At 30.6% G+C, this 144179-nt stretch overlaps 3 long non-coding RNA genes across 34 annotated transcripts; all 3 read left to right on the top strand.

The window, feature by feature from the left end:
* Positions 1 to 2673: 2673 nt before the first annotated feature.
* Positions 2674 to 31726, top strand: LOC147809980 (uncharacterized). Of its 12 annotated transcripts, none has more exons than XR_015433980.1 (6): positions 2674 to 2916; positions 6818 to 6920; positions 16185 to 17456; positions 22098 to 22163; positions 24964 to 25106; positions 31258 to 31726. It is a non-coding gene; the product is annotated as an uncharacterized LOC147809980 (long non-coding RNA). The 12 variants fall into 12 exon arrangements; XR_015433981.1 differs by having other exon boundaries at positions 2675 to 2980; XR_015433982.1 differs by having other exon boundaries at positions 2677 to 3114.
* Positions 31727 to 33511: 1785 nt separating this feature from the next.
* Positions 33512 to 65645, top strand: LOC147809981 (uncharacterized). 21 transcript variants are annotated; one of them, XR_015433994.1, is made up of 13 exons: positions 34297 to 34556; positions 35533 to 35608; positions 40146 to 40292; positions 41351 to 41511; positions 43579 to 43692; positions 45298 to 45378; positions 46267 to 46373; positions 49599 to 49654; positions 54040 to 54094; positions 57721 to 57798; positions 61190 to 61319; positions 62277 to 62389; positions 65176 to 65643. It is a non-coding gene; the product is annotated as an uncharacterized LOC147809981 (long non-coding RNA). The 21 variants fall into 21 exon arrangements; XR_015434000.1 differs by having other exon boundaries at positions 40201 to 40292; XR_015433997.1 differs by lacking the exon at positions 40146 to 40292 and having other exon boundaries at positions 34300 to 34556; positions 62277 to 62385; positions 65176 to 65644.
* A 2442-nt stretch (positions 65646 to 68087) lies between these two features.
* Positions 68088 to 77254, top strand: LOC147809982 (uncharacterized). The gene is made up of 3 exons (XR_015433992.1): positions 68088 to 69299; positions 71893 to 71949; positions 75321 to 77254. It is a non-coding gene; the product is annotated as an uncharacterized LOC147809982 (long non-coding RNA).
* Positions 77255 to 144179: the final 66925 nt, after the last annotated feature.

The raw sequence follows: 144179 nt of genomic DNA on the forward strand, positions 1-144179 counted from the left end.
GAATAAAAAAAAATTTTTTTTTTGCATGCAGGATCCTTTAATGTATCGAAAAACACATTAAATATATAATATAATGTAAAAAAAAACAAAAGAAAAAAGTATAAAAAAATTTTTAAAAATTTACCTCAGCCGGGATTCGAACCCACACCCCATCGGTTAAAGCGTAAGTCACTAGCACGCGGTCTTAGCTGTTGAACCACGTTTATACGGGGATCAGGCTACTACATAGCTTCAAGTACCCTCTCCCGGTCAGCTAAACAAAAGACTTAAGGGGCATTTGCTGCCCCCCTATATGGTCTATAAAGATTTTTCTCGGTAGGGTGGTTGGGCTCATAGAGGCCAACTTTCCGCCTTAGTTTGAAAGTTATAGCTTAATATTAAAGGGAGTTAGACGGACTTGAAATTTGAGCCTTTTTCCCGCCATTTTATTTTGTTTTATTATTTATTCCCTTACGCGCTCTTTCACCAAGAAAGACGCTTGATTTTAGACATGGAGCATTTTTCGGGTGCTAAACTTTCGTGAAAATTTAAAAGGAGTAAAAAAAATAATAATATATATAAACTAATTTTCCGGGACTTTTCCAGTTTTCAAGCTGTATTTGAAATTTCTCGAATAAAAAAATTTTTTTTTTTGCATGCAGGATCCTTTAATGTATCGAAAAACACATTAAATAAATAATATAATGTAAAGAAAAAACAAAAGAAAAAAATATAAGAAATTTAAAAAATTGCCCTCTGCCGGGGTTCGAACTTGCACCCCTCGCTTAAGGCGTAAGTCACTAGCACGCAGTCTTAGCCGTTGTACCACGTTTATATGGAGATCAGGCTACTACATAGCTTCAAGTACCCTCTCCCGGTTAGTTAAAAAAAAATACTTGAGGGGCCATTGTGGCCCCCCTATATGTTTTATAAAAAATTTTCTCGGTAGGGTGGTTTGGCTCATATAGGCCAACCTTCCGCCCCAGTTTGAAAATTATAGCTTAATATTAAAGGGAGTTAGACGAACTTGAAATTTGAGCCTTTTTCCCGCCATTTTATTTTGTTTTATTATTTATTCCTTTATGCGTTCTTTCACCAAGAAAGACGCTTGATTTTAAACATAGAGCATTTTTCGGACTCTAAACTTTCGTGAAAGTATTGTAAAAGGAGTAAAAAAAAAATAATATTATAAATAAACTAATTTTCCGGGAATTTTCCAGTTTTCAAGCTGTATTTGAAATTTCTCGAATAAAAAAAAATTTTTTTTTTGCATGCAGGATCCTTTAATGTATCGAAAAACACATTAAATAAATAATATAATGTAAAAAAAAACAAAAGAAAAAAATATAAGAAATTTAAAAAATTGCCCTCGGCCGGGGTTCGAACCTACACCCCCTCGCTTAAGGCGTAAGTCACTAGCACGCGGTCTTAGCCGTTGTACCACGTTTATACGGAGATCAGGCTACTACATAGCTTCAAGTACCCTCTCCCGGTTAGCTAAAAAAAATACTTGAGGGGCCATTGTGGCCCCCCTATATAGTCTATAAAAAATTTTCTCGGCAGGGTGGTTTGGCTGATATAGGCCAACCTTCCGCCCCAGTTTGAAAATTATAGCTTAATATTAAAGGGAGTTAGACGGACTTGAAATTTGAGCCTTTTTCCCGCCATTTTATTTTGTTTTATTATTTATTCCTTTATGCGTTCTTCCACTAAGAAAGACGCTTGATTTTTAACATAGGGCATTTCTCGGATGCTAAACTTTCGTGAAAATTTAAAAGGAGTAAAAAAAAATAATAATATAATTAAACTAATTTTCCGGGAATTTTCCCGTTTTTATGCTGTATTTGAAATTTCTCGAAAAAAAAAATTTTTTTTTGCATGCAGGATCCTTTAATGTATCGAAAAACACATTAAATAAATAATAGAATGTAAAAGAAAAAAAAATATAAGAAATTTTAAAAATTGACCTCAGCCGGGGTTCGAACCTGCACCCCCTCGCTTAAGACGCAAGTCACTAGCACGCGGTCTTAGACGTTGTACCACGTTTATACGGAGATCAGGCTACTACATAGCTTCAAGTACCCTCTCCCGGTTAGCTAAAAAAAATACTTGATGGGCCATTGTGGCCCCCCTATATGGTCTATAAAGATTTTTCTCGGTAGGGTGGTTTGGCTCATATAGGCCAACCTTCCGCCCCAGTTTGAAAATTATAGCTTAATATTAATGGGAGTTGACGGACTTTATGTCATTTTCTTTAATCTTCTACCTTCTTTAACTTATGTTCAGCGAAGTCTCGCTACTATTTTCCATACCATCTTATTTTGACAGCGCTGTCAAAAAGCACGCGAACCCATCTAGCATAATGGAAACTGTCTGACACCTTCTGCAAAAGGTCCAAATTGCGATGGCATGTCTGAAAAACTTTTAATAGATATTTTCTGTCCCTTTTTAAGCCCATTGTGCAGCTCTAGTGCGACGTAAATGAACAAATCAATCAATCTCTCCCTTTCTTAGTGCTTCTCTATAAGCGAGTGTTTTGTTTTAGCCCTTTCCTCAAGAAATAATCATTTAACCAGGTTATGCTTCACATCTCACCATTCGCGAATTTATCCTAAACAGTGGGAATGCCCCTTGAGATTAAACAACTAAACTGATCATTTAATTTAAGATTAAAGAACTCATGTAACAGAAATAGAAAGTCATAAACGTCGTAATCAAAACAAACAGAATAAAAATTAGGCAGAAAATTTAAATTTCTGTTTGTTTACATAGGCTTCGAGAAATGAGATTAAAATTTTCTAATTTTAAAAGACTATAGAGAATGGACCTCATTGAAGAAATCCTTTTCTTAAGAATTCTTTTAAAGAACATTAATCATATGTATTATCTTTAAAGAGCATTGAGAACATGTATGCTTTTGATGAAGCTATATGCTTGGTTAGTTTTATTTCCACCCACTGAATGTTTAAATTACTCATGGAACTAATTTAAATGTTTAGTGGTATGCCATGCTTATTGTATTTTCTACTACAAATCACATTTTGAAATCTTAATCGCAAATTGCATACTAGTAATTTTTATAATGATATACAGTGAAGTATTAATACTCAAGCAACCTCTTTGATTCTATGTTATGTAGGTTTTATAATTCTGTATAAAACTTTAATAATGCAAATGTAGTTATTTAAAAAGATAATTGTAAAAAAATTTAACTTTCTGTTATATAAAAAATTGCAAGTAGTTTAAAGTCAAATATGTTTATGTACGAATGGATTGCTAAGCAATTCTATTTGGTTTTTAGTATCACCCATTTAATTTAATTTGTTTCGGTTTTATTCATTTTTTTTTAATGTCTTGGAAAAAATAAGTTTTTTCCTGTAAATATTCCTAACTAATAGAAAACCAAAATTTCTTGATAATTGGGAATAAATGTTTTTTACTATGTTTCCATTTTTCTCCAGAAGGACTCACTTTCAGCTTGCCCCTTGATTTTTGAGCCCACACATTGTATGGTGAAAGTTTTTTATGTTTTGGTAAATTCTTTTGCCCTTAACAGTTGTACTATCAGCTATGTAATTAATTTTGGTTGTATGAGCCAAATTTTAGATTTTTAAAAAATAAAACCTAGTTTTGTTTGCAGATATGAATAATTGAAGTTTATTATTTTTGTGAAATATGACTAATTTATGTGCCAATAATACTTCTTTAATGATACTACTTAAATTAAACATAGGTTGTTTATTTTTTAAAAAATTTGTTTAAAAAGATGTGTGTTATTGAGGTATGTTTCACCTTTTTATGGGGTTGACAGATTTGACCCTGACACTTAAATGGTCTCAACAGAGATTTAAACTTCCACTAATGATTTTATTTGTTTAACTGCAATAGCTTAGCGATTTTTGGGCATTTAATCTCTAAAAAAAAAAATTGGCAACTCCACCATATAAATTCAAAATAAGTTTCAATCATTTTACTTACCTAAAATATGTAAAAGACATATATATTACCAGCAGTAAGTTTGCAAACACGTTTTTTAAGCAACTCTCCCAAGAAAAAACATCATATTATGTAAACAAGGTATTTCTGAGAACTTAAATAACTTCAGCTTATACTTTTCTCAAAAAAAAAAGAGAAAGGAAAAAGCTCAAAATCCTTTTTGAAAATTGTACCAATACTGATGATCATAAAAAAATAAAAGTAAGCAATTTTAAGGAGTAACACAATAGACTTCTTTATACAATCTTCCAAGTTTTGTATGAAAGGTTTACAGATATAATAATTTAAAATTTTTGATATTTTCAAAACAGTTATTGTTTAAGAAGTATCTCGATGAATTTAAAATGTTGTGAGAAAGAAAACAAGTTTTAAAAAACCAGCTGTGTTTATTAGTACTCCTTAGACTGCACCAAAACTATTGCTGTTCAGAAATGAGATTTGTCTATTTATATCTTATAACATCATATACATGCTTGAGTTTTTGTATTTTGAAATGAATTGTTTTGTGACGGAAAAGAAAAAGATCCTCAATACTTTTTATATTTTCTTTTTAATATAGTATGCAAAGAAACACAATATTTGTTCAATATGTCTCTACAAATAGTTCACAGCCAGTGGCACACAAAATTTTTCTTTCTTTCTCCAATGCCCACCTGTTTTAACATTTTCGTCAATTCAGGCATTTACAGGGCAGATTAGTTGGCCTCTCTTTCAGGGGCACCGTATTAGGTGGGCCAACGTTTATTTTCAGTTTCAACACAAACATTTATTTCACGTTTTTCAATAAATATATATTTATAATTTTTAAAATTAATGTTTATTTTGCTTTATTTACCTATATTTTTAATATTTCAAATAAATTTTTTATGTGTTTAAACTAGTATATTTTTATAAAGAATTCTAAAAACTTTGAAAAAAAATTGTAAAAGTTTTGAAATATTTTTCATAAAACTTTTTTTTAACTTTTAGTACTTATTTGTTATTTCTTAATGTGATCTATTATGTCATTTCATTTTTAATATATAACTGTGTTTGTGTCAGTTTTTCCCCCTTTAATATTATGAAATGAAAAAAAGGTATTGTAATTTTCTTTTATTATACATTTTTGCCGCAAATTTTGCACTTTTAATTTGTCTCATACGTAAGGGAAAACTGTTCTTTTCTAATCAGTTAGATATAGAATTTTTCTTAACTTCTTAAATTTATTTTTCTATTTTGATCCTTATGAAGCATGCACTTAATTGTAAAACTTATAGGTACATAATTTTAATTTTATTAATTTACTTTTTAATTTTGTTAATTTGCTTTTAGTTTTTGTTATTTTGATATTTATAATGCTAAAATTTTTTTTGATATTAAGATTTTACGCCACACACAGTGCCATCTCCTTATTAGTGTGTGAAAAATTAATTATTAGATCTGAAGTTATTCAGTTTTTTATTCATTTTCTGTAAATGTTTTTCTTATTTGCAGTTACCTAAAAAACTGCATGATATTTTCTCAGAATAATAACTTTCGGGATTTGGGTATTAAATCTTTTTTGTGTGTCGAATCGTAGGACCTCATTTCCCCCCCTCCCCTTATCTAATTGCATTAGTCTGTGGATCCATGCGCACATTTTTACAACTCCCAACATTGTTTCTTTTAGATTAACAATTTTGTAGTAGGTATATGAGTTTATTCAGTTTGTCCATAAGTTTTTTTTTTTAATAACATTTTTTTAAATTTTTTGCTTTTAATGTTTGGTAACCAAAAAACTGCTTTTTACAAAGCATATAAGTGATTTCAGTTGTTTATTTTTGAGATGCACATATTTGAAAAATTGTCTGTGTTTGTAGCAGTTTTAGGATATGGTGACAAGAGTTAATTTCTTGATATTTTAAAAACTCAGTCGTGTGCTAAGACATTTCAGGGTTTTTCATTCATTCATTTGATAAGATTGATACAAAACAGTCTGAAGTTAGAAGCAGTAAATATAATGCCTACAGTGTGTTTACCAAGTTTATGGAGATAGCATTGATCATTCCTCGTAGCAATGCAACCTGAGAGAAAATATTCAGTTATCAGTAACAAAACTCTAGACACTATTCTGTTCTTCTTTATCAAACAGACTTAGGAAAATTTTTCAACTGTGAAGGCAAACCTGAAAAGGCTGTGTTTTCAGAAAACGTTTCATAAAACGTTTTTAAAATTGCTTAATTGATCATTCAGTCTGTTTTAAACAATAGATTTGTTTAATTGCAATTTTCAGGGGGTTGTGCAAAAAAAAAGTTGAATGAATTTAATTTTGGTGCCAATTTATTTAATTAACCTCATTACACTAAGCCATTTAATAAAAAATTTTTTCGTAAGACTTCACACAAAGTCGGATTGTTGTTTTTACTTTAAAGTTGATTAATATTTTTAGTCATTAAATTGTTACATTAATAACTGTGTTAATAATATGCCAATTTGTTCAAAGTTAAAAATTGCAGGCCAATTTTTAATCAAAAAAATAATAATAAAAGAAGTTAATTTTAAAGTGTGTTCATCAATAATATCTACAGGAAGTTATAACTAACTTTCTAGAAAATATTTATGAATATCTTTACAAAATATTATGTTCTAATTTAAACTTTGTTTTATAGTATTTGTTGCAATGATGCTTTTTTATGCCAATATGCTTTTTTTGATACTGCATCAATATTCTCAAACCAACTAATATTGCACCTTTGTATGGGAAAATCTGTTCACCACATTAATACTTTTTCAAAGTGTTCTTTTTGCGCTTTCTTCTTTGTCTTTATGCTAATTTATTCTTTTACTGGATTGTTATTAAATTGTATTAATGAATTTTTTACAGACTTATTCTGAAGCTCTGTGTGATATTTGGAAGAATATGTTTTAACTAAATGAAAGAAGAAAAGAAAGCAGCATAATTATTCATTCTAATCCAGTTATCTAAGGTATCAATTCCTTTATTATTTTAAATATTATAAAGGAAGAGTGGTGTAAGACTCGATAGTGGGGTGAAAGTGGGTACCTTGATTGTGTCAAAATTAATTCTGTTTTTTAGTGGGCAAGCTCTGAATTGCACTTTACTAGTCTTAAAGATGCACCTATCATATTGTTGTTGATTAATTCAGTGCATCTGTGTAAATAAGTTATGTCAACTTTAATGTTCTTTTGTTTTTGAATGTCATGGGTACCAGAGCAAAGTTTATTACTTCTTCCAAGCACAAAAACTTTATTTTCTTAATTTGTGTAGTTTTTGAAGACTCTTTATGCAGAATTGTAGTTTATGTTTTGATATAAAAAATTCCCTGCAATTTTCTTTTAAAAAAATGCTATATTTTTTGTAAGGAATTTCGGTCAGGCCCCCAGATGTTTTGTGCCCCGAGACAATTGTTTCTCTCCCCCTCCCTTGAGTACAGTCTTGACTACATGTAGGGGAGAGTCGTTTAACCCCACCCACTTAAGGAGTATTGCTTATATTTCTGTATAATATTGAGTAATAATCAATATTTTTGTATGTTTCTATTATTTTATCATCTAATTAACCCTTTCGCAACGCAAAGCGGCCGGAGGGTTTTTTGATGTTAAGCCTAATTCCATGAAATTGCCAAAATATCAGCGCGTTGTTTAATATTGTTCTGTAGAGTATTTAAGTGACATATGCTTTATGTATATTTCTATGGATACTTTATTTACTTAAGTTATTTCTTGTTTAAATGTGTATTTTACACATTTTATTTTCATTATGTACTTGTCATTTTAAAACATTTAACATTACAAATCTGAAAACTAAATATATGACTTAAAGTTCTTTTTTCGTATGAAAAATTTAATTATTTCGTAATTATTTTCATTATGGAATCATCAAAATAATGCCTAAAAAAATCAATCTCTTCTTCAAGCGAATTATCCACTTTTAGTCCAGGCACGGCTTTGAAAGGTAATAGCGTTAAATTTTGTACTGTTGATGACCATGCAGAAGTACTACTCGATTTTGATGTACTGGGCATACAAATGACAGAAATGCTCTCATCATCATTCGATTCGCTTGATTCTTTATGATCAGAATAATCAGAATATATTATAGTGTCACTATCACTACTATCCGAATCTGTTTCAGAATCAATATCTGAAATATTTTACATAATTTCCTCTATTTCCAGCTCAGTTAAAAATTTTCGACGCTTCGACATTCTAACGGTAAAAAGAAAAAAAATTCAAGCCTACAGGATCTAATTATCCACTAAAAACTAATCCAAAAATCGAAAGTAGTGAGAGAAAAAAAAACTCCCTTACTTACTGTAAATAAATATCACGTGCAAAATAGTTAAAGAGCCCTCATAAAACATTCCCCCACTCCACTCCTTCCCCTAAAAACCACGTGAATGTACTTTCATCTTGAGTAGAAGGTCAAATCTACATGTCTCTGAAACCATATGGACATACAATGCCATCTTTTGGAAGAAATTTAATTTTTTAAAACGTTCCGAAACGCATGCGCAAATAAGTGACGGTCGGGGGTGAACGAGAAAACTCTCCGACACACGGGTGTGTCGGACGGGAAGTGAGCGCGTTTCTTGCTGGCACATATATGTGACAGTCCGCTCGAAAGGGTTAAACAATGCAAAAAGAATAAACCAAAAAAAAAAAAAAATAGTTTAACTTAAAAAAAAGTAAAAAAAATAGAAATTTAAAAAAACAGGTTTTTCAGCTCTTTTCAAAATGTGTCGGGTAGCCCTGCCCAGTTACAAAAATTATGTTTTTTTACTGTTTTTTCAGGTGTAAATAAAAATGATCAATGTATTGACAATAGATAAATCTCATTTATCATTTTTATCACAACATTATTTTATTTATTACATATTTATATACTTTTAGTGAATTCTATCATTTAATAACAACAATATTTGCTATTAAAAATGCATATAACATTCAAATTTGAAGCAATAAAATAATAATCTTTGCAACCGTTCATTTATCGATGAAATAAAATTGGGCAGTGATACCCGACAATCATGTGAGCGGGGCTACCCAAAATCCAATTTTTTTGTAAATTTGTAATTACTCGAAAAAATTTTCACGTATAAACTTCTTTCTTTGTGCAAATTAAACTTAAGACTACATACTTCAATGCTGTATGCATAGAAAAAATGATTTTCTTAGTATTTAAATAAAATTTAATCAAAACATTCAACCAATTTTTTTTAAATTTCATGACTACTGTATTCAACATATTTTCAAAACTATTGTTTACCATGTTAACAGCTGCATAAATACTTGAAACTTTGAAAATAATCTTTTTTTAGTATAACAATTAATGTCCATTGTCCCATTGACTTGAAAAAATATTCGATACATATGAAATTGACAGTGGGTGGGGGGGGGGAACTACATGACTCTCCCCTAAATTGCTTGCATAATTTTCCTAAATTACCTTATAAAATGGAAATATCTGCTACTTTTTCATTGAAATTCTCCTATTTCTAAATTTCCCATTCCATCTAAATTCCCGGGTGATTTGACTTTTTCTAGAAAAAAATCGTTTATAACAAAAGTTGTACATGTGTGACTTTTCAGGAGTGTTGTCTTGTACAAAACTAAACAATGAATATCTGACAGTTTCTATGTTGAGCAATTCAGCTCCAACACCCTTTGAATCATAACTAACCTATCTTTCCCCACTCTTCCTTATGTATGGGAATAAAAAACTATGATATTGAACTAAATTTATGTATTATTTTTTTAATTACCCCTTTTTTAATAAACTTTTATAATGAGTAATTTAATAATATCTCCCTGCCATGTATATTCTTTTCCATAAAATTATAATTCTCTATTTAGGTTGTGCAAAAAAGGTTATAGCCTCTAATTAGGTTATAGCCGTTGAAAAGTTACATCACAAAATCACTTATGTATTTTTATGATGACTACTTTTGTCATTCTGATAGCATTATAATCTGGTCACTATAAAACAAAGATGGCAAAGCTATGACACTCGTGCCACTAGGCGTACAGATGTAATGGTGGCACACAACAAGTGTACTATAAATTACTTTATTTGCTTACATTTACTGCAAAACATTTAAAAAAAAACATTTAAGACTGACAACAGCAAAGGTAGATTCAGAAATGAGTGTGAGCATTGGCACCATTGTGTGCAAAAGTTAATATGCATTTATTTTATGATCTTTTGTCTGTTCTAACTAGAATTCTTAAAGTTTATTTCTTGATGGGCTTTAAAAAATCGCAAGTTCTCTGAGTTGTTACAGGAAATAGAATCTCAATAGGACAAACTTTTTATGTTGCAGACAAATTCTTCTCAAATTTGAGGAACTTTTAGATGAAATTTAATTTTTCATACCAAAAAAAGAATTTACTTAACTTATGGATTCAATTTAACCGTGTAATTTCACGTTTTTTTACAGCACCATCAACTGATTTAACTTAGGAATTGCAAAGGAAAGTTTAAATTGAAAATATATAGTTTGAAATCGTAAGATCCTTCAAGTGCAAATTTGATATATATTCTATATCCTTGATATATGTAAAAGGAATTTAAACAAAGAACTTTAAATATTTCTTTTTGCTTAAAAGACAGTTGGAATAGAATTGACAATGTGTTGCGCCAATTTATCTTCCAAAGGCAGAAAAATATTTTTAAGACCTGTTTGGATTTACTACAAATTTCAGATGAAATATTATCCATGCTATTTTCTTCATTTTGAAAATCTTAGAAAACATAACAGTTTTGCTTTAAGATCTCACTTTGCTATGATGAATGATCATAAAATGTCACTTTTTTGAGTGGTTTGATATTTCGGAAAGGAAATTGATAGAATTTTAAGAAAATTTTATATAGGTGATCAAATACACAATCTTGGTGAAGTATTAGAAGAATTTGAAAGTACTGATTTGAAATATTGAACTCAAAAATCAGGTATTTTAATCCTTGGAAAATTGAATATTTTAATACTTGTTTTTAATGTGATATTATATATTTGTTTATAATGTAATATAAATGCATTTTGAAAAGTAATAAGGGCATTAAGAAGGCATCTAAAATTGAAAAAGATTTTTTTTTAGAAAATGAAAAATAGAAAATAAAGGCAGATTAAAATAATATTTTAAGTTGCATTGATGCATTTAATTTTCCATGCTATAAAAAAATTAAAAACTTTTAACATTAACTTAGCATTTTGTTCGCTTACAACAGTGAGTGCCTTCTTCAGTACTGTTTAAAAATCTTAATATTAAATTGAAATATTTTCAAAAATTTTTTATTCAACTTATATCTGATACAAGTTAATCTCTAACCAGCAAATGCAGTAATAAAACATAATTCGATAGCTTAAAATCACAGCAAGGGTTTAAAATGAGTTTTAAAACGAAGTACAATATGTGGTACACTTAAAAATAACAAACCAAACCAAAATCATAGTTTCACTGACACACTGATAAAAAAAAAAAGGTTCACCATTCATGTTATTTATAGCTTAATTATGAAATATGTTTTTCATGGACCACTTTTGAAATGACCTTAACTCTAGTGAAAAGATTTGTTGAGATTTAAAAACATTTAAGTTTTAGCAAAAACTCCTTAACCATTCATTTTATGAATTTTGTCATGAAAATTTCTTATTTGAAATTTCGATTATAGGCTTTAAAATAAAGAATATTTGCTGAAAATCTTTATTATTATTTAATAAAAAATGTATAGTAGGTATATTGCACATTTACAACATCATGAATATGCTGAACATGTTCTGTTGAATTCAATTTAGCTCTTATTCTTCGTGCAACCCATATTTATCACATTTAAAATGCATGCTGCCTTTACAGCTAAAAGGCTGGACTTTTGAACACAATTTCTAAATAGCAGAAACAGTCAGTCTGTCTTTCAGGTTATGGAAACGGATTTTACACACTCTGTAATTCCTTATTGAGACCCGAAGGCCATCTGTTGGACACTAGATGAGCATTTTGAAATTCAAGAGAATTGATTCAAATATGATGCATAATGAACAAAATAATTGTTTCATTTATATTCATAGGTATTGAAATCAGTGTTATAAATTTACATAAAATGATGGGTTAAAATGCTTTCAAATATAATTAAAATAAGTTATGGTAGGATGTAATTGGCTTATAACTAATAGATAAGAAGTCAAGTGTCTACTGATAGGGACATCTTTTATCTTACATCAAAGAGGCTGCAATTTATTGTTAACTAACTGTTGATTAGTCAAGATATTAAACTACTTCCTTCTATTCTATTGAAAGTAGAATTTCTTAAAGTTCTTGAATTATCATAGATAATAGTTATTAGTTATATCATAGATAATAGTTAATGAATTATTATAGAGGGTCAGATTCAGTAGCCACTTCAACATTCTTCAATTAATTAGACATGAAAAAATTATTTGTAGATATTTTGTAAATTGTAGGTTTGATGAAAAAATCCTTCCATCGCAAATGTTGAAGGGATTGATTCACTTTGACAGGAACTGTTAGAAATTAGATATAATAAATATAAATTCTGTGATGATGCGTAAGAAAAAATTTGGTAAAAACAAATACAAAAAACCCTTTCTTATGTCCAAGTGTGTAGTATATTGATATTTAGTTGAAACCACTTATTTTTAGAGGCATTTGAGTAATTAAATGTTGATCATTGACTTTTTTTTAAAAAGGAACTTAAGAAAGAGACTTGGGTTTACATGTTTCAAACGGTTAAACAGAAATTATTGTATTTCTCTTGAAGTTGACATGAGAGTGTTGAGGAGAAAAAGTAACAGAGACATAAATATACTAAGCAGTATTTTCTTTAACAGCTGCAACTTTTTTTTTATAAAAAGAAATCCAAAAATCCTATTGAAAAGTATATGAAATATATCTATTTAGATTTTTTATGTACATATAATTATTTATGTGGTAAATAAGCACATTTTGACAACCTTCTTTGTTTATGGTGCCTTCTTTAAGCCATGCATTTGGTAATCTCTGAATATAAATCCAAAAATTTCCCAATAAATTGTTAAAAAATTATTCTTACACTTCAAATATTATCTTGAATACAAATTACTAATCTTTTGAAAATGTAATTTTGTTCCCAAACTGTTGAGCTGTAATGTATCTTAATTTTAAGTAAACTGATTGTTCATTTTTTAGTGTTTTATCTACAAAGTGTTTACTAAATTCAATTTTTAAACTCTAGTATTTTACTATTTGTATATGAGCCCTTCTTATGTGTCTTGAAGAAGAATATATTTATGCATTGCAATTAAATCGCGTGTATACCTGATGACTCTTACTTACTTAATAATATTTTTTTTTCTTTTTTCTTTTTGTAGTAATGACTTTTTCATTTCATCACAATCTTGATATTTCAAAGGTTCACATCACCAATATATCACAGATATTAACTGTCATAACAGTTTATTTTAACTGTGTGATGAAATTTATTTTTATAATGTATTCATGACTACAGTTGTATAAATGTATAAGAAAAGGTTGAAAAAAAGTAATACAAAATAAATTTGTTGCAGAGACACTAACCTTTTGCAAACCTTTTGTGTAGTGCTAATTGTTCTCTTCTGTTATGTGAACAAATCAACTGTTCTTTGAATGACATTTCAGTCCTCACATACTTGGTGGATCAACTGTTCAACATTTATTTGTAGTCTATCAATTATTACAAGCTTTATGTTCTGCACATAATTCCAGTGTATTTTGGGGATCTATTACCTTCTCTGTAATAAAAGTGAAAAAAAAATATGTGGATAAAAGTTGCACCAAAAATGTTTCTTCCTGTTGAGGAATCTATGTATGCTAATAATTCCTTAAAAATACAAAGATAAAAAAAGCAAAGTTGCCTTAACTTCTCTAGTTCATGGTTGGATGAATGGTAATATTAGTAACTTTGATTATCTAATGTTTTTAAACATTGTGAGTTTAAACTAATAGTTTGCTTGATTTCCTATTGCTGCATATTTTTGACACTTAAAATATGTAAAAAAATTATAAAAGTGTAAAATACATAATCTGGACATTTAATCACGAGATGAATTCTTGAAATAGTGGCTAATTCTTCAAAAAAGCTGAGGAAAATTTTAGACCTTGTTCTCAAAGCAAATAATAATAATAAATTGAAAACCTTTAAACTATTTAAAAAAATAAAGTTGAATTTTAAAATGTAGTTTTGAAAGATAAAATTTAGTTGCATTCAACTGGGAAAAAAATGAAAAAAAGCATTACATAATTAATTGTATTAAATTTTTGAAACTTTGCGAAGTAAAATGACAGCCCGACTATCTATAATTCAACAAATTAGACAACTCATGTATAACTGAAAGTATAATAATGTATAATTATATTTTTTCAAAATTTATTTTCGTATAAAAAATCAGTCAGAACATTAAAAAATCCATATTGTTTATTTATAATGAAAGACAGCAATATCAGAATTTAGTTAACCAGGAATGTTTTACATATTATTAAAAAGAATTTATGAAAAGTTAACTGAATTTTAAAACTTTAAAATTTTCATTAGCTCAATATTATATCTAATAATTCGTAGGGAAGGGTATTATTAATTGCTGCTCTTGTTAAAAGGAAATTCTCAGTGAGTTCAAAAGTATTATTAATTCCAAACTACTAATATTATTGGACTAAGCTGTCATATGCAATCAACTGTTCCACACATTAGATGTTATGTGGATGCTGTACAATATTGTTCCAGTCTCTACCAAATGTTTTAGACAATTAAACCTTTACTTCAAATACGAAAATGAAGTATTACTTGGATCAGTTTTTTACCAGCAAAAAATAAATATTATGTGTGCGTAGAATCATGCTACTGTTGGCAAAAGGTATTGAACTAAAATGATTTAAAAAAAATTGATAAATGATTTACAAAAATATTTATTCACTATTAATTAATTGGTGGACAATTAATCTATTTTTGCCTCATAGCATGGACATTTCTATAACATACACATTTTCAGATTTTCAGTTACAAATCATTTATCACAAAAGTTATTCCAATGATTTCCTTTATTGAAAGTAAACATAAAATGTAAACTACTTTTCTTGTAGCTATTATTTTAAAAATTTAAACAATGGTACATCAAACTATGAGATTTTGCTTGATACCTCAATTTAAGTAAATAAATGAAGAAAAAAAAACGAATGGAACTGTGTGACAAATTTTATTTATGTGTAACCATAATTTAAGTTAAATATTTTAAATTATACTTTAAGGAACTTTTGTCATTTATTTTTCAAAAGCTATCTTATTTTTATCTGCCCTCTCCTAATGAAATATTATCCATGTTGCTCGATGAAAGTGAGAGGTGATGTTTATAAGTCATAGAATTTTATTAAAAAACTATCTGTTTAGGAGACTAAATTTTGAAAAGAAGCATAACATTTTTAAAGAAATGAAGATTTTGAGGTTACATAAATTTTGCAAAGAAAATGTATAATTCTAAAAACAAATAAATTATCCACTTTTTTGAAAGATTTTTTTTATTTTAAAATGTGTCTCATAAAATAATTTTTTGATAATCAGATTTAAAACATCGAATTACTGTGTTTCATAGACTCAACTTCTCTTTTTTTAGTAATTTATAAAATAAGACCCTCCTGTGTTTTTCTCATTTTGTAATAATTATGAAGCAACAATACTGTGAATTCTATTTTTTCTTTAATTACTTAAATCAGGTTGGAAGATATAGACAAAATAATGATAGGTGGATAGGCGAAAACCCTTTGAATGTTGTAATCATTGATAAAGAAAAGACAGTAGAAAGAAGTGAATTTTTATTTCTGTCTAAAAATAACCTTTCAAAGAACATTTTCTTTAGATTAAGATAAAAGATACAAAAATTTGAAGAAAACAGATTATGCCAGAAAACTGAGATAAAAACACATATATTACTAGTTTTGATGTAATAAACGTGTGTTCAGTTACATACTTAGATTATTTTATGAGTAAATAAACCTTTGGTGTGTGTGCATATTACAGTTTAGGAAGTTTTAAATATTGACTTACTGACCTCTTGGTAGACACTCTAACTAAATGTATCATTAAGAATTAATCTTCTCTATTGTGGGATTAAAAAAAATTATATGATTATAGTCATTACATTTTTATAGTCGCTGTTAACTTTCCACTGCAATAAAGTTTCTTATTCAAACTTTTAAATCTTTCACAGGAATGGACACCAGATGAATGTATCATCATCATCAGCATTGGCACGACAGCCCTTTGTGAGCCTGAGCCTTCCTCAGAAGCTTTTCCCATTCTGTCCTTCTCCCAGCAATTGTTTTCCAGTTCTTTACTTTTAGGATGGCAAAATCCTCATCTACACAGTCCTTCCATCTCTTTTTGGGCCTTCCTCTTGGCCTTTTATTGGAGGGGGTTGCATTAGAGACTCTCAATGCTGTTCGTTCTGGGCTCATTCTCACTACATGCCCGGCCCATCTCATTCTACTTAATTTAATAGATTTAATGGTATCATCGCCATCAAAGATCCTATATATTTCAAAATTATATCTTTTCCTCCAGTTATCGTTATCGAGTATAGGGCCAAAGATGGTTCGTAGGACCTTCCTTTCGAAGGTTGCTAATAACTTTTCTTCCCTTTTTGTTAAAGTCCATGTCTCTGAAGCATAAGTCAAAACTGACTTGATTAATACCTTATAAAGTAAGATCTTAGTCTTTCTTTTTATTAAGTGAGATTTCAATAATGATCTTAAACCATAGAAACAGCGATTGGCTGCGAATATTCTTTTTCTAATTTCAGGATTGATGTCATTTTGATAATTTATTTCTGATCCTAGATAAGTAAAATTTTTTACAGATTCAAATTTAAAAGAATCTATTTTAAACAATTTAGGGATGGTTTCCTTTGTACCACAATACATATATTTTGTTTTCTCTACATTCACTCTTAAGTTAATTTTTCTAGCTGATTTTTCCAGTGCCAAAAAATTTTCACTCAGTGCTGTCCTAGATCTTGCGATGATATCTACATCATCGGCATATGACAAAATCTGCACTGATTTATTAAATATAGTACCTGTAGTATTTATGCCAGCATCTCTAATAACTTTTTCTAAGGCTATGTTGAACAGAAGACATGCTAATGCATCTCCCTGTCTAACTCCATTATGAATTTCAAAAGAAGTGGATAGTTCCCCTTGAATTCGTACTGTTGAAATGGTTTCAGTGAGTGTGAGCATTACAAGTTTCAAGTATATAGATGAATGTATACCAGAATTTTTTTCCGATTCTCTGATTTTCTTAAATTCTATTCAGACTTTAATGACCTTGGTATTCCATGGTGGTGTGATAGTCCAGAAGATTTTGTGGCAAAGTATAGAAATGCTTTCTTGTGTATCTGAATGACTTCATCACTGGATTGATTTAACTTTTGGTTATATTCTTAACATTTCTCTTTTAAACAAATGGATTTATGTTTTTGGTGTGTTGAAAATCATGTTCATTTTCTATACTGTGATTTTTAAGTAGCTTCTATACTAATCATTATCCATATATATAGGTTTTTCAGGTAAATATTAAAATAAATAATGTGAGAGTACTAATTTTAACCACAAATAATTTTTTAAAAAATTATTTGCTACTCTTTTTCTCAAAAAAATAAAATAGGAAAAAAGATATAACTTAATAAAAGCAGAGGTAAAATTTTTACTGATATTATAACCTTTTTGTAACCAATAAAAAAAATTTTTTAAAAGCATTCTAGAAAATTTTTCAACCATGATTTCAAAAAAAATGTTCTATTGTTGGGTTATTAATTTTAAAAGGGTTACTTAAATATTCTTACATACTGTTGCAAGAAATCTGGTTTTGTAAGCACTAACAACTCAAACAGTGAAAATTATACAATCCTAAGACATAGAGACTTTGAATTGTCTAAGTTTTTCATGTGATCAACATTTGCTTAACATATTATGTTACTTATTACATTACTTTTTACGTTTTATAAACATATTAAGTCACTTTTTTGAAAAAAATCCCATTTTTTTAATATTTAAATATCATTTTTAAATTTATTTTTAGTATCAATTTCGACCTTTTACTTTAAACTGCATACATGGTAATCCTATGAGACAGAGGAGACAAGCTTTTTTGAAAATGTTTATTTTTTAATCTCAGTGAGGTCAAAAAAAAGTTTTACATAATATTTTTTAGATGTATCATAATGGTTATTTCTTATTAATTTGCTCTATGATGCAAATAATGAAAGCAGTTGCTCTTTAAAATAAAAGTATTGAAACTTTAATTCCTAAAAGTTGTATGTTTGTAAGGAAATGAAGAAAGGGGACAAATATTTCCTTTTAAGGTAAAAAAAAAAAATTAAATTATGGGAAATAATGTATACATCTACTAAGTATTTCAAGACGATATTAGTCTAGAAGACATAGAAGGGAGGAACTAAATTCTTGAAAATGGATTATGACTTAGTGCAGTATTATTGTAAAATAATATAGTACCTAATATAGTAATATTATAAAAATTTCTAAGCTGTTGTTATTTTTAATATGCAGAAATCGTAAAAAAGAGGGGGGAGTGTAGTAAGCTGGGAAGTAATCAACATGCATAACCTCATTCTTGAGAATTGCATGTATTTTTTTTTATTTGGAACCTATCTTTATTTTTTTAATTATAAAATAATAAAATATATTTTTCGTATCATTTAAATAATTTTTTCCATTCCAATGACAGTGCAAACCCACTTGCTGAAAAGTGAGTTAGTTTGCTTTTATTAGTGGTACTAAAGCATTCAAAACAAATCTGTGAGAAAAAAAAAATTTAAATAATTTTTGGTAAAAGCAAAATATGGATTGAGCTAATTTTCATTTAAATTTAGGTCTATATAGTTTTAAAGTTATCCTCAAATCTGATAGTGAGCTGTAAATGGATGTATTAATTTGTCACTCAACTTGACTGCCTTGGTTTTATGAACAATCAATTAGCACTGCTTTATACATATTCAGAAGTCCAGCATAGACACAATCTTGGAATTTCCAGATAATTAGTTTTTAACTATAGCAGTAAATATTTAAAACAAAGTATTCTCATTTTGGTTTTATTAACATTTTAAAATAGGTATTTTTTTTGTTAGGAACAATGAACTTAATACAGTTAAAAAAATCAAATATGGTTTAAATATTTTTGTACCATAGGTATTTAAATTTATTTTCTTCAAGCAAATTTTCAGACCTCATAACAAGTTGTCTTGAAAATATGAACTCTCACAAATAATATCGAACACTTCAATGAAAAATAATCTTTTTTGGTGTTAAAAATAGATAATAAAATTGCAATTCAAAATAAAAATAATCAGGTAATTTTCCTTACAAATATTGTTATTTTTCTGTTCTTGAAATTTCAAACTGACATTGTTTTAGTAATGTTGTAATCTAAAAAATTGTAGTTAGGCAAAGAAAAAAGGACTTAAGATGAAATTTTAAGTTCAGAATGCGAAAGTTGGTTCACATTATTTAATATATATATTTAAAGATTTTGAGTTATAGAAAAAAATTTGAAGCCGACGTGGAATTTTCGGGGGAGATTTTAAGATTCATTTAAATTATAGAACTGCCAAAGGCTGAAATTGCTGTGACTTTATTTAAAAAGTATAATTTTTTTATAAAAAAAAGTATTCAACAGAAAATTTTCTTGATTGTAGCAGAAAAGAGAAAATATTCTTTTCGTTAAAATAATAAAACTTTAACAATTGGCACCTGAAAGCTATAAATCTGATTTTTTTTTGTATCTTACTAATTATTTAGGAAAATTATGTGTGAAATAAAATAAAATTTACCTAAAAAAATGCTTATATTTCATACCTGACTTGTTGCATGATATTTTATAACTAAGATTAAACATAGGAAGAAAATGATTTCCAGACTTGAAAAAAAAAATATAATTTAGAATTAAGTCGAGTAATTCTTGTACTTGACGTTTTTTGTAAATTTTACATCTATTTTTCATTCTTTTTTAGTATGGATTAGAACTGTTGTGTAAAGCAATGGCTTAAAAATATTTAGCATTTTTATAATTAATTATTTATTTGTATTTAAATCTTATTTTGAAAGAAAAAAAAATTTATTTCTTATAATTTTTGCAAAATTTTCAAAAGTTTTTTTTTTTTTTTTAACCGAGAAATATTTAAATTCTTGGTAGTACCATTACTTTTGAAATTTCCCTTTCTGATGTTTATTTAGAAAATTACTGAACTTTGAAATTTAAATCAACACTTCCTTTTGCAAAATACTACTTTAAGGTAAACTAAAAAGTTTGTGAAATTTTGTAAAAGTTTGTGAAATCTGTGTTTTGTTTTCTTTTTGAGTAGTTTTAATCATCAAGGTTGATTAGTATTTTAAAAAATTTTTTAGTTTTATATATTTAAACTAGTACTTCCTTTTGTAAAAAAGATTTTAGAGTATGTTCGTAAATGTGTTAAAAATTATTATAAAATATATATTAAAATATGAATGATGAAGTTCTCTTAAACATTTTTAAATAAGTAACTTTTCGAAGAGTGAATACAAAATTATGGAACAGTCATCTATATACAAATTTTATTTTAAATTTCAACTTTATGCCTAAAAACTTCAATTTTATAATTTTATTTATCAATGATGAATTAAAAATGGTAGACTTTTTGACATCTAAATTCTAAAATAATATTGATTTAGGAATTAGTATTGGGACAGAAAATTTCATTATGATGTAGTGTACTACTGAGAGTTCAAATTATATTTTTCTTATCAGAAAAAGCTTATTTCTTTCTTTTATTTATTTTTAAAATTTTGAAATAGAAAAACTAGGAAAATAGTTTTTTTTTCTTTTCAAAATGATATAAAATTATTCACGCACACTATATTTGAAAAATGATTTCAAAATTTGAAGAAACAATTTATTACATTAATTGTTTCTCCATACAATTGAAATTAAAGGTACAATTTTATGTTTGGTGGAATTCAATTTTATTCAGGGAGTTAAAAGGAAGGATCTTAATTAAAATTTTGATGCCATTTTTAAAAAAAAATACATTTTGTTTTTTAAAGAATACTAAAATTTTGTAAATGTTTTAAAGTTATTCATTTATAAAAACCAAGCAAAGATATTGTAAAACAATATATTTGTAGTTATTATTGTAGTGAAACACTTTTTAAGAACTATTCAAAGCTATTTTTTTAAAAAATTATTCAAACAAGCCCCCTTAATATATGCAGGTCCCGGTCTCCTAAAAGTGGTCCTTTGGACAAGTTAAAAAAAAAGTATAATCATAAATGTTAATGCTTTATCTTAAATTAACATTCAATATCTGAACAATTAAAAAAAATTATTTTTTTAAAATTGCTTTTAGCTTTTAAGTTCAGCTGCTGTCAAGGAAAAAAAATGCTTACCATAAGTTGATCAGCATACAACAGTCCAAAGTTATGGAATGGTTCTGTTATTTACACATCCTCATCCCCATAAGTAGATCAAATCTTTATTTTTAAGAACTCCTCAAATTTTTAAGGTATTCAATTTGTTCAGTTTTATTATTTTATAGTAACTAAATTTCAGCTAAAAATAAATGCTGATTCATTAATATATAAATTTTAAAAATATTAAGTGTTAAGTCTCGCTGAACTGTCATTATGAAGAACTGGGGCTCAATCCCCAGTGATGTCTTAAACCCCACCCAGCTTGACTGGGAAGTAAAGGTGGTCTGTTCACAGTTTTGACCACATTCATGTCATTGGTCACAAAAATTAAAAACTTGAAATTAAAACATGTTTATTGCATTTAAAAGTGCTATTAATTGATGAAAAAGAATTGTAAAAACTTCTAATTACAATTTAAGAAGAAAAAAAAAGATATTTTCAGATATTTCTTACTTTTGGAGTGTTACAATATTAATTTTTTTCAGGCACTGTTATCTATGAACCACTGCATATTGTTATCTGCAGTGTTATTTGCCTTGATTAAACCCATGAAATGAAAATAATTTAAAATTTTCTGGTGAAAACTTTACAAAAATACTTTCAGAATGTTAGTTTTAAAATTTTGATATCTGATTGATTACCAAAATAAAATGTTACAGGTATCTGACACAAAAGAGAGTGGCGATGAGGAAGAGCAAGTCCAGCTTTCTTTTTGAAAAATTTAGGTAATATAAATAAACATTTTAATTTAAAATAATACATTTTTAATTTCTTATTTAATTACTATTTGATTAACTTTCAAAAATTTTGACGTAATAATTATATTTATTGACATGATGTAAAATGTTGCTTAAGACAATATAAAAATTATTTTTGTCTTGAGAATAAATATGTTGAATTGCTCTGGAAATGCTGACTTTTTATCGATTTCAATAATAAAGAAAATGAAAATATTGTTTTGAAAAGTATTTATTGCTTTCTGGAAATTATTTATCAAATACAGTGGGCTTATTTGTGCTCAGAACTAATGCAAAATAATAAGCGAAATATCCTGTATTACTTTAATGTAATGATTGAATTTTCGCATACTAAAACTCAATCCTTTCCCAATGAAACAAGCTCAAATCTATTTGTATTTCAAATCCTATGGAGATGCAATGCTATTCTTTTCCTAAAATTATACTTTTTAAAACATTCCAAAGCACTGTCACAAATATGGAAAGGTCGGGAGATGGTGCATGTGTCGGACTGGAAATGAGAGCATTTGATTCTTGCTTGTGTATGTGACAGTCTTGCTCCAATAATGGTTCAAGGAAGTGACTTCAAATATGTCAATTAATTAATGTAGATGATTTTTTAGTTATGAAACTAGACACAAAACATACTTTCTCTGAATAAACTTACCGTTTTTTGGCAAATTTTTACCTTTCCTTCAAAATATTGGGGGTGGTTGTAATCTGAGAATAATGCTCAGGAAAGCGGTCAAAATTTTGGACCCTTTAATGATAATTTTACTTTTTGCTTAGTTTGGAACGTTTTGAGAATTTCTTAAGTGAATGGAAAAATTTTTGCACACAATTATGGAATTGGCTTATCCAGTGGTGACTTCTTGCAAAAATTTTTTTTTATCCCTTATTAATTGTTTTTTATTATTTTATTTAATAATAGTTGAAAATATTTTGAATTGTACGGTATAAAATCTTTATCTCTTTAGAGACTGTATATAGAAACATACAAACTTTGAACAAAATTAGTTAAATAGTTCCTGAGAAATAGAATTTTAAAGAAGTCTTTTATTTGAGGAATATTTGACCAATTTCATTCAAATTTGGTATTTTATCATGAATTACATTTTTTTAAATGATGTAAAAATTTGTATAACTTACAATGTATATCTTACAATGTTTATCTTAAATTTCTGTATCTTATGTACCTTACACTTCAAAATTTGTCGACTCTTATTAAATAAAATAATGAAAGAAGACAAAAAAAAAATATTAAAAATTATTTTTTGCCTGAAGTTATCTTTGGATAAACAAATTTATTAGTGTGTGCAAAAATCTTTCAAATCGCTTAAAAAAATTCTCGAGATATGGCGAAATGCGCAAAAAGCAGAATTAACATTGGACCGCTCTCCTGACTTGGACCAAGCCCCAAACTTTGGACTGTTTGCATGCCAAAACTATTGGGACCATATTTTCTAGATTGTGTGAATATTCTGATCAGAATCCAAATCAATTGAAAAAAAGAGTGTTTTTATTCACAGGAGGTACATTTTTGTATTAGTGTCTGGTTTCATAACCTAAATTGTCATCTGCACTAACTAATTAGCATTATTGAGATCATCTCCTCGAACTATTAGGATTTGGTTCTAGTGATGAAAATATGATCATTAGATAAGATATTCAGGGTATTTCATTTATTTTGTATGCACTGCACATAGCTTTTTCTTAAATGCAATTTAAATGAAACAGCAATAGCATATTAATTAAGGACCAGCACTTATGCATAGTTAAAGCAGAATTACTTTTAAGGCTTGTCCCATAGGAATCCTAAACTAAATTTTATTCAATGGAATAGGTTCAAAAAGATAATTGTGCAATAGAAAATATTGAGCAGAAGGTTAAAACTTCAGCTTGTTCTCATAAATTATTAAAAGAAAGATTTGAAAGAAATGCCCATTCTATAAAAAAGAAGATCAAAAAGACCTTAGAAAATAACTGGAATAAATTTATTTGACTAAATAACATATATTATCTTTTATTAATGGATTACTATCATTAGTGTAAAATAAATCTCCCTGTAGCACTAATTGTTACTATATACGTATATATTAGACAAGGTTTATTCTTAAAGGAAATCATAGAAACTTTTAGTTTTATTTATCTCTCTATTATCATACTTTTTCTTATTTCTCTATTCTTCAGATTTCAGCTGTAGTCTGAAATTTTAATTGAATAAAGGACTAATACTACTCTCTGTACTCAATTTTAATCGATACTCTAAGTAGAATTTTATAATGCAGTATTTTCCTTAAATAAAATTTGTGAAGCGTTTTTAATTAAACTTTTTTTTTTTAGATATTTAACAATTAAAGAGGAAAATAAAGCAAGCTGCATTTGTTTATCTAGGAATTTATAAAAATTTTTAAAAAAATTTAAAATTTCTAAAATTTTTTAAGAGTTATCTTATCTGAAATTCTTATCTTACTTAAAATTGATTTTTCTTTTAACCAATACTTTTTTTTAAATAAAAATGTAAACACTATTTATAAAACCTTTCATTACCTTTCTAAGTTAAAATTGACAGTTATACTTTGAAACGGACATTTTTATGAGGTCATCAAGTTGAAAATCCATTCTTGTTTAACCAAATTGTTATAAAAGCAAAATGCTCCGGCTTCTTTTTATGTTAAGATTTGAAAAAAAAGCAAAAAGAAAAAAAACTAATTTCAGAACATGTTTTTCAAAGACAAAAATACTTTTGTTTATTATTGACTTATATATATTTATTTTTCTTATTTAGATCAAAATCTTCCCCTGATCGCTCAGAATCTAGACCGGAAAACCAAGGTCTTACACAAGGATTCATTATCTTCCCATCTTGAAGCTCTGCATACTTTTCAATCTTGGTTTGATAGAGAATATCATCATTTTAATGAATTTAAGGTCAGTCTTTAAGTACCGATTCAAACACTAAAAAAGATTTATGATACACTTTTTTAATTAAAGGGTTCATTAACATTCTAAGTTGAAAAAATTTGCCTTTTCATGTTTTTATGCTTCCCTTAATTGGCTTGTAAAATAGGTATGTAACTAAGAAAGGTGGCTTAACATGCATTCTCCAAAAATGAATGGTTATCGCTTACGTTTGTTCTGGATCTAGTAATAACTTTCGAATTAACGTAATTTCTTCTTCTTTATTGACACTACAGCCCAGGGTGGATCTTAGCCTGCTGCACAATATTTCGCTAGACAGCTCTGTCCCTGACCTTGGTCTTCCAGTAGGAGATCTTTAATGTTTTTAAATCATCCTTCTTTTTTCTGCCTCTTGGCCTAATGCAATGAAATTCAAACAATTTAATTTTATTGTTTGAGAAAATAATCTCTGTTATTCTGCCATACAATTTTCCATTTATGCATAAGTATTGTCGTTAATGGAGATATTTATTTAACAGAAGATTGTTCTCTATATTTATTTAACAAAATCATTTCACCAGGCTGTAGTTGGTTAAAATGAATTATTTAGTTAGTCTTATCAATGTGCCTAAAATTTAAAGAGTTGCCCAGCTTTTGCAACCAGGTTCTCGATCTTCACCCTCTTTTTTTCACTGTTCTTAAGTGCTGAATGTTGTTTTATTCTATTTTTTATATCATGCTATTACGTGATTAAAACTTATTTTATGTAGGATGATGATTGAGTTATGAATGTTAATATTCTTACAATATACTCAGTTGCAGGGAACTTTTTTAGTTTTCTTCCTCTATAGCACTCACATTACTAGCATAAATCTTTTCTGTCCAGTGGTTGTCCCAATCTTGATTTAACTTCTAGTATAAAAGCACCCTGCCAAAATTTATCAAACCATTTTGCACAGTTTGTAATGTAGAATCACTGCTTAAATAAACAGCCAAATTGTTCTCGTGTGTAGTGTTATCATTCACACATTTCTGAAATTCATAGAACATTGCATGTTGTAAATTTACCTTTTTATTGTCCATTTTTTGAACATTAATTTTCAATCTTGTAGAGTAGGGGTGCTCAACCTGCGGCCCGCGGGCCAAATGCGGCCCGCCAACCCTCGATGTGCGGCCCGCGGCCGCAATCAGAACAAAATGAAAAAAAAAAAATTTAAATATTTGTTTTTGAAAGATAATAAAAATAATTCGGTAATTTAAATTTACACTTTTAAGTTTTTGACTTACCCAATCTCAATCAATGTAGATTTTCGATGATTAACGCTACGGATTGCAGCATAGTTTTAAAAATCCCAATATTTTTAATACATCATTATTACGATTTACGAATTTTAATTACCACTTTTGACGCCTTTCGTATGTGCCGATTCCAATGACTTTTCGGTAGTTATTGCTACCCATTTTCAAGTAGTTTCTGAAATAGCGATTTTTGAAAGTTATGAAACGCTTTATTTGTGCAAACTTCATGGAAAATCTAAATGACTTTAGAACCTTTCTTCAACAGTTATTGCTGCACATTTCCGCCCGGTTTTTAAAACTTCGATATTTTTGCACGATATTATTACGAATCGCGAGTAAAGAATTGCTTATTTAGATAACCATTTTTTGACACGGCTTAATTGTAACGATTTTATCGCAAATCAAATTATTTTTTAATCGTTATTCTAAAAATTATTGCTACACATTTCTACAAGGTTTTGAAAGTACCGATATTTTTTATACGCTATTGCGACATTTTAATTTCAAATCCCGCATTTAAATTACATAAAATTTTGATGGACTTTATTTACTCCAATTTCATCTGAAATATAAAAGTATTTTGGCTATTGTTTTAGTACGTTTTCCCCGTGATTTAAAAAGATTATGATATTTTTAATACTATGGTTTGACAGCAAGCGAGTTTTGAATCGCGCATTGCAATAATAATTTTTTACGTGCTCTGTTTGTGCCGATTTTATCATTTGCGTTGTACCGATATTAACACGCATTTTTTAAGAGGTTTTTCGAGCGTGTTTTTTCTTCTTTCTCGTTATTGCTGCATTTTTATTTGTGATTTAGAATATACCTGATATTTTCACACAATATTACAACTCGTGAAATTCGATTCAGTTTTAATTTTTTTTCGTAACTTAAAAAGTAATTATGTATCTTAGCCAAATCAACACCTTCCCAGGAAAAAAAAAACGAGATGTGTTTATATTAAACGCGGTCCGTTTTGCAAAAAAAATAATTCAAAACACGGCATAATTCTTTAGTCCCATGAGCACGCGCAAGTTTAACAACACACATCGAACCTATTCTTTTTGTTGTCACTTGTAATTTAAAAGTCATACATCGTAATTTGTATTTACGCTATCTGAAAATTGCCCATCGCATTTCGTATTAACATTAACGAGATTTAAAAATAATCCATCGCATTTCGTATTTACGGGATTTAAAATCACATATCGCGATTCGTGTTCTGGCGTTTAAAATATCATCGGTTGCTACTTTTCTCGCAATTCATATGCACGCGTTTTAAAAATCATATATCGCGATTCATATTCATGCATTTTAAAAATCAAGTGTTGTGAGTAGTCCTTTCGCAATTTAAAAGCCACAAGATTCGTATTCACGCTATTTGAAAAACAAGCATCGAGTTTTTTATTTACGCAATTTAAAAATCACACATGGCAATTCGTATTCAAGCAATTAAAAAATAACGCATAGCAATTCGTATTCAAGCAATTAAAAAATAACACATCGCTATTTGTATTTCCGCGATTTAAAAACCCAGAAAGGAAGAACACCATCTAGGACAAATTCCAAAACTGATGATGTTATTTGCTCTAAGTTTAATACTACCCACAACAACAGCTTTTGTCGAAAGACTGTTTTCCAGAATGAATTTGGCCTGTTCAAAATTACAGAGTAGTCTTTAAATACAATCATTACATTTTCCTTTAATGGCTCAAAAAATATCACATGATCAAGTTGATAAAATTTTCACAATATTCAAAAATTTTGCAAATTACAGTATAACCATTAAGAAATTTTTTAAACCATTTTCTACCTTCTTGGAGAATTTTATATAATTTATGATTATATGCTGGGAAACGTTTTGTATATCATTAAATTTTAACTGTATAAAAAATTTAATCAAGATAAGTTTCGTAAAGTAATGTAAATTTTATTGATTGTTAATTGATTGTAAATAGTAAGTGTCATGTTAAAAATATATTCGTCATAAAAAGTTGTAAACAAGTATCTTAATAGTTTTTTATTATTAAGGAATATAGTTCCTTAAAATTTAATGTGTTTTCTTTCTTTCTTTTTCTTCCCTCTCTCAGCCTCTTATAATTTAAAATAAAAATGTCTGAAAGTTAAAGTATATTCCCTAATAAATGCTAAATCTTATTTTCCACTTAAGGGGTTTTGTTTTAATCATTTTTAACCCTATAAACTTTCTTTAAATCAAAGTATTTAACTTGAATTTATATTAATAACTAGAATATTTATTTATTTGAAATTTAATTCGATGAAGAAAAAATTTAACGTTAAAATCTATGTTTAAATGAACTTTTGTATTTTGTAATGTGATAAAAAAATTTCAATTTTTCCATAGTTTTTAAATTATTTCAATTTATCTAAATTTTTTCTGATAAATTGATTCTGATTTTCGAATTCTGTTTTCTTTCTTAAGTAATTAGTTTTGCATTTTCTAATTTTAAACGTTTTAAAGTCTTGTATTTTCTGCAAAGAGATTACAAGGTTAAGCGACAAAAAGAATTTAGTGTTATAAAAACAATGATGTTTATATAACAATCACCACCAACAATTGCTTTCAATATGTCGGTCTAAACACTTTGGCATGCGGCCCTTCATTGGTCAATCTGCTGTGCATGTGGCCCTTCACTGAAAAAGGTTGTGCACCCCTATTGTAGAGGCAAAACACACTTTATCTTTCAAGTACTGGCAGCACAACAGCAAACAAAAAGTATCCACATCACTGAAATAAAATATACTCTAGCGCCGCCTCTAAGAACTGCACAAAAACTTTTTAGGTGACCTTACACTCACATACTTATATATATATATATAAATATATATATATATATATATATATATATATATATATATATATATATATATATATATATATATATATATATATATATATATATATATATATATATATATATCATCAGTGTGTCATCCATTCTTACATCTATTCTCAACAGGGATAAATTTAAAAGATAACACTCGTTTAAAGTGCTCCAGGTTTTGTATTGATAAAAAAGAGTTTGTAGGAAGATTATTCTCTATAATATGCTATAATATGATCATATGATGGATTTATTCAGTGATCATTAGCTCATATTGCTTAAGCACTTTTATTCCCATATGCAACCAAAACTTATTTCTTTGATTCCACTGTCTCATATCCCTCTGATTGTAATTTGATCAGTACTAGTTTATACCATGCAGCTGTAGTATTGGCTCTCTATTGAAGTTGAAGGGTTATCCATTAATAAAGCATGTGCTTCTCAGTCAGCCAAATGTGTTATATTCTTTCCCTGCCAATAAAAAAATTCATTTACATTTTTACAACTATGAATTGTCGGAGGGGAGTTAACTGCAAGTTTTTTTTTTAAAATTTGTATTTGCTCAGAGTTTTGATTGCATTTAATTATTTATGTCTGTAAACATCTTAAATATTACTTGAACTCTTTAAATATTTTATAGCATTAACCAGACTATTAATAAAAATGTTTTTAAAGTAGAAGTAAATGATTATTTTAATTTAGAATGATCTTGTTATTAGAATGGAATGTGTTTGACTTTAGAAATTATTAATTTTAGATTGTTTTAATAAATCACATCATATTATTTAAGAAAATTTATGGACCAAATGAGAAATTAAAATTTTTTTAATGTACCTACTATGAAAGTGAATCAAAAAATTTACCCATCAACCAGCTTCTCTGTTTACAAATTAACATTCAAATATCTTTGAATATTTATATGTTTGTTTGAAAATAGAATACTTTGAATACATGTAAGTAAAAATTTAGCAGTTTTGAGAAATTGTGTTATCTAGTTTTATTTATGTATGTAAGATTATTTTCAATAATTTTATTTATTTATACAACATTTCTCAGGCTCGCTTTCCCCTTTGTTTTTAATACTACAGTGTGTTAAAAAATTGACTATAGTAATTTTACAATAAAATTATTATTGTAAATTACAAATTTTACAATAAAAATTCTAGTTAGAAATACATAGTTTATGCTTCCAGATTCACAATGCTAAGTCTGCACTTACATTAATGTTTGATTTTGTATCTGCAAGTACAATCATTGAAATTAATAAGATCTAAAGCCATGGCTAATGAAACTTAGTTTTGATAAAGTTGTGATCATAGAAACAGTTTTTATTTTGAAGGGGGAGACTTGGACCTAGACCTCAAAATAGGAGAAGATGTTCGGAACAGAATAATCTGAATTGAGTTTTAGACCAGCCAGAGTTAATGATATGTGGGAAAACTCTCTATAATTAAAAAGAATCCTATGCTTAAGACATTTAGAGAGAATGGATTACACCCAATTCACAAAAAAGTCTTTAATGATCAATGCCAAGGTAAAAAAAAATGAGGAAGATAAATGGATAGATGAGGTTTAGATAAATACCAAAACATTTAACAATGAAGGCATAAGGCAGAATACTTTGCTGTTGAACTGTTTAGGAGGTCGTGGTTTAACATGAACTGTCATACCAAAGATTAAGTGCTACTATTTATCTATAATTCTCTGGAATTTTAAAGGCAGGTGCTGATAATCGAACTTTTTCTTCTAAAACGCTTTTTAAATCTTTTTCAAATATGTACTAAACTAATAACATTGAGTTTAACCGTATCATCTATATTAGAGTGTAATTTCTTACTGACTACTAGATAAGTCTTGAACATAAAAATATGAAAACTTGAAGAGATGGTATATGCATTTTAAATTATGTATAAGATCATGTGTGTTATGTGTACTAAATTTGCATGAAATAAATTCTTTTATGTCATTAATGCCTGGTGATAAATTATAATTGATAAAAATTATTTATTCAATAAATTTATATGTAATTTTTGTAGGACTATTGATCAGTGACATTTCTGTAAATTATTTACGAGGCAAAGATATGGTAGTTCTTTGTTATCTGATTAGTGAAATTGCTCTATCAGCTCATTGCAAAGTTTGACCTCAAAGCTCTTCTCTTAAAACGTGTTATGATGACCTCCTCAAACTATTATGAATCTATAGACAAGAAATACTAATTTTAGCTTTGATAGGTTCTGTTTATTTTCTTTATAATGTCCATGATAGAGATTCCACTTCATATGTTGCTATTGGAATTGGTAATGAACCTAGTATGGGCTCACAAGACTTGTCCCAAAATTTAAATAAGTTTTAGTATACAGGCCATGACTTATGTCTAAAAAAAAAAATCTAATTTCTTATGAGTATTCAAATATTGTGAAATTTTTAACAGCCTTTGACAAACTTTTTTTTAATATTCTTAATAGAAATGAGCAAATTTTTGCAACTTTTTTACCCATTTCTAAACATCTATTTTCACTTATAATTAACAATTTTATATACTTATAATTAACAATTTTATATAAAAAGAAAATTTTGATTTTATTCTATTCTTTATAGTTCATTTTACCATACATTACACAGTTTCATTTAACAATTCTTAACTCTGAAAATTAATGAATATTAACTAGTGCTTAAGAAAATTCTTTTAATGTAGTGTGAAACATTGAATTAGAAGTAATATGAAAGGATTAGACCCTATACCTCCCCATTAAATCAGCAAGCAATTTTCAAAACTATTTTTGGGAAATTTTCAGACGCAATATAACAAAATATGACAATAGTCAAGCTCAAAATGTGCTCTTTACATATTTTTACTTGGCTGGATTTCATTTTAATTACATTGCCAATTGTACATATATATTTTTGTGACAAAAAACTAGGAATACTTTTAATTTTGGCAAAAGAATTTATTAATATATTTTGTCAAATTGAATGATTTTTATGGTTTCTTTTTGTTCACTTACAAACATTGAATTCTTTTTTATAGACACATGTTTAGTTAACATGCTAAAGCTCGTAAGAAATTGTTATTCATCAAAAAATTTCTATGCATTTTTTTTTAAAATTACATAATTTATATAGTTTTCAGCAGAATATAAACGTCTTAAGCCAAAATATTAAATTAAAGTAAGGCTATATGCTATAAAATGGTGAATTTGTCATTATCCTGGCTTATGAATGCCAGAACATTGAAGTGTTACCAGAATTTTTTTTTAACTGCTAATAAAGTAAGGAGGGAAAGCAAATATTAACCTAATACGAAGCTTATGTATGATTATAATATGCTTGAGTGTAATCAAAGTTATTTATTTATCTAATAATTGATTATTATACACAATTTTTTTCTGTACATATCAGCAACAACAAAAATTTTTTTTGATTCTTCCTATGGTGGATAAAAATAATTAATTTAAACAATTTAAGGTTCATCTAACATAAAGGCTTAAGATGAGTTACTTACTATTAACTTAAAATGACTGTTTTTTAAACTTCAAAGCTAATATATCATTTTCCTGGCATTCAAGATATGATGAATTTCTATTGTATTTTGTTTCTCTCGAGAAAATGTCAACAAACTACACTGCTACGTGTAAGATATTAATAAGTGTAACTAAAGAAGTATACAAAAAAAATTTTAGATAATTTTGAAGACTTTAAATTTGAAGAAATTTTTTGGTCCGAATTGTCATGTTTAGAAAGAATCACCCATATGCAAGTTTTTAGTTGCGAACAGGAACATTTGTAAAATATATTTTCCCTCGAAAAACTCTTCAATCAGGCTCTGGTTCTCATCTCCGAATTTACATACTCAATTTTTTTCACATTTTTTAAATATATATTAAAGTTACATTGTTATATTTTTTATTTACATAATTAAAAGTAGATTGGTGCAATAAACAAACTGCCATATAATCCACAGATTATATGGCAGTGGTGTTTATTAACAGAACTGAATTTATTAACTGAAATTTCTGCCCTTACAGATTGTTCACCTTCGTGGATAAAACAGGAAATTATGGTGAATTTCTATTCTGTTTGAAATTTGAGTATCTTTGATTTTATTAATCTCACTATAAACTTTATTACTTGTTTATTACTTTTAAAATACTTTTTTTGTAGGATGCTAATCTATGCATGATCAGGGTAAAACACCTCTTCCGAAATTAATTTTCCCTTTATGAATAAATTCACTAATTTAAAAGAAAGAAAAAAGTCCTCGATTTAATTTGTCATTTGTTGTAAATGTCAACAATATATCTTTTGCGCCGTGCTAAAAATACAAATCTACTGTGTTAATAATTGAGGAATTTGTGATTTTGGTGCCAGCGATGTGTAATCTAAAATTAAGATTTGCTAACTTTATTTATATTTTTTATATTTAGTGTTTTCCTAAAAAATAGATATTTTTTTCACTTCATGAATAAATTTAAGAAAGGGGGGATTTCTTATAAATAATGATTAAACTAAACTTAGTGACGTGACAGCCCCTGGAGGGCCAAGGCCTACTGTGCCCATCTCACTTTTCTTAAAGTTTAGGATTAATAATGATTATGAAGCAGAAAAAAAAATCTATTTTCAGATTCTTTTTTCACTTCCTTGTGTTTAAAAGATATATATTCCCTTTTATGTGCCTTTTAACTTTCTATAACCTATATTCATATATATATATATATATATATATATATATATATATATATATATATATATATATATATATATAAAACTATAACCTATATTCATATATGTATATATGTTGGCAAGATTGAGAGACAATTCTACTAATTTAGCAAATTCAGTTTTTTTTCCTAGCATTCACTTTGTTCTATGTTCATTTAAAAAATATGTATTAACTTAATTAATTTAGGAGAAAGGCGACAGTCGATAAATTGGCAAGATTCTGAGGAGATATTTTTATTTATTTTGAGAATTCTGTTTATTTCTGTATATGTTCACTTTGTTCTGTGTTCATTTAAAAATATCTAATGACTTTATGAACAACTTTAAAAAATACTTACTTCATTTTGATCTATTTAAAAAAAAAAAAAGAAAGAAAGAATACTTATTTTATCTTTAGGAGAACTAAGCAAACCTTATAAATTGGCAAAATTATGAGAGAGTCTTATTTATTTTTGTTTATGTTTACTTTCTCCTGTGTTCTTCTAAAACTACATATTTGCTTTATGAATTAATTTAGAAGGAAGGAAGTATTATAAATTGGCAAGATTATGAGGGTAGATCAGCATTACATCTTGCTGTAGGTGCTGGAAACATTGAAGTAGTTCGCTTTCTGGTAATTTTGAAACATTTAAAAAAATTTAAATTAAGGTTGTTTTTTATCTTTAATTTTTTGTACAGATTGTGAATAATACCTGTCCAGGAGCTACTAATATAGACTGATATCAGGGGTCTGTCTAGGTTTTTCTGTGAGATACCTATTTTGTGAAAATGTTGACATAATTTGTAAAAATTATGTTAAAAAATTAACACAGAAATGTGGTAAAAATATGGATTTATCGTTTCTCACGTGATACAAAAATAAAATTAAGCAAAAGTATTTCGTGAAACTACTGTTTTTTCTAAAGTTGAATTTGTGAGGTTCCGCTTAAAGGTAGTAAATTAGGCCTGGACAGACCCTTAGATATGTGATATCAACAAATTATCACATATATATTATATTTTTTTTATTAAAAAGATTAGATTAAATTAAAATACAGAAACAGAAAAGTAATAAAAAAAATTCTTTATAATTTCCGTATTGGAATAACAACATCTAAATTTTTTAATATCTGATAGAAAATTTATTATTTAATTATAGAGGATTAAATTAAGAAATTAATCAACAACACTGAAACAAAGACAAAAAGATATTGCCCTGAATTATTTATAAGAATTGCTGATAGAAATTAATTTAAATAAAGTTTTAATCACAACTTTCTTATGATATTTTAGATATTAATATTGTTTGCCACACAAAACTGTGCTATCCTCACATTGTATCCATTATTGCAAACAACAAAAACAAGCTTTAAAGATTCATGCTTAGCTGTTCTTTTAGGAGTATTAGCAAAAAGATATGTCTAATTTTTTTGAAAAATGAGATCCTCTTCTGTAATTTCTAACAATTCATAAGAATTTTTCTGAGAAAAGTTGTTCTTTTAATTTATCAGTTTACTAAGTTGACAATAGTTTCATATTTTCTTTGAACCGATTGCCAATATATAGTTGACTGTTATTTTCAAATTTATTTAAATTTTTTCCCTTTTTAGGTTTCAAAGGAAACATGCAACACAGATGTATTAGATAATATATTTAGCACACCTCTACATTGAGGTGCTAGGAAAGGTAAAAATTGATTTAAAAATGAATTTAAACTGTATTTCCGTCTTGTGAGTTATTTGCTATTACTGTTTTCATGCATTGTGTTTGTTGCTCAATTTACATTTTACTAATTGAAAGTCATGACAAACAATTGTAAACAATGTTAAAAATTTTTTCTATATGGTGTAACTTGTTTATGTACTGAGAGGGGACGCAGTTCAAAGAAAACTTTTAAACTAATCTAATTTGCACAAATAAACACAGGAAATTTTTTTTTATGACGATTACGCACATTTGTAGTAAGACATATATGTTTTTAGTAAGGGACTCTACAATAGCTCACTTACATTCATACCAGTAGCAAAAAATTTCCAGCACAGCAGCATGTATATTATAACAGCATTTGCATAGTATTTTTTCATGTAAGTTTTCTTTTTTGAATTGGAACAGCTGCTCAAAAGGCTTTAAAACAAAATTTTGGCTCTTTCTGCTCAAAAATGAAAAAAAAAAATTTTCTTCTAAATTGCTCTCAGCTGTTCCAAAGCTTCTAATGCTCAATGAACTTATGACCATTGCTCAATGAACTAATGTTCATTGAGCAAAAAGTGTAGCTTAAACCCAATTTGGTGCTAAATTTGTCTTCAAAAATCAGTTTTGTCTCTCCAAAGCAGCAAGCACAATTTTCATTTTTCACCTATATATCAATTAACGTGTTTAGTTAGACTTTTTGTTTTCGTCATTGAATAGAGTACATCCTATAACTAATTACTAAAGTAACAAAATTCATTTGTCCAGTAATTCGGCTTCAGCTTTATAATGTTCCAAATACGCAATTTATGTTGTTTCAAAAACACAATAAATCACAAAGGGAACACGAAAAAAAGGTATTACGCATTCATTGAAACATGGGAATATCCAACATGGAAGAAAAGAAAAAAATCTCGTCAGCAGATGTATGTAAGCAAAGTTATAACCAAACTTTAAATATGTATGAACAAAAATCTCATTAATCTCATTTCTATCATATCAAATTACATTCTTGCTTTTGACTAATGCAGGCATTTGATCAGTTCTACTTAAAAACCTTAATTGTCCAAAACTCTTTTTGTTTTTTCTACGAATATAAAGAAGAATTTCAATGGGCATATTGATCAATGAATAAAGACAGGGGACAGAACGTTTTTAAAAAGTGCTTAAAGATGCTTTTTAGATTGGGTGTTTGTAAAAATTGCTTAATTTTTTCTTTTCCTAAATTAAATTTTTTCTTTGCCACATTGATTGTCACTATAGATAACAAAAAGCGTGGTTTTCACAATGTTTTACTAAGGATTTTCACAACTCATTGAGCCATAGTCTGTTCTTGTGTATCATTATAGAACCGTGTAGAAGCACCAATCATTTCAATGACTCGTGGATCTGCATTCGCTTATACAGTGCTGGATTCTTGCACTCATAGAGCAGTCAACAAGCAGCACTTTGAAATTTTACTCTCCCTTTGATTAATTTGATTTAATAAGGACTTTTTAAGATTTTCTTTTTAATTATGAGATTAACTGCCCTATATAATGAAGTAAAAAATTTGAGACTTTTTATTGTATCATGACGTTACCACATTCTTCATGGAAATTTGCTGCACTCTTAAATTGTTTTATGGAAAGAAGAAAAAACTGAATATCTTTTAATGGCAAGATCTTAAAAAAAGAATGAATCGAGGAGCTTCCAATCTTTTAACATTTAGCAAATACAGGAAGAAACCTTATGTTACAGATTTTTCAATTCTAAATTATGCAATTTATATTTTTGTCCATTTTATATAAAAAAATAATTGAATTTAAACATTTAATAATTTTTGAATTATAAAATAGGATGAATGTTGGAACATTTTACTTTTAACAAAAATGTTTAGTTTCAATACTTGTATTTTCATTTCAAAAATAATGAATTTTTTTCATTGAAGAAATATTGACCAAATTACAGATTTTAATAAAAATTTAACATAGGCCATTCAGTAATTGTAATATGAATTTATTAGTGTTTTCCTAATTTGTTTAAATATCTACACATCTTTATATAATCAATAATATTAATCTTATAAATATTTTTATACAAAAACATTAATAAATAATTTTTATTTAAATCTAAAATATTCACTTGATAATTTAACCCTTTGCCTGTAATGCCTGAACTCTGCTCGGGTAAGGCAAATGCGCCAATTTTAGAATACTGGCATGAGTTTGCGCAAGAGAAAAATCGGTGTTTCAATTCCAATGCATAATATGTAATTTACTATTTTTCCATTGGATGGTGATACTTGTTTTTGAATTTTCCTGAGAAAGATTCTGTTGTTTCCAGCCATTTGTCAGATTTTTTTTCAAATTCTGCTGTTCTTCTCTTGGATGGAATTCATGACAGTTGATATAAATAATAATATTTTTCTATTAGTTTATTATATTTATCTTGAAATTTATGGCATTTGATTTATTTTGCTGTAATTTGAGAAAAATTACAACAAACATTTCCCATTCATGTGAAAATATTGAATATGGTAGTTATTTCATTTAAAATTTTGTTTTTATGAAAAAATTATCTATTTCTAACATTTTGATGATATTAGGAAGCAAAATTAAGGAGACATTTTTTTCAAAATGAGACAATTGAGAAAAATTACTGTACATTAACGTTTCCCATTCATGTGAAAATATTGAATATGGTAGTTATTTCACTTAAAATTTTGTTTTTATAAAAAAATTTCTATTTCTAACATTTTGATGATATTAAGAAGCAAAATTAAAGAGACATTTTTTTTCTTTTTTGGCGCGTTTTTCCCAAATATATTCCAGAGGCAAGAGGTTAAATTCAAGTTTAAAAAAAGTTTTTTGCAATTTGTTGATTTTATATATATATATATTATATATATATATATATATATATATATGTAATAATTTGCTGTTTAATACTTATACATATTTCAGTTACATCCATGTAAATAAGGAAGATTGATTTGCTCTGTCATGTGAAAATTGGAAGAGTTTATTTTTTATATTTCCTGATTTTAAATAATTTTTTCTTGATTTGAAATCTAACTAACAAATTGTAAGTCTTTGCACATATAAATTCATGAAGATGATGAGCTTGAATAAAAATTACTATGGTTGTTTTCAATCAAGGATTAGTTTGTAATAATCATATAATAGTCTTATCCATTTTAGTTAGAAATCTAAGCATTTTACTTAAAAAATGGTTTTTATTTGATATTAAGCAATGTGATTACAGGACTTTGATTGATAACTGATTTTTTTCAGAAATCATTTTGCCAAATCTTGATCAACTTTGGATAGATAAATTTTTCTATGTCAAGTTTTCACTAACTAGTTAAGTCTTTGGCATTATTATTTGGCAATATCTTGAAGATGCATATTTTTGTGCATTAGGCTTTGCTGATATTTTATTGAAAAAGAGCCTTTACACTAGTGCTGATGACTCTGGTGCAACTCCTTTACCTTATGCTGCTTTTCATAATTAATTATGCTGTAAGAAATTCATTAGCAATTAATTAAGAGCAATTAATTATGCTGTAAGAAATTCATTTACATTTTATTTATTGTATTTCTACATATTCACAATGATCATAGATATGTTATTTGCTTACTTTAGCATATTTTTTCTCCATAAATTTACTTAATAATTAAAACTAAGAAATGCTGAATGCTATTATGGATTCTGGGGGTTATTTTTGTCACTTATGTAGCTGTGATTTTCTTATATCTATATAAGGCTAAAACATTTTGACTGAATTCAAAATATCTGTTTTTCTCATTATCAGCATGATTGCATTTTTGAAACATATTTCTTTGTTCATTTATAAGTTCTCTACTTATTTCATCTTCTATTTCCCTCATTATTTTACTTGACTAAAGTTTAGAAATTCTTAAATTTTTGCTCTTGCATTTGGTATGATAGGTATTATTTTTATAATTTATGTAGTTTTTTTTTCATTTATTAAGCTATTTTTTTACAATTAACTCAATTTTTCCCCTTATACTTAGATATAGTATTTTTGGTATAAATGCTAATATTAAGTATAAATGCCTTATATATAGTATAGTATGATGATGGTATAAATGCCAAGTAGTAAATATATAATATAAATGCTAAGTTTTCCTCATAATTAGATATGGTTATATTTTTTAAACATATTTAACCTTGTTTGGATTTTTGAACTTGTATTTTAAATTAAAACTTTCTCAGTTCTGAAATATATTTCAAATTTGTCAAAAAGAGCAATTATATTTCTCTAGATGAAATTTTTACTTAAATTAATGCAAAGTAGAGTTCTAGTTTTAATATAAATTATTAATTTCTCTGAAGAAAAATAAATTTTCAATATGGGTGTTTTATTTGTATGTTAATGAATGTCTGTTAAAAAAAAATATTTTTCTCAGTTTTAAAAAACGAAGATATGTAATTAGGGACCAATAAATAATTTAAAACTTAACCCTTATTTTTGTAAACATTTTACAGATTATTTTAGTTTTAAACATTATTAAATTAATTTTTTTAGAGTTACAACAATTACCTACCATATTCATAGTTGCCAACTCTACTCGATTTTCCAGGAGATTACTCGATTTTGCAAGTCTCCCCTGGTCCACTGGTTTAATAAAAATTCTGATGGTTTTTATACATTTTAGAAAATTCCTAAAATTGAGTAAGTTCCCTATGAAAATAAAAATTTTGCACAGATTATTACTTGCTTGAATATTTAAATAAATATTACTAATACATAAGGAAGCGAGCCTCACTTATAATAATTAGTTTCAATCAAGTTCATTTAATGTAAATCATAACTGCAAAATATAGCAGTTTTTATATTTTGATGACTATAAAAACTTCTAAAATTCCATATGTATAAAATATTATAGTACATTATCTTGAAATTTATTTTATTTGATAAAATCTACTGGATTTTTTTCCTATTCATGTTGGCAGCTATACATGTTACTCAGTAAAACATAACCAGGTATACATATCATTTTATGTTTATTCAAATGAGGCAATCATATTTTAAATTTATCATTTTTTAAATTTATATATTTCTAATTATATTTATTGATGAGATTATAAATATAATGGATCAAATAAAACAAAATTATATGCTTCCCTAATCAAAACTCTTAAGAAAGCTAAATATGTTATTTTGTCAAACAAGCTAATTATGTTAATTACAAGCTCTGGTTTTGTAGAGCATAACCACTTTATTATACCTAGACACTGCTTTTATAACTTGCTGCATCCAGGCAAAAGTTAAGAAGGTAAGTATGGACTTAAGTGAGCCCTTTGTATATGGATAATAAAAATGGTAGGCAAAATGGAAAAAAAAAACTTTAAGTATTATTTCTTGAAATAATAATTTCTAATTATTTTCACCCTTCTTATAAATAAAAATTTAGTGTAATAACAATTAAAAATAATGTTTTTCATGATTTAGTGTATAAAAAAATTTAAAAGAAACATTTGCAATGAATCAGATGTATAATTATGTCAAGTTTCCTTCTCATTAACTTTTTAAAGTTTAAGTGTAACAACTGTCTTTAAATTAACATGTTGTAGATACAGCTGAGAAATTTTAATTTTTATGAATTTTCCTCAGTGTATTTAAAGTTATTAAATATTTACGATGCGTTTAAAGTTCAAGTTAAATCTCTTTTCAACACTTTGTTTTTGAAGCTACTGAAATTTTTAAGAATTGTTTTGTATATTTTCTAGAAAGTTGTGGAAACATTTTTATCGAGATCTTTCATTTATGACATTGCTGATGCCAGTGGAAGGAAAGCAATTTTATGGGCTGCTGCAAACAATGCTAATCATTGAAATTATGGCAAAGAATGGAGTTGTACTCGACTGTTCTGACAAAAATGGTTTGACAGGTATTAAGTTTCTTTTATACATATACAGTCAAACCCCGCTATAGTGAACCTTCAAGGGACCGAAATATCGGTTCACTATAACCGGGAGTTCACTGTATCCGTTACTCAGGTAATTTAACTGATGGTTCCCAAAATCCTCCATTTTATTATACATTATTCAAATAAATGACTGAAAAATATTATGTAGTAGCAAAAAATGTGTTATTTTTCATTACTCTTCATCTTGCGTACGGAAAAAAAAATTTGTAATCTTTAGCTGATGAGCAATCCTCAGCATCAGATATGGAAACACTTCCCGACTCTCAGATAATTTTTCCTGAATTTCTGTTATTCCGCTTTTGACCAATAATGAATAATTTACTCATTCCTTCTGACAGAAAATGCATATTGATCTCACTGACACCTTACAGGTGCATCATCTGCCTGGGTTGAAAACATTTGCTTGGTTTATTTAGGGATGGGAAAGTGAGATAAAAGAAGCAAACAAGAAAAAAATGCTTATCGCTACATTCCCCTCTATAGATGATTTTAAAAATCGGTATATGTATTTATTTTGAAGAAGAAATTTCGAAATTACTACAAAAAAAATGGGAAAAAAAATCAGTCGAAGACAGAATAAAGTTCATTATATCCAACTTCCTCACTTTTTTGGTTCACTATATCCACAAAGAATAACATTATACGTGTATAGCAAGGCACGGGACCGAACATTTCGTTCACTATATCCGGGAGTTCACTATAAACCGTGTTCACTATAGCGGGGTTTGACTGTATATATACATTTTATATACATATTTTACATATATATATACATATTTTATACATATATATATGTATGTATATATATATATATATATATATATATTTGTAGAAATTGATTTTATAACTTTAACTTAGCATCTGTTTCACATCTTTGATGAAATTCAATGAACATACAAAATAATCATATCCATGTTTATGCTCACTCCTTCATGTTATACTTCTAAGTAATAAGTAAAGTAATACTTCTTCGATAATAATGCTTACTTTTTCTGATTTGTTTTTAAAATATATATATATATATATATATGTATGTATGTTTGGTATATTTTGTAGACCTGCCCAGGAGAGCAGAAAATTATCAGATCATTTTATATTTCCCATAATATTTCTCCAGAAAAGTTTTTTTTCTTTTTTTTTTTTTGGTTTGAAATTTCTCCTAAATTTATTGTTAATTTATAATTATAAATCTAATTCTAAATTTATAATTATAAATCTAATTCTAAATTTATAATTATAAATCTAATTCTAAATTTATAATTATAATACTCATGTTACAATTATCTTTTCAAACTATATTTAGAAAGTAAAGTTTGTATATTGTTAAAATTTTTAATAATATTTTTTTAACGAAGGACAATAATTATTTAATTTAAAACAATTATTTAAAATTCAAGGTCTGCTTATAAACCCATGGACATTTAAAACCTGGTATTGTCAGGGAATTTTATTTTAACTCTAAAAAGCACTAACTCTTTTTTTCTTCTGAAATTGAATGGGAACTCTGTATAAAATTTAGGAATTAAAAATAACAAATAAAAAAACTGCCATATTAAGTTAATATATTAAAACAAAATTTAAAAATGTATATATTGATTATTTTTACAGAGAAAAATTTTGTAACAATGTTTTTACATTTGTTTTATTTTGTGACACATTTTTTATCCTCACAAAATTTTCTAGCAATTTTTTTTTGTTAATTAGATAAAAAATTACCTGCATTTTTCCCAAGCCTCATTCGATCAATGTAACATATTCTGCAGACGTGCCCAGCTGAACATGTAATAATTTTGAGTTTTTCTGTGAGCCCCTGATAATTACATTTAATTCAGGAAGATCAAAACTCTGTATTGTGTTAAGATGATTTTAATATCACACGCATTGGTCTTAACTCCCCTCCTCCCTTGGCAGCAAAAATAAGTAGATGGCAAACTCCCTCTCTCCTGCTGAGTGCTTATGCAATATTTAAACAACCTTTTATCTAATTACCTTTAAGTAGTCAATTTTATCTAAATAATTATCTTGTAGCTCTTCATTATGCTTCTCTGAAAAGTCATCTATCTACAATTAAGTTATTGGTAAAGCATGGCGTGCCTATCAATAAGAAAGACAAATGTGGAATGACGCCATTGCTGAAAGCCTGTGAGTTAAGGGGTCATACCCTTATTTATTATTTTTAGCAAATGTAGTCACAAATTCTTATAGATTAGAGATTCACAATTATTGATTTGTCTCTTTCATTTGATTTTAAAGATAATCTATTATTATCAATACATTACTCATATCGTAGAATTTTTTAATTTTGAATTGAGTTATCATCCTTTAAATTACATATTTAAAAAATATATTAGTGGCATATTTACAGTGATTTTAAAAATATTGGATTAATAAAATTTTTCAAATTTGAACTAAATATTGGTATGAACTATGAAGAAAGATTAACTAATTGAAGCGTCTTTATTTTTTTAAGGCGACAGTACTGTAGCAAAATTTTATATCCTAATCTTAGACTCACATTATTTGTTCATTTATGCAACAAAATAAAATTATCTTACTTTCTGTTCTGAACTAAATAATTCTGAATTTAAAAATCGTGCATTATTTTTTTGCAATAGAATTTGCCTTTATCCTGCACCAACACTTAATACATGCGTATTTCTACCATAGCTTGTCAAATGACTAGATTTTATGTTTCTTGATTGAATGTATCAAAGATAGATGTTAGGAAGGAAATAAAACTAAAAAAACTTTATTATAATTAAATAAATTTGTGTATTGCCAATTTTTATGTATTACAAACACAAAGAAAAAGAATTTTTAAATCATTGCTTGAGTCATTTTTTACATATACAGGATGTTTTTATTGTACATTTTTCGCAAACATATTTCTTCTAATTACTATTATTTCTATAATTATAAGAATTATAATGCTTATAATTATTCTTATAGTTAATATTATTTCTTCTAAAAACTTTTGCTGTCTTGATTGTTTCGACATTTTTCTGGGTAAAAACTAACAGTTAGTTAGAAATTAAGGAAAGCTATCAAAATAAAATATAAGCTACTCACCAAAACATTTAGTTTTTGCCACTTTTTCTGACACAAAAATGCCAATCTAAAATTTTTGGTACTTTCTCGACATTTGAAGTCACAGTTAATCTGATTGAACTAATCATGCAACAGTCTGCGTAAATGTGCAACTCATCCAATGCAATACGTTGAACACACATTGTATTGTAATTTCTGATTCGATAACCTTATAAAGCAATTAGTTTTTCTCCCTGTCAAATGACTGGTTGTGGTAGAAATTGGTATACGACAAGTATTATTTGAAACAGACAAAATACAAAAAAAAAAAAAATTTATAATAAAATATTAACCGTATATAATTGTTAAAAAAAGTCATGTAGTCAAATGTGCAAAAACGATAAGATAATAAGCACATTTTCGATTCAAAAGTTCTTAAACGGTCATTTGACTGATTATGGTATGTTTTATGTTAAGGAATTTTAAATGATTTAAAATTCCTGATTTTCAGTCACCTGAAATAATAAATAGTTTAATAAACAAAGCTAAATTATATTTAAGGCTATTGAAACATAGTTACTGTAATAACAAAAAGTAAGAAATGGGATAGAATGTCTAAATCAAAATAGACTAATCAAATTTATAACAGGAATAAACCAAGAATTGATCAAAATGACCAATATGTAAATAATTGTTTATAATATAAATGATTTTATTTAGGTGTGCCATAGAAGGACATGCATATTTATTTCAAATGTTACTCCACAAAGAAATGCCTGCAAACATTCAGAATGCTTTTGGGTAAAAATCTCACTATATATTTTAAAGAAATGTGTTGATTTTTTTATATTAATATCATCTTATAACGCATAAGTTCTAAGTAATGTTATTTTCCAATGTTCAATTTGAAAAAAAGATCTTTTTTAATTTAATCTTTTAATAGAAATTAATGTTTGTGTATTCAAATTAGCTCTAATGTCATTTTTCGCGTAGTGGTTTGCATTGTGTAGAACTTTCAGGGATGAGAGTTTTTTTTCCTGCTTTTTGGTGGAATTCCGCTTGTATTTTAATTTAATAAAGAATATCTTAAATTTTTTTTTATAATAAAGTTCCGCTTTTTCGAATTTTTAAAAAAGAGATTTATTTGTGGCAATTTTTCTTACGTATGAAAATGTGGTTTAAAATTGCATTTAAGTAAATCTTAAACCACACTTTGCAATTCGTATTTGCACAATTTAAAATTATACATCGCAATTCATATCTGTGTGGTTAAGACATCTTACATTCAGATTCATATTTAGGCAATTTTAAAATCATATATCAAGGTTTGTATTCCCAAAGTTTAAAAAAAATAATAAATACTACACATCGATATTTTTTATTAAAACATTTATAATATTAATTATATGCATATACACTTCACGTGTGCACTCTTTCCTCACTAAAAGTTCTTGTATTTTTTCAATAACCTAAATGTGTTTTACACTTAGCATTTTTGAACTTCTATTATTGTATAGCAATAAAATAGCAGTTATTTTTTTGCATTTTACACCCTATTTATGAATTGATTCATGAATTATTTCATGTTTTGCATGTTTCTTCGAAATTGTTCATCAATATAAAATTTCATTATTATTATTTTTATTATTGTATGATTTGTTTTTTATTGTACATATAAAATTTTTCAAGGGTAAATTACTTCTGCATTGGGCAGTATTGGCTAATCATTGGGAAATTGTAAAGTTGCTATGTGATTATGAGACAGATGTAAATACAATGATTAAGAAAAACGATTGGTAAAATAATTTCTTTTCTTGTTTTATTCCCTTTGATTTTAATTTACTATTTGGTTTTAAGGATTTTCTTAAAATTAAACTATTTTGTTTTTGTTTGTTTGTGTTTTTGTTTGCCTTTTCAAAGCAGGCAAATCCTTAAAATGAAAAAAAAGTGGGAAATCCAGTTAACAAATATCAATTTCCAACTATAAAAATTTCAAATTTTTTGTTGTTTTTCTACTTGGGATGTTGCAAAATCACCTTGCTTTTAAAAACTTTCTATCATGCACTTTTCAAAATTTATAAAAAAAACTAATTCTAATTAACTTTAAATCCAGAGATAGATTATTGCCAGAAGCTGCAAAATTTTTTTTTATTGTAGCTTATTGGTTGGGGGGAGGGAATCATTCATGAATTAATTTTTGTTCAGTTATACATTGTATCAACTAAACTGAGGTTTCCATGTACAGTTTTGGCATCTAAGTTTTTAATATTTATATTAACAGTTTTATATTTGTGATTGTAATGTAATCTTATTAAATTAAAACTTTATATTACTAGTATTGAAAATTTTTACCAATATGTATTTTCTTAAAACTATTGATATTATTTTGTTAAAAGTTAGAAAAAAAACTTGCAATTATTTTTATGAAATTTTAGATTTTGTACTTTTAGCCCCATAAAGCATTATTGTGCTAATAATTTTTAGTTAATTAATTTTTAAATTCTGAATTTTGCGACACATTTTATATACGCTAGATTTATGTATGTATATGTGTGTATATATATATATATATATATCCTTCCAGCATGCGCATCTGCCCAATTTTAAGACAAATTCGGTTTTTGATGAATTTTTTTAGCAGATCACAGCTGTGATGTTCGATGGTTTTTTCTGTTCTGACTTTCAACCCTTTCCCACATCATGGAATGTAAAAACAGGAAGTCGCATAATAATTTTTATTTTCAATCAAAGTTTTGTGTTACTTGATTCCTTGATTGTAAAATTTACTGCACGCAGGTCATCAGTGAAAATTCGAAAAATATTTCCTTCTCAAACTTTTTGTCATTTTGTGTTAATAATTAGTGTCTATGATTTTAATTTGTATAAATTAAGATCTATAATTTTTATATCGGTTTTGATTGCTAAAAAATATATGCATCAGCTGATTTAACCTGCATTCTTTGAGAATTGTCTGATGAATCAAAAGAAGAGAAGGAAACATTTTGGATTTGAGATCGATACTAATAATAGATTGATAGTAATAATAAATTGATAGATTGAATAAATAAAAATATTAAAATTATAGTTAGTTTAAAACTAGTTATTTATTTTTCTTGACTTTCAACGAACTAAAATTCTTTGTGGATGTAAGTAATGTTAAATTCACATATTTGCCTATCAAGATTTTCTTTGTTTAATATTCAACTGTCTTGAATTTTAAAATATAGTTATCAATTAACAGATTTTAATTTATCTATAATAAAATAGATTATTGCTTTTCTACCTTACTAATATAGGCATTTGAAAATAATTTACTCTTATTTGAATGTAGAATGTATTTGTAAAGTTAAGAATGTATTTTACAACAATAAGGTTAATTTTTTTATCTCTTGACAAATTTATTATCAATATTCATATATTTTTGTCGTTTTTAGTGCCAATAATGGTAAAATAACAGCTGTTGTAAGAAATACGACACATGGTCACTCATGTAAAATTGCTGAGCATGCCTGCTGGAAGAATATATATACATATATATATATATATATATATATATATATTAAGCTTATTAATTTTCTTCGTTTTTCTCTATTTTCTTTTTATCATATATATATATATATATATATATATATATATATATATATATATATATATATATAACTATCCCTGAATGCTGCAAGAATTTATAAAAGATGTACACTTTTTTTTAAAAAATTTATAACTAATTTGGACATTTTTAGATGTTTATAAAGAGCTATCATACATTATTGAATCTGTGCACCTTTAGTTTAACATAACTTATATTCGAAGCAAAGAAATCATGATTATTTAGACACTGGAAAAGGTTCGTGTTTGGAGAACAGGAACCATAATATGTTTATTGCTTACTTTATTAGTAGTTAATCTATATTTTTTTGCGTCAGTCAATGTAACATAAAGTATATCCTATTCTCCTTTTTAAATGATTTATATTTATTATTGTAAATTACGTTCAAAACATCTTAGAAACTGTTAAAATGAATATATAATATTTAACTCTCAACTCTGCAATCAATAAATATGCTTTGAAAAGTTTTCTCTCTCTCTTTTTTTAATATTTTTTTAAAGAAAATTTCAAAATTGTTTTGCTTTGATTATATTATGAAAAATTAACGAAAGACCTTTCTATATCAGTATATTTCTCTTTATAATTGAATCTTGGAAAAGAAGGTTTTGGATAGAAAATATTGATTATTGCAAAAATTAAATTATTAAACGAACAAAGATGCGTTTCAATTTGTTCCCTGCCTTTGGGAGTGCTTAATTCTAGCTACTCTGGTTTCCTAAATGCTTAAAATATTTGCAAATTCTTACTGAATAAAATATTATCTAAATTAACTTCTGAAGTTAATATTCCTTTGTTAATGAGCAAATGAGCTTTGTTCTTCTTTAACATGGTTCTTCCTACATATATATGTCTTTTGTTATTTTATTACTGGCATTCAACAACCGACCCAAGTCTGAGTTTACAACTCTCAATGTTTAACTCTGTAGTACTCTTATTTTGAACTCAACCCAGAAAACAAGGAACTCCTGGTTTGAGCATTAAGACAAACTGGCATTCCTGGAGGACTTTTTGATGAGACTAACATTCTGCATTTGCGTTGCATGGGGAGGAAAACCCTTCTATGGTTAGTACGATGACAAAAGGATTCTAACCCATGATTCATCTTCTACTGAGGATATTTTACATCAGCACTGTGGTCCGGGAGCAGAATTCATATCAACCAGCCACTGCTGGATTCAAACCAGTCACCTCTTTGGAAAGCGAATGCTCTATCCACTAAGATTGTGCGCATTTACAATATACTCCTGTACTATAATAATAATTTTTCTGCATATTTGTTACTAATTTTACTATTTTGCTACTAAGCCCTATACTTAAATTTGCAAAATATGTCAAAAGTGTCTGTTTCTTGCAATATCTGTCTTCAAGTTATATTTTCATTTATTAATTCTATTTCAAAATATTTATTTTTCAGCAATGGTATCGAAATCATCACTTTATAAAACAAATCTATCATAACCTTCATGCAAAGTAAGTATATTTTTGTTAAAACTGACAAATTCCATTGCGTTTTTTAAATATTATTATTTCATATTTATCTTTTTATGGCAATAAATGGAAAGAAAAACATTTTATCTGGGATTTGTTAAAGCCTACTAATTTTTAGTGTTTTATCATTATATAATTTTATGAACATTTAAATGATTAAACTAAAAACTTACTTAAATATTTTCAAATATTTTCCTTCACCAACTCTTGTTTTAGCATGAAAATTTCTATATATATATATAAAAATGGACTATTTTCTCAATTCATCAACTTTTACATCATTACATAATATTTCTCATTAAAACATTTATTTTTATTATTTAATGATTTTTTTTTGGCTTAATACATACAAAGAATTAAAAATAATATGCATTAAACATATTTTGTATTTTTATATTTTTTAAATAATTTTTATATTTTTCATCATTGTCCCCTGCACACATTTCTGAACTTTTTAAGTATTACAGAGAAAAATGTGCACAGAAATAAATGCATACATATTGTTAGTAAATTTTGTTCTACACATCATTTTGTATGTGTTCCAACTTTTCTGCAATTATTGTCCCAAGTGCTAAAAAGTGCTAAAAAGACAATAGAGGGCTTTAGTTAGATCTTCTGTACAGGGCAGTAAAGTTTAATTGCAGTACCATTTCGTTTAGAGTCAATAATCTTAATTTCACCTTTAAAGAAATCTGTGGGTGACTTTATTGAGTGTAATTACTGTCCTTCTAATTTTCTTCTAAGAAATTGCAAGCTAGTAAAAAAAAAATTATTTGTAGGAAATGTAGTTTTATTTCCATAAAATATGGATAGTTAAATTAAGGAAATGGAGTATTTTTTCATATATTTGGCCAAATCTGTTGCTTTGTGATGACTGTTTCTACCTAAAATTACCTATGGGCATGGGTTTGCTTTATTAAAATTTTTTTTGTGTGTGGTTGCTTCATTCGGTTATCAGGGTGCATAGCGTTTTTTAAAAGCCTTTAGAGTTGCTTTTTTATTGGGTCTTTCTAAAATTGCTTTTTATTGGGTCTCCATGTGCGCATAGTGAGCTCGATTCAGTGGGAATTATTCTTGCATTTGCATGTGTAACTCGGCTGCATTTTGTAGAGATTCTCAATTTCCGGCTTCATTTTCCTATCTGTGAAATTGAACCGAAAAATCTCTTTTTTTTATGGTGGCTAATGTAATCAAGAAAAAGAGTTCTTTGTCAGAAACTAGTTATTTTATCATGACAGTCTTCAGACTCACCAGGAATGAGTTTTTTTAATATAATCTGTTCTATTTAGGTAGTTACAGGGTGTACCTTCATATCTAGAGTAGTAATACATTCAAAAAATCCTTGTAAAAAAAGTAATACCTGTAAAAAAAAATTAGCCAATCTCCAGCAACTGAACTAAAATTCTGGGGAAGGGGTGAAGGATATTTTATGTGAAATTGAAATTTAAAACATTTCTTCGGACCTCTAAGTTTTGCAACTAGCTATATTGAAACCAGATAGCATTTAGCAAACAATTTATTTTTAATTTTATAACCGTTGTTAACAGCCAACCCAATTTTCGGGTTTGCGACTACTTATGTTCAACTCCGTAGCCTTGTAATTTTGAACCCAATCCAGAAGACAAGAGAACTCCCTGATCAGTACCCCCAGGGCTATTAATTTGTTATGGAACATTGAAGGCTTTGTAACCCGACAGATTTATTGTGCATCAGTCACCATTTACTGCGCAGGGAGTCTTCGGCCAGGACCGAACCCACGACTTCTTGAACATGGGCCCAGTGCCCTACCAACCAGGCTATCCTGGCCCATAGTAAATAGGTATGTTCAGAGTGGTTTGTCATGATAATCTGTACTGTAAATAGATCCATTGTTGTATAAATTATGTAGACAAACTAGTTTAACGAGAGCCCAGATTTAACAAAAAATGGGAAACATTTGTTTGGTAGAATGTTATGAAGAGTATAACTGTTGCTTTTAACAAGTAAATCCTGATTCTAGCAAGTAATATTTTTGGGATTGATATGTATTTTCTCCTCTGATCTCTAGATAATTGAGAGGTTGGATAAAAATCCAGCAAAGGCAAACGCGTGAGCTTTTTTTTGAAAAAATTAATTGACTGACTTCTTTTGTGCTATGCTGAAACAAAAAAATAAAGTCACAACTATATTTATAATTTATGTATAAACCCTTATTAATTTCCTTACAAGAAGTTGGTTATAATGGGCAAATATATGTTGGTCCCTTCGCACTAGTTATAGGCAAATTCGACTATATATATTTAAGGACAATTAATACACATCAGGATTATTCAAAAATTTTCGTGTGAAAAATTGTTTGCCATAAGGTGGTTCATGCAGCCTCTTTTACTAAATTTTACTGTTTATTAAGTTATACAATATACATTTTCTCTGAAAAGAAAATTGCTTCCCAAAAACTAATAATATGCCCCATTAATCAAAAGACTTTCTCTAATATTTCATAAGTATCCAAAAATGCAAATGCCATCAAAATCTTTATTTTAGCTATAACATGTTGTGGGCCAAAAATGGACCATATGCCATTGAAATTTATAATGCCTTTACAATTGTGGATAATCTTTTTAAGTTTATGAAGTAGCTGTTGCTGCATTTAATGATTGTGCCTAGTATTTATCATATGGTGTATTGAACAATTCAAAAAGCTTCATTAATTATCAATTATAAATTAAAAATATTTAATTTCTGAAAAGAGTTTAGTTAAAATAATATAATTAACTATGCCTTTAAGCATATTTTATAAATCTGAATTCATTTATGATTTGTAAAATTATTTTGTTAAAATTATTTTCTCTAGCAACTGTGCTTAAATTACTGTTTTGTTCATAATATTTTGATAAACTTTAAAGCCTGCTACAATTGTTAAAGAATTGGGGAAAAAAATTATAAAATTTCCTTTTTATTGTGAAGTTTCTAAAATTTTCTATTAATAATTCCCTTTTTATTTTAAAATTTCTTTGTTGAAAGACATAAATTTTATTTGCTATTTTTTTATTAAATGTTTTTTTTTATTTATTTCTTATGGGCTAACTTTAGATTACTGAAAATTACATTTTATAAATAAATTAGAAGAATATTGAATTATATATGAGAAGAAAGCTGATTATAGCTTTGTATCGATTTGATTTGGCATAAGTGCAACAATACATTAATAATTTCTTGTATTTATTATATATATATATATATATATATATATATATATATATATATATATATATATATATATATATATATATATATATATATATATATATATATATATATGTATGTTTCAGAATCGTGACACAATGGATGATTATATGGTGTCTTTGGCATCTAGAAGTTTGATGTTTAATTTATTTTCTGTGAATAATAGGAAGTGGAGAGCAGTGCACAAAAATTTTGCATCTGCTTTCATTTTTTTTATTATTTTTACCTTACAGCAAAGGCAGTTGAAAAATCTCTGAAGCGTGCTTTTAAAGGTGAAACTTTATTTTGATAGTTACTTTGTTCCCCCCCCCCTTTTTTTTTCTTCTTCAGGAAGGCAAAATCATAATCCCAAAGGGCTTCCAAAGGCTGTCCCCCTTAATAAAAATATCTTAACTTCACTGTACTTATGCGTATGGTTGAAGGTTAATTGTCGTTTTGTATTATGAATTTTATTATTTTTGTTTTGATATTATTACAGTCAATGCTTCCTTGCTTGAAAATATTCATTAAATTTTTGCACAATAGTTTTTTTTTCCTTGGAAAAAAAATTTTAGTTTTATTTTTTCTACTACTAAAATAGATACTATTTCATAGTGCCTCAATTTAAAAGGAATCAAAGCTCATTTCAAAAGCGATATTATAGTTGGTATAAAATTTGTATGGGCATAAATAACATTTTTTTTTTAAAGTTTCATTATGCTCAAAATCTTTTAAAATATCCTAACAGTTACTATATCTTGAAATTCTCAGAGAAAATATCTCTGAAGTTAATTATCATTATAAGGAGGCATTGATCTTTCTGGAAAGCTTTAACTTTTTTAGACTTGGGAATTTTATGCAAGATTCCTAAATCCAGTTAAAATATTCAAAATTTACATTTATATGTTTTTAAAATAGGTATTTATGGTTATGAAATGTTGGTAACTTTTTAATTTATAATTTATTAGACAACTTGGATTTTTTGTAGCTTATGAATTAAGTGTATTATGTATTCTTTTCAGGTTCTTCTCTTAGTAGTTGACTTAGTTCCTTAACTTTCAAAATTGCTATTAAAAGATTTAAATGCTGCTATTTAACACTTTAATATTGTATTTGGAAAAAAAATTATAGCTAAAAAAATTTGATGTAATTTCTTTTTTTAGCTTGGATAGCACTAACGAAGGGATTAGGAAATATGAAAGTAAAAAAGTTTTTTAGGTAACTAATTATCATTTTATGTTTTAATTTTAAAACCTTGTAGTGATACAATCTACTAATTAAGCTGTATTAAGTCAATTTTTCTTTCAAACAATTAAATTCTCTTCAATTTGGTTTTATTGTTATTTATTTAGTTTTTAAGCATATCAATTATATTTTTTTAACAAAATTGTAAAATATGTTTCGAAAAAATATGCATTAGTTATTTTGTCTTGTCTTAAAGGTGAACACATATGATTGCTATTACTTTGTACTTGTATGCTTACTATCTTTCTTTTATTCCCTAATATAGTATATTTGCTTGTTAGACCTTGTAAAGTATCGTCTTTTTTGAGGAATTTGTTTTTAATGACTTTTTTTTTCTCAATTTGATGAACTGGATATATCTGTCTGTACACTCTCAAGAAAATGTTTTACAAATATTTAAAATGATATCTTCTGAAACACAGTTTCTCTATTTTGAGTTATAAAGGAAGTTCTGTTCAAAAATTGTGAGCACCATTACAAGGGTTGGTTAGTCCCAATGTTTGATCCAGGAGTTGTCTTGTCTTCTGGGTTGGATTCAAAATTTACAAGAAAACGCAGTAAAGCATTGATGGTTGTAAATCTGAAACTGGGTTGACTTCTCAATGCTTAGTTATAAAATAAAATATGAAGTTGTACTAAAGATAAATGTGTTGAGTTCATACTATCTTTATTGGGAGAAGAGGATTGTACCATTCTTTTACTCAATGCTGTACAAATCTCAGAATCCCTTTAACACTAAATTTTTCAGCTACAGATTCATTGGAGATCATGGCTTTTCTTTGATCTTGGCATTGCATATGAATGTCGTCTTTTTTTTGAAATCCATACAATTTTCTAACCATTTTAAGGAAAGCAATATTAAAAGAAATATGTTAAGTTATATTATTCAGAAGGTGTAGAAGTAATTATAGTAAAACATTGTTTGCACACATTTTTAAGAATTACTATAAAATAACATAAATTGATTATATGATGACCTCATAGGTTAAAAAGTGATTAATCCATTTTGCTCAAGTAATGTTCTGCAATTTCTAAACAATTAAGTTTTCCTTGCAGAAATATGTTGCAATAAATATATATCTTAGGAAAATATAAATCTGCTTTACCTCTAAACTATTATTACTTTTTACAACAGGGTCCACACATAATCAGTTTGTAGCAAAATAATAAATATCTCTTATTAATTTCCAGACTTAATCTGAAACAGAAGCAACTGTGTCATTTGAAGCTTCTAAATTATGTTGACAGGCTAACTACTTATAAGATAGCATTAGTTTTCTTTTGTTTCTACATTTATTCTTAAACTTTTTTTCTCATAATGTTTTCTCTTAATTTATGTATTTCTAAAAAAGTTATAATAAGTTTCAAAAATTTTAAAGTGTCATTTCATGTTTGATTAAAATAAAATTTTATTATTTTCATTTAGCATTTTTTCTCTCTGTGGTTTAAAGGCAATTAAACACTTGTTTACGTTACTCAACAAATTATTTCAAATTATACTAATATTTGTACTGATGTTATAATATGTTATCATATCTAGAGCCTAATACAAGAATAATCAATGTCAATATTTTAAAATTAAATAAACTAAGGATTTAAAGTTCTTAAAAAAATCTTTTAATTAGCACTACAAAGTTGAATTATATAACTTTTCTAGTCTGACTTTTAAATTTGAATTGTTTGATTGTTCTTATCATTAAAATTTAGCCCTTTTCTACTGAAAGACACTTTGTCGAAAGTTAATATATATATATATACTTTTGGGTCTAATTGTTAATTCAGTGTTATTGTTAGTTATACGACTGCTATGAAAATAGCGTAAGAAGTAATGAAAAAGAATTTGTTCTCTTCACTTGCCAATCCCTTGTAGGATTTAGCTATATTCACAGTAGCTGAATTATGTACATTTATTCCTTTCGAGAATAGAGGAGCATGTTAAATTATTTTTATTTACTGCAAAAATGTAAATGACTAAAAATTTTTAACCAAATTTTGCATTAAATATTCCTCTATTATGTTTTGTTTTACTAGTTACTCTCATTTTGAGCCTCTAAGCATCATTATTCCAATCAAATACGTACCTATTTTTCCCTGCTTTACATTGATAAAAAATGTAGAAACAATTTATTTCTTGAGAGAATGTAGGCAACTTAAAATTTAAGAAAAGGCAAAATTAATACTCTGAAATAAAATAAATCTCAAGTACGGAGCACAAAAAGTATTCACCTTAAATATCTTATGATATAACAATGATACAAAGATGATTGTATTTCATACAGAAATGTTTAATGTAGCCCTTGGTGTTTGATATTGTAATTTAAAATATTTTCAGTGCTTATTGTTTAGAATATCTAAAGTGTGCCCCTCAAGATAGCCGCAGTGGCTCAGGGGTGAACCGGGTTTGAATCCCAGTAATGGCTGGTCAATGCAAATTCTGCACCCCGCTCACACCGACCACAGTGCTGATGTAAAATATCCTCAGTGATAGATGGATCATGAGTTATAGTCCCTTTGCTGTCAGGCTAACCGTGGGAGATTTTGTGGTTTTTCTCTTTATGTAATTCAAATTCAGGTTAATTACATCAAAAAAAGTCCTCCACGCAATTTTCTCCCAATACTTGATCCAGGAGATCCCTTTTCTTCTGAATTGAGATCGAAATTACAAGGCTACGAAGTTGAACATTGGTAATTGTGAACCCAAAATTGGGTCCGGTGTTCAACGTGGTTATAATGCAAGATAAAATATTCATTATGTTCTCAATCGATGTCATCTCTCATTCAAATTTTTTTATTAATCAAAATTTAACAGCTATTAAGTCAGTAACATTTAATCTTTGGTTATGAGTTAGGGCTTACATCAAAATTAACGATTGCCACAGGGTGGCTGACTGTTACAAATAGTGATTAAAAACTTGTTTGCCAGTCGCCACCTTTTGTTAAAAATGTGAAACATGTGCACTTTATTATTGGCTTTGTTTTTTTATGTAAATATGGAATTAATATGAATATTCATAACACTTAGGAAATTTTCTTCATTTTACAATTGTAATATTTACCATATTTTGAGAGATGCTTCAAAAGAAATGCCTGATATTATTATTTATTGAAAATTTTTAACCATTCGAAATTTTCTATTTTTTAAAAAGTTTCTACTGTTAAAAATGCTACAACTGGCTGTTGCCATAGTTTTTAAATTTTGCTCTATACCATCTAACAACTCCTGAATATTTTATGCGTATGGGCATCAAGAATTAGAAATTATATTGCCCTGCATTTCCTAGGTTTGAAAAAAAATTTAATTTTTTAATAAAATTTTAATTTTGAAAGCATTTTCATTTCGATAAAAGGTATGTAATTATTTTTTTACATTACCATCAATTCTATTAAAAAGAAAACTTTGTACCAGAGTAGTGCAACTTGTAGTCCTTAAAAAATAATTGTATTTAATTTTTAAAAATAATATTGTTTTTATTTCATACTATAAGATTTTTTAGTCTTTTTGCAGCATTTGGAAATATTTGTCTTTTGAGCTAAAATATTTCTTCAAAGTAATGATAAATGAAATGAGTTGTTTTATTCTCTTATCTTTTTCTTGGCAGTGATTTAGTTATGGTTTTTTATCAGTGGCATGAGCAAAAACTTAGAGAGCCTGACTGGTGTGAAAATGAATTTGACAAGTAAGTGTTCTCTTAGTTATTTTTTAATTTAAATTCAACTTTTTTAAATCAAAAATAAATAAACCAGGTTTTTAATTTGAAACAATTTTTTTTAATTGTTTGTAAGCTTTGCAAAAGTTGAAGCTATTATATCCATCTTTTTATACATCCCGATGTGTTTTTAGTTTAAGATTAGACTTGGTTATTTCCTTGCGCAACATGTTCTTCATTTTTCTGGATATTACTTTATTATTCAATAAAAAAACTGCTTGGTTGCAAATTTGTAAAGAAAACTTGTGTTAAAGGTATTAATATTTTAATGTACTTTCATAAATTAAGTTACATGGCTACCTATTTTCACTGAAATGAAATTAGCCACTTAGGGGGAAAAAACTATTTTTGAAAACAAAATTTCACTGTGTATATTTTATTCAAATTATAATTTAATTATCTAATAAATATTATCTTGACAAAGTGTTATAATGAAAGAAACCAATATTTGCAAATCATCTATGTTTCTTTTTCAGATTACTCTTTCGCCAAGTATCAATATTTGTTTTTTTTTTTTAAGATAAATTTTTTATGTGAGAGTTTAAGTTTTAAGCAACTTCGATGTATTCTTATTTACATTAAATGGTGGTAAGAATATATGTCTTGTAGCCGTTAAGTCCCAGTTTTGATGCGACTCTTTCCAATTTTTTAATCAATCAGAAAAATGATTGTTTTTTATTTAGTTATTTAAAGTATATACATTAAAGCAAATGTACATCAAATTTCAGTCCCACAGTGGACTGATTGTTAAGACCCAGCTGATCACTGAAGTCAAGCATCACTGGCTATGGTCAGTGTGTGGGTGGGGGAGTCTTGGATCATTCTGCATAGGGACCGACGGGGTGCTGTATTGGTCCTCATTACTGCTCTACCGTAAAATGCTCAACTTCGCGTGCAGGTCGTCGGACTACCGAAGCAGGGGTGTCATCCGCTCTGCAGAGGATCAAAATTGTGATGGCATGTCTTCGGATCATCCTCAGGGATGTTTCCCACACCATCGCCAATAGCCCATTGTGCAGCTCTAGTGCAACATAAATGAACTACAACAGCATAAAATTTTATTTGGAATTTTAATTTTTTTTTATTCAAAAAATGTTTTAGTTTTTTTATTTTCAATCGAAATGCATAAACTATTTTAAAAATGTATTCATTAACTTTAAACTTTGTTCTGTTGTTATATTATTACTAATTATGAGTATTGTTAATAAATAAAAATGTACTTTCTAAGTCAGATTTCCTGTTCAAATCAGAAAATAAACTTTTTAAAATGGATCTTACATAAATTTTTAAAAGAAAAACTTTGGTCTCCCTATTCAGTGAAAATTTCACTTATTTAATTTTTTCAAATAACTTTAAAATATTTTCAATTAGAAAGAATGAAAAGCCTTTTATAAAATTTTAAGCTTTATTTTTTTTCTATACTAATAAGGATAAGGCATTTTTAGCTGTTCTAATTTATTCTTGCTATTATTTTCTTTAAAAAAAATCAGTTGTGGTGTTAATATAGATAAATTTTTTCTTGGATTGTTATCCCCGAAGTATCTTTTATACTTTTATTCTGTTATTTTCAAAATCTCTATTTTTATTAAATGCGATACTATGCATTGGTATAATTCTGTGGTTTTCAAAGTGTATCCTATCATAAATAGAGGATCTTATCATAAATAGAAGAAAAAGAATTTTTTGAATCTGCTGTTATAAATAATTTGAAAGAAGAAATGTATAAATAATTTGATAAAAAGAAATGTAACTAACTACATTGGTATATTGATAATTGAGACTATAAGAACTATAGTGTTCAGGGTGGCCACCCACCTGGAAAACCTGGAATTATCAGGGAATTTTTTTATACTGAAAAAAATCAAGGAAATTTGGATAAAAACTTGGAAAAATCAGGGAAGTTTAAAGAAGAGCTGGAAATTTTTTCTTAGATATTTTTTAATTTCACTAATTTAAATTATTTACTAATTTTCTTAATTTAAATTATTTCATCCATTATACCCACATTTTTTAGATGGAAATATATCTCCAAACAGTTAAAATGTCATCCACTTAGCTTGCATCAAAATTTGCTCCATTATATCCCTGTTAAACTAGAATGCCACATAAAATTCTCCCATGGTTGCTAAACAAATGTAGAAACCTTTGATTTCTATGGAGACTATGGGACTGTGCAATTTAAGAAAAGCAAAGATTGTACTGGACGTGCAAGAAGGGGCTAAGATATTTGCTACTGTTTTTAAATTCTGTCTGTGGGCTGAATCCATTTATGGCTCAAGTTTGTTCCGATGCTTTGGTGGTAATTTTTTTCTATTTTGACAAAATGAGTCAAAATGTTTTTGTATTTTTAAATGAAATTCTCCAAACATTAGTTGGTTATAATTTAATAATAATAGATTTTATATTGCACTCTTTTTCTGAAATCTCTTGTACTCCCATTCAAAGAAATCTATAAATTATTTTTTCTCAGCAAACCAACCAATCTCACATTTTTTTACAATCACTAACAGCAATGTTTGTCGACAAATTGTTACAATTGTTGCATTAATGCTAATTTTTTCTATTTCATTTTAACCTTTATTACATATTTTAATTTTTAAAAAAAGGTTTCTTTTTAGAACAAATAGTATTTTAAATAAAATAAAATTAATAAATAAAATAAAATAATCAATAAAATTTTTAAAACTTTTTATTTTTGATTCAAAATTCGAATTGTACAGTTATCACAATATCAAAAGTTCGTAAATGTTGCTTGTATTTCAGAGATGATATTTCCAAAACTATCCCTCCTTTTACCCTAAAAAGCTGATAATGACTAAGTAATATGTTGGAAACATATTAAATGATGTATAAACATAAAATATGTTTTTTTTTATTCATGTGTGTTTAGTGGGAGGAAGGAGAACGAAACTTAGTGTTTTAGTTGTGTGCTGTACAAGATTCTAATTGTTGAAACACAAAAACAATTAACTATGCTAAACGCTTAACTAAAAAACTGTGTGTTTAGATTGGAATTCTCTAAATGTCTGAATTTCAAGTAAAAAAAAAAAATCAAAAAAGTATAAAATTTAGGAATTTTATCTTTTTTTCTCCTATAGTGTATAGAACAAAAAATTAGACAATTTCACATTTGTAACATTTATTTTTGTATACTGAATCTCTTAAAATAATAATGCTAGTTCAAAACAACATTATATAACTATTAATTGGAAATTTTAAGATTTTTACCTGGAAAACGTGGAAAAATCAGGGAAATTTAAAATCTGATTTGAGTGGCCACCCTGGTTCCTATCTATTACTTTATTTATTTTTTTTCACACGGTCGATCACTTCACTAAAACAAATTTCCCCAACTACTTAGGAAAACAGTGAAAGGAAACGAAGGTTACCCACAAGATAGCCAGATCTATCACAGATGGAGATTCATGATGTTCGATTGATGTCAGATGAAGAAAATGAAGGGTTGATGTACAACAGGCTGTAGTGCTTAGGTAGAAGTGCTGAAATACCTTTAGTAAAATATCACGTTAACTACTAAGAATGCTTTTGTTTCTTTAAAGAAAACATTTAATAATTTTAAAAATTCGTAGCAAATAAAAATTCCTCTTCCAAATTCGAATTTCCTACCCTCGAAATTTCCTTCCGAACCTCGTTAACGCAAAATTGGCGGGACTATCATAATTATTTATGTTAACCAAAGCTCATCTTATCCCATACATTATGAAAACAATTTATTATGTACTATTAATGCATATCATGCACTACGCTTATGTACCAAACAATTTAAAATAAGCTTAAAAATTTTAATAACTTTATGTAACTATTTTACTTATTTGCCCATCTACTACTCCTAACAAATGTGGATAATGGAAATAGCATTCCTCAAAAGGAATAAATAGCATGCACATGCTTCTTATCAGTGTTGTGACCTTTCATGTAAAGCAATATTCAGAAAGAAATTTTCATGTCAAATATTCTGTAAAACACAATAATTTATTGCTGACTCATGGGACCAAACATATATTTCATGTAAAGCGATATTTCACCCTAAGTGATTTCGGATTAATGAGGTTTGACAGTATTTCCTTCTTTTCATATGACAAAACTTTGATATTTAAACCTTTTTCGTTCAAGTGGGATATGATAAACACAAAAGAATAACAGATATTGTAATCAACATATTTACAACTAACTTCGTAACTACCCTTGGAAATTCTCTTAAGTTCTACTTTAGAACAGAGAATTCCTTTTTTGATTCTAGTTACTGTTTTACCTTTTGCCAGGCGTCATGATGTCTTATAGTAATTGTCGCTTGTCTTGATGATATTTCTTGATTTTATTCATTAAGCATCAAAAATATATCGTAACTGGTTTTATATATTTACTTTATATATTATATTTAAAAGTATAAGTTTTATATATTATATTCAAAACTTAATTTTAATTAGCCGGAGCAATTTCAAGAAGATTTGTTCCTGACACTGCTGCGCCTACTCCATCACTTACAGCTAAAGAATGGCTGAATGGAAAAAACAGAAATCCTATTCTGATATCCATGTATGTAAGTATGGTAATAGTCATTGTATGTTTTGTAATAACTCCAGGTAAAAAAAAAATTAACTGCATAGCTGCCAGCTTTCATGAAAAGATATTGGAGGATTCCTAACTTTTGGGGAAATCTTTTTTGCTCATAGGAAATATTCAAATTTTTTTTTAACAATATCAAAAACTTTTACATTTTTGCAACTTTTATTTTTATTTTACATATTAATACAAATTCTACGTTTTTATTCTAAAGATATATATATATATATATATATATATATATATATATATATATATATACACACACACTCATGGACAAAAAAATTAGCGCACCAAGAAGGAGTCGTCAAAATGAAACAAAATTTTACATACGTGATGACTACTTTGATATAAGTAAATGATTAGAAAATCAAAGAAAAAGGACAATTTATTTCAGAGATAAAGGCAAAAGAACGGAGGACCTAATACCCCGTTGAACCCCCTCTAGCTCGAATGCATGATGCAATACGATCGTGCATTGAGGCATACAAGTTCTGTATGAAGTCTTGAGACATTTCGCTCCATATTTGCTGTAACCTTGCCTCTAGTTCGTTCGAACTCGTGGGATGCCCAATTCGCCGTCCCAAATGATCCCAGATTAGCGTGATTGGAGACAAATCTGGGGATCGGCAGGCCAAGGAAGGGTAGTAACAGTACGGAGACAGTCTTGTAACACCCTTGCCGTATGAGGCCGAGCATTGTCATGTTGAAAAATGGCTCCTAGGAGCCGTTGCATGAGTGGCAACACATGCGGTTGCAGGATTTCATGGACATACCGCCGGGCTGTCATGGTGCCACCAAACAATACTAGGGGCCCCTGTGTCTTCTCGAACCATACGAAGGCGCCTGGCTGAAGGACAGTTGGTATCGCAGCGCCCATTGCGTGTGTTGCCCATGACACCCACCTATCGACACCTCCGCTTGGAGTTAGACCGCCCACGAGGAAACTGAATTGCAGTGGAATGGAACAAGGTCGTCTTTAGCGACGAATCAGATTCAATCTCAACAGTGATGACAATCGTGTTCGTGTGTGGAGACACCGTGGTGAACGCCTCAATCCTGCCTTTGCTGTACAGCGACACACCGCTCTTACAGCTGGTGTGATTGCATGGGGTGCCATTGCCTACAATAGGCGGTCACCCCTAGTATTATTCCGTGGCACCATGACAGCCCAGCTGTATGTCCATGAAATCCTGCAGGCACATGTGTTGCCACTCATGCTACGGCTCCTAGGAGCCATTTTCCAACATGACAATGCTCGGCCTCATACGGCAAGGGTGTCACAAGACTGTCTCCGTACTGTTACTACCCTTCCGTGGCCTGCCCGATCCCCAGATTTGTCTCCAATCTCGCTAATCTGGGATCATTTGGGACGGCGAATTGGGCATCCCACGAGTTTGAACGAACTAGAGGCAAGGTTACAGCAAATGTGGAACGAAATGTCTCAAGACATCATACAGAACTTGTATGCCTCAATGCCCGATCGTATCGCATCGTGCATTCGCGCTAGAGGGGGTCAAACGGGATATTAGGTCCTCCTTTCTTTTGCCTTTATCTCTGAAATAAATTGTCCTTTTTCTTTGATTTTCTAATCATTTACTTATATCAAAGTAGTCATCACGTATGTAAAATTTTGTTTCATTTTGACGACTCCTTCTTGGTGCGCTAATTTTTTTGTCCATGAGTGTATATATATATATATATATATATATTGTTTTTTTACTTATTATTTCCCACCCCCTTTTTTTCATATGTCTATAATTTTTCTTTGTTTTATTCTTCATTTTGAACTTATATATATATATATATATATATATATATATTGTCTAATTTAAATATGTTTAGATTTTGGCTGTTTTATTTTTTAAATATTTCTTTTGTCTGAATACTTCTGGATAAATAATTTAATACTACTATATTTGCATTACTTTTTTTTTGTTTTCTTTTATTATTTAGATTTCTTTTTTTTAATTTCTTACGGTTTGTGTAAATAAAAGCTTTTAATTTTATTTTGAAAATTCATTTATTCCGTAGATGTTGAAAATTTTTATTTTTTATTTTAAGTAAACTTATTTGTTTGATTCTTGTACATTTGCATTGTTTTGCAATAATTTGTTTATAATCAATCTTTGAACCAAGTGGAATATTTTTCTAACTTGTTTCTAAAATTATTTAACAAGAATTAACTTAGAAGCTGGAATTGCTGACATGCGTTTTTTAATACTTTTATTTTTCCTTTAGGTTCTAAAGTGGTTATTTATTTGATATTTTTTAATTCGAAATATATTCTATATATTCTTCCTAATTTATTTTTTAAAAAAAATGTGGTATTCATAAAGAACAGTTATTTTTTATATAAGTTATTTTCACAAGTAATTTAAAATAAGAACATTACAGAATCGAACTCTGATAATGTTTTTAGATTTGATATTCCTTTTTTCTCTTCACTAAGAATGTTCTTTTTATATTGACAACACTTCAATATTTGAAGAAGAAAAAAATTTCTCCTATGCAGCTGTAAAGTTTTACATTTATCTAAAGTTTCTTATTCTCTAGGTTTACGGTAAATTTTAGTTAAATTTTAAATAACTGGTAGGTTTTTAGACTCTTATTAAAAAAAAAGAAAAAACATTTGAAAAAGTTTTTTTTAATTTTTTCATATGTCTTAAATACATTTTAGAGAGGGATGTGAACACTGCAAATAATGACATTTTTTAATTGTGTTATATTTGTGTTACTTATTATAATATTAATTACTTGTAGGTTTCATCTTCACTGTGTTTCTTCTTGCAATAATTCAACTGCTGGAAAACCTTGATCAACTTGAGTAATCATGAAACAACCTGGGAGAGAATGAAAAATGCTTTGAATACCTCTGCAGTAAGTTCTAAATAATATGAAATTTGTAAATTTCTGTATTACATATACACTTTAGAAATCAATTGTTCCACAGATAACCTAGGTGATGTACAGATTAACTTGAGTAACCTCCTTTTTAAGTACACTTCAATAATTTTCTTTTCAAAATCCATTCAATTACTTTTGTAAAATTGTACTGTATTATTACATACAAAAGCTTCATATACCATTTACTTGTTGCTGAACTTTATTCAGTTCCCCTTAATATCATGCTCAATATTCACTATAATCTGGTACAAAACAATTTTTCAATTGATTATATAGAATCAATTGATCATTAAAGCACACAATTTTGTGCTAGTTTACTTCTGCAAATGTTTTAATATTTTACAAATTAATTTGGGTTCTTCCTTAACATTTTAATGAACATTATCTGAATCTAAAAGTCATTCTCAGTCAATTAGGAATTCAGCTCATAATTAACTTAATGTTCATATTTTTTATATTAAAATTATAGATTAAATTATACAAATCAATGTCTAGCAATGTAGAAACTTTTAAAACAAGAATTTAGTTACAGTTTTAAATTGCCATTTCTTTGGAAAATGTAATTACTGTTTCCTCACATAAATACTTTGAAAACACATTAAGAAAGTAATTACCTTTTTTCTTATAAATAAATAATATTTTAAAATAACATAGAAAATATTTTAATTGATATTTCATTGAAAAGTAGTTATTTAATTTTAGTATATTTTATGCCTATGCAACCAGTAAACCTTTAATGACTTATTATTTATGTTTTGAAGAAATTGATGATGTGTGTCATTTTTAAGTGTTTTGTGTATTATGCACAAGTTTGCTGATCCGCACTTTGTGAGCCACTCAATTCTGTGGTTAATCGACAGTTTACTCTACAGTTAACAAGCATCAACAAGTAACTAAAATTGAAATTGCTAACTTTTGCTTTGTGTATAAAGTTTTTTTCCTTTTTTTAAAGGAACCAAATATCTTTTTATTATGTATATAATAATAAAATATTAATAATTAAAATATTCTAAATTCTTTTGGTGCAAAAAGAAAGAAAAAGAATATGTTAAGCAAACTTCAGATGAAAATTATGAAAACAAAAATACTTTAAGTTTTGAGAAAATATGTTTTTTTTTCAGCTCATCATTTTTTTTTTAACAAATTTTGTTTTAAATCAGAACTATCTGTGGGACACAAAACAAAGTGTATTCATAAGTTATTTAAACATGTTTAGATAAATTATTTTAGCTTGTTCTTTTTATTTTAAAATTTTGTATTATATTTACTGACTGTCAGGGCCTTATTATCGCACGGGCCTACGGGGCATGGGCCCAGTGTCTGATGGGGCACTAAAGACACAAAATTTAAAACCTATAAAGAGCCATTTACACTGCATCCAATTTCCGAGATGTAATTGAACCTAGTAAAATAAAAAAAATTTTCATTAACATTTCTGCCTCTTTAACTTGGTTTTTTATTTTGTTGGAAAGTTCAATTGCATTTATTGACTAGAATGTTAGATGTAAGTTTATTCATGTTCTTAGTAAAATAAAAAAAGAACTTGAAATCCACTGAGAGTTGAGTTAAATGAGAAAAGAATTATTAAATTCTTGTTTAAAAATTAACCTGATTTTTATGGTTATTGGTAAAAAGTTTTTAAAAAAAACTAACACTGTTTTAGAAACTAAACTTTTCTTCAGACATTTTTTTGGAAATGCAGTGCACTACTGATTAGATTTTTTATGAATTTAGAAATTTTTAATTTTGAAGATCAACTCTACTGCAGGTTATATTTAACGTAAGTAATTATCTGAATTATTACATTTACTTGTCAAAGTAGACAATTTTCTTTTTCCTTTTTTAAAAACAAAAAATAGTTAAAGCATATTAATCTTCTATAATCTGTTCCTCAATTTAGGTAAATCAATTTTCAAAATACAAAACAAACTTTTTTGTAACAGAAAGTTATATTTTTAACAGACTTCTGAAAAAGGTAAAATTTTTGCAGCACATAAAAATTAAATTTTTTTTTATTATTATACAATACTCGTGAAACTACAAAATTGGAAAATGATGTTTCATTGAAATAAAAGTGGGTACACTTTAACCATATACTTCCTCCACTACATATGTTTAGCTTTTTAATGCTAAATATGTTAATCCTTATCTACAGAAGAGAAATAATTTCATACAGAGTTGTTGGTAAAACTACTTTTATTGCTAACTGATGGCACAGCATGGAAGAAGTTGAAAGTAACTTTTATTTTTATCTATCTAAATATTTGTAAATGAATCTATGTTAACTGTCCAACTTTATTCGTGACATTTTCCTGTGGCGTGATGTCTTTTTATTATTTTTCTTCCCTCTTTCTCCCAATGTGGCCACTCTGAATGAATCAATTTTTATTGCTTGAATGGCTAATTAAAACTGCAAAACAGTGCTTCATAGAATTAGTGTCAAACTTTTTGCATTTGAGAAAATTAGGCTCCGCCCATGATTGTTTCATAATTTTTGTTTCTTCAAGCAGACTCTTTCATCAAGAATAAAAATATTTCTGTATTATTAATTCATAATTGGTTCCTTAGATTTATTTTCTGATTTTATGTTGGGTTAAAAAGAAAAGCCCTATTTAAACTAATACAGCACTAGTACTCTGATAAAGTTTCTGGTACATACTACAAATGTGTGCACCCTTTGTCACCCGGCTCCATTATCATTAACTTGTTTGTATTTAATTCTGTCACACAATCTGGGATCTGTTCATGCGGCCTTGAGGTTAGTTGTGCACATACTTATGAAGGATCAAGTTTATGTCCTCCTGATGCCTACAACACCAGAGAGATATGCATTACTGTCTCAGTGACGGACTTTGATAAAAACAAGCTTTAGAATCTATGGAGTGTGATTTATAGTATGTGTGTCCGTGTTACCAAGGAGGCTCACTTATCTATTGTATGTATCTTTCTATCTCCTGCCTAGTGACATTAAGTCATACAATTCAAATATAAAATATTCTAAACAAGAAAGGCAATTTAAAACGAAAGTATTTATTTAGAAATAAATATAAAAAAGACATTTATTCTGATTTTTAGACAGTTAGGACAACTGATATTTATGCGCATTAGATTCAAATTATTTAAAAAATTGTCAGATACTTTAACACAAGGCACTAAATGTGTGCTTTTGGATTATGTAACTATAAATTTAATTTTTTTTTTAAATAAAAAGCATTACTAGAGAAATAAAAAATTTTGATAAATTCTTATTTAGATAATTAAATTCAATAGTATTTAGGTCCTATGGAATAGAATCGATTTTATTGTTTAATTTCCTTCGAAGCCCTTGATTAGAAGTTTCCAAGGATTTCTTCAAAATTTGAGGGAAGAACAATCGGTATTTTACGATATCGCTGAATATTTTCATTTTTGACCGGGTAAAAATGCATGTCACGCTTCCACCGGGCTATTTAATTTTCGACTCGTGCTCATAACAGTATTTTGCTAACACAATTTTAGTTTTACGCTTTCATATTTAGCGTGTGTATACAACATTTCTTTTTCAGCACAACATCTCTTTACAGGCCTTGGTTGCCTCAACCACACGTAGCCTCCAATGCCTCCTGTCCATGGCGACTTTTTTCCAGTTGTTTAACCTTAATACTTTTAGATCTTTAGAAGTGTCATCCAGCCATCTAGTTGGAGGTGTCTTCCTCTAGCTCGAGATCCCGAGGGATTTTTAAAGGTGCCGATTCGGACTGCATTATTTTCTGAACCTCTCCAGATATGACCAAGCTATCTTAATCTATTGCTTCGAATGACCTGCACTATCTGTGACTGTCCATGGAGTCTATATAATTCAAAGTTGTATCTGATTCGCCGACAGCCTCTTTCCTGTACTGAGCCAAAAATATTCCTAAGGATTTTCCTTTCAAAAATACCGAGAGCACGCTGAGTGTCTGCTTTTAGTGTCCATGTTTCACTTGCATGGAGCAATACAGGTAGAATAAGAGTCATAAATTTTAGTTTTTCGACTGATTAGGCTTGATCTTAATTGATTTCTTAGTCAGGGTTCCTGCACCGTCAGGAAAACCTGCGAAAGTCAGGCTATTCTAAAATTAAGCGAAAAAGTCGGGATTTTTCTTACATATTCATAAAGTTAGGAAAATAAAAATAAAAAATATAGTTCATTCAAAGACTGACAGGCAAAAATAAATTTTAAAGGAAAAATTCTGTTATTCAAAATACGTAATTTCCTCATAATAACATTCCTCTTTCCCTGGTAGAACTTTCCTGTTAGCAATTTTCCTCCTGTTTATCCAATGATAAGGAATTTTTGATAGGGTTGCTAGGTTTATTACTCTTTGTGTGAATAACTGGTTTACAGACAATAGTAGCTGAAGCAACAGCTGAAAAATCAAAAAAGGAATTTTTACTGTTTTGTGATATTGCCTAAAAAAGGAGAGCAAAAGAGTTTCTTATAGTTTAATCCACAGCAAAAGAGATTAGATAATTTTTTTCGAATTATTTGCACGGAGAAAAAAAAAGAAAATTTGTGGGAGGTTATAAAAAATTTTCTTAACCTCTCTCATGGTAACGCAACAGTCGAAGGGGGGTTTTCAATCAATAAAAGCTTATTGGTTGAAAACCTCAATGAAGACTCTATTATTTTACAAAGGCGTTTGTATGATTATGTTTCATTTATAAATGGAATAAAAAACATAGACATTAATGAAAAAATGCTAGATACTGTGAAAGGATCTAGAACAAGATGGAGACATGCATTAGAAGCCCCCTCCCAAAAAAAAGGAAAAAAAAACGAAATACTATGTACATACTCTTGAAATCCTTTTGTTATTAGGCAAAGACCCTTTTTCTACTATTGCCATAATTTTCTTTTATGAATAATAACAATGAAGATTTGATGTATTTATTTATCTAGCATTTTCTATGGTATTAGGTTGAGTTAATAATAACTTCTGCATAGAAAATTGAAAGTGCATGCTAATAGAAGTGAATTCTGCCAAAAGGGTATACTTGAACCTTTTTCGAAATCCAATAAATTAAAAATTATGTCTTTTAGTTTTAATATATCTATTTTATTATTCTCTCCCACTAATGTCATCCAATTATATTTTCTTTTACTTTTTATTTAGAATTTTTCAGTAGTATTGTTGAATTAGTAAAAATATCTTAAACGGTGAGAATATAGTGAAATTGCATATGATTTTGCTTTACAAAGTGTAAGTGAATGCCTACAAAGTTAGATGAATGAAGGCATTAAGCTTGTAAAAGAAACATGAAAACAAAATAACAAGCAGCCTTAAAAAGCAACACCAATTACCCACTCAGCACTAATGATAGCCTTTGATTAAGAGTCATGGTGGCTCAGGGGATAGAGTGTTCGCCTTCCAATCAGGTGAACCGTATTCGAATCTCAGCAACAGCTGGTCAATGCGAATTCTGCACCCGGCTAACACCAACCATAGTGCCGACGTAAAATATCCTCAGTGGTAGCCAGATCATGGGTTAGAGTCCCTTTGCCGTCAGGTTAACCATGGGAGGTTTTTATGGCTTTCCTGCCCATGTAACGCAAATGCGGGTTAGTTTCATCTAAAAGTCCTCCACAAAGGCAGATTTCTCCCAATCCTGGTCCCCTTGTCTTCTGGACTGGGTTCAAAATTACAATGATACTTAGTTGAATATTAGTAGCCGTAAACCTAAAAATTGGGTTTGCTATTCGTCAGCGGTTATAAATTTAAAATAAAATCTTTGATTAAGTTGCTATAATGGGTCTGTGTGTACCTCTTTTTGGTTTGATTGAGGCACTGATGCCACACCTCTTTCCTTGTGTTGGATAAAATTGGGACAGATCCTTTGCTTACCAAAATCTTTGTAAATGAACTGCCATTATTAATTCTGAATCTTCTCATAGGCAGTCGTTCAACCGCATCAGTCGCTAATGCTTGATATTAATGATTGTCACATATGCTTTATATATAATGGTATGCCACACATGTTTATTGCCATAATCCTAGCATGGTTTATTTCCCTTCCTGTAAACATTTAAACCAATTAAAAACAATTTTTCTATTATTAGACATCATTTTGGTGCACCTGGACCAACATTGCATAATCTACATTTTCTGAGGCTGTTAGCCAATAAATGTTTTCATATTTATTCACTGTTAATTTCAATTTTATGTTAGATTTCTCGAACAAGCAGGTCAACCAGTCCTGTCAGGCTAATCTAATCTTTGCTTTTAGCCATTCCCACGAATATAATCCTGCATCTTAAGTTATGTTGCTTTACTTTATTTCTTAACCATCCACCAAACCATTTAGACTCAACCTGTATTAAAAAAACATACTAAGAAACCATGTTGTGAATATTAATGTGTGTATAATTATAAATTGAAATTAGTACATTTTATCAGAATTTCCATAATTTAAATTGAAGTAAATTTGAATTATTTATGTTTTAATGCCATGAGAACATTAATGTTGTAAAAGGATAAATATTTTATTCCCCCCCCCCTAAATTTGTATGTTTAACATTAAAAAAATTATTAAAAATTAAATTATATTTTTTAGAATGAAAATCCACCTCATGCATTTTGTAAAATCAACAGAAATTTAAATAAAGGAGTGGTAAGTATCTTTTTTTTCCCCAATGATGTGAAATACTATACGATATATGTTAACTACTACTTTTAATAAGTTATTACTTTTTAGTGTCTTGTGATTGAAATTATCTTCATAACTTACCTTTCAGAATATTTGCTTTCTTGAGCTGACATGACCCTAAAGCCATACCTGCCAACTTTTACGCATTTGGCGTAAAATTTTATTTTCATATTTAAAGTGGTAGTAAATATATACTATTTTTTCTTTTATAAACTTAATTTTTAAATAATTTTGTAATGATCTGATCTTCGCCTTGTAACAAGAAATTTAAATCAGATAAGTGTTTGGTTACATCAACCATAAAAGATAAATCTTGCAACCATATTTGATCAGAGAACAAGCTTGTATCTTGATTTATAATTTGTAAAAACTTACATATTTTTTCTTTCAAATCCCATAATTGTTTGAGAACCTTGGAGCAAGATAACTAACTTACCTCGCTATAGTAGGATAAACCTGATTATGTACTATTTAATTGATAGCTTAGTGTGAAACGGACTCCATTTCAGCCAATTAGAATTTTACATTTTCGTGCGCACAATTTAAAATGATCCGCATAGTTTATAAATAAAGTATATTATAATTTTATATGCTGGTTTTATTTCTAATTCACATTTCTATTTTATTTTTACTTTGCTTCTGATATATTGACTGGGCCACAAAAATGCTCATCTCGGGCCGCTAGTTTGACACCCCTGGTTTAGAAGAAATTTGGATCCGTTAACGAACCTTTCACAAAATATCTTTCCATAAAAATGGACCCTTCACAAAATAATTTATCTTTTAATTGGACCCTTCACAAATTTGTTTATCTTCATTATTGTTTTGTTAATTGAAGAAACCCTTCCCAGGAATAAAAGAAAGACCATTCGAAACGAACTAAGTTTTCCAAGTTTCCCTATGTTTAAATTCCAAATGTAGTATTCTAAGAAAATATTTCTACTTTTACAAGCATCATGTGCGCATTCTTATTGATATTAAATTATATATTTTTTTTTAAATAAATAATTGATCAATTTATGATTCATAATAAATTAATTATTCTTAACATTACATAATAGATTATTATGTAATAAAAATTAATTTCTAGCAATTTTTGAAATAAAATATTATAAATTTAAGAATTGTATCTGAGATGAATATTCTGTGTTGAGCAGTATAGGCTAAATACCAAATATTTGTATGCTCCATCTCTAATTTAGAAGCAGCAATTGTTGAACAGAATCTTGTATCTATTTGCAATTTAAAAACTTCTTGAAAAGGCTTTCAGCAATTTTTGCAATAACAAGACCCTATTTGCACAAATTCAGAAAAGTACTACCCTGTTTGAAAGAGTGCGACTTACCTCTTGTTTTATATTCACAAATTGTGAGTAGTTTTTTCACAATTTTACAAAAAACAAGACCTTTCCCAAAATGTCTGGACAGACCCCTGATAACCTTTCTCTATTTGAATTGGTATAAATTTTGTAAATGAGTGAAATTTCTTTTCATTTATCTCTTCTGATTGAGTCACACATAGTCTGTTCTTTTGGATCAACTTTTTTTTTAAAGTCCAAAGGGCTATTTTACATAATATAACTCATGATTGTAAAGGGTGGGCCATTTATTTATTCTCGTAGACTGCAACAAAAATTCTTCTAAGTATCCCCCTCTCTCTCTCTCTCAAAAAAAAGTGTAAACAACCAGACCTAGTTTGTGTTATTAACACCAATCGCATTCGATGGCTGGGACATCTGTTGACCAAAACCCCTAAAAAAAATTCACCTTTTTTATACTAGTAGGTACAAGAAAAGGGGTTGTCCAACGACTAGGTGACTGATTGTAGTTGAGAGGGACCTAAAGATAATAGGAATAACTAACTGGAAGGCCATGGCATAGAATAGATCAAGATGGCAAAAACTTATTGGGATGGTCTTAGCCTGTCATAGGCTGTAGTGCCCAAGAAGAAGAAAAAAGGATTATTTTACAAATTCAAGTGATCGTCCATTTCGTTATGTTAGCAAGTGTTCTTGCATAAAGCTAAAATGATTGTTTATTTAGGAACCAAAATGTTCTGCGTGTTTGTGGAAAATATTGACATTTAAGAAGAAGTAAACAAATGAACGAGAATGGTTTGTGGGGGTTGGTGAGCGAAGCGAGCAGGGGTTGTAGCCTTCTAGTAAGATGAGAGTAAACAAACAAAAATAAAAAAGATGCAATTAAATTTGTATGCATTTTTATGGGAATTCCAGTTATAAATGGCAATTTTTATGTCTTTGATATAATGACATCTTGTAATTTATGATGTTTTTGTCCAATCTGACAGCCTCACATCATATCAAGGTCCTACTGTATGTATAAAATATTTTTCTTAATAACTTATGGAGATAATTTATAATAAATCTGAGTACATCATTGTACAAATTACATCATTGCTTTGTTACAAGTGTCTTGATTATTCAAGTTCTAAATTTCTTTGTTTTGTCTATCATTTGAGAGAATAGTTATGACTGTGCATATTAATGGATGAATAAAAAGTTTGAAATTTCTTATTCAAAATAGGGAACCCACTTCTAGTGTAAAGAAATTTGGATGTATTGTTTCCTGAAGATCAATATTTTCCAAAGTCTATTGCAATCTACTGGAAAACAATAATACTATATTATTTGTTTTCTTATCATGATGCTTTAGTATATGTTAATTTTAGGTATTGCTAGCCTAGCCCTGTTCATCATGGTGCGTAGCGTTTTTAAAAAGTGCTTAAAGGTGCTTATTTTCGTTATTTAAAAGCCCTTCAAGGTGCTTTTTTCATAGGGTGTTTAAAAAGTGCTTAATTTTCCCTTTTAGAAATGGAGATTTCTTTCTTTACCCTATCGATTTTTTCCACGTATTATGCAAAATGTGATTTTCTCATATGGGCTTTGCACATTGTTCTATGCAACGTTTCCACAATTCATTTAACCGCAACCCATTTCAACAATCAACCACAATCCGACCGTCCGTCATTAGTGTCCATGTTTCAAGAAATACTCGTGAGTCCGTGTGAGTGTCTACTGAGCTGAGTTTGGTGAGATTATTGCTCTATCACGTACAACTCTGCTCCATTTTGCAAAATATTCTCAAATTCAGACTTCATTCCCCCCCCTGATATTGAACCGAAAAATCTCTTAATCAACGAGTTCTTTATCATTAACTAGTTATTTTATCATGATCAAGTAAAGTTTATAAAAATTATTTTGCATTTTGTTAATGTGTATAGTACTTGAAAATATTTTTTGAGTGCTTAAAAGATGCTTATTTTTTTGTTTTAAGATTTCAGTACTAACCTTGTTCATGAACTCTTTACCTTTACAGTTTGAGTACAACTCCCAACCTGAGTTTTTACGGTACAGCAGTAAAGTTCGCACCATTGAAGGAACCATTACTCAATTTCACAAGACTGATATTGTAAGGCATGTTAGCTTAAGACGCAATCCATCACTTGTAAGACAATGTACCAGGGAAGAAGAATTATTAAAATAATTATTTTAATTGCTCTCAGTATTCAACCGTAATTTTTGTTTGTTGTATAATTATATACATAACAAGTTTTCATTGTATAGTTTTTTAATATTGTATAATTATGTCGCCTGGCTAACCGTGGGAGGTTTTCGTGGTTTTCCTCTACATGTAAATTAAATGCAGGTTAGTTCCACCAAAAAGTTCTCCTTAAAGCAAATTTCTCCCAATACTTGATCCAGGAGTTCCCTTTTCTTCTGGATTGGGTTCAAAATGACAAGAGCTGAACACGAGTAGTCGTAAACCCAAAATTCAAACGGTTTGTGAATTCACTGTTTCTTCAATGTTGGCATTTTATTTCTTCAATGTTGGCAGGTATGCAATGAAAAACTACTTATTTAGAAAATATTTAGCATGATGAACATAATTAATTTTTTCCTTGTTTCATCAGTCTTTAAATTAAGTGTTACAGACAGTTCAATTTACTGGTTTGGAATGACATCTAGTCTAGGTCTGAATTTGTTTTGGTGTCTGCGCAAGCTAAAAATGAATATAATATAAATTTAATTTTCCACTCAATTTTAGTAATAAAATCTCCTGACTTTTCCAGAATTTTCATTAAAATTTCAATTAAATTCTGTATTACACTTTTGTTATAAAAGGCAATATTTTGTCAGAAATAAAATATACTTTTGTTCAATTAGCAATGAAACTTATTTCTTGATAGAAGATTTGCAAAATATTAAGTTTTGTAAAAAATAAAAGTATTTTTAACTAATTTGAAACAGGAAATTGTTTAACAAAAAATATTTTTCACAAATTAGTATTCCAATATTAATATTTCTAAAAAAATTTAATCATAGCAAAATTTTTACACAGAATAATAAAAATATATGTTAGACATTGAGCCTCATTGGTTATTTATTGTTATAATCAATTTTAAAATGGATTATTTTTCAGGTTTGTCTGAAGCTTTTTTCAAGTTTTGGCCTTAAACGAATCTTAAAAATAATAACTAGCCGATGAGTTTCAAAGGAATAACTTTCACAAAAAAGTAAATAGTTAGTAAAAACTTAGTTGCTACATGGTTAAACTTTATTTGGATTATAACTGAAATTAAATCATTAATTTGTAAAAACTACTTTTTGTTTAAAAATTTGTTTTAAATTTCTTCTTCAATCTAACAATATTTTCAGTTCTAATACTATGTTTTTAAGCTTTCTGCATAAGTTAAATTTGGCTCTTAAGCAGGTGTAAGATGACTTACATCTTTAATAATAGGTTTATTGATGAACTATGTTACTTTGTGTTTCAATTTTTTCAGATTTTGTGCTTAAAATCGTGCTTTGATCTGCAATTTATATACTTGTGTATTTTAAAATCTACATGGTAAACCATCAACTGAAATGTCATTTTTTAATAATATGTGATGTATGTTCGATCAAAAAGTAATTGTAATTTATTATATAAAAAATTATATATCTGATGAGATCTTGCCTCATATTGAAGAAATATATTCTGGAATTTTGTAAAATTTCCTTGCAAAAGCATGGGGATTTAATTTCTAAATTTGAGTGGGACACAGCTTTGATTATGACAGCAAAAATTGCTATCTGAATTATGGATTTTAACAATGTGAACAGTCCCAATTCATTCAGATTAGCAGGGCTTTTGTGTAATTTGTATTTCTTTGATTACAATTGTTGCAGAATATGCTGTTTCTTACACATGTTACAGTTCCTCCATATTAAAAGCTGTAGTCCGATCAGCTGCCACAAGAGTTTGGGATCGACGTTGGTTGAGGTTTTGTCCTTATGGTGATCAGTGGAGATCAAAAATGAATATTTATTGTACTCTTTGTTGAACCACATTTTGTAATATTTATTTTATGCATTTTAAACGTAAGTGCTCGTAAATATCATTTACTCGAGACTTTATATCAAGTTATATCACATGTTTGAAATTGTTGATAATATTTTTACTAATTGTTTCATAATTTCAGATTTTTTCTTCCTTTCCAAACAGTATTTCCTGTTAAATAATATCAATGCATTTATTCAAGTCTCATTTTTTCAATATTTTTGTTTTTATCAAGGAATAGTTATGGGGAAAAAAATTTATTTTGCATAGTAACACAAGGTGCATAGCATTTTTAAATAAAGCTTAAAGGTGCTTGTTTTTGATTTACATTTTTTAAAAGCATTTAAAGGTGCTTTTTGTATTCGAGGTTAGTAAAAAGTGCTTAATTTTCTAATTTTTAAAAAGAAATTTTTTCTTTGCCTTATCGATTGTCATTCTAAATTTTAGAAAATGCATGATTTTCCCAATTTTCTCTGTAATATTTATCAGAAAGTAGTTATTTTATCATGATTATTTAAAGTTTTTGACAATGTTTCTAAATTTTATGTTTATAAATTAAGAACTTTAAACGATAGAAGAAAATGTTTTTTATTATTGCATAGATCCTAATTACGATTTTTTTTTGGAGAGTAATTAGAAATATTTTTTTGGTGCTTAAAAAGTACTTAAAAGGTGCTTATTTTTTGTTGAAAAATTGGCTGCTCACCCTGTAACATAAAAAAACTTCAAAAACACGTTTTTCAAATCACGGATTAAAATTTAATAAAAAATACAATTTAAAAGAAGTATACGTTAAATAAAAAAAAATTCTTTTATTAGTTTCAAAATTAGGTTAGCTATAAACTCCCAAAAGAAGTAATTTCATACTATGAGCCCATTAAAAAATTTAAAATTTAGTTTAAAATTGTAAATTAAATATTTTTAAAATTAGATTTTAATATTTTTGATTGAAGTATCGCTAATTTTAAATGCAACTAAATGTCATTTAAAAAATATTAATTTGAATAACACTCCTAAATTCAGCATTTTAAAAATTCTGCAGTTATTGAATTAATCAATCAAGTTTTTTGTCTTTATAATATTTAAAAGTCCTAAAAATTCTGAAATAAGAAAGCGGGTGGAATTTATAAGATATTTCAATCATTTAGTAGAATTATTTGTGAATAGTTCCACATTTCAACAAATCACAAATTTTTACAATTTGAAATTGTCTATTAATTCTTAATAGATTAGACAAAAGAGCGGAATTTCTTGAATCTATAGAAAAGTGATTTATTAAAACTTTTTAAAAGATTTGTTGGAAAAATTACAATGTTAATAGGCAATTCTGAAATTAAATTGGCATGAATTTGTTACTTTTCAATCAATCATATTGAGATATATTCCTGAATAAAAATATTATGAACTTTATTATATTTGAAAATATTGGTGCATTTTTGGAAGAAAATTTTTTTAAAAGTATGTATAATTAAATAAAAATTATAATACAATATATATATATATATTTCCAAAAATGTACAATTTAACATAACATTAAAATTTCTTAATATTAATTTAATTATTTTCAAAAATTGCCTGTTAGTTTGAAAAAAATGATATATTGAAATATGATACTGAACTTTTTAATTTTTTTAAGGGAAGGCTGTAAGACATTCTGAATTCGTAAAATACTTTTTATATCAAAGTTTTAGTAAGTTAAACTCCATTAAAAAAGTATGTTCACCATTCATTCAAGTTCTTTGTTTCATCTGTACATTTTTCAATTTGATCTGTAGTGTTGACATTTAATGTTAAAAACATATATTTTTTTTAAATATTTTTTAATACTTTGTTTTAATTATACTTGTATTTTTTGTATGTACGGACATGTAAATATATTTGTTAATAAAATTGTTTTTTGAAAATAGTTAAGTTTATTTTTTTATTTGTTATACCATGAAATTACAGTGTATTGACATATGAAAAAGAAAAAAATTTTGAAATTAATAAAAATTAAATTGGTAATACTTAATGCTCTGAGCATGAGATTTTAAGCTGTCAGTTTTTTCCCCCAACAAAAGTTTCCCCCCCCCATGTTATTCAATGGGAGAGTAGTGTGCAGGTGGCTCCAGGGCCCAACTTAACTTAATTGGGGCCCCTTTTGCTTTACAACTTCAGTAATGAAGAACCGAACTTCATGGAAGTATTTAGTTTTTCACCTCATTATAGGTAACAAACTACTATACTACTTTTATTTTACAAAACAAAGTAGCACTTGACACTTCAAACTGCGAATAAAAGTAGTAACAACAGTAGTTTCACAACTTGTAGTGCTGTAATTCCGACCACTAAGTTCAATGTTCCAAGGATTTAAACTATGATTTGTATGCAACCTATTAAGAAAGTTCATATATTAATTGCACTTAGCTCGCATTGCATTCGGGAGCAGTGTTTGAACCTGTTTCGCCACTAAAAATTTAACGAGTGCAAGTAAATATAATTTACGATAAAAATTGTAATCGTGTCTTTAAATCACGAATATGATTTTATTTTATGTCCGGTGTTGAAAAGCCGACCCATGTTTGGGTTTACGTCTATCAATGTTCTATTCCTTGTTTTTTAATTTCGAACCCAGCCCAGAAGACAAAGAAACTTCTAGATCGAAAATTGGGATAAACTAGAAGAAATTTTTGATAGAATTTTATATGGAGAGAAAAACCATCAGAATCTCTAACGGAGCCTTAATGGCAAAGGAATTCTAACCTTTGATTTAATTTTAATTGTAAATTATAATAATATTCGTTTTACTTACAATTATTTATTCTGATCGTCTCTTATACTAACCAGAATATCAGGTTGGCCTATACTTATGCAAATCCGGAACCCCCTCTTGAGACGAAAAAAAAAATTGCATTTTTGGGTTATTTATTAAAATTTTATAAAAATCAGAACTTTTTTTTTACTCCATCTACTATATGAAATAAGCAATTAATATTCCAAAATATTAAGTAAAGGAACCGGGATAGCCTGGTTCGTAGGGCAAAGGGCCCATGTCTAAGAGATCGTGGGTTCGATTCCCTGTCTGCCGAAGACTCCCCGTGTAGTTAATGGTGACTGCTGCACGTTAAATCTGTCGGGTCGCAAAGTCCTCCTTGTTCCCAAAGCAAATCAATGCCTCTGGGGGTACTAATCCAGGGGTTTCCTTGTCTTTTGGATTCGTTCAAGAATACAAGGCTACTGAGTAGAACATTAGTAGTCGTAAATCCAAATTGGGTTTACGACTACTAATGTTCTACCCAGTAGCCACATTGCAGACGTGACATATCCTCTGTGTTAGACTGATCAATGGTTAGAGTTCCCTTGCCGTCAGGCTAACCGTGGGAGGTACTCGTGGTCTTCCTCTCTGTAACTCAAATGCGGGTTAGTTCCATCAAAAAGTCCTCCATGAAGGCAAATTTCTCCCAATACTTGATCCAGGAGTTCCCTTGTCTTCTGGATTGGGTTCAAAACGACAAGGATACGGAGTTGAACATCAGTAGTCGTAAACCCATAAAATTGGCGTTGGCTGTTCAAAGACGGTTACAAAAATAAATATTAAGTTAATTCTTTTCAAAGAAAGAAAAAGTTATAATAGCTTCTTTTTATGAATACTGTAACTTTTCTTTTTTGTCATTTGTACTTTATAAACAAAGTAATTGATGCTCTCTATTCTTTCTTTGAGGCGTGAGGTATTAAAAAAAGCAAGCCGGTAAAAGGAAGAGCATGATAAAATTTTAAAAAAAGGGAGGGGGAAACAATTCTTTGCCTCAAAAGACATGTGATATAAATTAAACGACGAATTGAATATTCAAAATTCGAAAATATCGTGATTCATTTTAAAATCTTTTAATGCGAACGAAATGTAAATTTATACGTTTTTCAGCTATTATTCCCTCTTTCCCAAAGAAAAATAATTATTTTTATACATATAACACTTTAAACACGGTGAAATATCGAAAAGTAAATTTTAAAAAATAAAATACAGTAAATGGAAAAAAAAATTATAAATTAATCCGTGTCCAGGACCGAACCCCTGACGTCCAAGGCAACTAACCTCTTTAGCCATGGCGCAAACAACCACACCACGACTCACACGTTGCTTTCACGAATATATAGCTTAAAGAACTTCCTTCCGCTTAATTAACGAAATCTATTTTGACTCATTATGTGCCCCCTAATTAGCGTATAAAAATTCTTTTAAGTACGATTGTTTGGTATATAAAACTCTAATTTCTGGCCGAGTTTGAAAAGTATAAGTTAATATTAAAGGGAGTTACGGAGTAAGTCGTGTGCGTAGCTCCGGGGTCGAAATTTATTCTTTTTTCAGCCATTATTCCCTCTTTCCCGAAGAAAAATAATTATTTTTATACATATAACACTTTAATCACGGTGAAATATCGAAAAGTAAATTTAAAAAAATAATATACACTAAATGGAAAAAAAGCTATAAATTAATTCGTGATCAGGACCGAACCCCTGAATCCCGAGGCAACTAACTTCTTTAGTCATGGCGCAAACAACCACACCACGACTCACACGTTGCTTTCACGAATATATAGATTAAAGAACTTCCTTCCGGTTAATTAACGAAATCTATTTTGGCTCATTATGTGCCCCCTAATTAATGTATGAAAATTCTTTTCGGTACGAATGTTTGGTATATAAAACTCTAATTTCTCTCCGAGTTTGAAAATTGTAAGTTAATATTAAAGGGAGTTACGGAATAAGTCGTGTGCGTAGCTCCGGGGTCGAAATTTATTCGTTTTTCAGCCATTATTCCCTCTTTCCCGAAGAAAAATAATTATTTTTATACATAAAACACTTTAATCACGGTGAAATATCGAAAAGTAAATTTAAAAAAATAAAATACAGTAAATGGAAAAAAAAAATTTAAAATTAATCCGCGAACAGGTCCGAACCCATGACCACCGAATCTACAACTTCTTTACCCATGGCGCTAACTACCACAACACGACTCACACGATTCTACCACGAATATATAGCTTAAAGAACTTCCTTCCGGTTAATTAACGAAAACTATTTTGACTCATTATGTGCCCCCTAATTAGCGTATAAAAATTCTTTTAAGTACGATTGTTTGGTATATAAAACTCTAATTTCTGGCCGAGTTTGAAAATTACAAGTTAATATTTAAGGGAGTTACGGAGTAAGTCGTGTGAGTAGCTCCGGGGTCGAAATTTATCCGTTTTTCAGCCATTATTCCCTCTTTCCAATAGAAAAGTAATTATTTTTATACATATAACACTTTAAACACGGTGAAATATCGAAAAGTAAATTTTAAAAAATAAAATACAGTAAATGGAAAAAAAAAATTATAAATTAATCCGTGTCCAGAACCGAACCCCTGACGTCCGAGGCAACTATCTTCTTTAGCCATGGCGCAAACAACCACACCACGACTCACACGTTGCTTTCACGAATATATAGCTTAAAGAACTTCCTTCCGCTTAATTAACGAAATCTATTTTGGCTCATTATGTGCCCCCTAATTAGTGCATAAAAATTCTTTTTGGTATGATTGTTTGGTGTATAAAACTCTAATTTCAGGCCGAGTTTGAAAATTATAAGTTAATATTAATGGGAGTTACGGAGTAAGTCGTGTACGTAGCTCCGGGGTCGAAATTTATCCGTTTTTCAGCCATTATTCCCTCTTTCCAATAGAAAAATAATTATTTTTTTACATATAACACTTTAAACACGGTGAAATATCGAAAAGTAAATTTTAAAAAATAAAATACAGTAAATGGAAAAAAAAATTATAAATTAATCCGTGTCCAGGACCGAACCCCCGACGTCCGAGGCAATTAACTTCTTTAGTCATGGCGCAAACAACCACACCACGACTCACACGTTGCTTTCACGAATATATAGCTTGAAGAACTTCCTTCCGGTTAATTAACGAAATTTATTTTGGCTCATTATGTGCCCCCTAATTAGTGTATAAAAATTCTTTTTGGTATGATTGTTTGGTATATAAAACTCTAATTTCTGGCCGAGTTTGAAAATTATAAGTTAATATTAAAGGGAGTTACGGAGTAAGTCGTGTGAGTAGCTCCGGGGTCGAAATTTATCCGTTTTTCAGCCATTATTCCCTCTTTCCTATAGAAAAATAATTATTTTTATACATATAACACTTTAAACACGGTGAAATATCGAAAAGTAAATTTTAAAAAATAAAATACAGTAAATGGAAAAAAAATTATAAATTAATCCGTGTCCCGGACCGAACTCCAGACGTCCGAGGCAACTAACTTCTTCCGCCATGGCGAAAACAACCACACCACGACTCACACGTTGTTTTCATGTATATATAGCTTAAAGAACTTCCTTTCGGATAATTAACGAAATCTATTTTGGCTCATTATGTGCCCCCTAATTGGTGTATAAAAATTCTTTTAAGTACGATTGTTTGGTATATAAAACTCTAATTTCTGGCCGAGTTTGAAAATTGTAAGTTAATATTAAAGGGAGTTACGGAATAAGTCGTGTGCGTAGCTCCGGGGTCGAAATTTATCCGTTTTTCAGCCATTATTCCCTCTTTCCTATAGAAAAATAATTATTTTTATACATATAACACTTTAAACACGGTGAAATATCGAAAAGTAAATTTTAAAAAATAAAATACAGTAAATGGAAAAAAAAAATTTAAAATTAATCCGCGAACAGGTCCGAACCCATGACCACCGAATCTACAACTTCTTTACCCATGGCGCTAACTACCACACCACGACTCACACGTTGCTTTCACGAATATATAGCTTAAAGAACTTCCTTCCGGTTAATTAACGAAATTTATTTTGGCTCATTATGTGCCCCCTAATTAGTGTATAAAAATTCTTTTTGGTATGATTGTTTGGTATATAAAACTCTAATTTATGGCCGAGTTTGAAAATTATAAGTTAATATTAAAGGGAGTTACGGAGTAAGTCGTGTGAGTAGCTCCGGGGTCGAAATTTATCCGTTTTTCAGCCATTATTCCCTCTTTCCTATAGAAAAATAATTATTTTTATACATATAACACTTTAAACACGGTGAAATATCGAAAAGTAAATTTTAAAAAATAAAATACAGTAAATGGAAAAAAAAAATTATGAATTAATCCGTGTCCAGGACCGAACCCCTGACGTCCGAGGCAACTAACTTCTTTAGCCACGGCGCAAACAACCACACCACGACTCCCACGTTGCTTTCACGAATATATAGCTTAAAGAACTTCCTTCCGGTTAATTAACGAAATTTATTTTGACTCATTATGTGCCCCCTAATTAATGTATGAAAATTCTTTTCGGTACGAATGTTTGGTATATAAAACTCTAATTTCTCTCCCAGTTTGAAAATTGTAAGTTAATATTAAAGGGAGTTACGGAATAAGTCGTGTGCGTAGCTCCGGGGTCGAAATTTATTCGTTTTTCAGCCATTATTCCCTCTTTCCCGAAGAAAAATAATTATTTTTATACATAAAACACTTTAATCACGGTGAAATATCGAAAAGTAAATTTAAAAAAATAAAATACAGTAAATGGAAAAAAAAAATTTAAAATTAATCCGCGAACAGGTCCGAACCCATGACCACCGAATCTACAACTTCTTTACCCATGGCGCTAACTACCACAACACGACTCACACGATTCTACCACGAATATATAGCTTAAAGAACTTCCTTCCGGTTAATTAACGAAAACTATTTTGACTCATTATGTGCCCCCTAATTAGCGTATAAAAATTCTTTTAAGTACGATTGTTTGGTATATAAAACTCTAATTTCTGGCCGAGTTTGAAAATTACAAGTTAATATTTAAGGGAGTTACGGAGTAAGTCGTGTCAGTAGCTCCGGGAACGAAATTTATCCGTTTTTCAGCCATTATTCCCTCTTTCCCATAGAAAAATAATTATTTTTATACATATAACACTTTAAACACGGTGAAATATCGAAAAGTAAATTTTAAAAAATAAAATACAGTAAATGGAAAAAAAAAATTATAAATTAATCCGTGTCCCGGACCGAACTCCAGACGTCCGAGGCAACTAACTTCTTCAGCCATGGCGCAAACAACCACACCACGACTCACACGTTGCTTTCATGTATATATTAGCTTAAAGAACTTCCTTCCGCTTAATTAACGAAATCTATTTTGGCTCATTATGTGTCCCCTAATTAGTGCATAAAAATTCTTTTTGGTACGATTGTTTGGTGTATAAAACTCTAATTTCAGGCCGAGTTTGAAAATTATAAGTTAATATTAATGGGAGTTACGGAGTAAGTCGTGTACGTAGCTCCGGGGTCGAAATTTATCCGTTTTTCAGCCATTATTCCCTCTTTCCAATAGAAAAGTAATTATTTTTATACATATAACACTTTAAACACGGTGAAATATCGAAAAGTAAATTTTAAAAAATAAAATACAGTAAATGGAAAAAAAAATTATAAATTAATCCGTGTCCAGGACCGAACCCCCGACGTCCGAGGCAATTAACTTCTTTAGCCATGGCGCAAACAACCACACCACGACTCACACGTTGCTTTCATGAATATATAGCTTAAAGAACTTCCTTCCGGTTAATTAACGAAATCTATTTTGGCTCATTATGTGCCTCCTAATTAGTGTATAAAAATTCTTTTTATTACGATTGTTTGGTATATAAAACTCTAATTTCTGGCCGAGTTTGAAAATTATAAGTTAATATTAAAGGGAGTTACGGAGTAAGTCGTGTGAGTAGCTCCGGGGTCGAAATTTATCCGTTTTTCAGCCATTATTCCCTCTTTCCAATAGAAAAATAATTATTTTTTTACATATAACACTTTAAACACGGTGAAATATCGAAAAGTAAATTTTAAAAAATAAAATACAGTAAATGGAAAAAAAAATTATAAATTAATCCGTGTCCAGGACCGAACCCCCGACGTCCGAGGCAATTAACTTCTTTAGCCATGGCGCAAACAACCACACCACGACTCACACGTTGCTTTCACGAATATATAGCTTAAAGAACTTCCTTCCGGTTAATTAACGAAATTTATTTTGGCTCATTATGTGCCCCCTAATTAGTGTATAAAAATTCTTTTTGGTATGATTGTTTGGTATATAAAACTCTAATTTCTGGCCGAGTTTGAAAATTATAAGTTAATATTAAAGGGAGTTACGGAGTAAGTCGTGTGAGTAGCTCCGGGGTCGAAATTTATCCGTTTTTCAGCCATTATTCCCTCTTTCCTATAGAAAAATAATTATTTTTATACATATAACACTTTAAACACGGTGAAATATCGAAAAGTAAATTTTAAAAAATAAAATACAGTAAATGGAAAAAAAAAATTATGAATTAATCCGTGTCCAGGACCGAACCCCTGACGTCCGAGGCAACTAACTTCTTTAGCCACGGCGCAAACAACCACACCACGACTCCCACGTTGCTTTCACGAATATATAGCTTAAAGAACTTCCTTCCGCTTAATTAACGAAATCTATTTTGGCTCATTATTTGCCCCCTAATTAGTGCATAAAAATTCTTTTTGGTACGAATGTTTGGTGTATAAAACTCTAATTTCTGGCTGAGTTTGAAAATTAAAAGTTAATATTAAAGGGAGTTACGGAGTAAGTCGTGTGAGTAGCTCCGGGGTCGAAATTTATCCGTTTTTCAGCCATTATTCCCTCTTTCCAATAGAAAAGTAATTATTTTTATACATATAACACTTTAAACACGGTGAAATATCGAAAAGTAAATTTTAAAAAATAAAATACAGTAAATGGAAAAAAAAAATTATAAATTAATCCGTGTCCAGAACCGAACCCCTGACGTCCGAGGCAACTATCTTCTTTAGCCATGGCGCAAACAACCACACCACGACTCACACGTTGCTTTCACGAATATATAGCTTAAAGAACTTCCTTCCGCTTAATTAACGAAATCTATTTTGGCTCATTATGTGCCCCCTAATTAGTGCATAAAAATTCTTTTTGGTACGATTGTTTGGTGTATAAAACTCTAATTTCAGGCCGAGTTTGAAAATTATAAGTTAATATTAATGGGAGTTACGGAGTAAGTCGTGTACGTAGCTCCGGGGTCGAAATTTATCCGTTTTTCAGCCATTATTCCCTCTTTCCAATAGAAAAGTAATTATTTTTATACATATAACACTTTAAACACGGTGAAATATCGAAAAGTAAATTTTAAAAAATAAAATACAGTAAATGGAAAAAAAAATTATAAATTAATCCGTGTCCAGGACCGAACCCCCGACGTCCGAGGCAATTAACTTCTTTAGCCATGGCGCAAACAACCACACCACGACTCACACGTTGCTTTCATGAATATATAGCTTAAAGAACTTCCTTCCGGTTAATTAACGAAATCTATTTTGGCTCATTATGTGCCCCCTAATTAGTGTATAAAAATTCTTTTTATTACGATTGTTTGGTATATAAAACTCTAATTTCTGGCCGAGTTTGAAAATTATAAGTTAATATTAAAGGGAGTTACGGAGTAAGTCGTGTGAGTAGCTCCGGGGTCGAAATTTATCCGTTTTTCAGCCATTATTCCCTCTTTCCAATAGAAAAATAATTATTTTTTTACATATAACACTTTAAACACGGTGAAATATCGAAAAGTAAATTTTAAAAAATAAAATACAGTAAATGGAAAAAAAAATTATAAATTAATCCGTGTCCAGGACCGAACCCCCGACGTCCGAGGCAATTAACTTCTTTAGCCATGGCGCAAACAACCACACCACGACTCACACGTTGCTTTCACGAATATATAGCTTAAAGAACTTCCTTCCGGTTAATTAACGAAATTTATTTTGGCTCATTATGTGCCCCCTAATTAGTGTATAAAAATTCTTTTTGGTATGATTGTTTGGTATATAAAACTCTAATTTCTGGCCGAGTTTGAAAATTATAAGTTAATATTAAAGGGAGTTACGGAGTAAGTCGTGTGAGTAGCTCCGGGGTCGAAATTTATCCGTTTTTCAGCCATTATTCCCTCTTTCCTATAGAAAAATAATTATTTTTATACATATAACACTTTAAACACGGTGAAATATCGAAAAGTAAATTTTAAAAAATAAAATACAGTAAATGGAAAAAAAAAATTATGAATTAATCCGTGTCCAGGACCGAACCCCTGACGTCCGAGGCAACTAACTTCTTTAGCCACGGCGCAAACAACCACACCACGACTCCCACGTTGCTTTCACGAATATATAGCTTAAAGAACTTCCTTCCGCTTAATTAACGAAATCTATTTTGGCTCATTATGTGCCCCCTAATTAGTGCATAAAAATTCTTTTTGGTACGAATGTTTGGTGTATAAAACTCTAATTTCTGGCTGAGTTTGAAAATTAAAAGTTAATATTAAAGGGAGTTACGGAGTAAGTCGTGTGAGTAGCTCCGGGGTCGAAATTTATCCGTTTTTCAGCCATTATTCCCTCTTTCCAATAGAAAAGTAATTATTTTTATACATATAACACTTTAAACACGGTGAAATATCGAAAAGTAAATTTTAAAAAATAAAATACAGTAAATGGAAAAAAAAAATTATAAATTAATCCGTGTCCAGAACCGAACCCCTGACGTCCGAGGCAACTATCTTCTTTAGCCATGGCGCAAACAACCACACCACGACTCACACGTTGCTTTCACGAATATATAGCTTAAAGAACTTCCTTCCGCTTAATTAACGAAATCTATTTTGGCTCATTATGTGCCCCCTAATTAGTGCATAAAAATTCTTTTTGGTACGATTGTTTGGTGTATAAAACTCTAATTTCAGGCCGAGTTTGAAAATTATAAGTTAATATTAATGGGAGTTACGGAGTAAGTCGTGTACGTAGCTCCGGGGTCGAAATTTATCCGTTTTTCAGCCATTATTCCCTCTTTCCAATAGAAAAATAATTATTTTTTTACATATAACACTTTAAACACGGTGAAATATCGAAAAGTAAATTTTAAAAAATAAAATACAGTAAATGGAAAAAAAAATTATAAATTAATCCGTGTCCAGGACCGAACCCCCGACGTCCGAGGCAATTAACTTCTTTAGTCATGGCGCAAACAACCACACCACGACTCACACGTTGCTTTCACGAATATATAGCTTGAAGAACTTCCTTCCGGTTAATTAACGAAATTTATTTTGGCTCATTATGTGCCCCCTAATTAGTGTATAAAAATTCTTTTTGGTATGATTGTTTGGTATATAAAACTCTAATTTCTGGCCGAGTTTGAAAATTATAAGTTAATATTAAAGGGAGTTACGGAGTAAGTCGTGTGAGTAGCTCCGGGGTCGAAATTTATCCGTTTTTCAGCCATTATTCCCTCTTTCCTATAGAAAAATAATTATTTTTATACATATAACACTTTAAACACGGTGAAATATCGAAAAGTAAATTTTAAAAAATAAAATACAGTAAATGGAAAAAAAATTATAAATTAATCCGTGTCCCGGACCGAACTCCAGACGTCCGAGGCAACTAACTTCTTCCGCCATGGCGCAAACAACCACACCACGACTCACACGTTGCTTTCATGTATATATAGCTTAAAGAACTTCCTTTCGGATAATTAACGAAATCTATTTTGGCTCATTATGTGCCCCCTAATTGGTGTATAAAAATTCTTTTTGGTACGATTGTTTGGTATATAAAACTCTAATTTCTGGCCGAGTTTGAAAATTATTAGTTAATATTAAAGGGAGTTACGGAGTAAGTCGTGTGAGTAGCTCCGGGGTCGAAATTTATCCGTTTTTCAGCCATTATTCCCTCTTTCCTATAGAAAAATAATTATTTTTATACATATAACACTTTAAACACGGTGAAATATCGAAAAGTAAATTTTAAAAAATAAAATACAGTAAATGGAAAAAAAAAATTATGAATTAATCCGTGTCCAGGACCGAACCCCTGACGTCCGAGGCAACTAACTTCTTTAGCCACGGCGCAAACAACCACACCACGACTCACACGTTGCTTTCACGAATATATAGCTTAAAGAACTTCCTTCCGCTTAATTAACGAAATCTATTTTGGCTCATTATGTGCCCCCTAATTAGTGCATAAAAATTCTTTTTGGTACGAATGTTTGGTGTATAAAACTCTAATTTCTGGCCGAGTTTGAAAATTAAAAGTTAATATTAAAGGGAGTTACGGAGTAAGTCGTGTGAGTAGCTCCGGGGTCGAAATTTATCCGTTTTTCAGCCATTATTCCCTCTTTCCTACAGAAAAATAATTATTTTTATACATATAACACTTTAAACACGGTGAAATATCGAAAAGTAAATTTTAAAAAATAAAATACAGTAAATGGAAAAAAAATTATAAATTAATCCGTGTCCCGGACCGAACTCCAGACGTCCGAGGCAACTAACTTCTTCCGCCATGGCGCAAACAACCACACCACGACTCACACGTTGCTTTCATGTATATATAGCTTAAAGAACTTCCTTTCGGATAATTAACGAAATCTATTTTGGCTCATTATGTGCCCCCTAATTAGTGTATAAAAATTCTTTTTGGTACGATTGTTTGGTATATAAAACTCTAATTTCTGGCCGAGTTTGAAAATTATAAGTTAATATTAAAGGGAGTTACGGAGTAAGTCGTGTGAGTAGCTCCGGGGTCGAAATTTATCCGTTTTTCAGCCATTATTCCCTCTTTCCTATAGAAAAATAATTATTTTTATACATATAACACTTTAAACACGGTGAAATATCGAAAAGTAAATTTTAAAAAATAAAATACAGTAAATGGAAAAAAAAAATTATGAATTAATCCGTGTCCAGGACCGAACCCCTGACGTCCGAGGCAACTAACTTCTTTAGCCACGGCGCAAACAACCACACCACGACTCACACGTTGCTTTCACGAATATATAGCTTAAAGAACTTCCTTCCGCTTAATTAACGAAATCTATTTTGGCTCATTATGTGCCCCCTAATTAGTGCATAAAAATTCTTTTTGGTACGAATATTTGGTGTATAAAACTCTAATTTCTGGCCGAGTTTGAAAATTAAAAGTTAATATTAAAGGGAGTTACGGAGTAAGTCGTGTGAGTAGCTCCGGGGTCGAAATTTATCCGTTTTTCAGCCATTATTCCCTCTTTCCTATAGAAAAATAATTATTTTTATACATATAACACTTTAAACACGGTGAAATATCGAAAAGTAAATTTTAAAAAATAAAATACAGTAAATGGAAATAAAAATTATAAATTAATCCGTGTCCAGGACCGAACCCCAGACGTCCGAGGCAATTAACTTCTTTAGCCATGGCGCAAACAACCACACCACGACTCACACGTTGCTTTCACGAATATATAGCTTAAAGAACTTCCTTCCGGTTAATTAACGAAATCTATTTTGGCTCATTATGTGCCCCCTAATTAGTGTATAAAAATTCTTTTTGGTACGATTGTTTGGTATATAAAACTCTAATTTCTGGCCGAGTTTGAAAATTATAAGTTAATATTAAAGGGAGTTACAGAGTAAGTCGTGTGAGTAGCTCCGGGGTCGAAATTTATCCGTTTTTCAGCCATTATTCCCTCTTTCCTATAGAAAATAATTATTTTTATACATATAACACTTTAAACACGGTGAAATATCGAAAAGTAAATTTTAAAAAATAAAATACAGTAAATGGAAGAAAAAAAATTATAAATTAATCCGTGGCCAGGACCGAACCCCTGACGTCCGAGGCAACTAACTTCTTTAGCCATGGCGCAAACAACCACACCACGACTCACACGTTACTTTCACGAATATATAGCTTAAAGAACTTCCTTCCGCTTAATTAACGAAATCTATTTTGGCTCATTATGTGCCCCCTAATTAGTGCATAAAAATTCTTTTTGGTACGATTGTTTGGTGTATAAAACTCTAATTTCAGGCCGAGTTTGAAAATTATAAGTTAATATTAATGGGAGTTACGGAGTAAGTCGTGTACGTAGCTCCGGGGTCGAAATTTATCCGTTTTTCAGCCATTATTCCCTCTTTCCAATAGAAAAGTAATTATTTTTATACATATAACACTTTAAACACGGTGAAATATCGAAAAGTAAATTTTAAAAAATAAAATACAGTAAATGGAAAAAAAAATTATAAATTAATCCGTGTCCAGGACCGAAACCCCGACGTCCGAGGCAATTAACTTCTTTAGCCATGGCGCAAACAACCACACCACGACTCACACGTTGCTTTCATGAATATATAGCTTAAAGAACTTCCTTCCGGTTAATTAAGGAAATCTATTTTGGCTCATTATATGCCCCCTAATTAGTGTATAAAAATTCTTTTTATTACGATTGTTTGGTATATAAAACTCTAATTTCTGGCCGAGTTTGAAAATTATAAGTTAATATTAAAGGGAGTTACGGAGTAAGTCGTGTGAGTAGCTCCGGGGTCGAAATTTATCCGTTTTTCAGCCATTATTCCCTCTTTCCTATAGAAAATAATTATTTTTATACATATAACACTTTAAACACGGTGAAATATCGAAAAGTAAATTTTAAAAAATAAAATACAGTAAATGGAAAAAAAAAATTATAAATTAATCCGTGTCCCGGACCGAACTCCAGACGTCCGAGGCAACTAACTTCTTCAGCCATGGCGCAAACAACCACACCACGACTCACACATTGCTTTCATGTATATATAGCTTAAAGAACTTCCTTCCGCTTAATTAACGAAATCTATTTTGGCTCATTATGTGTCCCCTAATTAGTGCATAAAAATTCTTTTTGGTACGATTGTTTGGTGTATAAAACTCTAATTTCAGGCCGAGTTTGAAAATTATAAGTTAATATTAATGGGAGTTACGGAGTAAGTCGTGTACGTAGCTCCGGGGTCGAAATTTATCCGTTTTTCAGCCATTATTCCCTCTTTCCAATAGAAAAGTAATTATTTTTATACATATAACACTTTAAACACGGTGAAATATCGAAAAGTAAATTTTAAAAAATAAAATACAGTAAATGGAAAAAAAAATTATAAATTAATCCGTGTCCAGGACCGAACCCCCGACGTCCGAGGCAATTAACTTCTTTAGCCATGGCGCAAACAACCACACCACGACTCACACGTTGCTTTCATGAATATATAGCTTAAAGAACTTCCTTCCGGTTAATTAACGAAATCTATTTTGGCTCATTATGTGCCTCCTAATTAGTGTATAAAAATTCTTTTTATTACGATTGTTTGGTATATAAAACTCTAATTTCTGGCCGAGTTTGAAAATTATAAGTTAATATTAAAGAGAGTTACGGAGTAAGTCGTGTGAGTAGCTCCGGGGTCGAAATTTATCCGTTTTTCAGCCATTATTCCCTCTTTCCAATAGAAAAATAATTATTTTTTTACATATAACACTTTAAACACGGTGAAATATCGAAAAGTAAATTTTAAAAAATAAAATACAGTAAATGGAAAAAAAAATTATAAATTAATCCGTGTCCAGGACCGAACCCCCGACGTCCGAGGCAATTAACTTCTTTAGCCATGGCGCAAACAACCACACCACGAGTCACACGTTGCTTTCACGAATATATAGCTTAAAGAACTTCCTTCCGGTTAATTAACGAAATTTATTTTGGCTCATTATGTGCCCCCTAATTAGTGTATAAAAATTCTTTTTGGTATGATTGTTTGGTATATAAAACTCTAATTTATGGCCGAGTTTGAAAATTATAAGTTAATATTAAAGGGAGTTACGGAGTAAGTCGTGTGAGTAGCTCCGGGGTCGAAATTTATCCGTTTTTCAGCCATTATTCCCTCTTTCCTATAGAAAAATAATTATTTTTATACATATAACACTTTAAACACGGTGAAATATCGAAAAGTAAATTTTAAAAAATAAAATACAGTAAATGGAAAAAAAAAATTATGAATTAATCCGTGTCCAGGACCGAACCCCTGACGTCCGAGGCAACTAACTTCTTTAGCCACGGCGCAAACAACCACACCACGACTCCCACGTTGCTTTCACGAATATATAGCTTAAAGAACTTCCTTCCGCTTAATTAACGAAATCTATTTTGGCTCATTATGTGCCCCCTAATTAGTGCATAAAAATTCTTTTTGGTACGAATGTTTGGTGTATAAAACTCTAATTTCTGGCTGAGTTTGAAAATTAAAAGTTAATATTAAAGGGAGTTACGGAGTAAGTCGTGTGAGTAGCTCCGGGGTCGAAATTTATCCGTTTTTCAGCCATTATTCCCTCTTTCCAATAGAAAAGTAATTATTTTTATACATATAACACTTTAAACACGGTGAAATATCGAAAAGTAAATTTTAAAAAATAAAATACAGTAAATGGAAAAAAAAAATTATAAATTAATCCGTGTCCAGAACCGAACCCCTGACGTCCGAGGCAACTATCTTCTTTAGCCATGGCGCAAACAACCACACCACGACTCACACGTTGCTTTCACGAATATATAGCTTAAAGAACTTCCTTCCGCTTAATTAACGAAATCTATTTTGGCTCATTATGTGCCCCCTAATTAGTGCATAAAAATTCTTTTTGGTACGATTGTTTGGTGTATAAAACTCTAATTTCAGGCCGAGTTTGAAAATTATAAGTTAATATTAATGGGAGTTACGGAGTAAGTCGTGTACGTAGCTCCGGGGTCGAAATTTATCCGTTTTTCAGCCATTATTCCCTCTTTCCAATAGAAAAGTAATTATTTTTATACATATAACACTTTAAACACGGTGAAATATCGAAAAGTAAATTTTAAAAAATAAAATACAGTAAATGGAAAAAAAAATTATAAATTAATCCGTGTCCAGGACCGAACCCCCGACGTCCGAGGCAATTAACTTCTTTAGCCATGGCGCAAACAACCACACCACGACTCACACGTTGCTTTCATGAATATATAGCTTAAAGAACTTCCTTCCGGTTAATTAACGAAATCTATTTTGGCTCATTATGTGCCCCCTAATTAGTGTATAAAAATTCTTTTTATTACGATTGTTTGGTATATAAAACTCTAATTTCTGGCCGAGTTTGAAAATTATAAGTTAATATTAAAGGGAGTTACGGAGTAAGTCGTGTGAGTAGCTCCGGGGTCGAAATTTATCCGTTTTTCAGCCATTATTCCCTCTTTCCAATAGAAAAATAATTATTTTTTTACATATAACACTTTAAACACGGTGAAATATCGAAAAGTAAATTTTAAAAAATAAAATACAGTAAATGGAAAAAAAAATTATAAATTAATCCGTGTCCAGGACCGAACCCCCGACGTCCGAGGCAATTAAATTCTTTAGCCATGGCGCAAACAACCACACCACGACTCACACGTTGCTTTCACGAATATATAGCTTAAAGAACTTCCTTCCGGTTAATTAACGAAATTTATTTTGGCTCATTATGTGCCCCCTAATTAGTGTATAAAAATTCTTTTTGGTATGATTGTTTGGTATATAAAACTCTAATTTCTGGCCGAGTTTGAAAATTATAAGTTATTATTAAAGGGAGTTACGGAGTAAGTCGTGTGAGTAGCTCCGGGGTCGAAATTTATCCGTTTTTCAGCCATTATTCCCTCTTTCCTATAGAAAAATAATTATTTTTATACATATAACACTTTAAACACGGTGAAATATCGAAAAGTAAATTTTAAAAAATAAAATACAGTAAATGGAAAAAAAAAATTATGAATTAATCCGTGTCCAGGACCGAACCCCTGACGTCCGAGGCAACTAACTTCTTTAGCCACGGCGCAAACAACCACACCACGACTCCCACGTTGCTTTCACGAATATATAGCTTAAAGAACTTCCTTCCGCTTAATTAACGAAATCTATTTTGGCTCATTATGTGCCCCCTAATTAGTGCATAAAAATTCTTTTTGGTACGAATGTTTGGTGTATAAAACTCTAATTTCTGGCTGAGTTTGAAAATTAAAAGTTAATATTAAAGGGAGTTACGGAGTAAGTCGTGTGAGTAGCTCCGGGGTCGAAATTTATCCGTTTTTCAGCCATTATTCCCTCTTTCCAATAGAAAAGTAATTATTTTTATACATATAACACTTTAAACACGGTGAAATATCGAAAAGTAAATTTTAAAAAATAAAATACAGTAAATGGAAAAAAAAAATTATAAATTAATCCGTGTCCAGAACCGAACCCCTGACGTCCGAGGCAACTATCTTCTTTAGCCATGGCGCAAACAACCACACCACGACTCACACGTTGCTTTCACGAATATATAGCTTAAAGAACTTCCTTCCGCTTAATTAACGAAATCTATTTTGGCTCATTATGTGCCCCCTAATTAGTGCATAAAAATTCTTTTTGGTACGATTGTTTGGTGTATAAAACTCTAATTTCAGGCCGAGTTTGAAAATTATAAGTTAATATTAATGGGAGTTACGGAGTAAGTCGTGTACGTAGCTCCGGGGTCGAAATTTATCCGTTTTTCAGCCATTATTCCCTCTTTCCAATAGAAAAATAATTATTTTTTTACATATAACACTTTAAACACGGTGAAATATCGAAAAGTAAATTTTAAAAAATAAAATACAGTAAATGGAAAAAAAAATTATAAATTAATCCGTGTCCAGGACCGAACCCCCGACGTCCGAGGCAATTAACTTCTTTAGTCATGGCGCAAACAACCACACCACGACTCACACGTTGCTTTCACGAATATATAGCTTGAAGAACTTCCTTCCGGTTAATTAACGAAATTTATTTTGGCTCATTATGTGCCCCCTAATTAGTGTATAAAAATTCTTTTTGGTATGATTGTTTGGTATATAAAACTCTAATTTCTGGCCGAGTTTGAAAATTATAAGTTAATATTAAAGGGAGTTACGGAGTAAGTCGTGTGAGTAGCTCCGGGGTCGAAATTTATCCGTTTTTCAGCCATTATTCCCTCTTTCCTATAGAAAAATAATTATTTTTATACATATAACACTTTAAACACGGTGAAATATCGAAAAGTAAATTTTAAAAAATAAAATACAGTAAATGGAAAAAAAATTATAAATTAATCCGTGTCCCGGACCGAACTCCAGACGTCCGAGGCAACTAACTTCTTCCGCCATGGCGCAAACAACCACACCACGACTCACACGTTGCTTTCATGTATATATAGCTTAAAGAACTTCCTTTCGGATAATTAACGAAATCTATTTTGGCTCATTATGTGCCCCCTAATTGGTGTATAAAAATTCTTTTTGGTACGATTGTTTGGTATATAAAACTCTAATTTCTGGCCGAGTTTGAAAATTATAAGTTAATATTAAAGGGAGTTACGGAGTAAGTCGTGTGAGTAGCTCCGGGGTCGAAATTTATCCGTTTTTCAGCCATTATTCCCTCTTTCCTATAGAAAAATAATTATTTTTATACATATAACACTTTAAACACGGTGAAATATCGAAAAGTAAATTTTAAAAAATAAAATACAGTAAATGGAAAAAAAAAATTATGAATTAATCCGTGTCCAGGACCGAACCCCTGACGTCCGAGGCAACTAACTTCTTTAGCCACGGCGCAAACAACCACACCACGACTCACACGTTGCTTTCACGAATATATAGCTTAAAGAACTTCCTTCCGCTTAATTAACGAAATCTATTTTGGCTCATTATGTGCCCCCTAATTAGTGCATAAAAATTCTTTTTGGTACGAATGTTTGGTGTATAAAACTCTAATTTCTGGCCGAGTTTGAAAATTAAAAGTTAATATTAAAGGGAGTTACGGAGTAAGTCGTGTGAGTAGCTCCGGGGTCGAAATTTATCCGTTTTTCAGCCATTATTCCCTCTTTCCTATAGAAAAATAATTATTTTTATACATATAACACTTTAAACACGGTGAAATATCGAAAAGTAAATTTTAAAAAATAAAATACAGTAAATGGAAAAAAAATTATAAATTAATCCGTGTCCCGGACCGAACTCCAGACGTCCGAGGCAACTAACTTCTTCCGCCATGGCGCAAACAACCACACCACGACTCACACGTTGCTTTCATGTATATATAGCTTAAAGAACTTCCTTTCGGATAATTAACGAAATCTATTTTGGCTCATTATGTGCCCCCTAATTAGTGTATAAAAATTCTTTTTGGTACGATTGTTTGGTATATAAAACTCTAATTTCTGGCCGAGTTTGAAAATTATAAGTTAATATTAAAGGGAGTTACGGAGTAAGTCGTGTGAGTAGCTCCGGGGTCGAAATTTATCCGTTTTTCAGCCATTATTCCCTCTTTCCTATAGAAAAATAATTATTTTTATACATATAACACTTTAAACACGGTGAAATATCGAAAAGTAAATTTTAAAAAATAAAATACAGTAAATGGAAAAAAAAAATTATGAATTAATCCGTGTCCAGGACCGAACCCCTGACGTCCGAGGCAACTAACTTCTTTAGCCACGGCGCAAACAACCACACCACGACTCACACGTTGCTTTCACGAATATATAGCTTAAAGAACTTCCTTCCGCTTAATTAACGAAATCTATTTTGGCTCATTATGTGCCCCCTAATTAGTGCATAAAAATTCTTTTTGGTACGAATATTTGGTGTATAAAACTCTAATTTCTGGCCGAGTTTGAAAATTAAAAGTTAATATTAAAGGGAGTTACGGAGTAAGTCGTGTGAGTAGCTCCGGGGTCGAAATTTATCCGTTTTTCAGCCATTATTCCCTCTTTCCTATAGAAAAATAATTATTTTTATACATATAACACTTTAAACACGGTGAAATATCGAAAAGTAAATTTTAAAAAATAAAATACAGTAAATGGAAATAAAAATTATAAATTAATCCGTGTCCAGGACCGAACCCCAGACGTCCGAGGCAATTAACTTCTTTAGCCATGGCGCAAACAACCACACCACGACTCACACGTTGCTTTCACGAATATATAGCTTAAAGAACTTCCTTCCGGTTAATTAACGAAATCTATTTTGGCTCATTATGTGCCCCCTAATTAGTGTATAAAAATTCTTTTTGGTACGATTGTTTGGTATATAAAACTCTAATTTCTGGCCGAGTTTGAAAATTATAAGTTAATATTAAAGGGAGTTACAGAGTAAGTCGTGTGAGTAGCTCCGGGGTCGAAATTTATCCGTTTTTCAGCCATTTTTCCCTCTTTCCTATAGAAAATAATTATTTTTATACATATAACACTTTAAACACGGTGAAATATCGAAAAGTAAATTTTAAAAAATAAAATACAGTAAATGGAAGAAAAAAAATTATAAATTAATCCGTGGCCAGGACCGAACCCCTGACGTCCGAGGCAACTAACTTCTTTAGCCATGGCGCAAACAACCACACCACGACTCACACGTTACTTTCACGAATATATAGCTTAAAGAACTTCCTTCCGCTTAATTAACGAAATCTATTTTGGCTCATTATGTGCCCCCTAATTAGTGCATAAAAATTCTTTTTGGTACGATTGTTTGGTGTATAAAACTCTAATTTCAGGCCGAGTTTGAAAATTATAAGTTAATATTAATGGGAGTTACGGAGTAAGTCGTGTACGTAGCTCCGGGGTCGAAATTTATCCGTTTTTCAGCCATTATTCCCTCTTTCCAATAGAAAAGTAATTATTTTTATACATATAACACTTTAAACACGGTGAAATATCGAAAAGTAAATTTTAAAAAATAAAATACAGTAAATGGAAAAAAAAATTATAAATTAATCCGTGTCCCGGACCGAACTCCAGACGTCCGAGGCAACTAACTTCTTCAGCCATGGCGCAAACAACCACACAACGACTCACACGTTGCTTTCATGTATATATAGCTTAAAGAACTTCCTTCCGCTTAATTAACGAAATCTATTTTGGCTCATTATGTGCCCCCTAATTAGTGCATAAAAATTCTTTTTGGTACGATTGTTTGGTGTATAAAACTCTAATTTCAGGCCGAGTTTGAAAATTATAAGTTAATATTAATGGGAGTTACGGAGTAAGTCGTGTACGTAGCTCCGGGGTCGAAATTTATCCGTTTTTCAGCCATTATTCCCTCTTTCCAATAGAAAAGTAATTATTTTTATACATATAACACTTTAAACACGGTGAAATATCGAAAAGTAAATTTTAAAAAATAAAATACAGTAAATGGAAAAAAAAATTATAAATTAATCCGTGTCCAGGACCGAACCCCCGACGTCCGAGGCAATTATCTTCTTTAGCCATGGCACAAACAACCACACCACGACTCACACGTTGCTTTCATGAATATATATAGCTTAAAGAACTTCCTTCCGGTTAATTAACGAAATCTATTTTGGCTCATTATGTGCCCCCTAATTAGTGTATAAAAATTCTTTTTATTACGATTGTTTGGTATATAAAACTCTAATTTCAGGCCGAGTTTGAAAATTATAAGTTAATATTAAAGGGAGTTACGGAGTAAGTCGTGTGAGTAGCTCCGGGGTCGAAATTTATCCGTTTTTCAGCCATTATTCCCTCTTTCCTATAGAAAAATAATTATTTTTATACATATAACACTTTAAACACGGTGAAATATCGAAAAGTAAATTTTAAAAAATAAAATACAGTAAATGGAAGAAAAAAAATTATGAATTAATCCGTGTCCAGGACCGAACCCCTGACGTCCGAGGCAACTAACTTCTTTAGCCACGGCGCAAACAACCACACCACGACTCACACGTTGCTTTCACGAATATATAGCTTAAAGAACTTCCTTCCGCTTAATTAACGAAATCTATTTTGGCTCATTATGTGCCCCCTAATTAGTGCATAAAAATTCTTTTTGGTACGAATGTTTGGTGTATAAAACTCTAATTTCAGGCCGAGTTTGAAAATTATAAGTTAATATTAATGGGAGTTACGGAGTAAGTCGTGTACGTAGCTCCGGGGTCGAAATTTATCCGTTTTTCAGCCATTATTCCCTCTTTCCTATAGAAAAATAATTATTTTTATACATATAACACTTTAAACACGGTGAAATATCGAAAAGTAAATTTTAAAAAATAAAATACAGTAAATGGGAAAAAAATTATAAATTAATCCGTGTCCAGGACCGAACCCCTGACGTCCGAGGCAACTAACTTCTTTAGCCATGGCGCAAACAACCACGCCACGACTCACACATTGCTTTCACGAATATATAGCTTAAAGAACTTCCTTTCGGTTAATTAACGAAATCTATTTTGGATCATTATTTGCCCCCTAATTAGTGTATAAAAATTCTATTTGGTACGATTGTTTGGTATATAAAACTAACTCTAATTTCTGGCCGAGTTTGAAAATTATAAGTTAATATTAAAGGGAGTTACGGAGTAAGTCGTGTGAGTAGCTCCGGGGTCGAAATTTATCCGTTTTTCGGCCATTATTCCCTCTTTCCCATAGAAAAATAATTATTTTTATACATATAACACTTTAAACACGGTGAAATATCGAAAAGTAAATTTTAAAAAATAAAATACAGTAAATGGAAAAAAAAAATTATGAATTAATCCGTGTCCAGGACCGAACCCCTGACGTCCGAGGCAACTAACTTCTTTAGCCACGGCGCAAACAACCACACCACGACTCACACGTTGCTTTCACGAATATATAGCTTAAAGAACTTCCTTCCGCTTAATTAACGAAATCTATTTTGGCTCATTATGTGCCCCCTAATTAGTGCATAAAAATTCTTTTTGGTACGAATGTTTGGTGTATAAAACTCTAATTTCAGGCCGAGTTTGAAAATTATAAGTTAATATTAATGGGAGTTACGGAGTAAGTCGTGTACGTAGCTCCGGGGTCGAAATTTATCCGTTTTTCAGCCATTATTCCCTCTTTCCAATAGAAAAATAATTATTTTTTTACATATAACACTTTAAACACGGTGAAATATCGAAAAGTAAATTTTAAAAAATAAAATACAGTAAATGGAAAAAAAAATTATAAATTAATCCGTGTCCAGGACCGAACCCCCGACGTCCGAGGCAATTAACTTCTTTAGCCATGGCGCAAACAACCACACCACGACTCACACGTTGCTTTCACGAATATATAGCTTAAAGAACTTCCTTTCGGTTAATTAACGAAATCTATTTTGGCTCATTATGTGCCCCCTAATTAGTGTATAAAAATTGTTTTTGGTACGATTGTTTGGTATATAAAACTCTAATTTCTGGCCGAGTTTGAAAATTATAAGTTAATATTAAAGGGAGTTACGGAGTAAGTCGTGTGCGTAGCTCCGGGGTCAAAATTTATCCGTTTTTCAGCCATTATTCCCTCTTTCCCATAGAAAAATAATTATTTTTATACATATAACACTTTAAACACGTTGAAATATCGAAAAGTAAATTTTAAAAAATAAAATACAGTAAATGGGAAAAAAAATTATAAATTAATCCGTGTCCAGGACCGAACCCCTGACGTCCGAGGCAACTAACTTCTTTAGCCATGGCGCAAACAACCACACCACGACTCACATGTTGCTTTCACGAATATATAGCTTAAAGAACTTCCTTCCGGTTAATTAACGAAATCTATTTTGGCTCATTATGAGCCCCCTAATTAATGTATGAAAATTCTTTTCGGTACGAATGTTTGGTATATAAAACTCTAATTTCTCTCCGAGTTTGAAAATTGTAAGCTAATATTAAAGGGAGTTACGGAGTAAGTCGTGTGCGTAGCTCCGGGGTCGAAATTTATCCGTTTTTCAGCCATTATTCCCTCTTTCCTATAGAAAAATAATTATTTTTATACATATAACACTTTAAACACGGTGAAATATCGAAAAGTAAATTTTAAAAAATAAAATACAGTAAATGGAAGAAAAAAAATTATGAATTAATCCGTGTCCAGGACCGAACCCCTGACGTCCGAGGCAACTAACTTCTTCAGCCATGGCGCAAACAACCACACAACGACTCACACGTTGCTTTCATGTATATATAGCTTAAAGAACTTCCTTCCGCTTAATTAACGAAATCTATTTTGGCTCATTATGTGCCCCCTAATTAGTGCATAAAAATTCTTTTTGGTACGATTGTTTGGTGTATAAAACTCTAATTTCAGGCCGAGTTTGAAAATTATAAGTTAATATTAATGGGAGTTACGGAGTAAGTCGTGTACGTAGCTCCGGGGTCGAAATTTATCCGTTTTTCAGCCATTATTCCCTCTTTCCAATAGAAAAGTAATTATTTTTATACATATAACACTTTAAACACGGTGAAATATCGAAAAGTAAATTTTAAAAAATAAAATACAGTAAATGGAAAAAAAAATTATAAATTAATCCGTGTCCAGGACCGAACCCCCGACGTCCGAGGCAATTATCTTCTTTAGCCATGGCACAAACAACCACACCACGACTCACACGTTGCTTTCATGAATATATATAGCTTAAAGAACTTCCTTCCGGTTAATTAACGAAATCTATTTTGGCTCATTATGTGCCCCCTAATTAGTGTATAAAAATTCTTTTTATTACGATTGTTTGGTATATAAAACTCTAATTTCAGGCCGAGTTTGAAAATTATAAGTTAATATTAAAGGGAGTTACGGAGTAAGTCGTGTGAGTAGCTCCGGGGTCGAAATTTATCCGTTTTTCAGCCATTATTCCCTCTTTCCTATAGAAAAATAATTATTTTTATACATATAACACTTTAAACACGGTGAAATATCGAAAAGTAAATTTTAAAAAATAAAATACAGTAAATGGAAGAAAAAAAATTATGAATTAATCCGTGTCCAGGACCGAACCCCTGACGTCCGAGGCAACTAACTTCTTTAGCCACGGCGCAAACAACCACACCACGACTCACACGTTGCTTTCACGAATATATAGCTTAAAGAACTTCCTTCCGCTTAATTAACGAAATCTATTTTGGCTCATTATGTGCCCCCTAATTAGTGCATAAAAATTCTTTTTGGTACGAATGTTTGGTGTATAAAACTCTAATTTCAGGCCGAGTTTGAAAATTATAAGTTAATATTAATGGGAGTTACGGAGTAAGTCGTGTACGTAGCTCCGGGGTCGAAATTTATCCGTTTTTCAGCCATTATTCCCTCTTTCCAATAGAAAAATAATTATTTTTTTACATATAACACTTTAAACACGGTGAAATATCGAAATGTAAATTTTAAAAAATAAAATACAGTAAATGGAAAAAAAAATTATAAATTAATCCGTGTCCAGGACCGAACCCCCGACGTCCGAGGCAATTAACTTCTTTAGCCATGGCGCAAACAACCACACCACGACTCACACGTTGCTTTCACGAATATATAGCTTAAAGAACTTCCTTCCGCTTAATTAACGAAATCTATTTTGGCTCATTATGTGCCCCCTAATTAGTGTATAAAAATTCTTTTTGGTACGATTGTTTGGTATATAAAACTCTAATTTCTGGCCGAGTTTGAAAATTATAAGTTAATATTAAAGGGAGTTACGGAGTAAGTCGTGTGAGTAGCTCCGGGGTCGAAATTTATCCGTTTTTCAGCCATTATTCCCTCTTTCCTATAGAAAAATAATTATTTTTATACATATAACACTTTAAACACGGTGAAATATCGAAAAGTAAATTTTAAAAAATAAAATACAGTAAATGGGAAAAAAATTATAAATTAATCCGTGTCCAGGACCGAACCCCTGACGTCCGAGGCAACTAACTTCTTTAGCCATGGCGCAAACAACCACGCCACGACTCACACATTGCTTTCACGAATATATAGCTTAAAGAACTTCCTTTCGGTTAATTAACGAAATCTATTTTGGATCATTATTTGCCCCCTAATTAGTGTATAAAAATTCTATTTGGTACGATTGTTTGGTATATAAAACTAACTCTAATTTCTGGCCGAGTTTGAAAATTATAAGTTAATATTAAAGGGAGTTACGGAGTAAGTCGTGTGAGTAGCTCCGGGGTCGAAATTTATCCGTTTTTCGGCCATTATTCCCTCTTTCCCATAGAAAAATAATTATTTTTATACATATAACACTTTAAACACGGTGAAATATCGAAAAGTAAATTTTAAAAAATAAAATACAGTAAATGGAAAAAAAAAATTATGAATTAATCCGTGTCCAGGACCGAACCCCTGACGTCCGAGGCAACTAACTTCTTTAGCCACGGCGCAAACAACCACACCACGACTCACACGTTGCTTTCACGAATATATAGCTTAAAGAACTTCCTTCCGCTTAATTAACGAAATCTATTTTGGCTCATTATGTGCCCCCTAATTAGTGCATAAAAATTCTTTTTGGTACGAATGTTTGGTGTATAAAACTCTAATTTCAGGCCGAGTTTGAAAATTATAAGTTAATATTAATGGGAGTTACGGAGTAAGTCGTGTACGTAGCTCCGGGGTCGAAATTTATCCGTTTTTCAGCCATTATTCCCTCTTTCCAATAGAAAAATAATTATTTTTTTACATATAACACTTTAAACACGGTGAAATATCGAAAAGTAAATTTTAAAAAATAAAATACAGTAAATGGAAAAAAAAATTATAAATTAATCCGTGTCCAGGACCGAACCCCCGACGTCCGAGGCAATTAACTTCTTTAGCCATGGCGCAAACAACCACACCACGACTCACACGTTGCTTTCACGAATATATAGCTTAAAGAACTTCCTTTCGGTTAATTAACGAAATCTATTTTGGCTCATTATGTGCCCCCTAATTAGTGTATAAAAATTGTTTTTGGTACGATTGTTTGGTATATAAAACTCTAATTTCTGGCCGAGTTTGAAAATTATAAGTTAATATTAAAGGGAGTTACGGAGTAAGTCGTGTGCGTAGCTCCGGGGTCAAAATTTATCCGTTTTTCAGCCATTATTCCCTCTTTCCCATAGAAAAATAATTATTTTTATACATATAACACTTTAAACACGTTGAAATATCGAAAAGTAAATTTTAAAAAATAAAATACAGTAAATGGGAAAAAAAATTATAAATTAATCCGTGTCCAGGACCGAACCCCTGACGTCCGAGGCAACTAACTTCTTTAGCCATGGCGCAAACAACCACACCACGACTCACATGTTGCTTTCACGAATATATAGCTTAAAGAACTTCCTTCCGGTTAATTAACGAAATCTATTTTGGCTCATTATGAGCCCCCTAATTAATGTATGAAAATTCTTTTCGGTACGAATGTTTGGTATATAAAACTCTAATTTCTCTCCGAGTTTGAAAATTGTAAGCTAATATTAAAGGGAGTTACGGAGTAAGTCGTGTGCGTAGCTCCGGGGTCGAAATTTATTCGTTTTTCAGCCATTATTCCCTCTTTCCCGAAGAAAAATAATTATTTTTATACATAAAACACTTTAATCACGGTGAAATATCGAAAAGTAAATTTAAAAAAATAAAATACAGTAAATGGAAAAAAAAAATTTAAAATTAATCCGCGAACAGGACCGAACCCATGACCACCGAATCTACAACTTCTTTACCCATGGCGCTAACTACCACAACACGACTCACACGATTCTACCACGAATATATAGCTTAAAGAACTTCCTTCCGGTTAATTAACGAAAACTATTTTGACTCATTATGTGCCCCCTAATTAGCGTATAAAAATTCTTTTAAGTACGATTGTTTGGTATATAAAACTCTAATTTCTGGCCGAGTTTGAAAATTACAAGTTAATATTTAAGGGAGTTACGGAGTAAGTCGTGTCAGTAGCTCCGGGAACGAAATTTATCCGTTTTTCAGCCATTATTCCCTCTTTCCCATAGAAAAATAATTATTTTTATACATATAACACTTTAAACACGGTGAAATATCGAAAAGTAAATTTTAAAAAATAAAATACAGTAAATGGAAAAAAAAATTATAAATTAATCCGTGTCCCGGACCGAACTCCAGACGTCCGAGGCAACTAACTTCTTCAGCCATGGCGCAAACAACCACACCACGACTCACACGTTGCTTTCATGTATATATAGCTTAAAGAACTTCCTTCCGCTTAATTAACGAAATCTATTTTGGCTCATTATGTGCCCCCTAATTAGTGCATAAAAATTCTTTTTGGTACGATTGTTTGGTGTCTAAAACTCTAATTTCAGGCCGAGTTTGAAAATTATAAGTTAATATTAATGGGAGTTACGGAGTAAGTCGTGTACGTAGCTCCGGGGTCGAAATTTATCCGTTTTTCAGCCATTATTCCCTCTTTCCAATAGAAAAGTAATTATTTTTATACATATAACACTTTAAACACGGTGAAATATCGAAAAGTAAATTTTAAAAAATAAAATACAGTAAATGGAAAAAAAAATTATAAATTAATCCGTGTCCAGGACCGAACCCCCGATGTCCGAGGCAATTATCTTCTTTAGCCATGGCACAAACAACCACACCACGACTCACACGTTGCTTTCATGAATATATAGCTTAAAGAACTTCCTTCCGGTTAATTAACGAAATCTATTTTGGCTCATTATGTACCCCCTAATTAGTGTATAAAAATTCTTTTTATTACGATTGTTTGGTATATAAAACTCTAATTTCTGGCCGAGTTTGAAAATTATAAGTTAATATTAAAGGGAGTTACGGAGTAAGTCGTGTGAGTAGCTCCGGGGTCGAAATTTATCCGTTTTTCAGCCATTATTCCCTCTTTCCTATAGAAAATAATTATTTTTATACATATAACACTTTAAACACGGTGAAATATCGAAAAGTAAATTTTAAAAAATAAAATACAGTAAATGGAAAAAAAAAATTATAAATTAATCCGTGTCCAGAACCGAACCCCTGACGTCCGAGGCAACTATCTTCTTTAGCCATGGCGCAAACAACCACACCACGACTCACACGTTGCTTTCACGAATATATAGCTTAAAGAACTTCCTTCCGCTTAATTAACGAAATCTATTTTGGCTCATTATGTGCCCCCTAATTAGTGCATAAAAATTCTTTTTGGTACGATTGTTTGGTGTATAAAACTCTAATTTCAGGCCGAGTTTGAAAATTATAAGTTAATATTAATGGGAGTTACGGAGTAAGTCGTGTACGTAGCTCCGGGGTCGAAATTTATCCGTTTTTCAGCCATTATTCCCTCTTTCCAATAGAAAAATAATTATTTTTTTACATATAACACTTTAAACACGGTGAGATATCGAAAAGTAAATTTTAAAAAATAAAATACAGTAAATGGAAAAAAAAATTATAAATTAATCCGTGTCCAGGACCGAACCCCCGACGTCCGAGGCAATTAACTTCCTTAGCCATGGCGCAAACAACCACACCACGACTCACACGTTGCTTTCACGAATATATAGCTTAAAGAACTTCCTTCCGGTTAATTAACGAAATTTATTTTGGCTCATTATATGCCCCCTAATTAGTGTATAAAAATTCTTTTTGGTACGATTGTTTGGTATATAAAACTCTAATTTCTGGCCGAGTTTGAAAATTATAAGTTAATATTAAAGGGAGTTACGGAGTAAGTCGTGTGAGTAGCTCCGGGGTCGAAATTTATCCGTTTTTCAGCCATTATTCCCTCTTTCCTATAGAAAAATAATTATTTTTATACATATAACACTTTAAACACGGTGAAATATCGAAAAGTAAATTTTAAAAAATAAAATACAGTAAATGGAAAAAAAATTATAAATTAATCCGTGTCCCGGACCGAACTCCAGACGTCCGAGGCAACTAACTTCTTCCGCCATGGCGCAAACAACCACACCACGACTCACACGTTGCTTTCATGTATATATAGCTTAAAGAACTTCCTTTCGGATAATTAACGAAATCTATTTTGGCTCATTATGTGCCCCCTAATTAGTGTATAAAAATTCTTTTTGGTACGATTGTTTGGTATATAAAACTCTAATTTCTGGCCGAGTTTGAAAATTATAAGTTAATATTAAAGGGAGTTACGGAGTAAGTCGTGTGAGTAGCTCCGGGGTCGAAATTTATCCGTTTTTCAGCCATTATTCCCTCTTTCCTATAGAAAAATAATTATTTTTATACATATAACACTTTAAACACGGTGAAATATCGAAAAGTAAATTTTAAAAAATAAAATACAGTAAATGGAAAAAAAAAATTATGAATTAATCCGTGTCCAGGACCGAACCCCTGACGTCCGAGGCAACTAACTTCTTTAGCCACGGCGCAAACAACCACACCACGACTCACACGTTGCTTTCACGAATATATAGCTTAAAGAACTTCCTTCCGGTTAATTAACGAAATCTATTTTGGCTCATTATGTACCCCCTAATTAGTGTATAAAAATTCTTTTTATTACGATTGTTTGGTATATAAAACTCTAATTTCTGGCCGAGTTTGAAAATTATAAGTTAATATTAAAGGGAGTTACGGAGTAAGTCGTGTGAGTAGCTCCGGGGTCGAAATTTATCCGTTTTTCAGCCATTATTCCCTCTTTCCTATAGAAAATAATTATTTTTATACATATAACACTTTAAACACGGTGAAATATCGAAAAGTAAATTTTAAAAAATAAAATACAGTAAATGGAAAAAAAAAATTATAAATTAATCCGTGTCCAGAACCGAACCCCTGACGTCCGAGGCAACTATCTTCTTTAGCCATGGCGCAAACAACCACACCACGACTCACACGTTGCTTTCACGAATATATAGCTTAAAGAACTTCCTTCCGCTTAATTAACGAAATCTATTTTGGCTCATTATGTGCCCCCTAATTAGTGCATAAAAATTCTTTTTGGTACGATTGTTTGGTGTATAAAACTCTAATTTCAGGCCGAGTTTGAAAATTATAAGTTAATATTAATGGGAGTTACGGAGTAAGTCGTGTACGTAGCTCCGGGGTCGAAATTTATCCGTTTTTCAGCCATTATTCCCTCTTTCCAATAGAAAAATAATTATTTTTTTACATATAACACTTTAAACACGGTGAGATATCGAAAAGTAAATTTTAAAAAATAAAATACAGTAAATGGAAAAAAAAATTATAAATTAATCCGTGTCCAGGACCGAACCCCCGACGTCCGAGGCAATTAACTTCCTTAGCCATGGCGCAAACAACCACACCACGACTCACACGTTGCTTTCACGAATATATAGCTTAAAGAACTTCCTTCCGGTTAATTAACGAAATTTATTTTGGCTCATTATATGCCCCCTAATTAGTGTATAAAAATTCTTTTTGGTACGATTGTTTGGTATATAAAACTCTAATTTCTGGCCGAGTTTGAAAATTATAAGTTAATATTAAAGGGAGTTACGGAGTAAGTCGTGTGAGTAGCTCCGGGGTCGAAATTTATCCGTTTTTCAGCCATTATTCCCTCTTTCCTATAGAAAAATAATTATTTTTATACATATAACACTTTAAACACGGTGAAATATCGAAAAGTAAATTTTAAAAAATAAAATACAGTAAATGGAAAAAAAATTATAAATTAATCCGTGTCCCGGACCGAACTCCAGACGTCCGAGGCAACTAACTTCTTCCGCCATGGCGCAAACAACCACACCACGACTCACACGTTGCTTTCATGTATATATAGCTTAAAGAACTTCCTTTCGGATAATTAACGAAATCTATTTTGGCTCATTATGTGCCCCCTAATTAGTGTATAAAAATTCTTTTTGGTACGATTGTTTGGTATATAAAACTCTAATTTCTGGCCGAGTTTGAAAATTATAAGTTAATATTAAAGGGAGTTACGGAGTAAGTCGTGTGAGTAGCTCCGGGGTCGAAATTTATCCGTTTTTCAGCCATTATTCCCTCTTTCCTATAGAAAAATAATTATTTTTATACATATAACACTTTAAACACGGTGAAATATCGAAAAGTAAATTTTAAAAAATAAAATACAGTAAATGGAAAAAAAAAATTATGAATTAATCCGTGTCCAGGACCGAACCCCTGACGTCCGAGGCAACTAACTTCTTTAGCCACGGCGCAAACAACCACACCACGACTCACACGTTGCTTTCACGAATATATAGCTTAAAGAACTTCCTTCCGCTTAATTAACGAAATCTATTTTGGCTCATTATGTGCCCCCTAATTAGTGCATAAAAATTCTTTTTGGTACGAATATTTGGTGTATAAAACTCTAATTTCTGGCCGAGTTTGAAAATTAAAAGTTAATATTAAAGGGAGTTACGGAGTAAGTCGTGTGAGTAGCTCCGGGGTCGAAATTTATCCGTTTTTCAGCCATTATTCCCTCTTTCCTATAGAAAAATAATTATTTTTATACATATAACACTTTAAACACGGTGAAATATCGAAAAGTAAATTTTAAAAAATAAAATACAGTAAATGGAAATAAAAATTATAAATTAATCCGTGTCCAGGACCGAACCCCAGACGTCCGAGGCAATTAACTTCTTTAGCCATGGCGCAAACAACCACACCACGACTCACACGTTGCTTTCACGAATATATAGCTTAAAGAACTTCCTTCCGGTTAATTAACGAAATCTATTTTGGCTCATTATGTGCCCCCTAATTAGTGTATAAAAATTCTTTTTGGTACGATTGTTTGGTATATAAAACTCTAATTTCTGGCCGAGTTTGAAAATTATAAGTTAATATTAAAGGGAGTTACAGAGTAAGTCGTGTGAGTAGCTCCGGGGTCGAAATTTATCCGTTTTTCAGCCATTTTTCCCTCTTTCCTATAGAAAATAATTATTTTTATACATATAACACTTTAAACACGGTGAAATATCGAAAAGTAAATTTTAAAAAATAAAATACAGTAAATGGAAGAAAAAAAATTATAAATTAATCCGTGGCCAGGACCGAACCCCTGACGTCCGAGGCAACTAACTTCTTTAGCCATGGCGCAAACAACCACACCACGACTCACACGTTACTTTCACGAATATATAGCTTAAAGAACTTCCTTCCGCTTAATTAACGAAATCTATTTTGGCTCATTATGTGCCCCCTAATTAGTGCATAAAAATTCTTTTTGGTACGATTGTTTGGTGTATAAAACTCTAATTTCAGGCCGAGTTTGAAAATTATAAGTTAATATTAATGGGAGTTACGGAGTAAGTCGTGTACGTAGCTCCGGGGTCGAAATTTATCCGTTTTTCAGCCATTATTCCCTCTTTCCAATAGAAAAGTAATTATTTTTATACATATAACACTTTAAACACGGTGAAATATCGAAAAGTAAATTTTAAAAAATAAAATACAGTAAATGGAAAAAAAAATTATAAATTAATCCGTGTCCAGGACCGAACCCCTGACGTCCGAGGCAACTAACTTCTTTAGCCATGGCGCAAACAACCACACCACGACTCACATGTTGCTTTCACGAATATATAGCTTAAAGAACTTCCTTCCGGTTAATTAACGAAATCTATTTTAGCTCATTATGAGCCCCCTAATTAATGTATGAAAATTCTTTTCGGTACGAATGTTTGGTATATAAAACTCTAATTTCTCTCCGAGTTTGAAAATTGTAAGCTAATATTAAAGGGAGTTACGGAGTAAGTCGTGTGCGTAGCTCCGGGGTCGAAATTTATTCGTTTTTCAGCCATTATTCCCTCTTTCCCGAAGAAAAATAATTATTTTTATACATAAAACACTTTAATCACGGTGAAATATCGAAAAGTAAATTTAAAAAAATAAAATACAGTAAATGGAAAAAAAAAATTTAAAATTAATCCGCGAACAGGACCGAACCCATGACCACCGAATCTACAACTTCTTTACCCATGGCGCTAACTACCACAACACGACTCACACGATTCTACCACGAATATATAGCTTAAAGAACTTCCTTCCGGTTAATTAACGAAAACTATTTTGACTCATTATGTGCCCCCTAATTAGCGTTTAAAAATTCTTTTAAGTACGATTGTTTGGTATATAAAACTCTAATTTCTGGCCGAGTTTGAAAATTACAAGTTAATATTTAAGGGAGTTACGGAGTAAGTCGTGTCAGTAGCTCCGGGAACGAAATTTATCCGTTTTTCAGCCATTATTCCCTCTTTCCCATAGAAAAATAATTATTTTTATACATATAACACTTTAAACACGGTGAAATATCGAAAAGTAAATTTTAAAAAATAAAATACAGTAAATGGAAAAAAAAATTATAAATTAATCCGTGTCCCGGACCGAACTCCAGACGTCCGAGGCAACTAACTTCTTCAGCCATGGCGCAAACAACCACACAACGACTCACACGTTGCTTTCATGTATATATAGCTTAAAGAACTTCCTTCCGCTTAATTAACGAAATCTATTTTGGCTCATTATGTGCCCCCTAATTAGTGCATAAAAATTCTTTTTGGTACGATTGTTTGGTGTATAAAACTCTAATTTCAGGCCGAGTTTGAAAATTATAAGTTAATATTAATGGGAGTTACGGAGTAAGTCGTGTACGTAGCTCCGGGGTCGAAATTTATCCGTTTTTCAGCCATTATTCCCTCTTTCCAATAGAAAAGTAATTATTTTTATACATATAACACTTTAAACACGGTGAAATATCGAAAAGTAAATTTTAAAAAATAAAATACAGTAAATGGAAAAAAAAATTATAAATTAATCCGTGTCCAGGACCGAACCCCCGACGTCCGAGGCAATTATCTTCTTTAGCCATGGCACAAACAACCACACCACGACTCACACGTTGCTTTCATGAATATATATAGCTTAAAGAACTTCCTTCCGGTTAATTAACGAAATCTATTTTGGCTCATTATGTGCCCCCTAATTAGTGTATAAAAATTCTTTTTATTACGATTGTTTGGTATATAAAACTCTAATTTCAGGCCGAGTTTGAAAATTATAAGTTAATATTAAAGGGAGTTACGGAGTAAGTCGTGTGAGTAGCTCCGGGGTCGAAATTTATCCGTTTTTCAGCCATTATTCCCTCTTTCCTATAGAAAAATAATTATTTTTATACATATAACACTTTAAACACGGTGAAATATCGAAAAGTAAATTTTAAAAAATAAAATACAGTAAATGGAAGAAAAAAAATTATGAATTAATCCGTGTCCAGGACCGAACCCCTGACGTCCGAGGCAACTAACTTCTTTAGCCACGGCGCAAACAACCACACCACGACTCACACGTTGCTTTCACGAATATATAGCTTAAAGAACTTCCTTCCGCTTAATTAACGAAATCTATTTTGGCTCATTATGTGCCCCCTAATTAGTGCATAAAAATTCTTTTTGGTACGAATGTTTGGTGTATAAAACTCTAATTTCAGGCCGAGTTTGAAAATTATAAGTTAATATTAATGGGAGTTACGGAGTAAGTCGTGTACGTAGCTCCGGGGTCGAAATTTATCCGTTTTTCAGCCATTATTCCCTCTTTCCAATAGAAAAATAATTATTTTTTTACATATAACACTTTAAACACGGTGAAATATCGAAAAGTAAATTTTAAAAAATAAAATACAGTAAATGGAAAAAAAAATTATAAATTAATCCGTGTCCAGGACCGAACCCCCGACGTCCGAGGCAATTAACTTCTTTAGCCATGGCGCAAACAACCACACCACGACTCACACGTTGCTTTCACGAATATATAGCTTAAAGAACTTCCTTCCGCTTAATTAACGAAATCTATTTTGGCTCATTATGTGCCCCCTAATTAGTGTATAAAAATTCTTTTTGGTACGATTGTTTGGTATATAAAACTCTAATTTCTGGCCGAGTTTGAAAATTATAAGTTAATATTAAAGGGAGTTACGGAGTAAGTCGTGTGAGTAGCTCCGGGGTCGAAATTTATCCGTTTTTCAGCCATTATTCCCTCTTTCCTATAGAAAAATAATTATTTTTATACATATAACACTTTAAACACGGTGAAATATCGAAAAGTAAATTTTAAAAAATAAAATACAGTAAATGGGAAAAAAATTATAAATTAATCCGTGTCCAGGACCGAACCCCTGACGTCCGAGGCAACTAACTTCTTTAGCCATGGCGCAAACAACCACGCCACGACTCACACATTGCTTTCACGAATATATAGCTTAAAGAACTTCCTTTCGGTTAATTAACGAAATCTATTTTGGATCATTATTTGCCCCCTAATTAGTGTATAAAAATTCTATTTGGTACGATTGTTTGGTATATAAAACTAACTCTAATTTCTGGCCGAGTTTGAAAATTATAAGTTAATATTAAAGGGAGTTACGGAGTAAGTCGTGTGAGTAGCTCCGGGGTCGAAATTTATCCGTTTTTCGGCCATTATTCCCTCTTTCCCATAGAAAAATAATTATTTTTATACATATAACACTTTAAACACGGTGAAATATCGAAAAGTAAATTTTAAAAAATAAAATACAGTAAATGGAAAAAAAAAATTATGAATTAATCCGTGTCCAGGACCGAACCCCTGACGTCCGAGGCAACTAACTTCTTTAGCCACGGCGCAAACAACCACACCACGACTCACACGTTGCTTTCACGAATATATAGCTTAAAGAACTTCCTTCCGCTTAATTAACGAAATCTATTTTGGCTCATTATGTGCCCCCTAATTAGTGCATAAAAATTCTTTTTGGTACGAATGTTTGGTGTATAAAACTCTAATTTCAGGCCGAGTTTGAAAATTATAAGTTAATATTAATGGGAGTTACGGAGTAAGTCGTGTACGTAGCTCCGGGGTCGAAATTTATCCGTTTTTCAGCCATTATTCCCTCTTTCCAATAGAAAAATAATTATTTTTTTACATATAACACTTTAAACACGGTGAAATATCGAAAAGTAAATTTTAAAAAATAAAATACAGTAAATGGAAAAAAAAATTATAAATTAATCCGTGTCCAGGACCGAACCCCCGACGTCCGAGGCAATTAACTTCTTTAGCCATGGCGCAAACAACCACACCACGACTCACACGTTGCTTTCACGAATATATAGCTTAAAGAACTTCCTTTCGGTTAATTAACGAAATCTATTTTGGCTCATTATGTGCCCCCTAATTAGTGTATAAAAATTGTTTTTGGTACGATTGTTTGGTATATAAAACTCTAATTTCTGGCCGAGTTTGAAAATTATAAGTTAATATTAAAGGGAGTTACGGAGTAAGTCGTGTGCGTAGCTCCGGGGTCAAAATTTATCCGTTTTTCAGCCATTATTCCCTCTTTCCCATAGAAAAATAATTATTTTTATACATATAACACTTTAAACACGTTGAAATATCGAAAAGTAAATTTTAAAAAATAAAATACAGTAAATGGGAAAAAAAATTATAAATTAATCCGTGTCCAGGACCGAACCCCTGACGTCCGAGGCAACTAACTTCTTTAGCCATGGCGCAAACAACCACACCACGACTCACATGTTGCTTTCACGAATATATAGCTTAAAGAACTTCCTTCCGGTTAATTAACGAAATCTATTTTGGCTCATTATGAGCCCCCTAATTAATGTATGAAAATTCTTTTCGGTACGAATGTTTGGTATATAAAACTCTAATTTCTCTCCGAGTTTGAAAATTGTAAGCTAATATTAAAGGGAGTTACGGAGTAAGTCGTGTGCGTAGCTCCGGGGTCGAAATTTATCCGTTTTTCAGCCATTATTCCCTCTTTCCTATAGAAAAATAATTATTTTTATACATATAACACTTTAAACACGGTGAAATATCGAAAAGTAAATTTTAAAAAATAAAATACAGTAAATGGAAGAAAAAAAATTATGAATTAATCCGTGTCCAGGACCGAACCCCTGACGTCCGAGGCAACTAACTTCTTCAGCCATGGCGCAAACAACCACACAACGACTCACACGTTGCTTTCATGTATATATAGCTTAAAGAACTTCCTTCCGCTTAATTAACGAAATCTATTTTGGCTCATTATGTGCCCCCTAATTAGTGCATAAAAATTCTTTTTGGTACGATTGTTTGGTGTATAAAACTCTAATTTCAGGCCGAGTTTGAAAATTATAAGTTAATATTAATGGGAGTTACGGAGTAAGTCGTGTACGTAGCTCCGGGGTCGAAATTTATCCGTTTTTCAGCCATTATTCCCTCTTTCCAATAGAAAAGTAATTATTTTTATACATATAACACTTTAAACACGGTGAAATATCGAAAAGTAAATTTTAAAAAATAAAATACAGTAAATGGAAAAAAAAATTATAAATTAATCCGTGTCCAGGACCGAACCCCCGACGTCCGAGGCAATTATCTTCTTTAGCCATGGCACAAACAACCACACCACGACTCACACGTTGCTTTCATGAATATATATAGCTTAAAGAACTTCCTTCCGGTTAATTAACGAAATCTATTTTGGCTCATTATGTGCCCCCTAATTAGTGTATAAAAATTCTTTTTATTACGATTGTTTGGTATATAAAACTCTAATTTCAGGCCGAGTTTGAAAATTATAAGTTAATATTAAAGGGAGTTACGGAGTAAGTCGTGTGAGTAGCTCCGGGGTCGAAATTTATCCGTTTTTCAGCCATTATTCCCTCTTTCCTATAGAAAAATAATTATTTTTATACATATAACACTTTAAACACGGTGAAATATCGAAAAGTAAATTTTAAAAAATAAAATACAGTAAATGGAAGAAAAAAAATTATGAATTAATCCGTGTCCAGGACCGAACCCCTGACGTCCGAGGCAACTAACTTCTTTAGCCACGGCGCAAACAACCACACCACGACTCACACGTTGCTTTCACGAATATATAGCTTAAAGAACTTCCTTCCGCTTAATTAACGAAATCTATTTTGGCTCATTATGTGCCCCCTAATTAGTGCATAAAAATTCTTTTTGGTACGAATGTTTGGTGTATAAAACTCTAATTTCAGGCCGAGTTTGAAAATTATAAGTTAATATTAATGGGAGTTACGGAGTAAGTCGTGTACGTAGCTCCGGGGTCGAAATTTATCCGTTTTTCAGCCATTATTCCCTCTTTCCAATAGAAAAATAATTATTTTTTTACATATAACACTTTAAACACGGTGAAATATCGAAAAGTAAATTTTAAAAAATAAAATACAGTAAATGGAAAAAAAAATTATAAATTAATCCGTGTCCAGGACCGAACCCCCGACGTCCGAGGCAATTAACTTCTTTAGCCATGGCGCAAACAACCACACCACGACTCACACGTTGCTTTCACGAATATATAGCTTAAAGAACTTCCTTCCGCTTAATTAACGAAATCTATTTTGGCTCATTATGTGCCCCCTAATTAGTGTATAAAAATTCTTTTTGGTACGATTGTTTGGTATATAAAACTCTAATTTCTGGCCGAGTTTGAAAATTATAAGTTAATATTAAAGGGAGTTACGGAGTAAGTCGTGTGAGTAGCTCCGGGGTCGAAATTTATCCGTTTTTCAGCCATTATTCCCTCTTTCCTATAGAAAAATAATTATTTTTATACATATAACACTTTAAACACGGTGAAATATCGAAAAGTAAATTTTAAAAAATAAAATACAGTAAATGGGAAAAAAATTATAAATTAATCCGTGTCCAGGACCGAACCCCTGACGTCCGAGGCAACTAACTTCTTTAGCCATGGCGCAAACAACCACGCCACGACTCACACATTGCTTTCACGAATATATAGCTTAAAGAACTTCCTTTCGGTTAATTAACGAAATCTATTTTGGATCATTATTTGCCCCCTAATTAGTGTATAAAAATTCTATTTGGTACGATTGTTTGGTATATAAAACTAACTCTAATTTCTGGCCGAGTTTGAAAATTATAAGTTAATATTAAAGGGAGTTACGGAGTAAGTCGTGTGAGTAGCTCCGGGGTCGAAATTTATCCGTTTTTCGGCCATTATTCCCTCTTTCCCATAGAAAAATAATTATTTTTATACATATAACACTTTAAACACGGTGAAATATCGAAAAGTAAATTTTAAAAAATAAAATACAGTAAATGGAAAAAAAAAATTATGAATTAATCCGTGTCCAGGACCGAACCCCTGACGTCCGAGGCAACTAACTTCTTTAGCCACGGCGCAAACAACCACACCACGACTCACACGTTGCTTTCACGAATATATAGCTTAAAGAACTTCCTTCCGCTTAATTAACGAAATCTATTTTGGCTCATTATGTGCCCCCTAATTAGTGCATAAAAATTCTTTTTGGTACGAATGTTTGGTGTATAAAACTCTAATTTCAGGCCGAGTTTGAAAATTATAAGTTAATATTAATGGGAGTTACGGAGTAAGTCGTGTACGTAGCTCCGGGGTCGAAATTTATCCGTTTTTCAGCCATTATTCCCTCTTTCCAATAGAAAAATAATTATTTTTTTACATATAACACTTTAAACACGGTGAAATATCGAAAAGTAAATTTTAAAAAATAAAATACAGTAAATGGAAAAAAAAATTATAAATTAATCCGTGTCCAGGACCGAACCCCCGACGTCCGAGGCAATTAACTTCTTTAGCCATGGCGCAAACAACCACACCACGACTCACACGTTGCTTTCACGAATATATAGCTTAAAGAACTTCCTTTCGGTTAATTAACGAAATCTATTTTGGCTCATTATGTGCCCCCTAATTAGTGTATAAAAATTGTTTTTGGTACGATTGTTTGGTATATAAAACTCTAATTTCTGGCCGAGTTTGAAAATTATAAGTTAATATTAAAGGGAGTTACGGAGTAAGTCGTGTGCGTAGCTCCGGGGTCAAAATTTATCCGTTTTTCAGCCATTATTCCCTCTTTCCCATAGAAAAATAATTATTTTTATACATATAACACTTTAAACACGTTGAAATATCGAAAAGTAAATTTTAAAAAATAAAATACAGTAAATGGGAAAAAAAATTATAAATTAATCCGTGTCCAGGACCGAACCCCTGACGTCCGAGGCAACTAACTTCTTTAGCCATGGCGCAAACAACCACACCACGACTCACATGTTGCTTTCACGAATATATAGCTTAAAGAACTTCCTTCCGGTTAATTAACGAAATCTATTTTGGCTCATTATGAGCCCCCTAATTAATGTATGAAAATTCTTTTCGGTACGAATGTTTGGTATATAAAACTCTAATTTCTCTCCGAGTTTGAAAATTGTAAGCTAATATTAAAGGGAGTTACGGAGTAAGTCGTGTGCGTAGCTCCGGGGTCGAAATTTATTCGTTTTTCAGCCATTATTCCCTCTTTCCCGAAGAAAAATAATTATTTTTATACATAAAACACTTTAATCACGGTGAAATATCGAAAAGTAAATTTAAAAAAATAAAATACAGTAAATGGAAAAAAAAAATTTAAAATTAATCCGCGAACAGGACCGAACCCATGACCACCGAATCTACAACTTCTTTACCCATGGCGCTAACTACCACAACACGACTCACACGATTCTACCACGAATATATAGCTTAAAGAACTTCCTTCCGGTTAATTAACGAAAACTATTTTGACTCATTATGTGCCCCCTAATTAGCGTATAAAAATTCTTTTAAGTACGATTGTTTGGTATATAAAACTCTAATTTCTGGCCGAGTTTGAAAATTACAAGTTAATATTTAAGGGAGTTACGGAGTAAGTCGTGTCAGTAGCTCCGGGAACGAAATTTATCCGTTTTTCAGCCATTATTCCCTCTTTCCCATAGAAAAATAATTATTTTTATACATATAACACTTTAAACACGGTGAAATATCGAAAAGTAAATTTTAAAAAATAAAATACAGTAAATGGAAAAAAAAATTATAAATTAATCCGTGTCCCGGACCGAACTCCAGACGTCCGAGGCAACTAACTTCTTCAGCCATGGCGCAAACAACCACACCACGACTCACACGTTGCTTTCATGTATATATAGCTTAAAGAACTTCCTTCCGCTTAATTAACGAAATCTATTTTGGCTCATTATGTGCCCCCTAATTAGTGCATAAAAATTCTTTTTGGTACGATTGTTTGGTGTCTAAAACTCTAATTTCAGGCCGAGTTTGAAAATTATAAGTTAATATTAATGGGAGTTACGGAGTAAGTCGTGTACGTAGCTCCGGGGTCGAAATTTATCCGTTTTTCAGCCATTATTCCCTCTTTCCAATAGAAAAGTAATTATTTTTATACATATAACACTTTAAACACGGTGAAATATCGAAAAGTAAATTTTAAAAAATAAAATACAGTAAATGGAAAAAAAAATTATAAATTAATCCGTGTCCAGGACCGAACCCCCGATGTCCGAGGCAATTATCTTCTTTAGCCATGGCACAAACAACCACACCACGACTCACACGTTGCTTTCATGAATATATAGCTTAAAGAACTTCCTTCCGGTTAATTAACGAAATCTATTTTGGCTCATTATGTACCCCCTAATTAGTGTATAAAAATTCTTTTTATTACGATTGTTTGGTATATAAAACTCTAATTTCTGGCCGAGTTTGAAAATTATAAGTTAATATTAAAGGGAGTTACGGAGTAAGTCGTGTGAGTAGCTCCGGGGTCGAAATTTATCCGTTTTTCAGCCATTATTCCCTCTTTCCTATAGAAAATAATTATTTTTATACATATAACACTTTAAACACGGTGAAATATCGAAAAGTAAATTTTAAAAAATAAAATACAGTAAATGGAAAAAAAAAATTATAAATTAATCCGTGTCCAGAACCGAACCCCTGACGTCCGAGGCAACTATCTTCTTTAGCCATGGCGCAAACAACCACACCACGACTCACACGTTGCTTTCACGAATATATAGCTTAAAGAACTTCCTTCCGCTTAATTAACGAAATCTATTTTGGCTCATTATGTGCCCCCTAATTAGTGCATAAAAATTCTTTTTGGTACGATTGTTTGGTGTATAAAACTCTAATTTCAGGCCGAGTTTGAAAATTATAAGTTAATATTAATGGGAGTTACGGAGTAAGTCGTGTACGTAGCTCCGGGGTCGAAATTTATCCGTTTTTCAGCCATTATTCCCTCTTTCCAATAGAAAAATAATTATTTTTTTACATATAACACTTTAAACACGGTGAGATATCGAAAAGTAAATTTTAAAAAATAAAATACAGTAAATGGAAAAAAAAATTATAAATTAATCCGTGTCCAGGACCGAACCCCCGACGTCCGAGGCAATTAACTTCCTTAGCCATGGCGCAAACAACCACACCACGACTCACACGTTGCTTTCACGAATATATAGCTTAAAGAACTTCCTTCCGGTTAATTAACGAAATTTATTTTGGCTCATTATATGCCCCCTAATTAGTGTATAAAAATTCTTTTTGGTACGATTGTTTGGTATATAAAACTCTAATTTCTGGCCGAGTTTGAAAATTATAAGTTAATATTAAAGGGAGTTACGGAGTAAGTCGTGTGAGTAGCTCCGGGGTCGAAATTTATCCGTTTTTCAGCCATTATTCCCTCTTTCCTATAGAAAAATAATTATTTTTATACATATAACACTTTAAACACGGTGAAATATCGAAAAGTAAATTTTAAAAAATAAAATACAGTAAATGGGAAAAAAATTATAAATTAATCCGTGTCCAGGACCGAACCCCTGACGTCCGAGGCAACTAACTTCTTTAGCCATGGCGCAAACAACCACGCCACGACTCACACATTGCTTTCACGAATATATAGCTTAAAGAACTTCCTTTCGGTTAATTAACGAAATCTATTTTGGATCATTATTTGCCCCCTAATTAGTGTATAAAAATTCTTTTTGGTACGATTGTTTGGTATATAAAACTAACTCTAATTTCTGGCCGAGTTTGAAAATTATAAGTTAATATTAAAGGGAGTTACGGAGTAAGTCGTGTGAGTAGCTCCGGGGTCGAAATTTATCCGTTTTTCGGCCATTATTCCCTCTTTCCCATAGAAAAATAATTATTTTTATACATATAACACTTTAAACACGGTGAAATATCGAAAAGTAAATTTTAAAAAATAAAATACAGTAAATGGAAAAAAAAAATTATGAATTAATCCGTGTCCAGGACCGAACCCCTGACGTCCGAGGCAACTAACTTCTTTAGCCACGGCGCAAACAACCACACCACGACTCACACGTTGCTTTCACGAATATATAGCTTAAAGAACTTCCTTCCGCTTAATTAACGAAATCTATTTTGGCTCATTATGTGCCCCCTAATTAGTGCATAAAAATTCTTTTTGGTACGAATGTTTGGTGTATAAAACTCTAATTTCAGGCCGAGTTTGAAAATTATAAGTTAATATTAATGGGAGTTACGGAGTAAGTCGTGTACGTAGCTCCGGGGTCGAAATTTATCCGTTTTTCAGCCATTATTCCCTCTTTCCAATAGAAAAATAATTATTTTTTTACATATAACACTTTAAACACGGTGAAATATCGAAAAGTAAATTTTAAAAAATAAAATACAGTAAATGGAAAAAAAAATTATAAATTAATCCGTGTCCAGGACCGAACCCCCGACGTCCGAGGCAATTAACTTCTTTAGCCATGGCGCAAACAACCACACCACGACTCACACGTTGCTTTCACGAATATATAGCTTAAAGAACTTCCTTCCGCTTAATTAACGAAATCTATTTTGGCTCATTATGTGCCCCCTAATTAGTGTATAAAAATTCTTTTTGGTACGATTGTTTGGTATATAAAACTCTAATTTCTGGCCGAGATTGAAAATTATAAGTTAATATTAAAGGGAGTTACGGAGTAAGTCGTGTGAGTAGCTCCGGGGTCGAAATTTATCCGTTTTTCAGCCATTATTCCCTCTTTCCTATAGAAAAATAATTATTTTTATACATATAACACTTTAAACACGGTGAAATATCGAAAAGTAAATTTTAAAAAATAAAATACAGTAAATGGGAAAAAAATTATAAATTAATCCGTGTCCAGGACCGAACCCCTGACGTCCGAGGCAACTAACTTCTTTAGCCATGGCGCAAACAACCACGCCACGACTCACACATTGCTTTCACGAATATATAGCTTAAAGAACTTCCTTTCGGTTAATTAACGAAATCTATTTTGGATCATTATTTGCCCCCTAATTAGTGTATAAAAATTCTTTTTGGTACGATTGTTTGGTATATAAAACTCTAATTTCTGGCCGAGTTTGAAAATTATAAGTTAATATTAAAGGGAGTTACGGAGTAAGTCGTGTGAGTAGCTCCGGGGTCGAAATTTATTCGTTTTTCAGCCTATATTCCCTCTTTCCCGAAGAAAATTAATTATTTTTATACATATAACACTTTAATCACTGTGAAATATCGAAAAGTAAATTTAAAAAAATAAAATACCTTAAATGGAAAAAAAAAATTAAAATTAATCCGCGAGCAGGACCGAACCCATGACCACCGAATCTACAACTTCTTTACCCATGGCGCTAACTACCACAACACGACTCACACGATTCTACCACAAATATATAGCTTAAAGAACTTCCTTCCGGTTAATTAACGAAAACTATTTTGACTCATTATGTGCCCCCTAATTAGCGTATAAAAATTCTTTTGAGTACGATTGTTTGGTATATAAAACTCTAATTTCTGGCCGAGTTTGAAAATTATAAGTTAATATTAAAGGGAGTTACGGAGTAAGTCGTGTGAGTAGTTCCGGGAACGAAATTTATCCGTTTTTCAGCCATTATTCCCTCTTTCCCATAGAAAAATAATTATTTTTATACATATAACACTTTAATCACGGTGAAATATCGAAAAGTAAATTTAAAAAAATAAAATACAGTAAATGGAAAAAAAAAATTTAAATTAATCCGCGAGCAGGACCGAACCCATGACCACCGAATCTACAACTTCTTTACCCATGGCGCTAACTACCACAACACGACTCACACGATTCTACCACGAATATGAAGCTTAAAGAACTTCCTTCCGGTTAATTAACGAAAACTTTTTTGACTCATTATGTGCCCCCTAATTAGCGTATAAAAATTCTTTTAAGTACGATTGTTTCGTATATAAAACTCTAATTTCTGGCCGAGTTTGAAAATTATAAGTTAATATTAAAGGGAGTTACGGAGTAAGTCGTGTGAGTAGCTCCGGGAACGAAATTTATCCGTTTTTCAGCCATTATTCCCTCTTTCCCATAGAAAAATAATTATTTTTATACCTATAACACTTTAAACACGGTGAAATATCGAAAAGTAAATTTTAAAAAATAAAATACAGTAAATGGAAAAAAAAAATTATAAATTAATCCGTGTCCCGGACCGAACTCCAGACGTCCGAGGCAACTAACTTCTTCAGCCATGGCGCAAACAACCACACCACGACTCACACGTTGCTTTCACGAATATATAGCTTAAAGAATTTCCTTCCGGTTAATTAACGAAATCTATTTTGGCTCATTATGTGCCCCCTAATTAGTGTATAAAAATTCTTTTTGGTACGATTGTTTGGTATATAAAACTCTAATCTCTGGCCGAGTTTGAAAATTATAAGTTAATATTAAAGGGAGTTACGGAGTAAGTCGTGTGCGTAGCTCCGGGGTCGAAATTTATCCGTTTTTCAGCCATTATTCCCTCCTTCCCGAAGAAAATTAATTATTTTTTTACATATAACACTTTAATCACGGTGAAATATCGAAAAGTAAATTTAAAAAAATAAAATACAGTAAATGGAAGAAAAAAATTTAAAATTAATCCGCGAGCAGGCCCGAACCCATGACCACCGAATCTACAACTTCTTTGCCCATGGCGCTAACTACCACAACACGACTCACACGATTCAACCACAAATATATAGCTTAAAGAACTTCCTTCCGGTTAATTAACGAAAACTATTTTGACTCATTATGTGCCTCCTAATTAGCGTATAAAAATTCTTTTAAGTACGATTGTTTGGTATATAAAACTCTAATTTCTGGCCGAGTTTGAAAATTATAAGTTAATAATTAAGGGAGTTACGGAGTAAGTCGTGTGAGTAGCTCCGGGAACGAAATTTATCCGTTTTTCAGCCATTATTCCCTCTTTCCCATAGAAAAATAATTATTTTTATACCTATAACACTTTAAACACGGTGAAATATCGAAAAGTAAATTTTAAAAAATAAAATACAGTAAATGGAAAAAAAAAATTATAAATTAATCCGTGTCCCGGACCGAACTCCAGACGTCCGAGGCAACTAACTTCTTCAGCCATGGCGCAGACAACCACACCACGACTCACACGTTGCTTTCACGAATATATAGCTTAAAGAATTTCCTTCCGGTTAATTAACGAAATCTATTTTGGCTCATTATGTGCCCCCTAATTAGTGTATAAAAATTCTTTTTGGTACGATTGTTTGGTATATAAAACACTAATTTCAGGCCGAGTTTGAAAATTATAAGTTAATATTAATGGGAGTTACGGAGTAAGTCGTCTACGTAGCTCCGGGGTCGAAATTTATCCGTTTTTCAGCCATTATTCCCTCTTTCCAATAGAAAAAAATTATTTTTATACATATAACACTTTAAACACGGTGAAATATCGAAAAGTAAATTTTGAAAAATAAAATACAGTAAATGGAAAAAAAAATTATAAATTAATCCGTGTCCAGGACCGAACCCCCGACGTCCGAGGCAATTAACTTCTTTAGCCATGGCGCAAACAACCACGCCACGACTCACACGTTGCTTTCACGAATATATAGCTTAAAGAACTTCCTTTCGGTTAATTAACGAAATCTATTTTGGATCATTATGTGCCCCCTAATTAGTGTATAAAAATTCTTTTTGGTACGATTGTTTGGTATATAAAACTCTAATTTCTGGCCGAGTTTGAAAATTATAAGTTAATATTAAAGGGAGTTACGGAGTAAGTCGTGTGAGTAGCTCCAGGGTCGAAATTTATCCGTTTTTCGGCCATTATTCCCTCTTTCCCATAGAAATATAATTATTTTTATACATATAACACTTTAAACACGGTGAAATATCGAAAAGTAAATTTTAAAAAATAAAATACAGTAAATGGAAAAAAAAAATTATAAATTAATCCGTGTCCAGTACCGAACCCCTGACATCCGAGGCAACTAACTTCTTTAGCCATGGCGCAAACAACCACACCACGACTCACACGTTGCTTTCACGAATATATAGCTTAAAGAACTTCCTTTCGGGTAATTAACGAAATTTACTTTGGCTCATTATGTGCCCCCTAATTAGTGTATAAAAATTCTTTTTGGTACGATTGTTTGGTATATAAAACTCTAATTTCTGGCCGAGTTTGAAAATTATAAGTTAATATTAAAGGGAGTTACGGAGTAAGTCGTGTGCGTAGCTCCGGGGTCAAAATTTATCCGTTTTTCAGCCATTATTCCCTCTTTCCCATAGAAAAATAATTATTTTTATACATATAACACTTTAAACACGTTGAAATATCGAAAAGTAAATTTTAAAAAATAAAATACAGTAAATGGAAAAAAAATTATAAATTAATCCGTGTCCAGAGCCGAACCCCTGACATCCGAGGCAACTAACTTCTTTAGAAATGGCGCATACAACCACACCACGACTCACACGTTGCTTTCACGAATATATAGCTTAAAGAACTTCCTTTCGGTTAATTAACGAAATCTATTTTGACTCATTATGTGCCCCCTAATTAGCGTATAAAAATTCTTTTAAGTACGATTGTTTGGTATATAAAACTCTAATTTCTGGAAGAGTTTGAAAATTATAAGTTAATATTAAAGGGAGTTACGGAGTAAGTCGTGTGCGTAGCTCCGGGGTCGAAATTTATTCGTTTTTCAGCCATTATTCCCTCTTTGCCGAAGAAAATTAATTATTTTTATACATATAACACTTTAATCACGGTGAAATATCGAAAAGTAAATTTAAAAAAATAAAATACCTTAAATGGAAAAAAAAAATTAAAATTAATCCGCGAGCAGGACCGAACCCATGACCACCGAATCTACAACTTCTTTACCCATGGCGCTAACTACCACAACACGACTCACACGATTCTACCACAAATATATAGCTTAAAGAACTTCCTTCCGGTTAATTAACGAAAACTATTTTGACTCATTATGTGCCCCCTAATTAGCGTATAAAAATTCTTTTAAGTACGATTGTTTGGTATATAAAACTCTAATTTCTGGCCGAGTTTGAAAATTATAAGTTAATATTAAAGGGAGTTACGGAGTAAGTCGTGTGAGTAGCTCCGGGAACGAAATTTATCCGTTTTTCAGCCATTATTCCCTCTTTCCCATAGAAAAATAATTATTTTTATACATATAACACTTTAAACACGGTGAAATATCGAAAAGTAAATTTTAAAAAATAAAATACAGTAAATGGAAAAAAAATTATAAATTAATCCGTGTCCAGAACCGAACCCCTGACATCCGAGGCAACTAACTTCTTTAGAAATGGCGCATACAACCACACCACGACTCACACGTTGCTTTCACGAATATATAGCTTAAAGAACTTCCTTTCGGTTAATTAACGAAATCTAATTTGACTCATTATGTGCCCCCTAATTAGCGTATAAAAATTCTTTTAAGTACGATTGTTTGGTATATAAAACTCTAATTTCTGGAAGAGTTTGAAAATTATAAGTTAATATTAAAAGAAGTTACGGAGTAAGTCGTGTGAGTAGCTCCGGGAACGAAATTTATCCGTTTTTCAGCCATTATTCCCTCTTTCCCATAGAAAAATAATTATTTTTATACCTATAACACTTTAAACACGGTGAAATATCGAAAAGTAAATTTTAAAAAATAAAATACAGTAAATGGAAAAAAAAAATTATAAATTAATCCGTGTCCCGGACCGAACTCCAGACGTCCGAGGCAACTAACTGCTTCAGCCATGGCGCAAACAACCACACCACGACTCACACGTTGCTTTCACGAATATATAGCTTAAAGAATTTCCTTCCGGTTAATTAACGAAATCTATTTTGGCTCATTATGTGCCCCCTAATTAGAGTATAAAAATTCTTTTTGGTACGATTGTTTGGTATATAAAACTCTAATCTCTGGCCGAGTTTGAAAATTATAAGTTAATATTAAAGGGAGTTACGGAGTAAGTCGTGTGCGTAGCTCCGCGGTCGAAATTTATCCGTTTTTCAGCCATTATTCCCTCCTTCCCGAAGAAAATTAATTATTTTTTTACATATAACACTTTAATCACGGTGAAATATCGAAAAGTAAATTTAAAAAAATAAAATACAGTAAATGGAAGAAAATAATTTAAAATTAATCCGCGAGCAGGCCCGAACCCATGACCACCGAATCTACAACTTCTTTGCCCATGGCGCTAACTACCACAACACGACTCACACGATTCAACCACAAATATATAGCTTAAAGAACTTCCTTCCGGTTAATTAACGAAATCTATTTTGGCTCATTATGTGCCCCCTAATTAGAGTATAAAAATTCTTTTAAGTACGATTGTTTGGTATATAAAACTCTAATTTCTGGCCCAGTTTGAAAATTATAAGTTAATAATTAAGGGAGTTACGGAGTAAGTCGTGTGAGTAGCTCCGGGAACGAAATTTATCCGTTTTTCAGCCATTATTCCCTCTTTCCCATAGAAAAATAATTATTTTTATACATATAACACTTTAAACACGGTGAAATATCGAAAAGTAAATTTTAAAAAATAAAATACAGTAAATGGAAAAAAAAATTATAAATTAAGCCGTGTCCCGGACCGAACTCCAGACGTCCGAGGCAACTAACTTCTTCAGGCATGGCGCAAACAACCACACCACGACTCACACGTTGCTTTCACGTATATATAGCTTAAAGAACTTCCTTTCGGGTAATTAACGAAATCTATTTTGGCTCATTATGTGCCCCCTAAATAGTGTATAAAAATTCTTTTTATTACGATTGTTTGGTATATAAAACTCTAATTTCTGGCCGAGTTTGAAAATTATAAGTTAATATTAAAGGGAGTTACGGAGTAAGTCGTGTGAGTAGCTCCGGGGTCGAAATTTATCCGTTTTTCAGCCATTATTCCCTCTTTCCTATAGAAAAATAATTATTTTTATACATATAACACTTTAAACACGGTGAAATATCGAAAAGTAAATTTTAAAAAATAAAATACAGTAAATGGAAAAAAAATTAGAAATTAATCCGTGACCAGGACCGACCCCTGACCCCCGAGGTAACAAACTTCTTTAGCCATGGCGCAAACAACCACACCACGACTCACACGTTGCTTTCATGAATATATAGCATAAAGAACTTCCTTTCGGTTAATTAACGAAATATATTTTAGCTCATTATGTGCCCCCTAAATAGTGTATAAAAATTCTTTTTGGTACGATTGTTTGGTATATAAAACTCTAATTTCTGGCCTGAGTTTGAAAATTATAAGTTAATATTAAAGGGAGTTACGGAGTAAGTCATGTGAGTAGCTCCGGGTTCGAAATTTATCCGTTTTTCAGCCATTATTCCCTCTTTCCCTTAGAAAAATAATTATTTTTATACATATAACACTTTAAACACGGTGAAATATCGAAAAGTAAATTTTAAAAAATAAAATACAGTAAATGGAAAAAAAAAATTATAAATTAATCCGTGTCCAGGACCGAACCCCTGACGTCCGAGGCAACTAACTTCTTTAGTCTTGGCGCAAACAACCACACCACGACTCATACGTTGCTTTCACGAATATATAGCTTAAAGAACTTCCTTTCGGGTAATTAACGAAATTTACTTTGGCTCACCATGTGCCCCCTAATTAGTGTATAAAAATTCTTTTTGGTACGATTGTTTGGTATATAAAACTCTAATTTCTGGCCGAGTTTGAAAATTATAAGTTAATATTAAAGAGAATTACGGAGTAAGTCTTGTGCGTAGCTCCGGGGTCGAAATTTATCCGTTTTTCAGCCATTATTCCCTCTTTCCCATAGAAAAATAATTATTTTTATACATATAACATTTTAAACACGGTTATATATCGAAAAGTAAATTTTAAAAAATAAAATACAGTAAATGGAAAAAAAAACTATGAATTAATCCGTGTCCAGGACCGAACTCCTGACGTCCGAGGCAACTAACTTCTTTAGCCATGGTGCAAACAACCACACCACGACTCACACGTTGCTTTCACGAATATATAGCTTAAAGAACTTCCTTCCGCTTAATTAACGAAATCTATTTTGGCTCATTATGTGCCCCCTAATTAGCGTATTAAAATTATTTTTGGTACAATTGTTTGGTATATAAAACTCTAATTTCTGTCCGAGTTTGAAAATTATAAGTTAATATTAAAGGGAATTACGGAGTAAGTCTTGTGCGTAGCTCCGGGGTCGAAATTTATCCGTTTTTCAGCCATTATTCCCTCTTTCCCATAGAAAAATAATTATTTTTATACATATAACACTTTAAACATGGTTATATATCGAAAAGTAAATTTTAAAAAATAAAATACAGTAAATGGAAAAAAAAATTATAAATTAATCCGTGTCCAGGACCGAACCCCTGACCCCCAAGGCAACTAACTTCTTTAGCCATGGCGCAAACAACCTCACCACGACTCACACGTTGCTTTCACGAATATATAGCTTAAAGAACTTCCTTTCGGTTAATTAACGAAATCTATTTTGGCTCATTATGTGCCCCCTAATTAGTGTATAAAAATTCTTTTTGGTACGATTGTTTGGTATATAAAACTCTAATTTCTGGCCGAGTTTGAAAATTATAAGTTAATATTAAAAGAAGTTACGGAGTAAGTCGTGTGAGTAGCTCCGGGGTCGAAATTTATCCGTTTTTCAGCCATTATTCCCTCTTTCCAATAGAAAAATAATTATTTTTATACATATAACACTTTAAACACGGTGAAATATCGAAAAGTAAATTTTAAAAAATAAAATACAGTAAATGGAAAAAAAAATTATAAATTAATCCTTGTCCAGGACCGAACCCCAGACGTCCGAGGCAACTAACTTCTTTAGCCATGGCGCAAACAACCACACCACGACTCACACGTTGCTTTCACGAATATATAGCTTAAAGAACTTCCTTTCGGTTAATTAACGAAATCTATTTTGGTTCATTATGTGCCCCCTAATTGGTGTATAAAAATTCTTTTTGGTACGATTGTTTGGTATATAAAACTCTAATTTCTGGCCGAGTTTGAAAATTATAAGTTAATATTAAAAGAAGTTACGGAGTAAGTCTTGTGCGTAGCTCCGGGGTCGAAATTTATCCGTTTTTCAGCCATTATTCCCTCTTTCCCATAGAAAAATAATTATTTTTATACATATAACATTTTAAACACGGTTATATATCGAAAAGTAAATTTTAAAAAATAAAATACAGTAAATGGAAAAAAAAACTATGAATTAATCCGTGTCCAGGACCGAACTCCTGACGTCCGAGGCAACTAACTTCTTTAGCCATGGCGCAAACAACCACACCACGACTCACACGTTGCTTTCACGAATATATAGCTTAAAGAACTTCCTTCCGCTTAATTAACGAAATCTATTTTGGCTCATTATGTGCCCCCTAATTAGCGTATTAAAATTATTTTTGGTACAATTGTTTGGTATATAAAACTCTAATTTCTGTCCGAGTTTGAAAATTATAAGTTAATATTAAAGGGAATTACGGAGTAAGTCTTGTGCGTAACTCCGGGGTCGAAATTTATCCGTTTTTCAGCCATTATTCCCTCTTTCCCATAGAAAAATAATTATTTTTATACATATAACACTTTAAACATGGTTATATATCGAAAAGTAAATTTTAAAAAATAAAATACAGTAAATGGAAAAAAAAATTATAAATTAATCCGTGTCCAGGACCGAACCCCTGACCCCCAAGGCAACTAACTTCTTTAGCCATGGCGCAAACAACCTCACCACGACTCACACGTTGCTTTCACGAATATATAGCTTAAAGAACTTCCTTTCGGTTAATTAACGAAATCTATTTTGGCTCATTATGTGCCCCCTAATTAGTGTATAAAAATTCTTTTTGGTACGATTGTTTGGTATATAAAACTCTAATTTCTGGCCGAGTTTGAAAATTATAAGTTAATATTAAAAGAAGTTACGGAGTAAGTCGTGTGAGTAGCTCCGGGGTCGAAATTTATCCGTTTTTCAGCCATTATTCCCTCTTTCCAATAGAAAAATAATTATTTTTATACATATAACACTTTAAACACGGTGAAATATCGAAAAGTAAATTTTAAAAAATAAAATACAGTAAATGGAAAAAAAAATTATAAATTAATCCTTGTCCAGGACCGAACCCCAGACGTCCGAGGCAACTAACTTCTTTAGCCATGGCGCAAACAACCACACCACGACTCACACGTTGCTTTCACGAATATATAGCTTAAAGAACTTCCTTTCGGTTAATTAACGAAATCTATTTTGGTTCATTATGTGCCCCCTAATTGGTGTATAAAAATTCTTTTTGGTACGATTGTTTGGTATATAAAACTCTAATTTCTGGCCGAGTTTGAAAATTATAAGTTAATATTAAAAGAAGTTACGGAGTAAGTCGTGTGAGTAGCTCCGGGGTCAAAATTTATCCGTTTTTCAGCCATTATTCCCTCTTTCCAATAGAAAAATAATTATTTTTATACATATAACACTTTAAACACGGTGAAATATCGAAAAGTAAATTTTAAAAAATAAAATACAGTAAATGGAAAAAAAAATTATAAATTAATCCGTGTCCAGGACCGAACCCCTGACGTCCAAGGCAACAAACCTCTTTGCCCATGGCGCAAACAACCACACCACGACTCCCACGTTGCTTTCACGAATATATAGCTTAAAGAACTTCCTTTCGGTTAATTAACGAAATCTATTTTGGCTCATTATGTGCCCCCTAATTAGTGCATAAAAATTCTTTTTGGTACGATTGTTTGGTATATAAAACTCTAATTTCTGGCCGAGTTTGAAAATTATAAGTTAATATTAAAGGGAATTACGGAGTAAGTCTTGTGCGTAGCTCCGGGGTCGAAATTTATCCGTTTTTCAGCCATTATTCCCTCTTTCCCATAGAAAAATAATTATTTTTATACATATAACATTTTAAACACGGTTATATATCGAAAAGTAAATTTTAAAAAATAAAATACAGTAAATGGAAAAAAAAATTATGAATTAATCCGTGTCCAGGACCGAACTCCTGACGTCCGAGGCAACTAACTTCTTTAGCCATGGCGCAAACAACCACACCACGACTCACACGTTGCTTTCACGAATATATAGCTTAAAGAACTTCCTTTCGGTTAATTAACGAAATCTATTTTGGCTCATTATGTGCCCCCTAATTAGTGTATAAAAATTCTTTTTGGTACGATTGTTTGGTATATAAAACTCTAATTTCTGGCCGAGTTTGAAAATTATAAGTTAATATTAAAAGAAGTTACGGAGTAAGTCGTGTGAGTAGCTCCGGGGTCGAAATTTATCCGTTTTTCAGCCATTATTCCCTCTTTCCAATAGAAAAATAATTATTTTTATACATATAACACTTTAAACACGGTGAAATATCGAAAAGTAAATTTTAAAAAATAAAATACAGTAAATGGAAAAAAAATTATAAATTAATCCGTGTCCAGGACCGAACCCCTGATGTCCAAGGCAACAAACCTCTTTGCCCATGGCACAAACAACCACACCACGACTCCCACGTTGCTTTCACGAATATATAGCTTAAAGAACTTCCTTTCGGTTAATTAACGAAATCTATTTTGGCTCATTATGTGCCCCCTAATTAGTGCATAAAAATTCTTTTTGGTACGATTGTTTGGTATATAAAACTCTAATTTCTGGCCGAGTTTGAAAATTATAAGTTAATATTAAAGGGAATTACGGAGTAAGTCTTGTGCGTAGCTCCGGGGTCGAAATTTATCCGTTTTTCAGCCATTATTCCCTCTTTCCCATGGAAAAATAATTATTTTTATACATATAACACTTTAAACACGGTTATATATCGAAAAGTAAATTTTAAAAAATAAAATACAGTAAATGGAAGAAAAAAAATTATAAATTAATCCGTGTCCAGGACCGAACCCCTGACGTCCGAGGCAACTAACATCTTCAGCCATGGCGCAAACAACCACACCACGACTCACACGTTGCTTTCACGAATATATAGCTTAAAGAACTTCCTTCCGCTTAATTAACAAAATCTATTTTGGCTCATTATGTGCCCCCTAATTAGTGCATAAAAATTCTTTTTGGTGCGATTGTTTGGTGTATAAAACTCTAATTTCTGGCCGAGTTTGAAAATTATAAGTTAATATTAAAAGAAGTTACGGAGTAAGTCGTGTGAGTAGCTCCGGGGTCGAAATTTATCCGTTTTTCAGCCATTATTCCCTCTTTCCAATAGAAAAATAATTATTTTTATACATATAACACTTTAAACACGGTGAAATATCGAAAAGTAAATTTTAAAAAATAAAATACAGTAAATGGAAAAAAAAATTATAAATTAATCCGTGTCCAGGACCGAACCCCAGACGTCCGAGGCAACTAACTTCTTTAGCCATGGCGCAAACAACCACACCACGACTCACACGTTGCTTTCACGAATATATAGCTTAAAGAACTTCCTTTCGGTTAATTAACGAAATCTATTTTGGTTCATTATGTGCCCCCTAATTAGTGTATAAAAATTCTTTTTGGTACGATTGTTTGGTATATAAAACTCTAATTTCTGGCCGAGTTTGAAAATTATAAGTTAATATTAAAAGAAGTTACGGAGTAAGTCGTGTGAGTAGCTCCGGGGTCGAAATTTATCCGTTTTTCAGCCATTATTCCCTCTTTCCAATAGAAAAATAATTATTTTTATACATATAACACTTTAAACACGGTGAAATATCGAAAAGTAAATTTTAAAAAATAAAATACAGTAAATGGAAAAAAAAATTATAAATTAATCCGTGTCCAGGACCGAACCCCTGACGTCCAAGGCAACAAACCTCTTTGCCCATGGCGCAAACAACCACACCACGACTCCCACGTTGCTTTCACGAATATATAGCTTAAAGAACTTCCTTTCGGTTAATTAACGAAATCTATTTTGGCTCATTATGTGCCCCCTAATTAGTGCATAAAAATTCTTTTTGGTACGATTGTTTGGTATATAAAACTCTAATTTCTGGCCGAGTTTGAAAATTATAAGTTAATATTAAAGGGAATTACGGAGTAAGTCTTGTGCGTAGCTCCGGGGTCGAAATTTATCCGTTTTTCAGCCATTATTCCCTCTTTCCCATAGAAAAATAATTATTTTTATACATATAACATTTTAAACACGGTTATATATCGAAAAGTAAATTTTAAAAAATAAAATACAGTAAATGGAAAAAAAAATTATGAATTAATCCGTGTCCAGGACCGAACTCCTGACGTCCGAGGCAACTAACTTCTTTAGCCATGGCGCAAACAACCACACCACGACTCACACGTTGCTTTCACGAATATATAGCTTAAAGAACTTCCTTCCGCTTAATTAACGAAATCTATTTTGGCTCATTATGTGCGCCCTAATTAGTGCATAAAAATTCTTTTTGGTACGATTGTTTGGAGTATAAAACTCTAATTTCTGGCTGAGTTTGAAAATTATAAGTTAATATTAAAAGAAGTTACGGAGTAAGTCGTGTGAGTAGCTCCGGGGTCGAAATTTATCCGTTTTTCAGCCATTATTAACTCTCTCCAATAGAAAAATAATTATTTTTATACATATAACACTTTAAACACGGTGAAATATCGAAAAGTAAATTTTAAAAAATAAAATACAGTAAATGGAAAAAAAATTATAAATTAATCCGTGTCCAGGACCGAACCCCTGCTGTCCAAGGCAACAAACCTCTTTGCCCATGGCACAAACAACCACACCACGACTCCCACGTTGCTTTCACGAATATATAGCTTAAAGAACTTCCTTTCGGTTAATTAACGAAATCTATTTTGGCTCATTATGTGCCCCCTAATTAGTGCATAAAAATTCTTTTTGGTACGATTGTTTGGTATATAAAACTCTAATTTCTGGCCGAGTTTGAAAATTATAAGTTAATATTAAAGGGAATTACGGAGTAAGTCTTGTGCGTAGCTCCGGGGTCGAAATTTATCCGTTTTTCAGCCATTATTCCCTCTTTCCCATGGAAAAATAATTATTTTTATACATATAACACTTTAAACACGGTTATATATCGAAAAGTAAATTTTAAAAAATAAAATACAGTAAATGGAAGAAAAAAAATTATAAATTAATCCGTGTCCAGGACCGAACCCCTGACGTCCGAGGTAACTAACATCTTCAGCCATGGCGCAAACAACCACACCACGACTCACACGTTGCTTTCACGAATATATAGCTTAAAGAACTTCCTTCCGCTTAATTAACAAAATCTATTTTGGCTCATTATGTGCCCCCTAATTAGTGCATAAAAATTCTTTTTGGTGCGATTGTTTGGTGTATAAAACTCTAATTTCTGGCCGAGTTTGAAAATTATAAGTTAATATTAATGGGAGTTACGGAGTAAGTCGTGTACGTAGCTCCGGGGTCGAAATTTATCCGTTTTTCAGCCATTATTCCCTCTTTCCCTTAGAAAAATAATTATTTTTATACATATAACACTTTAATCACGGTGAAATATCGAAAAGTAAATTTAAAAAAATAAAATACAGTAAATGGAAAAAAAATTATAAATTATTCCGTGACCAGGACCGAACCCCTGACCCCCAAGGCAACTAACTTCTTTAGCCATGGCGCAAACAACCTCACCACGACTCACACGTTGCTTTCACGAATATATAGCTTAAAGAACTTCCTTTCGGTTAATTAACGAAATCTATTTTGGCTCATTATGTGCCCCCTAATTAGTGTATAAAAATTCTTTTTGGTACGATTGTTTGGTATATAAAACTCTAATTTCTGGCCGAGTTTGAAAATTATAAGTTAATATTAAAAGAAGTTACGGAGTAAGTCGTGTGAGTAGCTCCGGGGTCGAAATTTATCCGTTTTTCAGCCATTATTCCCTCTTTCCAATAGAAAAATAATTATTTTTATACATATAACACTTTAAACACGGTGAAATATCGAAAAGTAAATTTTAAAAAATAAAATACAGTAAATGGAAAAAAAAATTATAAATTAATCCGTGTCCAGGACCGAACCCCAGACGTCCGAGGCAACTAACTTCTTTAGCCATGGCGCAAACAACCACACCACGACTCACACGTTGCTTTCACGAATATATAGCTTAAAGAACTTCCTTTCGGTTAATTAACGAAATCTATTTTTTTTCATTATGTGCCCCCTAATTAGTGTATAAAAATTCTTTTTGGTACGATTGTTTGGTATATAAAACTCTAATTTCTGGCCGAGTTTGAAAATTATAAGTTAATATTAAAAGAAGTTACGGAGTAAGTCGTGTGAGTAGCTCCGGGGTCGAAATTTATCCGTTTTTCAGCCATTATTCCCTCTTTCCAATAGAAAAATAATTATTTTTATACATATAACACTTTAAACACGGTGAAATATCGAAAAGTAAATTTTAAAAAATAAAATACAGTAAATGGAAAAAAAAATTATGAATTAATCCGTGTCCAGGACCGAACCCCTGACGTCCAAGGCAACAAACCTCTTTGCCCATGGCGCAAACAACCACACCACGACTCCCACGTTGCTTTCACGAATATATAGCTTAAAGAACTTCCTTTCGGTTAATTAACGAAATCTATTTTGGCTCATTATGTGCCCCCTAATTAGTGCATAAAAATTCTTTTTGGTACGATTGTTTGGTATATAAAACTCTAATTTCTGGCCGAGTTTGAAAATTATAAGTTAATATTAAAGGGAATTACGGAGTAAGTCTTGTGCGTAGCTCCGGGGACGAAATTTATCCGTTTTTCAGCCATTATTCCCTCTTTCCCATAGAAAAATAATTATTTTTATACATATAACACTTTAAACACGGTTATATATCGAAAAGTAAATTTTAAAAAATAAAATACAGTAAATGGAAGAAAAAAAATTATAAATTAATCCGTGTCCAGGACCGAACCCCTGACGTCCGAGGCAACTAACATCTTCAGCCATGGCGCAAACAACCACACCACGACTCACACGTTGCTTTCACGAATATATAGCTTAAAGAACTTCCTTCCGCTTAATTAACAAAATCTATTTTGGCTCATTATGTGCCCCCTAATTAGTGCATCAAAATTCTTTTTGGTGCGATTGTTTGGTGTATAGAACTCTAATTTCTGGCCAATTTTGAAAATTATAAGTTAATATTAATGGGAGTTACGGAGTAAGTCGTGTACGTAGCTCCGGGGTCGAAATTTATCCGTTTTTCAGCCATTATTCCCTCTTTCCCTTAGAAAAATAATTATTTTTATACATATAACACTTTAATCACGGTGAAATATCGAAAAGTAAATTTAAAAAAATAAAATACAGTAAATGGAAAAAAAATTATAAATTATTCCGTGACCAGGACCGAACCCCTGACCCCCGAGGCAACTAACTTCTTTAGTCTTGGCGCAAACAACCACACCACGACTCATACGTTGCTTTCACGAATATATAGCTTAAAGAACTTCCTTTCGGGTAATTAACGAAATTTACTTTGGCTCACCATGTGCCCCCTAATTAGTGTATAAAAATTCTTTTTGGTACGATTGTTTGGTATATAAAACTCTAATTTCTGGCCGAGTTTGAAAATTATAAGTTAATATTAAAGGGAATTACGGAGTAAGTCTTGTGCGTAGCTCCGGGGTCGAAATTTATCCGTTTTTCAGCCATTATTCCCTCTTTCCCATAGAAAAATAATTATTTTTATACATATAACATTTTAAACACGGTTATATATCGAAAAGTAAATTTTAAAAAATAAAATACAGTAAATGGAAAAAAAAATTATAAATTAATCCGTGTCCAGGACCGAACCCCTGACGTCCGAGGCAACTAACTTCTTTAGCCACGGCGCAAACAACCACACCACGACTCACACGTTGCTTTCACGAATATATAGCTTAAAGAACTTCCTTCCGCTTAATTAACGAAATCTATTTTGGCTCATTATGTGCCCCCTAATTAGTGCCTAAAAATTCTTTTTGGTACGATTGTTTGGTGTATAAAACTCTAATTTCTGGCCGAGTTTGAAAATTATAAGTTAATATTAAAGGGAGTTACGGTGTAAGTCGTGTGAGTAGCTCCGGGGTCAAAATTTATCCGTTTTTCAGAAATTATTCCCTCTTTCCCATAGAAAAATAATTATTTTTATACATATAACACTTTAAACACGGTGAAATATCGAAAAGTAAATTTTAAAAAATAAAATACAGTAAATGGAAAAAAAAATTATAAATTAATCCGTGTCCAGGACCGAACCCCTGACGTCCAAGGCAACTAACCTCTTTAGCCATGGCGCAAACAACCACACCACGACTCACACGTTGCTTTCACGAATATATAGCTTAAAGAACTTCCTTACGGTAAATTAACGAAAACTATTTTGGCTCATTATGTGCCCCCTAATTAGCGTATAAAAATTCTATTTGGTACGATTGTTTGGTATATAAAACTCTAATTCCTGGCCGAGTTTGAAAATTATAAGTTAATATTAAAGGGAATTACGGAGTAAGTCTTGTGCGTAGCTCCGGGGTCGAAATTTATCCGTTTTTCAGCCATTATTCCCTCTTTCCCATAGAAAAATAATTATTTTTATACATATAACATTTTAAACACGGTTATATATCGAAAAGTAAATTTTAAAAAATAAAATACAGTAAATGGAAAAAAAAATTATGAATTAATCCGTGTCCAGGACCGAACTCCTGACGTCCGAGGCAACTAACTTCTTTAGCCATGGCGCAAACAACCACACCACGACTCACACGTTGCTTTCACGAATATATAGCTTAAAGAACTTCCTTCCGCTTAATTAACGAAATCTATTTTGGCTCATTATGTGCGCCCTAATTAGTGCATAAAAATTCTTTTTGGTACGATTGTTTGGAGTATAAAACTCTAATTTCTGGCCGAGTTTGAAAATTATAAGTTAATATTAAAAGAAGTTACGGAGTAAGTCGTGTGAGTAGCTCCGGGGTCGAAATTTATCCGTTTTTCAGCCATTATTCCCTCTTTCCAATAGAAAAATAATTATTTTTATACATATAACACTTTAAACACGGTGAAATATCGAAAAGTAAATTTTAAAAAATAAAATACAGTAAATGGAAAAAAAAATTATAAATTAATCCGTGTCCAGGACCGAACCCCTGACGTCCAAGGCAACAAACCTCTTTGCCCATGGCGCAAACAACCACACCACGACTCCCACGTTGCTTTCACGAATATATAGCTTAAAGAACTTCCTTTCGGTTAATTAACGAAATCTATTTTGGCTCATTATGTGCCCCCTAATTAGTGCATAAAAATTGTTTTTGGTACGATTGTTTGGTATATAAAACTCTAATTTCTGGCCGAGTTTGAAAATTATAAGTTAATATTAAAGGGAATTACGGAGTAAGTCTTGTGCGTAGCTCCGGGGTCGAAATTTATCCGTTTTTCAGCCATTATTCCCTCTTTCCCATGGAAAAATAATTATTTTTATACATATAACACTTTAAACACGGTTATATATCGAAAAGTAAATTTTAAAAAATAAAATACAGTAAATGGAAGAAAAAAAATTATAAATTAATCCGTGTCCAGGACCGAACCCCTGACGTCCGAGGCAACTAACATCTTCAGCCATGGCGCAAACAACCACACCACGACTCACACGTTGCTTTCACGAATATATAGCTTAAAGAACTTCCTTCCGCTTAATTAACAAAATCTATTTTGGCTCATTATGTGCCCCCTAATTAGTGCATCAAAATTCTTTTTGGTGCGATTGTTTGGTGTATAGAACTCTAATTTCTGGCCAATTTTGAAAATTATAAGTTAATATTAATGGGAGTTACGGAGTAAGTCGTGTACGTAGCTCCGGGGTCGAAATTTATCCGTTTTTCTGCCATTATTCCCTCTTTCCCTTAGAAAAATAATTATTTTTATACATATAACACTTTAATCACGGTGAAATATCGAAAAGTAAATTTAAAAAAATAAAATACAGTAAATGGAAAAAAAATTATAAATTATTCCGTGACCAGGACCGAACCCCTGACCCCCGAGGCAACTAACTTCTTTAGCCATGGCGCAAACAACCTCACCACGACTCACACGTTGCTTTCACGAATATATAGCTTAAAGAACTTCCTTTCGGTTAATTAACGAAATCTATTTTGGCTCATTATGTGCCCCCTAATTAGTGTATAAAAATTCTTTTTGGTACGATTGTTTGGTATTTAAAACTCTAATTTCTGGCCGAGTTTGAAAATTATAAGTTAATATTAAAGGGAGTTACGGAGTAAGTCGTGAGAGTAGCTCCGGGGTCGAAATTTATCCGTTTTTCAGCCATTATTCCCTCTTTCCCATAGAAAAATAATTATTTTTATACATATAACACTTTAAACACGGTGAAATATCGAAAAGTAAATTTAAAAAATTAAAATACAGTAAATGGAAAAAAAAATTATAAATTAATCCGTGTCCAGGACCGAACCCCTGACGTCCGAGGCAACTAACTTCTTTAGCCATGGCGCAAACATCCACACCACGACTCACACGGTGCTTTTCCGAATATATAGCTTAAAGAACTTCCTTTCGGTTAATTAAAGAAATCTATTTTGGCTCATTATGTGCCCCCTAATTAGTGTATAAAAATTCTTTTTGGTACGATTGTTTGGTATATAAAACTCTAATTTCTGACCGAGTTTGAAAATTATAAGTTAATATTAAAAGAAGTTACGGAGTAAGTCGTGTGAGTAGCTCCGGGGTCGAAATTTATCCGTTTTTCAGCCATTATTCCCTCTTTCCTATAGAAAAATAATTATTTTTATACATATAACACTTTAAACACGGTGAAATATCGAAAAGTAAATTTTAAAAAATAAAATACAGTAAGTGGAAAAAAAAACTTATAAATTAATCCGTGTCCAGGACCGAACCCCTGACGTCCGAGGCAACTAACTTCTTTAGTCTTGGCGCAAACAACCACACCACGACTCATACGTTGCTTTCACGAATATATAGCTTAAAGAACTTCCTTTCGGGTAATTAACGAAATTTACTTTGGCTCACCATGTGCCCCCTAACTAGTGTATAAAAATTCTTTTTGGTACGATTGTTTGGTATATAAAACTCTAATTTCTGGCCGAGTTTGAAAATTATAAGTTAATATTAAAGGGAATTACGGAGTAAGTCTTGTGCGTAGCTCCGGGGTCGAAATTTATCCGTTTTTCAGCCATTATTCCCTCTTTCCCATAGAAAAATAATTATTTTTATACATATAACATTTTAAACACGGTTATATATCGAAAAGTAAATTTTAAAAAATAAAATACAGTAAATGGAAAAAAAAATTATAAATTAATCCGTGTCCAGGACCGAACCCCTGACGTCCGAGGCAACTAACTTCTTTAGCCACGGCGCAAACAACCACACCACGACTCACACGTTGCTTTCACGAATATATAGCTTAAAGAACTTCCTTACGGTAAATTAACGAAAACTATTTTGGCTCATTATGTGCCCCCTAATTAGCGTATAAAAATTCTATTTGGTACGATTGTTTGGTATATAAAACTCTAATTTCTGGCCGAGTTTGAAAATTATAAGTTAATATTAAAGGGAATTACGGAGTAAGTCTTGTGCGTAGCTCCGGGGTCGAAATTTATCCGTTTTTCAGCCATTATTCCCTCTTTCCCATAGAAAAATAATTATTTTTATACATATAACACTTTAAACACGGTTATATATCGAAAAGTAAATTTAAAAAAATAAAATACAGTAAATGGAAGAAAAAAAATTATAAATTAATCCGTGTCCAGGACCGAACCCCTGACGTCCGAGGCAACTAACATCTTCAGCCATGGCGCAAACAACCACACCACGACTCACACGTTGCTTTCACGAATATATAGCTTAAAGAACTTCCTTCCGCTTAATTAACAAAATCTATTTTGGCTCATTATGTGCCCCCTA

The sequence above is a fragment of the Parasteatoda tepidariorum genome, chromosome 5 (assembly GCF_982258835.1).
Source record: "Parasteatoda tepidariorum strain Cologne lab strain chromosome 5, Ptep-v5.0, whole genome shotgun sequence".
NCBI classification, from domain to species: Eukaryota; Metazoa; Arthropoda; class Arachnida; order Araneae; family Theridiidae; genus Parasteatoda; species Parasteatoda tepidariorum.